Source organism: Camelus bactrianus, chromosome 23 (genome assembly GCF_048773025.1).
Source record: "Camelus bactrianus isolate YW-2024 breed Bactrian camel chromosome 23, ASM4877302v1, whole genome shotgun sequence".
NCBI classification, from domain to species: domain Eukaryota; kingdom Metazoa; phylum Chordata; class Mammalia; order Artiodactyla; family Camelidae; genus Camelus; species Camelus bactrianus.
In genome coordinates, this window is record NC_133561.1 from 17,104,601 (window position 1) to 17,248,779 (window position 144,179).

The following is a 144,179-nucleotide window of genomic DNA, read 5'->3' on the forward strand; positions in this document are numbered from 1 at the left end:
TATTAATCCTTACTAATATTAGTTATTATTAATACATTTCAGTATGTGGTATTTTTAAAAATAAAAGATAAACATATCATATTGCTACAATATAATCATTAATGTAATTCTATAAATACCAATAATAAGTCTTAATAAAGGAATATTCTTTATTCCTATTGACTTCTTTCTAATATTTTTACTTTTTTTTCTTATTTTTTATTGAAGTGTGGTCGATTTACAATGTTAGTTTCAGGTGTACAGCAAAGTGTTTCAGTTATGCATATACATACATACATAAATGTATTTTCAGCTTCTTTTCCATTATGGCTAATTACAAGAAATTTAGTGTAGTTCCCTGTACTATAAAAATATATTTACTTTTTAATTAGTCACAAAATAACACATATTTGTGGTAAAAAAAAAAAAATTCACACAGCACTGCAGGGTATAAAGTGACAAGTAAAATTCTCTCTCACTCCTAACCACCCCAGTCCCACCTCCTAGAGGTAAGTGTTTCTCAAGAATCCTTCCTGAAATTTTGTCTATGCATATGCAAGTATATACATGTATATAGAGCCTCTTTAAAAACATACAAATGTGCTTAGAGTAACATCTCATTTGGCAATTTGCTTTTTTCATTTCACAATATCTTGGGGACTTTTTTCCAGATAGTACATTCAGAGCTACAAATTGTTTCTGATCAGGTCTAGATTTCCTTTGAACCAATGTACCCCAGTTTACTTAACCAGGGAATAGGCACCCTCTGGAGACTTCGGAGGTGGAGAGCACAGCAAACTGGACATGATAAACTCACCTTTGCAGAAACTCTCAGGCACACCTGGGCAAGGGCAGAGGGCTCCACTGCCTTCCAGAAGGTGCCCGTGCTGTGCCAGTATCCCTTCTCCCACTGCAGGCTGGAATTTGAGTCCTGGAATTGCAAGAGACCTGAGTCCAGGGCCCACGCCATGCGGATGAGAAACCCGAGGTGCTAAGGGTTGGCTCAAGTCACAGTCAGATGGTGGAAGATCCCATTCTTGATCCAAAGTCCCTCCAGCCTAGCTGACCCACCAGCCCCCTACAGTATGAGTCCCTGCCCAACTTACACGCCACCACCCCGACCTTCCATCAGAGAAAGACAGAGTCTCCTGGTTTGGGACGAGCTTTGAAAACTGCTGAGAGGGGCCTCCTCTTGTGCCTCATGCAGGTCAGGGCAGCAAGTGCCCTTTGATGTAGCCTCCTTGGGGAGTGAATCTAACAGATTGTTAAAATAACGAACTTATTAGAGTATTCCCCCCCAAATTTAGTAAGTACAACCTATGATCCCATTATCTAAAAAATAAACAGAGTTAATATTTTCAAAACTGCCCCTCCAGAAGCTTTTCTGGGAATATATTTATGTGTGTGTGTTTTAATTTTTAGAAAATGGTATATTTTCTATAGTGTTTTGTTAGGTAGCTTGCTTTTCCCCTCTCTGTGGTGGTGAGGGCAATATATCATTTTCTCATGATAATAAATGTTATTTCACAACACAAAGAAATTTTTGGGGGGGGGAAGTAATTAAGTTTATTCATCGATTTATTTTTAAATAGAGATACTAGGGATTGAACCCAGGACCTTCTGCATGCTAAGCACGCGCTCTACTACCGAGCTATACCCTCCTCCCCAAAACACAATTTTTAATGGTTGCATCATATTCTATCTTACGAATGTACCATAATTCATCCAATCAAGTCTCTGCTGGTACTGGTTTAATCCAGTCAGCTGTAGAGGGGTCAGGTTACCAACCAGCCCCTATTTCCTGTGCCCCCTCTGCGTCTAGCATGAGCTGAGGGGAGGGCAGAAGTGTGGTGTGGGTCATGGTTCCTGTCCTCAGGAAGTCAACCATCTGCAAACACAGACCAAGTATGACAGAAGACCATGTATCGCTATGCTAGGAGATTATAAATATGCCGGAATTGAGAGAAGGGAGTGATGAGGCGTTGCCATGGTGAGGAGGTTAGACTGTGGTGTCAGGCAGAGCTAGGTGTCAGTCCAGGCTGGACCACTAAGCAGCCTGGGTGAGAAGGTCTTGAGTAAGTTATTTGGTCCTGTGCCCAAAGTCTCAGGCACTAATGGTCACATATTAGATGATTCCATTTGTATAAAAAAGCCAGAATAGGTAAATGCCTAGAGAAAGAAAGTAGATCAGGATGAGGGGAGGGGAGGCTGGGAGAGGCAAGAAGGAGGAGTAACTGCTTAGTGGACATGTTGTCTCCCCTGGGGGCATGAAATCCTTAGGAACAAGATAGAGGTGATGGTTGCACAACGTTGTGAATGTACCAAATGTCACTGTATTGTACACTTTGAAATGATTAACTTTATGCTGGTTAATTTTACTTCCTTAAAAGAAATACAATAAATAGTGACAATAATTGTACTTACCACAGAGGGCAGCTGTGAGAGTTAAGTGAGATAAACCATAGAAAGCTTTGAATGCAGAACTCAGCACAGAGGAAGGACTCAATTAGTGTCAGCTGTTGTTACAAAGTCCCTCTGCCCAGCAAAGCCTTCCAGGGCTCCGCTCCCAGGAAAAGCCTAAATCCTTACTCCGTCTATAAGGCCCTGCCTGATCTGGGCCCATCACCTCCCTGGCCCGTTTTCGACTTGGTGAGAATCTGAAACCAGTGCCCCTCTGGGTCTATGCTGGGCAGGAATGAAGACTGTTGACTTGGAATCTCCAGGGCAGAGAGAGGGACAGGAGCGGGCATCAGGCTGAAACAAACCCCTCCCACTTGTGATGATTTGAGAGCCTGGGGATCATCCTTGATCCTCCTCTGCTGGCTGCTGGCTCTCAGATGGATCTCAATGTTCACTGAGGTTTCCACCAAAGAGGGTCAAAAGAAAGGAGACTGAAATCTCAAATAGTCTAATGGGATTATCTACTTGAACTCTGCTTTTTAAAAATTAATTTATTTTTAAATTTTAAATTTTTAAAAATTGAAGTATAGTTGCTTTACAATATTATATGTTACAAGTGTATAATACAGTGATTCACAATTTTGAAAGGTTATACTCTATTTATAGTTGTTATAAAATATTGGCTATATTCCCCATGTTGTGCAATACATCCTTGAAGCTTATTTTATAGCTAATAGTTTGTACCTCTTACTCCCCTACTCTGATGTTGCCTCTCTCCCTTGCAACTCTTAAAAAAAGGAACTTTTAGAGGAGAGTAAAACCTGACTAAGAAGAGTACTAGAAGAATCTTCTATTTGAGAAGCGGTTGGAAATAAATTAATAACTGAGTTCTACACACAGAAGAGGCTCCAAAAGACCCAGGTATGTGGGTTAAATTTCCAAATCCCCCACCTAATCCCTCAGAAACTCCTCACGTGGTGGGAAGGTGAGTTATAACTAGTGAGCCATGGAATTCTAGAAATCCTTTATTCCAGCGCTCTAACTGGGCTGCACATTGGAATCACCTGGGAGCTTTCAAAACTTCTGATGACAGGATCTCAGTCCCAGAGGCTCAGATTTATTCTATCTGAGGTGCAGTCTGGAGTCAGGATTTTTAAAATTTGCACAGGAGATTACAGTATGCAGTCAAGTTTGGGGGCCACTCTTCTCCGTTTCCTCCTTTTACACATCAGGACCCTAAGCTCCGAGAGGAGAGCTTGCCCAAGGCTTTGCCTTTCTGGGCTTTGCCCTTGGGCTCAGTTTCCTCATCACATCACCCCAACCCCCTCTCCTCAGGGAAATGACAGATTTTGTCCCTGATAAGGGCTCCACTCCCCGCCGCCCTCACGCCCTAGGTGTGGCTGATTGGCATGCTAATTCTCCCCCAGCATCACCCTCTGGGCGGCTTCACAAGTACCTGTCAGCTGACCACTTCCTCCAGCCGCTCCTCCAAGGCTTCAGAAACTGTGGAGAAACTTAATATGGCCACAAGATCCTTTCATCCCATCAGTGCCTTTCATCTGAGCCCTAAAAGTGAAAAGTTTCAGACTATCAAAGAACCCCCAGGAAGAAGATAGGAGGCAGGTACCACTTTCCCCATTTCCCTGCTGGCAAAACTGAGGCTCTGGGAGAAGCTGTCAGTTACACACACCACCTTCCCCCTAGTCCTCCAGTTCCTCTTGAGATAAATCAGTTGACGGAAACCTGCAGGGGCTGAAAGAAACCCTACTGAGTCCTCTAGAAAGAGATGGTAGACCAGACAGATGCTCCTGCATGGACCCCCACCCCCCGCCCCATGTCCGCTTGTGTCCTAGCAGTGTGGGTGGGCGCTGTGCTCCCTACCCATTCGTTGTACCCTCCGGAGCTCAAGACCACTGCCTGATAGGGCAGCTACACTTGAGCTGGCCCCGGAGCTCAGCATACACCAGGGGCCCTGCCCACTGGGACCTCTCAGGCCAGATGGGAGCCAAGATGAGCACACCTGAAAAAACACTGACTTTGCAAAGCAGTATGTAAGATGTGATAGACGGGCAGTTCGGGGGCCATGGAGAGGGGGAGGGCGTGTCGGCGGAGCTAACGTGAGTACCCACCGTCCCTCCACCTCACTCACCCTGCAGCACTGCAGATAATGAGGTAAGGATCAGAGAGATGTTCCATCGGCAGTGTTTTTGCAGAGTGTTCATTACCAAGTGCATCAGCCATCAGCTGAGGCTTGCCCAGGCTATTCAGCTTAAACAGCCCTCTCAGGGATTAACTCCTCTGCTCCCTGCAGGCACGTTTTGCAGATAAGAAAACCAAAGCCCAGAGAGGTTAAAGCCCTCACCCGAGGTCCAACAACTAATCAAGGACTAAAGTGAAGACAAATTCAAGAAACTGCACCCTTCCTGGGGTTGGAGATTTGCCCCAGAGTGGGCAAGAGATGCCCCAGCTTTCACGTGTGCCAGCCGGGCACTCTGACCCTCTACGTGTTTATCATAATGAACTCTTCACTGAGCCTCTGTTGTGTGCCAGACACTGGGCTGGAGTTTGGAGAGTGGAGAAGGAGTCAGATCCAGCTCTGGCCAGTCTCCCGGGGAAGGTGGGCTGTTACACAGGGACCCCAGGCAGCATGTAGACAGGAGGGCTGGGGGCGAGTACCCTGCAGGGAACCCTGACCTGGTCTTGGGCTCAGGGCTCCTTTTGGGTGTTCACATCCCCAGGCCATCTAGCTTAGGTGGGAAGAAAGGAGGGGGTCACTTGGATGGGGCTGTGTAGGGTCAGTGTCGCTCCTGTCTGGTTCCAGGCTGTGGAAAACACTCGGCACAGTTCAGTATGATTCCTGAACAGACTCTTGCTTCAAGGAGATGCTGGGGCTAAAACAGGGAGAGGCCTCTTAGAGTCTGAGATGGGTGCTCCCCAAACAGCCCAGCCAGGCCCCTACAGACTCCGCCCCAACAGCCCTCAGACTCAAGGTGCCTCACAGACACCCAAGTAAGAGATGCAGACTCAATCTCATTCCCTTCTGGACACGCTGGGAGGCGGAGGTGTGCTCAAGTTTCTGATCCTCTCCTAAACTAAAGGCTTGCAAAATATCTTTGAGTCAAGACAAAAGCTGTCCCCAAGGCCCCAAGCTCAGACCGGAGCTCACTTGGGCCCTTCCTGGAGTGAGCTAAACTACCTTCTTCCACACCCAGAGTCAGCGTTAGATGCTTCCAAAAGTAGGGCTGGCTCCAGGAAAGCAGGGTCTTCCCAGAACTGGGGCATCCAGGGATTTCCCCTGGGGCATCCTGGGCATATCCCGCATCCTTCCAAACCTAGAATGCACAGGAGATTACAACAGTTTGAGGATGATTGCTGTGCAATAAATACAGATACTTATAAAGTTTGTAAGTTAAGGTGTGAAAGTCTCTCCCCTCTTTAACCCCTTTCCCCGCACAGATGGGCACACACACAGATGTTAGACTGTGAGCTCAGATTTTTTTTTAACATTTTTTTATTTCAGATTTTCTTTCTAGCCTATTACAGGTTTTAGAAATAAAGATTTTTTTAGTGTGCTAGGCACATGCAAGGCACAGTAATATTAAACAAATAAATTAGTCTGGCTAGGGAAACAAGATTAGACTATATAAAAATGATACATGAAATTGTATAAATAGAAGTATAAATACATACATCCACACCCCTGTACCTATATAGAAAAGCTTTTACATGAAAAGGTTGAAAATGGCTGACCTCAGATAGATTTATTTATGGTCTTTTCTCTTTTTCTGTAGTTTATCTTTGACTTCTCCAGAAACTAAGACTCACATGAAGTGGCTGGAGAACCCCACATATATAACCAAGGAACCGTGGCAGCTGCGACAGACTCTGAGAAGGAAACTGAGCTCCCTGGGGAAGGAGGACTTGAACCTGGTCTGGCAGGGGAATAGGGTGGGATTTCAAACAAATATCAGGAGGAAGAACCAAGTTATCCCAGAGATGGACAGGGAGTGGACTAGTGGGATTTGAAGGGAAGAGGACTAGTGGGATGGCCTGGGGGGAGCAGGTGGCACAGGTCAGGGATTTGGTCAGCCTGGCTCTGATCCTAGCCACCTCTAGCCTCCTAGGCCTGTCTCCTCCTCGGGTCACCTTCACCCCAGGGAGCCGCAGGGAGGAAAGGCTTCGTGGTGAGGTCACGTCTGCACAGTCTCCAAGCAGGGAGCTCCAGACCAGGCTGTCCCTGTAAGCCCTCCATTTGGCCCACAGTGGTGCAACACGGAGACTTGGCAACAGGCTATGGCAGTCTTCCCTACTTTGGAAAGTTCCCACCGGGGGCTCCTGAGGTCTACACCTCCGGCAGAGTACCACTGTCTCTCCCACCCCCGATCTTGCCCCTGGGCCCAGGACCAAGAGCTCAGGAAGGGGGCACCCCCAGCAGCGTGGCCCCCCAAGGCGCACCCCACCCCCAGTGTCTGCGGCTGGAGTGGGGTTCGGCCTGCAGTGGGCTGTTTTCTTAAACTCCATTTAGGGACATTTTAAAGGCTGTGGTTGCAACTGTGAGGTCTCTTCCCAGACTTATAAAGGGACAGTCCAAAGCTCTCTGACTGGCTTTGCCACCAGGGCTGGCACGACTTCTAGCATCTCCTCCTCTGGGGAAGACTTCACAACAGACAAGACAAAATTCCCCAGAACTCAATCCAGAGTCCCCAGAAATTTGCACAGGACGATGAGGCAGAAGACAGGAACTTCTGGATGAAGAACTGTTGGCAGGAGAAAAAGCTCCCCAAGAGCAGTGGAAGAAGCAGCCTGATTCCCTCTTCTGGTGGACGAGATCTTCCCCTCCTTGGCCTTGAGGTCCCTGTCTCCAGACTGATCCCTGGTACTGGGGATCCAGGCTCTCTGACAGGCTTCACGTGCTCCTGCGTTTGTGCCTGTGTTCACACCCTCTTCTCCCAAAGTCCTTCTCACAGCCCACCTAAAGCCTGCCTGCGAGGCTCAGCCAGGCTACCCTTTATCCAGGAAGCCGGCCTCTATCTCTCCCCCACGTCCTCTTCTCCTCCCCCCAGGCCTCCCAGGCACTGAGCACGGGAGGGCTGTCTGTGGTTGCGCAGTCAGTACTGACTTGGTGGCTGTGATTTGTGCAGCCTGGCTTGTGGCAGATTCCGCAGAGGAAAATCCCAGCTACCGATCATGCTCATTTCCAGCACTGCCCCCTTCCTCCAGCCCAGCTCCAAACAAGTGACCGTGGCCCAGCCGGCCCTCCTCCCCTCCTCTGGGTTCACATAGCAAGTGCAGCCTCAGGCCAGCAGACCCTGCCTCGCCAAAGCAGTATTTTCTTTCTCATCCTCAGTATCTGTCTTCCATGTCTTTCAAAGATACCTCCTACTGCTTTTTAAATAATTTTTATTCTGGAAAAATCTTAAGCATACCCCAAAGTAGAGAGAGCAGCGTTGGGAAGGAGCACGACCCAGCTTCAGCTGTTACTGATTCATATCCAGTCTTGTTTCTTCTAGATTCCCTGTCTTCCCCTGACCCCAAACTACATTAATTTGAAGCCCAAACATCTTATTATCTCATTTGCCAATATTTCCATGTATTTCTAAAAGACTTATTGTCTTTTAGAACACAAATACAACACAAAATCACTACAACTGAAAAAATATTAACAGCAATTCTCTAATACCATCGCCTATCTAATGTTTAAATGTCCCACCTTGTTTTAGAAATGAATTTTTACAGATGGTTTGTTTGCTTCAGGATCCAAACATTGCACTGGGATGATACATCTCTTTGGTCCCTTTTAGTCTCTAGGTTTTCCCTCTTTCTGCACTTTATTTGACGAAGCAGTTGGCAATTTGTCCTGCAGAGCTTTCCCCAGTCTGGGTTTTACAGCATGTATCCTTGTGGTGGTGTGTGATCTGCTCTTGTTCCCTATACTTTTTTGAACAGGGAGGGAGCTCTAATGGCTGGATGAGATTTTGGTTCTGAATTAGCTGGTGATGTGCATTTCCACAAGGAAGCAGAGTGAGCAGCCACGATGATCACTGCTTAGGCCCACTCTTTCATTAGAAGTTGCCAATTTTGTATTCTAACTCAATCATTCCTTCTTCATGGATCAGCAGAATACTTCTATAAGGAGTAACTTTTCTTTAGTGAGAATTTGTTTCCTTTGAGCTATAGTCATACAGAAAAGGCAGAATAAATACTTGCTTCTTTCTCTTTGTTTACCAGTCTTCAGAATAAAGGGTTTGTTCCCTAAAACCCTCCAGGGGTGACCAGTTTTTGGTTTTTGCGATGATTATGAAATGATGGATTTTAACATACTTGATGTGTTTCAGTCTACTGCTTTTAGTATTCTTACTGAATTCTTTTTTTTTTTACATTTTTTATTGATTTATAATCATTTTACAATGTTGTGTCAAATTCCAGTGTTCAGCACAATTTTTCAGTCATACATGGACATATACACTCTCATTGTCACATTTTTTTTCTCTGTGAGCTACCATAACCTTACTGAATTCTTATTGGTGCTCAAACTCTATGTTTGGCCAGGGGGAGTCTCTTCAAATTGTTTCTGGAGAGTACTCCCTCAGTAGCGCTTAATAGTTTTATCATTTTCAGATATGACTAAATATTCAAGACTCATACATTTGCTGTCCCAGGCCTAGAACGAGCCATCTTTCAAAGGAGAATTTTTTTCTTTTTAACAGGAACTGGAATGTCAAGACCAAAGTCTCAGTGCTAATGAATTTAAATAATCCCAGAATAAGCAACCAAATTAAAAGCAGGGCCCCTTTGGCACTGTGTACAAGTGACAAACCCAAGGTGAAAGCACATTTTGGGCCATACAGGGGAGTGGGCTGAGTCTGGGTCTACTGCTGGGGTCTTGGTGTGGTGGGCCAGCTGTGTGGGGTGGGCTTCATTCTTGCAGGATGGCCACTGGCATGTGAGCACTGTCTGAAGGAGGAGGTGCCCAATGCTACTTTCTCTTCCATCCAAAGGAGTCCCAAGTGCACCAGGACTGTGAAAAGGTAAATGCCCAATTGCTTAAGAGAGGGGATCTGTTGATTTAAAACTACCCTTCCTGGAGCACATTAAAATGGATTAGAATCTATTTGAAAGTACCTTATTATATCCTATACCCACCAAGAATCTGGGCTTGACTGGACTAACTTTAGGTGGTATTTTACTTGCACAGATTTTCTCATCTATTATAATCTATCCAGTAAAAGACAGTATGTTGTAAATACACACCCAACACATGCTGGCTGGGACACAGAGTCCAGAATTGATCTTAGGTGGCGCTGGGTATCTGCTAATACTTAAATAAATTATTTGAGAAGAGAAAAGACAGGTATTGGCAGATTCTGTGTTCTCCTGACATCCCTCTCTTTACTCGTCCTGGTTCAGCTCAACTTCGTGCAAGACACACGATGTGCACTAATTCAATATCATGCTGCATCCTGCAGAGTCAGAGGACTTCTGAAGCAAAGTGTCATTGTCTGCTTAGAAGAGGACAGAAAGATCAAAACGAAATGGAGTTTAAGTCAAATTGAAATGTTGAAGAAACTCGTGGTATCATAAAACTTTAACCAGCAGTACTCTCACATGGTCGCTTTGGAGAAAGGCCATTCACGGATGCTACAGGAACACTGCACACACTGCTCAGCCAAGTCTACAGGAGACTGTCTGGTATGGAAATGAGGGAATCATTTTGATGATCCAGAGATCTGTTTAAACAATAAAAATGAGATTCTAGAATCCAAATCTAGAATCTGATTTTTGCATCAACTAAATACCTCTTTGTATCTACATATACAAAATAATCAGGGGGAGGGTATAGCTCCTGAGGTCAATCCCCAGTACCTCTTCTAAAAATAAATAAATAAATAAATAAATAAATAAATAAATAAATAAACCTAATTACCTCCCCCCTCAAAAAAAAAAAAAAAAAAAAACCTAAGTAAAAATAAATACTGTATAAAAAAACAAAAACAAACAAAAAATTATTAAAGAGTGATTTGCTAGATGATGATATAGAGCTTAGATGTTAAATATGGCAGCCAGTGGCCACATGTGGCTACTTAAATCTAAATCGATTACACCGAAATAAAATAAAAAATTCAGTTCCCTGGTGGCACTAGCCCTATTTAAAGTGCTCAAAAGGCATTTTGCAGAAAGACATGTCATACAAATGTCAGGTATGAGGACCAAATACTTTGCTAGTTGTTTCAGGTTTTCTTTTCAAGTGTGTAGCATAAACTTGGAAAATTTATGGTTTCCTTTCTCTGTGGCTGAAATGTGCTTTTAAATTTATTGGCTAGCTATGTGAATTGGGGTCGTGAAAGACATATAGAAGAGTCTTTCCTGCTCAGAGGCTTTGGGGTAAAAATAATTGAAAGAAGAAAAAGAGTCATCCTTTTAAGAAACTCAACATGCTGGGTTCAAAATCTGTTTTGTGTTTGTTATTTGAATTTATATGATGCTGACTAAACAACCAAAAAAGTGCTTCTTAACATTTTATCACTTTCCGGGCACATCAATACCTTTTGGGGGGGGTGTTGTCAATCTCTTGTAACCCCTGATTCTGAAATAAACTTCAGAAACTGAAGAGGCCTGGGCAGCAGAGGCGAGGAAATCAAAGCGAGGCCAGGATCAAAGGGGCAAACAGCTCGCGGATCTCAAGGTGGAAGTAGAGCTATCGACTCCCCTCGGCTGCCTTTTCCTGGCTCTGTCTTTAATAAACACCCGGGGCTCCAGAGCCAGGTCTGAGGGGGGCGCAGAGGGGAAGAGAGTACTTAGCACTTGGAGAGGAAAGGCAGGCCTCTGTGATGTTTGGGGGAGTCAGCGACAGGAACCGTGGTGGGAAATGTGGAGGGTGCGGAACAGGACCGGTGACCCCGAGTGGCTCCCTCCTCCCCAGCCTGGGCTGCTACAGAGCCAGTCCTGGCTTCGGAGAACAAGGTTTTCTTTAGGGACTGCTTTTCTACAGCATTTTTACGTGTATTTACCAGCTTTCCCCATTATACAGGCAGCATCTGTGAAAACTGTCGTCTTATTTCACCTTGCCCTTCCCTTGTGTCTATTTCAATAGATGTTACTCACAGGCCAAATATAATGGCCAAAACCAATAAATACATGAAAAGATGCTTAGCATCACTGGTCATTAGGGAAATGCAAATCAAAGCCAAGAGATACCACCTCACACTCTTTAGGATGGCTATTATCAAAAAAGAAAGAAACAAACAAAAAACAGAAAACAACAAGTGTTGGTGAGGATGTGGAGAAACTGGAACCCTTGTGCATTGTTGATAGGAATGTAAAATGGTACACAGCTGCTATGGAAAACAGTATGGAGGTTCCTCAAGAAATTAAAAGTATGTAAATCAACTATAATAAAAAAACAAAAAGCAAAAAAATTAAAAATAGAATTGTTATATGATTTAGCAATTTCATATCTGGGTATATACACCAAAGAATTGCGAGCAGGGTCTCAAAAAAAAAAAAAAAAAAAAGAGCCAAAATCTCTCAGCAGATCAAGAGATGAGGAGCAGAGCCCAGGTGTTGGTGAGGGGGAATCTGACCCGTGACCTCAGTGATCCTTGTCTTCAGCTAACCCTGAACTTCAGTTTGCTATTTCGAAACTGGTAAACTGACTTGCTCTGGTAGAAGAAAAGTACTTTACAGAGCCTATTTAAAGTGTACTTAAATTTCACAGATTATCTACTTTGGGAAAATAACTTGCAATAAGTATTTTTTAAGATATTGCCAAGGATTGGGTTCTTTCCATTTTGCATTTGGAGAAACAGGTATAGGAGAATTATCAAATATTCAGTGTTATGTTTGCAGCAGGGTAACTGACTAGGGAATCGAGAACTTGGATTCAATGGTTATAAAACCACTTATGATTTTATAGGTGTCTGTCAAATAAGAGAGAAGCAGAAAATAACTTTAGAGTGAATGCACACATCAGAACTTCTGTAGAGATCCTGTAGAGGCTTGCATCTTGCTAATGTGAGTCAATGAAAATCCCAAGAGAACTGGGGACTCCATTACCACAGTGAAGTAGTTTATGGTTTCTTTCCGGATACATTATATTGTATTGTTTGCTTCAGATTTTTTAAAATTAGCTTTTTTTTTTTTTTTAAATTCAGGTTTCACCAGTTTTCCCACTACTGTCTTTTTTCTCTTCCAAGAGTCCATCCAACTCAGAATACCACATTGCATTTAGTCATCAAAAAACTCGGTTTTAAAAACGTACTTATAACAATAATACATGCACATGATTTAAAAAAATAATAAAGTAGCACCAAGGGACATAAAACAAGTCTCCCCCTCCAAATCACAACCCTGGGTTTCCACCGTCTCCTCATCGAGGTTATTTTTTAGGTAGATATAAGCCCACACCAATAAAACTTCATTTTAGAGCAAAAGGAGAAGGGGAAAGGGTGACATCTTATTTCAGTGTAGAAGACTGTAACACTACACTAACTCTAAGGAAAAATCATAAGAAGGTAACACTTGTTTAGTCAGTTTAAAGGATTATCAAGCTGTAAATTGAACACTGCAATTTCTTACCACCAGTTTAAAAGACAGAGAAAAGACTGGTTACAAGTTTAGATTCCTTCAGATCATCACCAGGCACTCCACTGGTCTCTGCAGGTCCATTTTCCACCGGCTGGGGCCCCTGACAAGTGAGCAGATAGCAGCAGAGGAATGAGGCTTGGACAAAGGACTCAGGGGATTTCCACACAGGCCAGAGAATTTGGATAACTCCTGACCCCTGGGCAGAGTTTCCGGGTTGCCAAGCCATCTCTGGCTGAGGTTTAACAAACCTCTGGTCTTCTTGCGTGCTCAGCCTCCTGGTCCCACAGCCATGGCTATGGAACTTGGGGTCTGCATGGATCCGGCTCCATCACCATTGCCTGTGACTGGGATCCCAATGGGCCTGAAAGAGAATCATCCCAAGACTGGAGAAGGGCAGGGGGCTTCCCCCTCCTCTGAGACTGACAGGGAACTCAGCAGGGGGCACAGGAGTCATGTCTGGAGGTCAGCTTGGCACAGTGGCTTTGGAGCCGTCTGGGCCTCACCTAGATTGTTGAGCATTTCTTGATCTGTAAAACTGTGCTAGAAATACATACTGCACAGGTACACATGTAAAGCACAGCGCAGCACAGCGACAATTCATAAGCAGTTTTTGAATTAATGAAAGAATGAAGGAGCATGGTAAATTAAGAGGGCCTGACCTTCCATTCCACACATCCTCTGCTTGGAAACTCTAATGACCTATCTAAGGAATAAGAGGAAGAGAGGAGGGAGGGAGAAAGAGAATGGAGTAAGGGTGGGGGTAGATGTTGGAGCAGGCTGTGAGAATGGTCAGACTGCCTACAAGAGCCTCAGAGACTGTGATGGGGTGGGGTGCGGAAGGGGCCTGGGACACAGACCCTGACACCCCACCCCCACAGGGAGAGAATCAAGCACCGGACTCCTCTTTGCTGCAGCCCCAAGAATCCTTTCTGCTTTGACACCTGGAGAATCCATCCAGAATGAAAATATTCAAGCTCTTCCTGAGGTTGTCTTGCAGCATTCTAGAATGGATAAAGACAGGTGGGGACTGTGGCCTGAAAGACCCTCCCATCATGGAGCCCCCTTTGAGTTCAGTGACAGTAAAAGGTCCTGGTGAATCAGGGCTCAGGTTCTGTGAGCAAGACAACCTCAGGGCTCAGGTTCTGTGTGCAAGACAACCTGAGCCTCTGAGCTCCTCTGCTGAGGATGTGCACTGTGGTGGAGCAGTCCCCATACCGGACCATGACTTTTCTCTTTCTATAAAGTGATTTCAGTGACATCCAATTCAGCAGACGTTCACTGAGTGTCTAGAGTGGTGTCTTATGCATAGTAGATGTACAAAACAGACACTCAACAGACTTTAATGACAGAAGTGGGTTCCTGCTGAGGCTTTATAATCTAGGAGGGAAGCAGGTACATAAACCATAACCACAGTACAAATCAGAATAAAATGGGAGTCTTAAATGAGGCCTAAAGGGCAGAGGCAAGAGGAAACTTCGTGGTGCCCCTTTCATCTCTTCCGTTCCTGCCAGATGGGTCCTGAGCACTATTGGGTATCTCCAGAAGGGATCGCGAGCCTGTATATAAATGAGCTCGGAAAGGCACACTGTCAATCCTGCTGTGTCTAGGGTACGCTTACTCCTAGGCCCACAGCGACATTCCAGACAAAAGGGTCTCCTCCCCTCCCAGCTGAGTTTACTGCCTCTCTTTGAGGTCCCTTTATCTGCACCCTCTCCTTCTGATTCCAGGACTTGTTAGGAAGCCTCGCGGAGGACAGGGGATGGGCTGTTTGACCAACCTGGTACAGGGTCTAGCACATAGCAGGGGGAGTAAATAAATACCTTTGATGACGACAGACAGGACGGCAGGCAAGGCTCACTGACCGGGCCATGGGAGAGATAGGCGGCCCCAGGACCTCGCCGCCCTGAGTGGGCGACCTGACCTCGGATGAGGGCGGTTCCGCCCGCACTCCGCCCACGCACTCGGGCCCTTCGGGGCTGCCCTCCCGGAGTAGACCTGCTCTGGGGGATGTTGATTGCGGTGGCGGTGGCGGTGGCGGGGCGGATGGACGGGGGAGGGGTCGGAGGGGGCCTGGGCCCAAGTTCACGCCTCCCTCCCTCCATCCCACGGGCAGCGGAAGCGATTATTCCCACCGGCGTCTGGCGGGGCGGGGGGCGGGCTCGCACCCCAAAGAGACACGGGCCTTCCTGCGTCCCGCCCTTTGATCGCGCCGCCACCCCAGGCCCCCTCCCTCGGTCCCGGGGCCCCTATAACTAGAGGCCCTGCCCCTCCCGGCGGCGCACTGGGGTCGGGCAGCGATGGCCACAGCGGAGTCCAGCCAGCTCCAGTTCGGGGAGAGCGCCGCGTCCCCCCTCTACCGGCCCGCCCACGCCGGCGGGGCGTTCCTGCCGCCCCCGAGCCCGGCCGCTCCCCTGCTCCCCTCGCGCCCCTCGGGCCTCGGCTCGGAGCGCGGCGCCCCGGCAGCCTTCGCGGGCTTTCTTGGGAGGGGTCCCGGGCCCGCCGCGCCTCCCCACGCCGGCCTGGGCCCGCCTGCGCCCCACAAAGGCGCGGCCGTCCCGTCGGCGTCGCAGCGCCGCAAGCGCACGTCGTTCAGCCCGGAGCAGCTGCAGCTGCTGGAGCTCGTCTTCCGCCGGACCATGTACCCGGACATCCACCTGCGCGAGCGCCTGGCCGCGCTCACCCTGCTCCCGGAATCCAGGATCCAGGTGAGCGGCCCGGTGCAGGCGGGCGCTTTCGCCGGTGCGCCCCAGAGTGGAGGCACAGGGAGCAGCAGCCAGGATTCCCAGGGCAACACCTCGGTGCCACGTACTTGACGTTGGGCAAATTACTTCCCTTGAAAGCCTCAGTGTGAAATCAGTACCTATTGCCCAGGGTGATTGAGGCTTAAATGAAATCATTCAGGCGCACGCTCAGTGACTTCTCTCTCTCACTGCCAAGTTTAATAAGGGACCCTCCTAGGAGACTAGCTGGTCTCTTGAAACGGTCAGAAAGTAAACCCTCAGCACGAAGATGATAGGAAGTATTTTCACACTTTTTCCTTAGAATAAGAGACAGACGAGGACAGATGAGTTGGTGTTTCTCCCTGGTATGAGAATGGTAGCTGAGACAGGGCAGGGCTGCCTCACCAGGTTGCCCTTGGGCCCCTAGGCCACTTTCTTGACAGGTATTGGGTCTGGAATTTGGGTTGGAAAGGATGTAGCATCTGGAGTATATGGCATTTCTTGTCACAGTTTGAAAAATCTAGTGCAAGGTATTGCCTAAAGTAATGTGGATCAGAATCCTGGAGCTAAGTGATGATGAGAATCTGGTCGTTTCTGCTTGTTAGTCTCCAGCACCTTGGTCCATGTCCAAGTGCAGGTTTAAGTAGGAGCCCTTAATGTAACACTGGGAAAGAGTGGACTTGTTTTTCTGCATCCTTGGTGGAATACATCTGTCAGTTTCAACAGCTGGCACAGAAATTTCCTAAGCAGGACACTCTTAGTATTTGCAGGGGAATAGTGAGCAAAAAAAATTTTATTCACAGAAGTGAATGAAGTCCACTGAACAAAATACCTCCTTAACTAATTTGACAAGGGAGTGCACTTTCAAAAACGGATTTTCCAAATTGTCTTTGTGCCCATCATCTTTAAGGAGAGTAGTGTTTTTTCCTAAAGTTCTAAGTGCTATTTCTGTGGCCTCATTTTTCATTGCAACTGTCCCTATATAAAGTATATATGTATATATTATAAAGTAAAGTATATAGGATTAGGTATTATTCTAATTTTGCTCCTGGGAATGGTGAGGCAGAGAAAGCCAGGTGCTTTGATTTTGTGAAGTGTTTTGTGAAAACCATAAGGTTCTGGAGCAGGGAGCCTGGGCATGTTAAACTGAAACTTACTATGAACTATGAAGGTAATAGGAGCATAAGGACTCCAACTGAAAGCAGTTTCTCTCTCCCTTCTTCCAGGTGTGGTTCCAGAACAGGCGCGCCAAGTCACGTCGTCAGAGCGGAAAATCCTTTCAATCTTCAGCCAGGCCGGAGCTTTTCCTCCACCACTCTGCTTGTGAAACTGAAGTGAAATATTTGAAGCCCCAGCAGCCTCTGGAGGCAGATGTGAACTGCCTGCCTGATCCCAACAGGGTTGGAGGGGGCATGTCTGACCCTAGCTCCCAAGGTCAGAATTTTGAAACCTATTCTCCTCTCTCTGAAGACATTGGTTCAAAGCTGGACTCATGGGAAGAACACATCTTTTCTGCCTTTGGTAACTCTTGAGGAATCTGGGAGAATTCAGGATAAGCTCAGAGGAACCATAACTGACAGCCAGGGAGATACACAGTAGAATACTGCCCTTTCTGGGTTCCATGTTAAGTTCACATCCATGTTAACCTTGGTAATGGTTTTGAGTTATCGCTCATCTGTGAAGATTTCGTCCTTCTTGCCCATGAACCTTTGCCTATAGCCTGTTCTTTCTTCGTAGGACACGCCCCTTAGGAGTTCTGGCCATTTATTTTTACTAGTGCATCTCCATATCTGTGCATTCATTTTGGTACACATACCTGCTCCTTACCAGTCCTGTTGCTATTTTTTGGATGGGTTATTTAAACTTATCTTCACAAGAACTCCTTGGTTCGACTCGGTTTCCCCATGTGCTTGACAGCTACTGTCTACATATGGTTCTTCCAAGGCTTGTAACCTTAAACTCATGCTAACCATGCTCCTTCAATCCTCATCCTATCACCCAGATTTACTACTTTTTAAATTTGGCTTTTCAGCTTTACACTTATTCGTAGCTCCGATGATTCTCTGTCCAGATTATTCAAGAGCCCCCTGCCTCAAGTTTCTCAACTTTCAAAAAACTACTCTCTTTAGAAATCTTTAGGAGCCTCCAATTGCTATAAAATTATAAAAACCTTTTGGTTACTCTTCCAGCTAATGGGCATCGATAGCCCACAGGACAGACATATCTTCTGAAGGTCACCCTTTCACAAAACATACCTGTCTCAGAGCCACTCTTCAAACAAATACCTCTCTATGTTTCAAAACACCCTACACCTCCCTCTCTCTGAAGGCTTTAATTATCTCTGATCCTGATTTTGTACCTGTTACTTCAATTACTCCAGCATTACCCTTAGCACTTGTCATTGTACTTCTGTGCAACTTTATTGTTATTAAATGTTTTCCACAAATGTTTCATTGTATGTCTATTTAAATGAGTTCCATCCTTTAGATAGCATTTAGTACAGTGCTTCATTCCATAATTGCTCAGTCCATATTATGTGGTCATGAAAAACATTTCTAAAAGTTTCTGCAAATACAGTTTATAGTCAGTAATTATCCTATCGGCAGGCCATTTTCCTGAGAAATTTAACTTGGTTAAGTCTATCCGGCTTGTTCAAAGTTTAATAACACAAGTCTTTTGGTTTCAGATTTCTCTTTCCTAATTTATGATAAGAATGTATGTAAATGACTGTTTCTAAGTTAGCCTGAGATAAATTATCGTTTTGCTATTTTGAAGGTTTTCAAACTCCTAAGGATAAAAGGAAACTGTATACAAGTTAACACAGGTGAGGGTTCTTTGTAAGCTGTGCTTTGGAGGCTCATGAGAAGCCATGGCCAGGGCTGGGGCTCACGTCTTGATGGTTATACTAGAAGATTCTGAGCTATGTTGAGTGTCTTAAAGATTATACATGCCAGTTACCCTAATTTTCATAGAGGTGTTAAATGGCTGGCAGTTTTCAGAGTAGCAAATCTACTGTTAAAAGCAACCAGGACATAGTTCAGGCTTTAGTAGCAGACTTGACTTCTGAACCCTTGAAAACTGTCTGAAATCAAAAATGAGACAATAAACAAACATTAGCTATTATTATTTTCAGTGCTTGCTATGTGCCAACCATCGTGCTCAGGGCCTATTGTTGGGGTGGCCAGGAGGTCTCACAGAGAGCTTTCTTTGCATTTAGACTTGTACATGGCCAAATGAGATGGTACACATTCACAACTGAGACATACAATACTTTAAACTTATGGTCCACTAAGGATCACATTTAAAAGAAAATCTTGTAATTAACTCATTAATGTTATTATTGCATTTACATTGTTATATTCTGTTTTCCCCAGTGAACAGTTTAAAAATCTACAGATATTTAAATCTTGTCATATTTTTTAATGTGGGATCCTCTAAGAGCAGTAGTCTGCACCACTCTCAAACTCTCTAGAGACCTTAACTGCTAAATGTGTTATAGGCATTATCTGTTTAATCCTCACAACTGCCATATAAGGTGGGGATTATTACCATTTCAAAGATTAAGAAATTTAAGTCGTGGTTCACAATCACAGAGCTAATAAATAGAGGCCAGGACTCAAACCCAGGACCAGCTCAGCCTCCGCTCATCCACCACCACATAACAAATGCTATATTGGCTTGGCCTTTTTAGACAGGACATAATGACAATGTGATAGGTTTAAAGGCAACTCCCGAATCAGAATTTCTACATCCAAGTGAGTCCTGTCTCATCCTTCAAAGAAATCATCATGAAGAACCATACTTTTACTTCAGTGACATTGTTACTTAAAGCCCTTTTGAAACTCTTATTTGCTCATTTGTTCCACAAATATTTGGTGCCTATAGGCACTTTATCAGGGCCTGGAAACAAAATGGTGAGCAAAACCAGAAATGGTCCCTCCAGCTATGGAGTAAAGAGGCCAGAATGGAGGCAAAAGAAGAAATGTAAAATTGCAAATGTGACAGAGTGCTGGAAGGAGAGGTACATAAAGACCTGGAGAATGATGTGTCATGGTCAAAGAAAGCTTCCCTGAGAAAATGATGCTGAAGGTAAGATCTGTAGGATGATCAGGAGTTACCAGGGTAAAAGGAGAGGGAACACACAGGGCATGGAGTGTACAAAAGGCCCTGTGGAGTAAGGAGTAGGATGGAGAAATTATAGGGGAGGCCAGATCATGCATGGCTGTGTAGGTCTTGTAAAAGAGTTCTGAATTGTCCTGAGAGCCATCAGACTTTAGATGGGGAGAACACAACCAGTTCCGCGCTTGAAGAGTATTGCTCTGGCTATGTTTGAGGACAGCTGAGTAGATACTGGGAGATAAGTGAGGAGATGACTGCTGTGTTCCAGGCTAGTGATGACGGCAGCTAGGTTGAGTACTGGAGGTGGAGATTCATGAATTCAAGAGAAAATTTAATAGGCAAGTTTTTGGGTAGATTCTCAATGGTAGCAAGTGAATCTGATTTTTGGAACTAACAGAGTAATTCAGAACCAAATCTACATAACACGTAGTGCATTTGCTTGCTCAATCTGGCTTTGATGCTTTTCATTAGAGCTCCAGCGTTAAGCAGTGGCAGCATCATTCAAATTAATGTACAGCTGACCGAAATGACTACTTAAAATTATATAGATTTCTTCCTCCTTAAACAGAAATAAAATTCAAATATATTCTTAAGCACAGTTCTTGCCATCAACACACGAAGACACTGAAAGATATGGACAGTGCTTATATATGTGCAAAACTGATTTAAGTGTGACAAGTTAGCCTTAAGCAATGTAGAAGAAAAAAATGTTAAAAATGCTTACCTAATTCTAGGAAGAATATATTTTTAAAAAGTCGATCTTTTTCTAGATCTATAGTAAGCCACGTAATTTACTTGCTTATTGTTTTCCACAGTAATTACTCAGAGATGGAAAAACAAAAACTCTAAAATAATACTGGATGGTATTGTAATTCAAAATGACTTGGTAATTAATCTGTACTGTTTCTCCTAAAAACATAATTTAGTGGAAATAAGTTTTTAAAACTTTTTAAATAGAAGGAATACTTATCAACTTGTATTAAATGAAAATGCAGATAATATTACTTTTCATAGATCAATTTATTTAGAATTACAAATATTAAGAATAAAAGATTTATGCATTTCTTAATTAACATAACAGTTTAGCTAAATATAAACTCTGCACTAAAGTTTTGCAGTGGCACAATACCAACAAAGAATATGGAAGCATTTTTAAACTATACAAAAATTTCAAATGGAAAATAATCTTGTTTCAGTTTATTATACATTAACATATAAAAAGTCTCATTTTATGAGACATCTAAAAGAATCAAAGCCACTTCTACAGCTATACCTTAAACTCCAAATCTGAAAACAATTTATTATATTTTGACTTTATAATATTCTATATTAAAACAGAGAAAATTCCAAATACATACTTTTTACAAGATTAACATTTTAGGCAGGGTTTTCCTTAAAAAACCAAAAACCAAAAAAACCCCACAACCAAATACAAACCTTTTTTCTCCATTTCCTAGCACTGGCTATTATATTTGTTTTCCTTATAAAATCTTTTTACTTTATAAATCGTGTACTGTTGGATTTTAACCAGTAATCTGGTTCAAAAGTTGTGCAAATAAACAAAAAATATGAAAATAGTGTGTTATCAGTCTTTTTTTTTTTTAAATAAATCTCATAACAATAGCACTTTTTGCCCTGAATTGACGGGAGAAGACATGCCAAATCCACTTGCTGAAATTAAGCATTTTGTAGTAATGTTTCTTTCCTGCTCCTTCATTTTCTTTCAACAGACAAACAACAAAGGTTTCTTTTATAAATTATGATAAATTAAAATATTTATTATTATAAAATGATCTATAAAACCATGTCACATTGCAAGTATATATCACATATACTTGTGAAGTCCATATTTCCCATCTATATTCCAGTGGCTTCCTTAAAATGAGGACTTCCCATAACTCATGATGTTATCTTTTGAAGACTGAGGTGGTGATCAACTAGATGAACTGGAGTTGTAATTTTTGGATGAAATTTCCACACTGCCATGCATAATGCACAAAAAGACCATGTTTCTTCATGTTCTCCACTGCAGCAGTTGTCTGCATGGGTTGGGTTGAATTCATGCACGTTAAAAAAAAAAGGTCAACATATTCTTCCGTGAAATTATGTTCAGACATTTTCAGTTAAAAATACTTGCTAATAAACATATGTAACATAAGCAGTGCTACTGCGGCTGAATAATAAAAGAAAAATAAATTTAATGCTGGTCAGCAATGCTGGTTTAAGAAGCAGTACAGTATTTTAAAATGCCTTATTTGGAAATTTAAATTTCCCTTGTTTTCCAGCAGTTAGGTTATTTGGTGTTGGAAGCCTATATAAAGGAAAAGAACTTCTCAAAAACAATGTCCTATGCAGTTGGAATAATTAATTCTTCTACTCAGTCTCTGTTGGTGTTATTTGCTGCAAAGGCATGTAAGTTTCCCATCTGGCTCAGGCCGCTCTGAATATGTGCAACATGAATTTCTACATTATTCTGAAAGCAACTAAAGAAAAAAGAAACATGGTTAACTACTGTACTTCACAAAATTAATAAAAACAATTTTAAAAAAAGCTGAATTTTAGTTAGGAGACAGTGAAGATAATGACTCCAGGTAAGTAATCTGCTTACATTTGCTGTAATTCTATTTCAGTAGTAACTTAAAAAAGTATGCTTAAAAGAAGCCACCGGGATACTGGAAAAAGACGACAAATCTTTCTTTTACTGGGAAGTCTTCTAAGTTGAACCTCCATGCTAAACTCAAACCTAAATATTATATGTCTTCTGATTCCTTTATATAAAAAAACCATGTGAAATTTCCATTCTATTAACAGACTGGATGTAACTGAGAAGCTAGTTTACACTTTACTTAAAGGATAAAAAAATCATATGACTAGTTCATAAACATGCAAAATTCTTAAAGCTTGTACTAGAAATCACTATGAATTTAATATAAAAATGATTAGATAAACGTTTATACTGTATAGCACAAGAAACTATATTCAATATCTTGTAGTAACCTAAAATGAAAAAAATATGAAAAGAAATATATGTATGTATATGTATGATTGAATTATTATGCTGTACATCAGAAGTTGACACACTATAAACTGACTATACTTCAATAAAAAAAATGATTAGAGTACATCTAATAAATTACCTGATATTAGAAGCATCTATTGTACTCTTGATATCATTTAATGAATCTGTAAGTGATTTAAATTCAAAGGAATTCAGGTCTCCTCCTTCTGCTAGACACTAAAGGAAAAAAAATTTCAAAATTTATTAAATTATAGTTCAAACAGACAAGAAAAAAAACCTGCTCTAATATATGGGTTATAATTTTCTAGCAACAAATTAGCACATTTGTTTAGGTGTCAAAATTAAGAAAATATTTTAATATTTTCTCTGAAAAGTTCTCTGAAATTTACCTTAATTTGTAACAAAATAGCTGTAAGCCTAGAGATTAAGTCTGTCAGATTCTCATTTTCAACACAGGGCTGTCCTGTTGAGGAATTTGCATGCCGAACTATTTCCTGTGCTTCCTCCTCACACCTTCGTCTCATATCTGTTGGCTGATCTGCAGGCTGGAGCCCTTGGTCTGGAGCAAGCTGAAAACAGATGATCGAAATGTAAGATGTAGATTCATAAGGCCATGACAACTTCTGTGTATTTGTGCCCTGTTTTCAGATTTGTATTTTTATAAAACTAGCATTTATAACAAAAATGATGCTTACACTTACCTTAGAAGTTTTTTCTCCTCTAACAACTTTTTTTTCTGACTTGTTTTATATATTTGGTAACTTTTAATTTTGATATAATGTCAAACTTCTAAAAAAGAATAGAACATAAAAGCCCTTGATAACCTTTTACCCAGATTCACTAACGGCTTACGGTTAACTGTTTGACTTGACATTTGGTTTTTCTCTCTTCGTATATATGTAATATTTCCCGCTTAACTATTTGAGAGTATGTTGCAAACACTGTGCCTCTTTACCCCCGAACCTCCAGTCTGTATTTCCTAAGTCCAAGGATATTCTCTTACATAACCATAGTGCAATGACAGTAATCAGAAAATTTAGTACTGAAAGAACACCATTTTCTAACAGTCTAAATTCAGATTTCATCAATGGTCCCAATAATGCCTTACACATAGCTATTTTTTCCCCCTGAATACATTTGGTTGTCATGTCTCTCTAGTCTCTTTTATTCTGGAACAGTTTCTCAGTTTTTCATGACCTTGATATTTTTGAAGAGTACCAGCCAATTATTTTGCATAATATCCCTCAATTTGGGTTTGTCTGTTTCCTCTTGATTAGACTGAGGTTATACATCTTTGGCAGGAACACCACAAAAGTGATGTTGAGTTCTTCTCGGTGTGTCATGATTAGGAGGCACATGATGTTTATCTGTCCCACTCACTACTGCATCTTTGATCACTTGCTTAAGGCAGCTATGCACCCCTAATCATCACAAGAGAGCTTCCTCGATCATTCTTAGAGCAGCACAGCACTCCACTGTGGGGTATGCCGTTAGTTATTTAGTCGATTCCCTACGTGTGGGTATTTAGGTTTTTTCTAATATTTTGTAATTATCAGTAACACTACAATGAATAACCTTATCCTCTAACACTTAAAATTTTTAACTGAAGTGTACATAAATATATAAAGTATACACATCATAAAGTGTATGGGTTAATGAATTTTCTGAAATCAAACATGCCTGAAAGATCTCTAGATTAAGGAACAGAACATTACCAGTTCCTCAGAGGCCTAATGCCATTTTCCACTGTAATACTCCAAAGGTAACCATCAGCCTGACTTGTAGCATCATATATTAACTCTTGCTGACCTCTGAGCTTTACATAAATGGAATCAGGCACTATATATTGTGTTTGACTTAACCTGTTCAATATTTACATGTTCTCATATGAACAAATATGTTCACATATTTCTGAGTTCATCTGTGGTGGTGTGTGTTGTTGAGTTTATTCATTCTCATTGCTAAGAATTCCACTGTACGTTATACGACAGCTGACTGGTTCATTCTAGTACTGATGGGTATTTGGGCAATTTCTGACTTTTTGGCTATAATGAACAATGATGCTGTGTACATTCTAGTCTATGTCTTTTGGTAAATACACATTCACATGCGTTTGGTATATACTTAGAAGTAGAACTGCTTAGTCATAGTGTTCTCTCTGATATGCTCTTATTTTAAAATCAGTATTGTACTTCCATAAGAGCTTTGTGAAAATGAAATCATTTTACTCCATTAGGAAACGAGCCTATCATATATGGCCTTGTGTACATATGAGATATAGAAAGACATGAGCAACCCACTTCAGCATGTATTAACACCTTTTTTATGTCCTCTTAAACTGCTTGGTTTGCACTTCTTGTGGATGGTTGCTAGTCCAGGGGGAGAAATCTATCTGCTAGGACAACACTTATGTTGCTATGTAGGTAAGTGACAATTACCAGGAAAATGAAAATAAATGACAATGGATGGCTAAAGGAACAAGCAAAATATAACAGTTTAGTTAGAGGTTATCACAGTTAATTTCTCTCTGGTCAAGTGGATTGATAACATCACCTATGGCAGATCATTGGGACTCAACTACGAGGCTAGTATCATAAAAAGCTAACTGTTTAAGAATTTCGTATTACAAATAGAGGTGGCTTTACTGGAAACATACAACCTCTAAGAATGCAAATGTAGGAACATTCTAAACTCAGCTCAGTCATTTAATTCTTACCTTGTAGTACGAAACTCCTATTTTAGATGAAAATGTTGAACCACCTTCATATATATAATTATATGTGCATGATAATGATAATTCACAAACAACCCTATAGTCTATGTGATTGAAGGTCAAGAATCTATAGTTCTAATGTAAAGTTTAAAAAGGAGGAAACAAAATTATATACACAGCATGATCATAACTTTGTGAGAAAAACCCTGTATGTTAAAAAAAAGATTAGGAGGAAATAAGCCAAAATATAGTCTTTGGGGTAGTGGAATTAAGAGCAATTATTTTTCTGGATTTTTCTAAATTTTTGGAGAGCTATATCATTTGTAATTCAAACAAACAAAAAACTAACAGAACTGACAGCTCACTGTGTATATAGCACTCTTCAGTGCTGATGCTGTAAGGAATAAAAATATATGCATAAAATACAGTTCTGTTAAAGGATCCTATAAAGATATTGGCTTAGTTTGGATTTTCTAAAATGAGATGTTAACAGTATTAAGCTTTAAATAAAAGAGTAGAGGGCACAGCCCTTCTAGGGAAATTCATACAAATTACCTACCTCATAGCAGTACTGTTGAACTTTATGCAAAACTTTATTTAGATCCTTGTTCAGCTGTTCAAGCTCTAGAACAATTGTTGCATATCTCCGCTGAAATTCAATGCCAATGGGCATGGAATATGATTTCTGAGAAGAAAAATAATTCAGATTATGATGAAGTTTCTTTTTAGCAATGCAATTTCAATTATTTAATAGGATATCTGACTTATTCAAAATAAACTAAAGGTTATTAAAACTACTCAATGTTATACTTCTTAGATGTGATAATGGTATGATTATTATTTACGCAGTCTTTAATATACAGTAATTCCCATGTATATGTATATGTATGCCTTGCTCATATGCTTGTGTATGTGTGTGTATGTGTATGCAAGGGTATATATATAGAACGACTGTACCATGATTTATCTAACCAGTCTTCTTTACATGGACATATTGTTTCCTTTTTTTTTTTTTTTGCTATTACAAACAATGCTACAATAAACACTCTTACATGCACACCTTTGTGCATATACATGATTAATTCTCCAGAATGATGCTCTAGAAGTGGAATTGCTGGCTCATCAATTTAGCCAAGCTACCTTCTAGAAAGGCTTCAGTAAATTATATTTCCACCTATAGTGTATGAGTGTGCCCACTTCTCCAGACATTCACTAAAGCTTTATTTGAAATATTTACAAATCTAATGGGAGGACTAGTCTGAAAAGGAATAGAAGATGGGAGAGGTATAAGTTGTCTTCAAATATTTTAACAGTTAACCACACATAAGATGTTAATACTTTCAGAGGGGTAAAACTAGGACCAATTGAGTCAACATAAAGAACTAACAATGAGTTGGGCTGCTTTTTTCTTCAGTTTTGGGAAGTTTTCTTCTATCATTGTTTTGATAACTCCCTTTCCTCCATTTTCTCCGTGCTGTCCTTCTGGGTATCCTACTGGACCTTTTGGATCTTTTAGGATTGGTCTTGTGTCTCTCGTAATTTTTCTCTCATATTTTCCATTTCTGATTTACAGTCATACATTCTAGGATCTTCAACTTTTTCTTAACCTTCTATTGAAAATATTAAGAAAAATTTTAGAATAGAAAATACATTTGCATGGTTTAAAATTTTAAGTCTCCCTCTAAACTCAGCTCCCTTGCTGCTTGCTCACTTTTTTCTCTTCAGAAGCAACCAATATTATCAAGTTTCTTCAGCATCTTTCCAGAGAGTCTCTATATATTCAAGGAAAAATATGCTTATCTTTCCCCTCTCCTAACCCCACTACTATTTAAACAAATAGGAACATACTTACATATTCAGCACTTTGCTTTTCTCAGTAGACTATATATCCTAAGGACTGTTCTATATCAAATTTTACAAAAATTGTTTGTTTAGAGTTGCACAGTGTTACACTGTAGAATTTGTTACAAATGTAACCAATTCCTTACTGTTGGACATTCAGGTTGTTTCCAGTCTTTAGGTACTGCAAACTGTGCTGCAATGCGTACCTGTGTATTCATTTTGGACAAGGGCAAATACCTCTGAAGGGGAAGTTCCAAGAAGTGCAACTGTTATATCAAAGGGCTTGTGCATTTTTAATTTTAATAGATACTGCCAAAACGCCCTTCACAGAATAGGTACTAATTTATTTGTAAGACTGCCTATTTCTCCACATTCTCACTAATAATGTTTTATTACAACATTTTATTTTTGCCAGTCATGATAAAAAGTAGGATGTTGGTGTATTTTTAATCATGTGAATTCTTTTAATTGTGATTGACTTTGTTCACCCTTTCACATATTCAACAGTCATTTGTATTTTTTTCTATGAACTGTCTATTCACATTCTTTCCTGTCTTCTGGGTGATCTTTATCTTATTCCTTGAGGGAAAATTTTGTATATAAAAGAAATCAGTCTTTCGTGATATGAATTGCAAAATATTTCCTCAACTTTTTGTCTTTTGATTTTACTTACATGGTGATTCCTATCATGCAGAAATTTTTTATTTTTATGCAGGTAAATTTATCAATCTTTTCTGACCTCTGGATTTTGTGTCATGCTTAGAAAGTTTCGGTATTCTTTAAATCTATGAGCTCTTTTTGGTTCTTTGATTGCTTCTTTTAATAGCATTCTATTTATGTGCTTTGTCCCCAAGTCCAGTCACCAAGCTCTCCCTTACTTTCATACTTCCCTACAACAATTTTCAATTAATTGGGGATGGTACTTGAGATGAAATCTAGTCCCCATCCTATAAACACATAGCAAATTACAACTTTCAATACAATTAAAAAACTTTCTTAGTGAATATTTTCTACATTAAAAAAAAGTCTGGTAATTCTCTCCTATGAATAAAATTGACTCTCATATTTTTATACTCATTAGATTAATAAAATAGGATATAAACTGTCAAGATAACCTCACAATACCAGCTTATATATTTCCTGATTTACTTATTTTGAATCACTTAAATAACCTCTGCTAATATGGCTTCCTTAGTCAGAGGCACCAATGCTAGGGATTCTACACTCAATGCAAACTGTCAAAGAACGTAATATGGATCTATCAATCCTATTCAACTGTACAGTCAATGGCATAATGAGGTCTGGGGTAATGAACTGCGCTGCATTGTTAATTTACTTAGCATGTGTTCAGTATAACAAGAGATAGAGCAAATCAGGACTTTAAAATAGTATTTTTCTCAAGGTTTTCTTCCATAAAATATTGAAAAATCCTTAGATATAGAAGTCCTCACCATTTTAAAATGAGACAAGCAAACAAAGAAAAAACAAAAAAATCCTTACCAATTTTTCTGCTTCTGTGTTCATTTCCCTTAATTTCTTGATATGTTCTTTTTTAATCATGAGAATTTTTGATAATCTAGTCTATAGACAAAGAAGAGATGTTTTGGAATAAACAGAGGCACTTAAGTATATTAGATAGACATCAAATTTCTAATTTTTCACCGAGATATTTTAGCAGATTTTAGTGTTTCAATATAAACATAGCAGAGACATTTTATTTTATGTCTGATTGGCATAGAGGAAGATATTGTAAAATCCACTGTAACTAAGACATGTCAAAAGGACTAGGGAGTCAACTTGAATAGGCTTTAACTGGTCCAAAATGAAACAATTTGTAGATTAATCACAAAAATAACTACAATGGATTGAAGCACAAATATGTTAAAATCCATGAGTTCATACTGATACTTAAAATTAACCACTACTGAAGAATACTAGTGCCCACACTCATAAACTGAAAAACAAAGAACCAAGCATTTATCTTGCCTTTCCTACACAAACTATACCATTAGGCAACGAGATAACAGATTAAAGGTTTTCTTTATAGAACTATTTCAGCTAATAAACAAAGAATGATAGAACAAGATTACCACCATTTTGCAATCCTAATGAATATATGGATCTAGGCATTCATAATTAGCAGCAGCTAACATTATATTAAAAAAGAAATAAAATAATACGGGTATTCTATCAGAACACAAAACCACCCATAATAGTAGTCACATAAAAACAAGTAAACCGGCCAAATAAAAAACCCGAATCATAGCAAACCTTTATATTCAATGAGCAATTTATATGAAATACAAAAGACAGAAGAACCTGTTGGATGATATCACAAGGATTCAGTCAGCAAAATCCAGACTGTAGGAGCCTCTATGGACAAATAGCCCAGTTTCTTTAACAAATAGTTAAAAGGGGAAAAGAGCAGTCAATATATTTAAGAGACAACTTGAAAACTAGATGCTGACTGGATATTCGATGATATTAAGACTTTTTTGCTAACTTTTTAGATGTAATAATAATATTATAGTTATGTCTCTTAAAAAAAAAAGGGCCCTTACCCCTTAAAGAAATATAACAAAATATTTACAGATAAATGATATGATGTCTGATATTTGCTTCCAAATAATACAAAACAGAGAAAGTGGGTGGGAGTATAGATGAAATAGAACTGGCCAGGAGTTGTTGGTAACTGTTACAGCTAGACAATGGGTACATAGAGGTGCATTACACAACTTTGTGTGCTTTAATATGTGTTAAATTTTTGATAATTAAAAAAAGTCTAAAAACTTGACCTAAGTTGACACAGGTAGAGGAAGGGCCTGGTGAGATATGTTACATACTTGTTTACCCAGACCCTTATTAGTAGGTCCAGAGCTCTTGACTGGTTTCCTTTCTCCTCTAGTTGTTGGAGTTTATGTAAATTTGTGTGATTCTTTAAAGTTAGAAGTAGTAAAAGATGGGATGAAGGCAACAGTCTCTCTGCCATTTTTGGTTTCTCTTTCAGTTTTGTGTTGCTTGATTGTTTTTGATAGAAAATCATGCTGTTTCCTTTTAATTCTTTTCAAAATTGAGTCCTCTCTCAGAAGTGGGTCAGTCTTTTTAGATTCCTCGAAATCCCTAATCCAGGAAATAAAAAATTCCCTCAAAAAGAAAATTCATTATAAACTATGAATTATGAAATTGTCCCGAAAATGTTTATTTTGCTATAAGAAAAAAAATAGGAACAGAAAAAGATAAAAACATATCCATCTATCTCAAAGCTTAATATTAATAAAAGCAAACCTGAGTTTCATAAAACTTTACATATTACAAGAGACAAGTACATGAAAGGACTTTTGCTTTACTGCTTTTACCTAGATAGCTTAAAATAACGAAAGTACAGTTTTAAAACTAGCTTTACACGTAGACTTTTGAAGTTAAAATTAACCACTGCAAGCAAACATATAAGCATCAATAAAAATATCAATATTTCAGAAATAGTGCATTAATACTTAGCTTCTGACTCCCTCTGCTGGTGGACCTCTCTGCACCCCCCTCACCTCGCCTTCTCCCTCACCTCTATTTCTCCAAATGTGACACATTAGCTCTGTTTTTAGTTCCACTATTTAAAAAAAAAAGAATGTCTTTAAAAAACAAGTGTCCTATTTGTAAAAATGATAAGCCTTGGCTCTTTTCATATTTTTAACTTTTCATATAAAGACATCTTCTCTACCTTTGGAAGCCAAAAGGTATAATTCTGTATTCCAAGGATGATTAACAACATATAACTCAGGAATACAAAATGCTATACACATACACACAAATGACAATATTTTCCTTAAAATAAAATTAATTGTAAAAGGTAATACTGTGAATATTTTAATGTGATTATGTTATAAACATTTTTATTTATACTCTATCCCAAGCCAAGCAGTTTCTCTTTTCAAGAAGAAAAAGAAAGAAAAAAAAAAAGAGAAAAAGAAAAAAGAAGAAAAGAAAAGAAAAAAGAAAAAAAGGAAAAGAAAAGAAACAAATCAAATATTATTAGACTCTAATTCAAACTAAGTATTTTATTTAATCGAATTCTCAAAACAAAATAGCTTATTATATTCTTAAGAGTCAGGCTATTAAAGAAAATTGGCCTATATAACAATTCTACACTTGTTTCAATTTAGATTTAGATTTCTTTGTGTCTAATCACTAAGTACTTAGCAAAAGAATAGCTATGTCTAGTCTCAAAAAAGAAATAAAGTTCCTAACCAGAGAGCTGGTCAACACATTATATATTGTGGAGGTGACAGATAAAGGCAGGATGTACTGAGGTTACTAAATAAAAGCCTTTATACTTATATAATTTAGTAACAGCTAACCATTTAGAGTTTCACAGAGCATATGCTAGAATGTTAGAGTCCTTACCACAGGAAAATAATAAGAACTAAACCCAAGAAAAGCCCAACAAAAAAGACCTCTAAGTCTTTTTTGGCTGTTATATCATATTTTCGATCTTTGTTGGAAATAACAGAGTTCTTAAAACCAACACAATTATTTTTAAAAAGTGTAAAAATATTTGGTCCTAGAAAAATCTTCAAATTTAATAACACAAAAGACATTGAGTTGTTTAATAAAAACTGGCAAAACAGCCAGAGCAATTCTTACCACTTGGATAAGGAATTCTACTGGAAAACCACCTAACGTTTCAGTGTCAGAGCCAGAAATTTTACTTCTCCAAGGTGACTGTCCTAATAAGGGATCATTATCCTATGGGAATAAAAGGGAGTCATTTAAACATTGTTGAAAAGAAAGTATCTTATTTTTAAATAAAGAGCAAATGCTATTATCATTAATAATCTATTAAAAATCCTACAAAAAGGAAAATATTTCCAGAGTTGAAGCAACTATTTTATTTCATTAACTGTGTATTTTATTTACTATTGGACAATTCAAAATAATGTGGGCACCTCCTGAAGTTACTGTAATAGATGTATATTTCATAAGAACATAGTTTACATTCATAATAATCATTTAAGTTACTGATATTTAAAAAATATTACTTACTGTAATTGGTGACTGGAGAGGAGGCGTATAATGTAACCGTGGTGGAGTCATAAAAAATCGAGAAGGCCGCTGTTTTTGTCCAAAGGCAGCAATTGGCATTGTCTCATGAGGCTCATTACTCTTTGGGAAAAGAGAACAGTCCCCAAGACTTAAAGAACTTTACCAATCATTTTAGCTTTATAAAAATCATATTTTGGTTTAAATGTAGACTAGTTTATATGCTATGATTTATCATAAAATATATTAACCTACAAAGATCAAAGGGCTAGAACTTACGTCAGAGTATAAATACTACTTGGCTACTAAGAGGCTGAACCCACAACATAGAAGAAAATGATCTATGAAAGAAAGAACAGTGCTCTATGGCCACCCTTGGTTGTCTCTGTGTTAAAGATTATCTGAATTTTACTCACTGTAATTAAAGTCAATTCTTATTTAGCCAGGGAGAAATGTTTGGGTGATCACATAAAGGAAATTACATTAATGAAACAGAAAAGTAATTTTCCTCTTTAGAAAAAGGAGGTTTAAGGATTTCATCCTTTAATGAAAAAACTTGATTGGTGTACTTTGCTCTGTATTTAGTCCAAATTTTCTTTCTCCCCTACTCCTCCCTAAAAATATGTTTGAAAAGGATACCCTTTCAATAAACAGAGAGTCACAGTTTTTAAAAAAGTATAGATCAGAAAAGGAAGATTCCTCAGTTATGCACTAAGAAGATAAAGAAATTTTGATTTTTAATTGTAAGTTCACAATCCTTAAAAATCAAGTTTATAATAAAGAAATAAAAAAGGGAGGCTAAATGTGAACAACTTAATTTCCATAATGCTTAGAGGCAAACAATTCTGTTATAAAAAGTTCATTATTCATTTAAAAAACTTTATTAGAGATTATATTTAGCCTTTATATTTTAACTTATTAGAAAGGTATATAATTTCCATGACATTGCTAAATCAAGCATGATGATGAAACAGTGGTCCAGCAGTTTAATGGATTCTATCAGAAGTTCAAAAGATCTGTGTTTGAGTCTCAACCCGGCAAGAATCCAGCTGGAAAGCCTTGAATAAATTACCTAATGTACCTAGGTCACAGTTTCATCATGCAAAAAGTGGGGTTATTACCATCCACCCTACATATTCTGAGGATAAAACAGGAACATTTAAAAACATAGATTTGGAAGTTCAAGATGTTACTTCCTACTTTTAAAGTCACTTTGCAAAAGGACTATACAAACAGCTGAACTGAAAGTGTGTGTAGCTCATTCCCCAAGATTACTTAGTCAGGAGTGATCAGTTCTGTCACCCTAAAGCTTGGTGCAGGTAAGGTACAATGAAGGGATGCTAGCTTCCAGAAAATGTGGAAGACTTAAGTATAGTTCTGCTCCAGGGGTCTAGTAGGTAGGGCTGGGAACCCCTAAAGACCTCTTCCTCTGTGACTTGAATTCTTGATTCTATCATAAAATACAACCCCTAAGAAAATTCTATAAGATATATTTAATAGGCGTAAAACACACCTGTATTATGAAATAATACTTACAAGAACTTCATAGTCAGGGATAGTATGAGTTCCAAGTCCTGCCCTTTCAAAAGTCACCCTATAAGTAGCATTAAGAGTATCCACAGCATCTATTTGTCCAGTGAACAGACCATCATGAACACCACGTAATCGTGCTGAGAAAAGAAACAAAAAGGCATTATGATGTTTGGGAGATACAAAGAATTGTCAAATACAAAACTGCACCAAGCATGTAATTTAAAATGGAGAAAAGTACAGTACAGTTGTCCTTATAGTTTCAAAAAAAGCATGCACTTTATTGTAGGTTTAGAGGAAGGATAAAAAAAATTTTAAAACAAAACTATAAGTGGTGATTCCTAATTTGATATATGAATGAAATCATTTATCTACCAAATTTAGGGGAAAGTATTTAAAAATCATTGCTTTAAAATCTGAATTGCCAAAAAAAAAAAAAAAAAGCTCAACCAAGGAACTTTGGTTGTTATACTCATGAAAGAAATACTAGTAGTTCAACTGATAAAAAGAAAAAAGGGTGCTAGGCAGAAAGGATATAGTAGGCTTGAGGCTGCTATCCCCCGAAAGCATTACATATAAAGGCTGGCTTCCAGGAACATAAGAATTTTTATAGTGTACCCACCATTCTCATGCTAATAAAGGTACTGTGCATAGACTGTTTGTGCACACTGTGGTTTATGATGGTTATCTGCTTTCTGATTCCTGTATGCAACCAGCCCCATATAAAAAACCTTGGGCACTGAGTCTCTAATGAGTTTCCCTGGTAGGCAACATTTCAGAAGTGCTGTTATAACTTGCTGCTGAAGTAATTTGCAAGTCTTGTGTGACACTATAGGGAGGGGACTCTTAGAAGCTTGCACCTGTTTTCCTCTGGACTTTGGTCCCATGTACTTTTCCCTTTGCTTATTTTGCTTTGTATCTTTTTCCATAATAAGCCATGGCTGTGAGTACAACTATTTGCCAAGTACTGAGTCTTTCTAGTGAATCACCAAACCAAACCTGTGGGTGGTCTTGGGAACCCCTCACACAAATGAATTCTTGTGTCACTATTAGTTAAATCCAGTAACATCAGGAAAACCCAAGCAAACATCCATCATGAGCGAAAAATATAAGAACATTAGCATTTAAGGCATTAAACTAGGCAAAATGATATTTTATACAGATAAAAATTATAATACATGATATTTTAATAGAACACAAATATTCAGTGCACAACTGTTTAAAAGAATCAACTGTTAAAAACACAATTGTAGAAGACAAAAATATCATTGTCAGTCTTTGACAGATCACATAGGGGAAAAGTAAACAGGTACACAGGGGAAGATATGAGAAATAAAGCTGAATAAATAAACATAAATATAAAAAAAAGATCTCCAGTTATGGCAATGTGAAGAGGTGGTGATTCTTTTCTGCAAGAGACTTACATAAACTGTGCAAGACTGTCAAAGACAACCATTTCAAGGTATTGTAAATGGACCAAATGCAGAAAACAATAAAGAAATTATTATTGTGCCCTAGCCACAGCAATCAGGTAAGAAAAAGAAATAAAAGGTATCCAAAGTGAAAGAGAAGAGGTAAAATTGTCATCATATGAGGATGACATGATACTATACATAGAAAACCCTAAAGACTCCACACAAAAACTACTAGAACTGACCAATGAATTTAGCAGAAGACAAGATTAACATACAGAAAATCTGTTGCATTTCTTTGCACCAACAATGAAATACCAGAAAGGGAAAGTAAAAAAAAAACCTCTTTTTAAAATCATATCAAACCAAACAAAGTAGAATAAAAATCAAATCAAGTCAAATCAAATCACATCAAAACAAAACAAAGCAAAGCAAAACAAAACAAAAAACCTAGGAATAAACCTGACCGTGGAGGTGAAAGACTTAGATGCTGAGAACTAAAAAATATTGATAAAGAAACTGAAAATGACTTAAAGAAATGGAAAGATATTCCATGCTCTTGGATTAGAACAATTAACATTGTTAAAATGGTCATACAACCCAAAGCAATCTACAGATTTAATGCAATCCCTTATCAAATTACCCATGACATTTTTCAAAGAACTAGAACAAATAATCCTAAAATTTATATGGAACCATAAAAGACCATGAATTGCTAAAGCAATCCTGAGGAAAAAGAACAAAGATAACCCTCCCAGACTTCAAACAAAACTACAGTAATCAAAACAGTGTGTTAACTGGCACAAAAACAGACATATGGATCAATGCAACAGAATTAAGAGGCCAGAAATAAATCCATGCACCTATGGTCAATTAATCTTCAACAAAGGAGGCAAGAATATACAACGGGGAAAAGACAGTCTCTTCAGCAAGAGGTACTGGGAAAGCTGGACCACCTTATATAAATCAATGAAGATAGAACATTCCCTCACACCATACACAAAAATAAACTCAAAATGGCTTAAAGACTTATATATAAAACATAACACCACAAAACTCCTAGAGGAGAGTATAGGCAAAACATTCTTTGACATAAATCGTAGCAATGTTTTCTTAGGCCAATCTCCCAAGGCAAAAGAAAGAAAAGCAAAAATAAATAAATGGGACCTAATCAAACTTATAATCTTTGAACAACAAAGGAAACCACCAACAGAATAAAAAGATAACCTACTGACTGGAAGAAAATATTTGCAAATGATGTGACTAACAAGGGCTTAATTTCCAAAATACACAAATAGTTTATACAGCTCAATATCAAACAAACAAACAATCAAAAAATGGGCAGAAGCTCTAAATAGACATTTCTCCAAAGAAGACACAGAGATGGCCAAGAGGCACATAAAGAAATGCTCAACATCGCTAATTATTAGAAAAATGCAGTATCAATTGTTATCAGTGAAATATCACCTCACATTGGTCAGCATGGCCATCATCAAAAAGTCTACAAATAATAAATGCTTGAGAGGGTGTAGAGAAAAGGGAACCCTCCTACACTGTTGGTGGGAATGTAAGCTGGTGCTGCCACTATGGAGAACAGTATAGAGGTTCCTCAAAAAACTAAAAGTAGAGTTACCATAGGATGCAGCAATCATATGCCTGGGCATATATCCAAAGAAAACTCTAATTCGAAATGATACACGCACCCCAATGTTCATAGCAGCACTATTTACAATAGCCAAGACATGGAAATGACCTAAATGTCCACTGACAGATGACTGGATAAAGAAGATACTGTGTATATATACACAATAGAATACTACTCAGCCATAAAAAAGAATAAAACAATGCCATTCGCAGCAACATGGATGGACCTGGAGATCGTCATTCTAAGTGAAGTAAGCCAGAAAGAGAAAAACTGCATATATTACTTATACGTGGAATCTAAAAAAAAGGACGCAAATGAAGTTATCTACAAAACAGAAACATACTCACAGACACAGAGAACACACTTACGGTTACCAGGGGTTAAAAGAGGTGGGAAGGGATAAATTGGGAATTCAAAATTCACACCTCTTGGGGAGTGATGGAAATGTTAGCTATCTTGACTGTGGTGGTGGTTTCATTGGTGTATACATCTATCAAAATTCATCAAATTGTACATCTGAAGTATGTATAGTTTACTGTACAGGTATCATAACAATAAAAGTGTTAAAAAACAATTAAAATAAAACATATGTAAGATTTTCTTCTGACACAAGTATTTAAACATGTAAAAAGTTCCCTCTAAATACTGCTTTAGCTGCACCTTACAAATATTTATATGTTGTATATTTATTATCTTTTAATTTAAAATATTTGCTATTTTCCCTTGAGATTTCTCTTTTTACTTATGAATTATTTAGGAGTATGATGTTTTATTCCCAAATACTTGGGTGTTTTCAGAGATCTTACTGTTTTAATTTCTAATTAAATTCTATTGTGCTCAGAGAAATTCTCTATATTCTTTTAAACTTCATTGACATTTATTAATAGGCCCACATATGATCTATCTTGACAAACAAAGCCTGAGCATGTGCAAAGAATATGTATTCTGCAGCTCTGGGGTGCAGTGTTCTAAAAATATCAATTAGATCATCATGATTAGTAGTGCTGTTCTAGTCTCTATATTTGTACTGATTTTTTTCCCCCTTTTCTCAATTACTGGTAGAGAGCTGTTAAAATCTAAAACTTTGTTGGTTTGTATATTTCTTCCTTTAGTTGTCTTAGTTTTTGCTTTAAGTATTCTGAACTTCTGTTATTAGGGGCCTACTAATAAATATATATTAGGATTGTTGTGTTTTTCTGATGAAGTGACTTTTTGATCATTATCAAGTATCTCCTCTCTCTGGTAATCTATTTTGTCTAAGGTTAACATAGACACTTCAACTTCCTATGGTTAATATTTGATTAGCTTATCTTTTTCATCCTTTTGCTTTTAGCCTATCTGTGATTTTATATTTTAAGTACAACTATTGAAGAGAGTTGACCCTTGAACAATGTTGGGGTTAGGAGAGTCAATCCCCCGGGCAGCTGAAATCCATGTATAACTTTTAACTCAAAAGTATAACCCAAACCTTAACTACTAATTGCCCACTGTTGACTTTAAGCCTTATTGATAATAAACAATTAACACATATTTTTATGTTACATGTACTACACGCTGTGTTCTTATAATAAAGTAAACTAGAGATAAAAATATTAAGAAAATTAAAAGAAGAAAATACATTTATAGTACTGTACTGTATTTACTGATACCATAAGTTTACTTCATCTGTTTACATGATGAATCGTGTCACAGTAGCTATATCAATATTGTCTTATATGATACAAAACACTTTACACGTTATACGTATTACTAAAACTAGACATCAAAAAAGAAAAGATACTGTGAAAAAGAAACTCATTTATTTACAGGTACAATGATTTATGCATTGATATAAACAAGCAGCAATATAATTGCTTTATGGTAGCCTACTGTAAGCAATACAATGACTTCACAGTAGTCTAGCATATATATTAATGAATGCATCATAAAAATTTTTATGGCATATAGTTTTATAACACAGATTAAAACACTTATATTTTTTAAAAGTGAGGTATAGTTGAATTACAATATTATATTAGTTTCAGGTATACAACATAGTGATTCAGAATTTTATAGCTTATACTCCACTTAAAGTTATTACAAAATATTGGTTATATTTGCTCTGCTGTACAATACATCCATGTAGCTTATTTATTTCATACCTAGTAGTTTGTACTTCTTAATCTCTTTGCCCTATCTTGCCCCTTCCCAACTCCCTCTCCAGTAGTAACTGCTAGTTTATTTTCTGTATCTGTGAGTCTGCTTCTGTTTTGTCATATTCATTGATTTTACTTTTAATATCCCACATATATGTGTAACATAAAGCATCTTTCTCTGTTCGACTTACTTCACAAAGCATAACACCTTCTAGTCCATCCATGTTGTTGCAAATGGCAAATTTTCCTTCGTTTTTATGTCTGAGCAGTATTCCATTGTACATATATGTACCACATCTTCTTTATACATCATCTGTTGCTGGACACTTAGGTCGCCCATATCTTAGCTATTGTGAATAGTGCTGCTAGAACATGGGGTGCATGTATCTTTTCAAATTAGAGTTTTCATCTTTTCCAGATATATACCCAGGAATGGAACTGAAGGATCATGTGGTAATCCTGTTAGATTTATCCCTAGGTATTTTATTCTTTTTGATGTGATTGTAAATGGGACTGTTTTATTAACTTCTCTTTCTGACAACTCAATGTTAGTATATAGAAATGCAACAGATTTCTGTCTAATAATTTTGTATCCTGCAACTTTAATAAATTCATTGAGGAGCTCTAGTATTTTTTTGGTGGTGTCTTCAGGATTTTCTATGTACAGTATCATGTCATCTTGTAGTGACAGTTTTGCTTCTTCCAATTTGGGTTGCTTTTATTCCTTTTTCTTGTGTGATTGCTGTGGCCAGGTCTTCCAACACTATGTTGAATAAAGGTGGTGAGAGCGGGCATCGGTGTTCATTCCTGATCTCAGAGAAAATTCTTTTAGCTTTTTACTGCTGAGTATGATGTTAGCTGTGGGCTTATCATACATGACCTTTATTATGTTGAGGTTTTTTCCCTCTATACCCACTTTGTGAAAAGCTTTTTATGAACGCTGAATTTTGTCAAAAGCTTTTTCTGATTCTATAGAGATGATCATATGATTTTTTAATTCTTCAATTTATTAATGTGGTGTATCATGTTGATTGATATGTGGATAATGAAAAATCTTTGCATTCTTGGAATAAACCCCTCTTGATCATGGTGTATGTATGATCCTTTTAATGTGTCATTGGATTCTGCTTGCTGATATGTTGTTGAGATTTTTGCATCTATGTTCATCAGTGATATTGGCATCAATAACAGTGATAGTGGCCTGTAATTTTCTCTTTTTGTGATACCTATGGTTTTGGTATCAGTGTGATGCTGCCCTCTTAGAATGAGTCTGGAAACATTCCTTTCTCTGCAATTTTCTGGAATCATTTGAGAAGCATAGGTGTTAACTCTTCTCTAAATGTTTGGTAGAATTCACCTATGAAGTCATTTGTTCCTGGACTTTTGTTTATTGGGAGTTTTTTAAAATTACTGATTCAATTTCATCAGTGGTAATTTGTCTGTTCATATTTTCTATTTCTTCCTGGTTCAGTCTTGGGAGATTGTACAATTCTAGAAATTTGGCTATTTTTTCTAGGCTGCCCATTTTATTGGCATATAGTTGTTCACGGTAATCTCTTATGATCTTTTCTATTTCTGTGGTGTTGGTTGTGACTTCTTTTTTCATTTCTGATTTTACTGATTTGGACCCTCTCTCTTTTTTTTCTGGATGAGTCTAGTAAAATTTTATCAATTTTTTAATCTTTTCAAGAAACTACCTCTTAGTTTCATAGATATTTCCTATTTTTTTTCCAGTCTTTATTTATTTCTGCTCTGCTCTTTATGATTTCTTTCCTTCTACTAACTTTGGGCTTTGTTTGTTCTTTTTCTAGTTCCTTTAGGTATAAGGTTAGGTTGTTTATTTGAGACTTTTCTTGTTTCCTGAGACTGGCTGGTATCACTGTAAACTTCTCTTTAAAACTGTTTTGCTACAACCTATATATTTTGGATTGTTATATTTTCATTTTCATTTGTCTCCGGGCATTTTTTGATATCTTCTTTGGTTTCTTCAGTGATCCACTGGTTGTCCCTGCTCCCTGGGGAGAACTCTACAATTGTTAATTATTCTCCCATTTGTGGGCTGCCCACCCTGGGGTATGGGTCTTAACTATAAAATGACTCCATCCCTCTCACCCATCTCACTGTGGTTCTTACTGGTAGATTCCAGTCTTTCTCCTCAATGGTTGTTCTGTAAATAGTTGTAATTTTGATGTGTCCATGAGGGGAAGTGAGCTCAGGGTCTTCCTTCAATACAAGACTTCAAAAAGTCTTGCACACAATGTTCTACATGATGAATACTTAGGTCATGATGATGATGATGATGATGATGAAACAAATATATCTCATATTTTCTTGCTATACAGTTACTACATTTCCACACAAAGACACTCACACATATATATAACAGATAAGTTTATTAACTGTATGGCATGATTATTATTTACTATTCATTAAGTGAAAGTGAATCATCATAAAGGTCCTCATTCTTGTCTTCACGTTGAGAAGGCTGAGAGGAAGGAGGAAGAGTAGAAGCTGGTCTTGCTGTCTTTGGGGGGCAGAGGTGGAGTACGTAGAAGGGGAGGTAACAGGCAGGAACGCTTGCTGTGAATTTATGGAAATACATCATAATTTCTATTTGACTTTTTTGCTTTTTCATATCTCTAAAAATGTTTCTATATGGTATCAGTGCTTCCATTACTTGCTTTAGTTTCAGTGCCTCTATCACAGAAGAGTCCATGCTATTAAAAAAGGCAAAAGCAGTCTTGAATAATTGGAAGTCTTCTTCCTGATTGTCTAATGTCAATTTGTTTTCTGGCACTGCTTCTTCTACATCTTCTTCCTCGTTGTCTGGCACTGATTTGGAAGCACTCATCTCCATCAAGTTGTGTTGTTAAATCCTCTGGTATGCTGTCTATTAGTTCTTGAAAATATCCGTATCTTGAAACCCTACACCCTCAACCTTCCCCCTGCACAAATCTACAATCTCCTTCATGATTTCCTTGATTGGCTCCGTCAGGCTTTTTCTGTAACAATGATATCTTCAATAGAGTAATCCAGATTTTCATGATGTTCTCGCTACTGGGGTTCTGTTCTATAGCATTAACAATCTTTCCCCTAGAGTACTGTGTGTAATGAGCCTAAAGGTCCTTATGATCCCTTGATGGCTAAATTATAGATGTTGTGTCTGGGGGTAAGCAGACTACTTTGACACCTTCCGAGTTGAACTCATGGGGTTCTGGGTATCCAGGGGTACTGTCCAATGTGAAAAAAAACTTTAAATGGCAGTCTGTTACTGGCAAGGTACTTCCTGATTCAGGGACAAAGTATCAATGAAATCAATCCATAAAAAGGGGTTCTGTTGTCCAGGCCTTCTTGTTGTACAACCAAAAGACTGGCAGCTGGTGTTTATTTTTCCCTTTCAAGGCTCTGGCAGTTTTATATGTAAGGGCAGTCTTGATCATAAACCCGACTGCATATGCAGAAACAGCAGAGTTAGCCTATCCCTTTCTGCTTTAAATCCTAGTGCTTGATTCTCTTCCTTACTAATAAATGTGCTTTGTGGCATTTTTTTCCCTGAATAGGGCACTTTGGTCTGCATTAAAAACCTGTTCAGGCAGGTATCTTTTCTCCTCAATGATTTTCTTAATGGCATCTGGGAACCTGTCTGCTGTCTCTTAGTTGACAGAAGCTGCTTCTCCTGTTATCTTGACATTTTTTAAGCCAAATCTCTTTTTTAAATTATCAAACCATCCTTTGCTGGCATTAAATTCTTCAGCTTTAGATCCTTCATTCCCTTTTGCTTTGAGTTGTCATATAATGACTTCACTTTTTCTCAAATCATATCAGAGTCCATAGGTGTGCCTTTCTTATAGCAATCCTACACCCACATAAAAGCTGTACTTTCATTAGAGATAAAAAGGTATTTTTTTAAAAATGCAAGGTATTTGTGCCTGCTGGCATAGCTGCAGCAATGGCTTCATAAATTACCTTTTTTCTTTTTTCTACAATGGTCCTTATACTTGATTCATTTATCTTGAAATGGTGGGCAATCACAGCTGAAGACCTCAATACATATGTACATACAGTACGTATCAAGCAATTCAACTTTTTCTTATAATATCATGGCTTTTCTCTGCTTCTTGGGAGCAACTCCAGCATCACTGTGGTACTTCTTATGGGCTTCATTGTGTTATTTAAGGTTTATGGTATTGCATTACATACAATGAAAAATACTTCAGAACTGTAAGAGATCACTTTTTACTGTAACATGCAATTTATTGGAGATGAACTGATCACAAAGTGATGATTAGGGTCATACAGCATTTTAAGCAGATATTTGCAACAGTTGAGGTCACTGCAATAACAGGAGGTTGCTATGAAGTTTTTACAGTAATACATTATGTACTACAGTTAATTTTATGTAGTTATTATTTAATACTGTATCTCTATGTTCTTTTACATTTCTCTCAACAGCAAATGTATAGTCTGTGTTTGTGGGGGTAAGTTTTGATAAATTTTACTACCGTATCTTATTAGCAGTAAATGATAAAACAGACTGTCTACATATATCTTATATATTCATGATGTATCTTTTTCCTTAATTTTTCCAATATTTCAAGACTAAAAGACTCATCTGCAAATTTTAAGTTGTCACACATCTCCAAAAAAATTTCCAATATGTTTATTGAAAAAAATTCATGTATAAGTGGACCTACATTATTCAAACCCATCAAACCCATGTTGTTCAATGGTCAACTGCAGTTGAGTCTTATTTTTTGAAGTAAATCCAGTCTGATAATCTTTACTTTTTAAGGACAGTGTTTAGTTCATGGACATTTAATATCATTTTAAGATAATTAAATGTAAGTCTACTATCGTGCTACTTATTTTCTACTCCTCTGTCCTTTCTTTCCTGACATCTTTTCACTTAATTGAGTATTTGTTAGTATGTCAAATTTAATTTCTCTAGTGGCTTTCTAGGTATACATCTTAGTATTTTAAAAAAGTTATTCCTTAAATGGATAGCTACATGTAAAAGAAGAAACGAGACCACTACCTCACACACATCATATACAAAAATCAACTCGAAACAGATTAAATACTTGAATGTAAGACCTAAAACAATAAAACTCCTAGAAGAAAACATATGCAGTATGCTCTCTGACATTGGTTTAACAATATCTTTCTGGATATGTCTCCTCAGGCAAGGGAAACAAAAGCAAAATTGAACAAATGGAATTACATCAAACAAAAAAGTTTCTGCACAGCAAAGGAAACCAACAAAACAAAAAGACGACATACCAAATGAGAGAAAATATTTGCAAATCATATATCCAATGAAGGACTATATCCAAAATATATAAAGAATCCATACTCAACAACAAAAGACAAACAACCCAATTAAAAAATGAGCAAAGGAGCTGAACAGACATTCCTCCAAAGAAGACATACAGATGGTCAACAGGCACATGAAACCATTTCTGGTGCTGCTACTTTCTGTACTCAAGGTTCCATCTGCTATCATTTCCCTTTAATCTGAAAACTGCATTTGACATAATATCTAGTGTTTATTTTTTTCCCCATGAGAAGTCAGTTGCCATTTATATCACTGTTCTGCATATAATGTTATTTCTCTATGACTTTTTTTCAAGATTTGTTCTGTATTTTTTCTGTATTGTGTCTAATTATGGGTTTTGTATACCTGTAGGTTATATGGCTTGCGGTTTAGAGTATTGCGGATCTGTACTTTTTTTGTAATCAGATTTGGGGAGGGTGGCCAAGATGGTGGAGGAGGAAGACTTTGAGCTCACCTCTTCCCACAGGCACACTAAAATTACAACTATTTACAGAGTGATTATTATGAGAAAGACCAGAAGACTAGCAGAAAAGATCTTCTACAACCAAAGATATAAAGAAGGAACCACAACCAGACAAGTAGGAGGGGCAGGGACGCAGTATAGTCAAGAACTACACTTCTACATGGGTGACACACAAAGGAGAGGATAATTACAACTGCAGAGGGTCTCCCCAAGGAGCAAGGGATCCAAGCCCCACGTGGGTGTCTTCCAATCCGGAAGTCCTGCACTGGAAGACAAACCCTCAGAACGTTTGTCTTTGAAGGCCAGCGGGGCTTACATCTGGGACAGCCAGAAGGCTGTGGGAAATAGAGACTCCATTCTTAAGACTGCACACTAAATCTCACAAGCTTTGGGACCTAGAGCAGAAGCAATAATTCAAAAGAAGCCTGGGTTAGACCCACCTGATGATCTTGCAGAGCCTCCCTCACAAGCAGGAGGTAACTGGAGCTCACCGGGGGGATAAAGACACTGGTGGCAGCCATTTCTGGGCGCTTGTTCAACCATGAGGACTCTGGTGCTGGCAAGAGCCATTTTTCAATCTTCCCTCTAGCTTATTAAGGCTGGGACCCAGCCCCGCCCAGCAGGCTGTCTGCACCAGTACTGGGACGCCTCAGGCCAAGCAGCTAGCTGGGCAGGAACACAGCCCCACCCACCCCACCCACCAGCTGGCCAGCCATCCAGGAGTCCCTGATCCCACAGCAGCTTTAGGCCCTGGCCCTGTCCACCAGAGGGCCCAGGTCCGGCCACTGACACCAAGGCGTTGCAACAGTCCCAAGACCCCCTAGGGCCCCGCACCAGAGACCCTGGGACCTGGCTTTGCTCCGGAGTGGGCCAGCAGTGGCCAAGGGACCAGCCTCACCCACTACTTGGCAGGCACCAGCCCCCAGACTCCCTGTTTTCTGGCACCACCCACCAAAGACTAACTCTGGGACTTTCAGGGCCCTGCAGCCAGAGACCCTAGGAGTGGCTCTGCCATCAGTGAGCTAGCATTAGCCCCAGGACCCAGGCCTCACCTACCAGTGGGTGGGTACCAGCCTGGGGACTCCCTAGGCCTTGGCCCTGCCCCTCAGCAGGCCGACACCAGCTCCAGTACCTCAGGCCCTGCAATGAGAGAACCCCGGACCTGCCAGTGGGCAGGCACCAGCCCTGGGATTCCCGCACCCTCACCCATCCAACTATGGGTAGACACCAGCTCCAGGACCACCAGTCCCACAGCCCACTGTGTCAGAACCAGCCCACAAACCAGCAGGCATGGATCAGCCCCAGTACCCACTGAGCCCTGGCTCTGCCCACTGGCAGGCTAATACCAGCTTTGGGACACCTTGGGCCCTCAGCCAGCCACTGCAGGAACTCCTTCAGTCCACCAGTGGTGGGACATTAGCCCAGGGAACACCAGGGACTTTGACCCACAAACCAGCAAGCTGGCAGCAGCCACTAGATACCCTGGCCCCCTCAGCCAATAGCCCAGGATCCAGCCTCACTCACCAGCCGAGATACACCAGAACCCCACAGACAGCTGTGTCAGGAACTGTCCCAGCCACCAGCACCAGATCTGGGATCCTGGCCTATAACCACCCACACCAAAACCCAGCTCCGCCCACCAGAGGGTCAGCACTAGCCCCAGGACTCCCCACCCGCTTTCGCAACCAGCCACCTTGTGACCCAGCCCCATCAACCAGCAGCCCTCCACAAGGCAGAGTCGAGCAACCAACCAGAAGGGGGCCAGCCACACCTACCAGAAGGCCTCCAAGTAGTCAGCCCACCACAACAGAAAGACCCAGGCAGCCCATGCAGGGGGCATCCAGAGCGTATAGCTCTGGTGACCAGAGAGGAGTGCGCTGCTGGGATGCACAGGACCTCTCCTACAAAAGGCCACTTCTCCAAGGTTGGGAAATGTAACTGATGTAAGTGCAATCATTATGACATATACCTTACAGTGCTGTATGTCAATTATATTTCAACAAAACTGGAAGAAGAAAAATTAAATCTTTTGTCTATCTATGTGCCATTATGCCTCTCTTCTCCTTTTAGGGACACTAATTACATATATACTATATTGCTTAATATTCTCCTACAGGTCTCTGGGGCTCCTGTAATGCTTTTTCCATTTTTTCCCTCCTATTTTCACAATGGATCATTTATACTGATCTAGTCTGAAGTTCAATGACCCTTGTTTTTGCTGTTTCCAATATGCTTTTAAACTCGTACAGAATTTTTCTTTTCAGATACTATACTTTTCAATTTTAAATTTGTTTTATCTAAATAATTTCCACTTACCTATTGAGATAGCCCCATTAATTTATGACCATATTTACATTTAAGTTATTTTTTTATTTATTTCTTTTTATTATTTTAAAATTGAAGCATAGTCAGTTTATAGTTTGTGTCAATTTCTGGTGTACATACATTTGAGTTCTTGAACATGTTTTATAACAGTTATTTTGAAACTAATTCCAATGTCTGAGTTATCCTAGCATCTACTTCTACTGATTGCTTTTTGTCTTGACTACAAATCTTGTTTTCCTATTTCTTCATAGGTCTAGCAATTTTTTTACTGTATGTTGGACAGTGTGTTGGACATTTTCTGGTCAACAAAAAATTACAAGCAATTCTTTTTGGCCCTGTCATACTTGCTCTTAAATTTTGTTAGAGTTAGTCTGTTTCAGTTATGAAATTAATTTAGAGCATCTTCATTTCTTAATGAGGCCTTCTGAATTTTATATAATTTTCATATGTCACAAAGTCATATCTTTTGGGTTTTCCCCCCATCTATTTAAAAATGTAAAAATCATTCTTATCTTATAGACCATATATAAATAGATGGCAAACCACATTTGGCCCACAGGCCACAGATCACTGACACCTCTTCTAGACCAAACGGAAATTTTAAAAAGTTCTAGTAGTTGATTCCTACAAAGCTTCTCTCATATGTTGATACATCCAGACCCATTCCTTTTCTCCACTGTAACAAGAGTAGCTACTTACAGACCCTCTGTAAAATTTTCAGCCTTATCAAATAATACTGCCAGTCCTTAAAATTCTGTGGCAATTAACTTTTAAGGATTTCCTAATTGGGTCTATGTGTCATTCTACTCATACCAGCATTTCTCTGATTAGTAGCTACGTTGTAGACTTTGTGTCTGTACTTATTTATACGGAATTTTTAGAACTAATATATTTTTTTCAGGAATGCCATCTCTCCCTTACTCTATCTCCATACCCATTCCTAGACTAATTTTGTTAAGAGAGAGACCACATCATCTATAACTTCTGTACATGGTAAGTTATTACTAAATCCATTCTTCTCTTTTCTATCTGCATTTCATATGCATGATACAGTCTCCTCCCTGTTATCCACCCTTCCTCTTCATTACCCATTTTTACAATATGATGGAAACATGTACCACTTTTATAGCCAGAGAAAAAATTATATAAATATGTAATTCAAGGTTCCCTTTCTTTCAAAAAATATTCCCTGATTAATGCAACCATTTTCAAACCCTTTCAGTACTATTACTACCCTACCTACCCACATAACACCTTGTTATTTCTTATATTACATAAATTATAATTTTAATTCACCAAATTATTAAGGATTAACTTAAACTTGAGGTTTTGGTGGTACTTTCCCTCAATACTGAAACTGAGGTGAACATATAGAGTCACCATCTACAAATTGACAGTTTAATTAAATTTTGTAAAAGTGTAAATTCTGTCTACTGAATAATTTTGTTTTATTCAGTCATTAGAAATGGACTATTTCTAAACTCAAAGATCATGAGAACAATGGTGTTTGTGAACTAACCAGGTAAGACTGGTTAGAAAGGAAAAACAATGATGTGGAAGCAAAAACAGAATTCAAAATTTTAAAAATTTAAATAATACACTTATTCCAGTGAATTTTAAGTTTCATCTTTAGGGTAGTTTGCTTTACTTTATGTTGTGGTAGACATTGCTTTGAACAGGTACACTTTCATCCAATTATATTAAAAAACCAACTTCACAGATGAAGGTACAGTAAACTCTATAGTATACTGCTACAGAACTAAGGTTAAGTTTTCTAAATTTAAAAGCCAGTGTCTAATAAAGGCAATCTTGGAGAAAAATTACAAGTCAAAATAGTATTAAGCTTATCTTCACTTACCTGTGACTTTGGTTCCAATAACCAGAGGCAAAGGAATTTCATCTGGGAGATCCTTGAATTGTGAAACATCTGCAACCTTCCTTTGTTGTAAGAGCCTTATTTTCTGCCGTTTCTGTTTTAATGCTGATCTCTCTTCCTCAAAAAATGCAGAAGAACATCTAGAATAAATTATAAAAATCATATAAACTGATAACTGTCCTATATGAAAATTTCAAATCAGACCATCCATCTCACTACCCACTTTATTCCTCTCATTCTTTCGAGGACTGTATTTAAAAATGGGTTCTCAGAAATAATCATTTTTTTCTTTAAAGTAAATTACCTTTATATCTTTTTAAAAACAGGACCTCGCAAGACTGAAAGATACACAAGTCTAGATTATTCCTTCCTACAAAGCACGAGGATTTGTTCACCATCCTTTGCAAAACTGCATTTGGATCCCAGGTCTCCTCTTAAGAACAAAGTTCAATTTCAATATTCTATTTAGAAGAACATGATATTTTCCCAGGGACTCAGTGAGCATATCAACATAGGAATTAAAGATAAGACTTGCCACTGTGTAAACTTTTAATCATTACTTCCTGCCTTGAAGTATGATTACTGAATCTACTCTTATTTTTAGGCTTATCTTACTTCTATTTTCAAATTCTAGGATAAATTAAAGGTATTTAAATACAGCTTTCATGCCACAAAATATACATTGTACCACTATGATACGATATAAAAATATCACTACAGTCCAGATAATGAACATATGAATGCATCAATCAGCTCCCCAAAGTTTCCTTGTGCCACTTGATTATTCTTCCTTTGCTTCCTCCCACTTCTATATCCCCATTTCTCAAGCAATCACTAAGTTGCTTTCTGTCATTATAGTTTCTATCTTCTAAACTTTTATATAAATAGAATCATCTAGTATATACTCTTCTGTCAGGCTTCTTTCAATCAGCATAATTATGCTAAGATTCATCCATGTTGTTGTATGTATCAATGGTTCATTTCTTTTTACTAAGACACACCCTATTCTATGGCTGTATCACCATTTGTTTACCCATTCACCTGCTGGTGGACTTAGGGGTTATTTCCAGGTTTTGGCTATTACAACAAAGTTGATACGAACACTTGTGTGTGAGATTTTGTATAAACATATGCTTTCATTTCTCTTGACTGAAGTAGTGAAATGGCTGGATCATATTGTCAATGTTTGTTTAACGTTTTAAGAAAAAAAGGAAGATATACAGATGGCAAATAAGCATATGAAAAGATGCTCCACATCATATGTCATCAGGGAAATGCAAATAAAACAATGAGACACCACTACACATTTATTAGAATAGCCAAAATCTGGAACACAGAAAACTTCAAATGCTGGTGAGGATGTGGAAAAACAGGAACCCATTCATTTCTAGTAGGAATGGAAAATGGTGCAGTCGTTGGTGATTTCCTGCAAAAGTAAATATTCTCTTATCATAAAATCCAACAATCATGCTCCTTGATATTTACCCAAATGAGTTGAAAACTTATGTCCACACAAAAATCTGTTCATGGATGTTTACAGCAGCCTTATTCATAATTGCTAAAACTTGGAATCAATTGAGTTCTCCCTCAGCAGGTAAATAAATAAACTTGTACATCCAGAGAATGGAGTATTATTCAGCACTAAGAAGTATGAGCTATCAAACCATGAGAAGACATGGAGGAAACTAAAATTCATATTACCAAGTGAAAGAAGCCAATCTGAAAAGGCTACATTCTATATGAGTCCAATATATGGCATTCTGGAAAATGCAAAGCTATGAAAACAATAAAAAGATCAGTGGTTGTCAGCAGTTCGTGGGGATGGGGAGGGATGAACTGGTAGAGCACAGAATATTTTTAGGGCAGTGAAAATACTCTGTAAAGTATTATAATGGTGGATATACGCCATTATACATTTGCCAAAACCCATAGAATGTACAACACCAAGAGTGAACTCTAATGTAAACTATGGACTTTGGGTGATTATGATGTGTTGATGCAGGTTCATCAATTGTCACAAATGTACCACTCTGGTAGAGGACACTGATAATGGGGGAGGCTATGTATGTGTGGGGGCAGGGGTATATGAGAAAGCTCTCTATCTTCCTCTTAATTTTGCTATAAACTTAAAACTGCTCTAAAAATTTAAGCCAGAAGTAAAGAGAGAAAGAGAGAAAGAGAGAGAGAGAGAGACAGAAAGAGAGAGAGAGAGAAGAGAAGAGAAGAGAAGAGAAGAGAAGAGAAGAGAAGAGAAGAGAAGGGAAGGGAAGGGAAGGGAAGAAAAACTGCCAAATTGTTTTTTCAAAGTGGTTGTACCATTTTATACTCCCACCAGTGGTGTATGAGAGTTCAAGTTTCCCCACAGCCTTACCAACACTTGGTATACCTAGTCTTATAAATTTTCAACACTGTAGTTTTAATTTGCATTTTCCTAGTGACTAATTATGTTGAATGTCCTCTCAAGTGTTTATTTAATATCCTATATATTTGGTGAATCACCTATTCAAATCTTTTGCCAATTTGTTAAATGGGATGTTTGATTCTTAATACTGAATTTTCAGAGTTCTTCATAGATTCTGGATATACTATACACTTTCAGCAATGAAATTTTATTTAAATAGTATTTTTGCATAGTTAGTACATTTATAGGCTTCAAATTTAAAAGATTCTAAAGGCACTGAAAACTCTTAAATACCTGTTCCTATTTTGTCTTCCAGAGGATCATTATTGTAAGTTTTGTACATGTCCTTCACTGATACTTTAGGCATATACGAGCAAAAAATGCCTATGTTCCCTTCCTATTTTTCTCAAATAGCTACAATATGTTATGTTGTATATTTTGCTTCTTAAAGTATCCTAGCAATCACTTCCATATCCCTACATAAGAAACTTCCTCTGATTTTAAGTTATGATTTCACAGTATTCAAATATATTGGGGTACCACACTTTAATTAAACATTCCCCTATTTATGGACATTTAGGTTTTGCCAATCTTTTGTTACTACAAATAATACTGCAAAAAAATAACTTTGTACATGTCATTTTACCCATGCACAAGTATTTCTGTGATCTAAATTCACAGAAGTACTAGATTAAAGCATATGGAAATTTGTAAATTTGATAGATATTACCAAATTGCCCTCCACAGAGGTTATACAAATTTAATCTCACCAAGAAGAGTGACTTTTTCACCACACCACTGCCAACCCAACGTATTAAAACCTTATGAGCTATGTCAATCTGATAGTTAAAAAATAATACTTCAGCATACTTTGATTTTATTTTCTCATTATGAGTAAGATTAAACTCTTTTCATCTGTTTGAAAGAGCCATTTCTTTTTGCTTTCCTACAAACTGTCTGTATAAACAGACATTTTTATTATGGGTTATTTGACTTCTTTTATTTTTTACTGATCCATAGTTCTTCACATATTAGGAAATTAATCCATTGTCTGTGATAAGAGTTACAAATATTTTTGTTGTTGTCTTTTGACTTTGTTTATGGGTTTTTGGGGGGAGGGCAGACAATGCAAAATGTTATTATTTTTATGAAGTCAAATTTACTAATATCTTCTTTTATAGTTCCTAGCTTTGGGACCTGTTAGAAAGACCTTCTCCAATTCAAGATCAAAGAAAACTCTCCTATAGGTCCCCTTAGTAGTTTTACTGATTCATTTTAAAACATTTGAATCTCTAATACTTTTCAAATCTTTCCTGGTATAAGGTATGAGGTATGAAACCAACCTGTTTTTTCTTTGATTGCTTCAGAGTGGTCTCAATAGCCATTAAATAGTTTAACCCAATTCTCCCCTATATGCCTGAGGTGCCACCACTGTTACCATGTATTAAATTCCTGTAGACATCTTTGATTCTATCTGTACTTTCTCTCCTTTTTAATTCATCTCTCTAATCATGTACCACTACACTACCATTTTGATTATGATCATATTATAATCTATTTTAATATCTGATAATGGCAGTCTTCCTTATTACTTCTTCAGAATCTTCCCAGATCTTTCTGCTTGATTTCTCCTTACATGTGAATTTTAGAATTAGTTCATCCAGTTGGGAAAAAAAAGGCCTACTGATATTTTTATTGGGACTGATTTTAATTTACAGGTTAACTTAGTATGCTGTGTATTCTTATCCAAGATCACGTATATATTCCCAGTTCCTCATTTGTATCCTGCACATTTCTTGTTAAGCTCTTTCTTGGTATTTTATTTTACATTTTTTAAGGATATTTCAAAAAGTATACTGTATCAATAATTTGTAGTGTCCCTTGACTTCCTCAGAAAAAAGAAAAACTACAAACTTTTGTTGAAAATAAAGACTTCATTTCAACTGTTAATCTACCTTGATGAAGTAAAGACTAGAAGATTAAACAATGTTATGGTAAGATAACACAGAATAAATTACCAAGAAAAATATTATAACAGCACTCAAACAAACTGCAGAATTATAACCAAATAATAAAATAAATAGTGACTAATACCTCATTCTGATGGACAATAATTAGAAACAGTGTAGTTCAATTTACTCAAACATGTAAAGTCACAGCAAAAACCCTCAAATGGCCTAATTACCAAAGACCATAAATTACTGGTATGAAATACACTAATATATCACATTTTAATTTGTTCTTATAAATAATGGAAATATTTTAAAAAATCATCTTTCAATATAAGGGATAAAATATAATAAAGTATTAGTTCAATTAAAAGTTCTCCATGAATTTCATTATTGTCTATAGAAATAATTAAAACTAAATTCCATTTCTACTTGTCCAAATCACTTTATATTTACAAGCCTTCCCTGAATTCCCCCATCACTTAAAATGAAAAAGACTTACATATGCTTTTACTAGGCAGACTGAAGTAAAATGAGAACTTACGATCTAACATATTGTAAAATTTCACTCAAAAGTAATACGAGGTTTTCTGACGTGTTAGGAAAACAAAATAACACTAGAAAAGGAAAAGTAGTTTCACATGAAAAGCAATTCTCAGAAAGTAACATATTGGATATATTCATTTGACTTCTGTTTTTATGTAAAGTAAAACATGCATTTGTGGAAAGGCTCTTGAGGTGATAAAAAGTTGTACAAAAGAGAATAACAACGTATGCATAACCTATAGCTTCATTAAATGTTTTTTAGTGCATTCTTAAAATTTTTTGGGGGAACATAGTGGGGCATAGATAATGTGACAAAATTACATTAAAAAATCTATGATCTGAACAAAAATGAAACTGTGCATTTAATTTGTAAGATGCATAAGTACAAAAAGCATCTATATTAACATTGGTCAACAGGATATATTTAACACATAATTAATTATTTTTTTTAATTGACGCTCAGTCAGTTACAATGTTGTCAATCTCTGGTGTACAGCACAATGTTCCAGTCATGCATATATGTACATATATTCGTTTTCATATTTTTTCCATTAAAGGTTATGATAAGATATTGAACACAGTTCCCTGTGCTATACAGAAGAAACTTTTTAAAATCTATTTTTATATATAGTGTATTCTTAAAAGTTATGTTTGGTACCAATCCTTTTGAAGATGAAAAAAAGCAATGTGGTAATGATACTACCAATTAATTTATTGATTTTATTTTAAACAAAAACATTATTTTTACCTCCGTGGTTTCCCCATAAGCCGCCTGATTTTTCCCCATTCTACTCTTGTTAACTTTCTTGTTTTCAAATTAGGAAAAGATTCCTTTAGACATACACAGAAGTCATTGTCACCTTCAAAAAGTGGTCTGTAAAACAGAAATGATATTTTAATAGTTAACATACAATGTGTTACTTAAAAGACATAAAATTCAAAATATGCATTCCAATTTTCAAAACATCAATCACAAGCCACCAAACTTTTACTTCTACCCAAAACATATATAAAACAGGCACAAATTCCAAGTGCTAAAATTAAACTAAATCCTTTGCATTTATGAAATAAATAATGTGTAAGAAATATCGTCTGTGCTTGAGGTTTCAGGAGACATTGATTTTTGCTAAGTCTCCTACAGGGGTCTATCCTTTGAGACGCTATCCTAGCACTATCATTATATCTGGTGAGGATAAACAATGTTAGCTACAAATGATCTTTGTCCCAAAGGGAATACCATCACCAAGGAGTTCTCTTTCAGATTAAATCAATTTCAGAAAACTGGGGGACTTAAGAGGGTTAGATTAATTCTTGGGAAATCTAGAACTCAGTCATATTAGGACACCCTGAGAACTCTCTTAAACCTATGAAAAAATTTTTGGACAAAAATAAAACAATTTTATCAGCGTTTGAGAAACCAGGAACCAGTCTTAGCAATGATACATGAATCTCTTGAGCTTAAATATGCATGTTTATGAGATTCACAAGCCTCAGGGTAGGCACCTGGTGAAAGCAGAGAAAGGAAAAAAAGGTAAGTAGCCAGCAAAGGAAGCACCACTGACTGACATGGATTAGATTAGATTAGATTGTGGTGGATTAGAAATCAGAGTCTTTCCTCAGTAAATTGTTATTGAATAACTGGATTTCACCCAAATCTCTTATTATGTTCTACTTAAACAGTTATTTTATTTTTTAGAATTTTTTAAAACTTTATTGAGTTATAGTCATTTTACAATGTTGTGTCAAATTCCAGCGTAGAGCACAATTTTTCAGTTTTACATGAACATACAAGTATTCATTGTCACATTTTTTTTGCTGTGAGCTACCACAAGATCTTGTATACATTTCCCTGTGCTATACAGTATAATCTTGTTTATCTAATTAAACATTTATATATAACTAAAGTGCATAAATATTATCCCCAAATACAAAGTACAGAATAGAAACTATCCTAAAATTCTTACTCAATTATTATTACCATTAGTAACTGTTTCTCTACTATTATACTAGCATTTTAAATCTTGAGATTTATAAAACAAGTCCCATTCACTGCCAACAATGATGCATGTTTTAGAGTATTGTCACTCCATAGCCTTGGTAAATTAGAACACAGAAATTATACTTTCACTTTATTTTTCACAAAAATGTATAATAACTTCTTCCCAGAAAAGGAGAGGAGGGAAGAAAACTATGAAAATTGGAAACAGATCAAACTGGAATGAGGACTAGAAAAAGAAATTCAGGAAAAAAAGTAGAATAAAAATAGGCCTCTAGAAAAGATTGAGGCTTTTAACATTTGAAAACCTTAAACTTCTGGTTCAAGTGATACTTCTAATATAAGCCATGATACATACTTATCTATATTTGAGTAGAACCACTCATATATGCACCATTTATGTGCTTTGGGAAGCTTGAGTAAGTTACGTAATCGAAAACCAATCTTCTGTGAGGCCTTCTTATCTGGTGTTGACATTGTCGCTGTAAATTTCTATACAATAAAGAAACAGAGATTAATTACAGTTCCATTAAGTAAAAATGAATATCTATATCACTGAATACTTTTGTAAAAATGCAGATTATGGTTAAGTACTCAAAAAAGATTCAACAATATTCAAAACAGAAATTTTGGGGGAGGGTATAGCTCAAGTGGTAGAGCACATGCTTAGCATGCAGGAGGTTCTGGGTTCAATCCCCAGTACCTCCTCTAAAAATAAATAAATGAATAAACCTAATACCTCTTCCCTCAAAAAAAAGATTAAAAAAACAAAATGGCATTTTTTTTGTAGGGGGAGGTAATGAGATTGATTGATTCATTCATTCATTTATTCACCTCCACTGATGCTAAACACATTTGATAAAATTCAATATCCAATTAAAGAAACTCTTAATAGGATAAAAATATAGACAAAATGACTGAAAAAACACAATATACCAAAAGTTAAATGATACAGCTAAAGTAGTACTTTGAGGAAAATTTAATTTACTGGGTAAATGCTTCTATTAGAAAAAAAGAAAGATCTCAAATCAGTAACTTATCCTTCTACCTTAAGAAACTAGAAAAAGAACAAAGAAAACCCAAAGCAAGCAGAGGAAGAAAACAGTAAAATTAGAGCAGATGAAATAGAAACAAAAAATAGAAAACCAATAGAAAAAATCAATAAAATCAAAAGTTCTTTGAAAAAAACCCAACAAAATTGACAAACTTTTAGCTAGACTGACCAAGAAAATAAAAATAGGTGGATACTTTCTTAACCTGCAAAACACAATTCTCCCTATTCCAAACCAAAAGTTAGTATCATATTCAGTGTTAAAATTCTAAAAACATTGTCAATAAAGTGAGGAATATAACAAAGATGTAGACTATCACCCCTATTTTTAAACATTGTTTTGATGGAATTAGCCAATGAAATAAAAGGAATAAAAATTGTAAACAAGTAGACAAAACTATCATTACTTGCAGGTGATATGACTTCTCCAGAAAACTTAAGAAAATCAACTATAACCATTAAAAAGAATATGAGAACTTTAAATAAAGTGGGAGAATATAAAGTTGGTATACAAAAACTTTCACCTACAAAAAAAATTTATTTCTTCTATATATAAATGAGAACAGATTAGACAATAAAACAGAAGAAATATCTTGTTTATGATAGCAAAATAACTAGAACAAAAGCATTAAATACCTAGGAATACACTTAAGAAATGTGCAAGATTGACATGGTAAAAATTTTTAGAGCCTACTGAGGGACATTATGGCTTGAATAAGTGGAATTACAACCAGTTGTTGGATGGGCTGTCTCAGTGTCACATGTCATATCCCATAAATTAATTAATAATATTACTGCAGTACCAATGAAAATTCTAACATAAATTTTTTCCTAATCAATTCTAAAGTTCATATGGAAAAATAAATGTGCAAGAATATTTAGGAAATCTTTAAAAAGAATAAGTAATAATGTCTTATCAGAGATTAAAAACAAAGATAAAATTATAATTTGACACTAGCACATACAGAGATATACTAGACATAAAGAGGTAGAAAGCCTAAAAATAACCCCAAACATATACAGGTATTTAGCTTGTGATGCAGGGAGCAAAATCAATGTATAAAAGGTGAATTACTCAGTATATGTTACCAGGAAGACTAAGTAGTCCTCTGGAAAAAAAATTAGGTTGCAGTCTTACCTCATTCCTTACTCCAAAATAAATTCCAGATGGACTGAAGATTTAAACATTTTTTAAAAAAATGAAATAAGAAATATGAGAGAATTCTAAAACTATAAATTTTATACTAGGGAAGGTCCTTCTAAGCATAAAATCAGAAAGTTATTAAAAGGAAAGACAGTTTGACCATTAGAATTTTTTTCAAACCTCCATGACGAAAACTATAGAAACAAAGCAAAAGGCAAACTACAAACTCTGAAAAAAATTAGAATCAATATAAACAGCCAGAGGACTAATATCTTAATATATACAAAATTCTTACAAACTAGTAAAAAAATGATCAACAATCTAATAAAAAAAAAAAAGGAGGGGAGAGAAAAATAGTTTACAACAAAGGAAAGAAATAGTTTTTAAATATATATGAAAAGTATCTCAATGTCACTCATAGATGAAATGCCAACTACAACAAGTGAGATGCTGTTACAGAATAGCAAAAATCCAGATGTTTGGTTTTATACTGAGTTGACAAGCATTAGGGAAAATAGCCACTGTAATATATTATTGGTGGAAAGTATAAATCGGTACAATTTCTTGCAGAGTAATTTGGCACTACTTTAAAAACTTTAAATGTGCATATCCTATGACCCAGCAATTCCACATTTTAGGCATCTGTCCTAGAAAAACACTTGCAAATTTATACAAACATGCTTAGGATATTCACTCCAGTATTGTCTGTAATACTGAAAACTTAGAAACCATTTAAATGTCCATTAATAGGAGAATTTATAAATAAATAATGCTATTATAAGATTGAATACTACATAACAGTAAGGAGAAATGAAATATTAAAGACTGTCTATCTTACTAAATCAGTCAGCATGGTCAGATCTTAAAAACAGACTTCTGAATGAAAAAATAAATTACAGAATGATGTCTGATATAATATTATGAAAATAATACTATAAATATAATTTTAAAACTACATACATAAAACAATACCATATATTTTCTATGGATACATATATAAAGTTTTAAAAGTATTAAAAAAAAGTCTAAAAGGATAATCAAACTACAGTGATTACCAGTGGAAGAGAGAAGTACATATAGAGGGTAGGAGGAAGTCAAAATTAACCTCTTTTTATTATAAACCTTTACTTTAGAAAAACTATAGATTTATATATATAGATTATATACAGATTTATAGAAGAGTTGCAAAGATAGTACATGGTTCCCATATGCCCTTCACTCAGTTTTCCCTAATGTTAATTAACATCTTACAAAACCATGGTTTATCAAAACTAAGAAATCAACATTGGTACAATACTATTAATTAAACTACAAACTTTATTTGGATTTCTCCAGTTTTTCCCCTAATGTCCTTTTTCAGTCCCAGAATCCAATTCAGGATACCACATTGTACTTATAAAATAACTTTTTAATATTAAAAAAAAAATGAATGTGTCAGGAGTCATTTAGCATAAATAACAACTAAATTACTACAAAATATTATTATCAGAAAGAGTGCTATTTTTGTTTCTATTGAGTTACTGACCCAGATTTTAAAATGGGTATTGGTGGCTCACTGGATATAACACTGTATTAAAGATCCCCCTGTTGAGTGTGGGGAAATATATTTAATCTGTTAGTGGAAATATAAATTAGTACAACTTTAATAAATAGATTATTATAGAAGTTATCTTCCAAAGTTTAAGTATAAATACCCTTGTAGCAATTAACACTTTCAAGGGTTTATTCAACAATTGGAAAAATGGAAAGTGACAGCTACTGAGTTTTTCTGAGATGATGAAAATGTCCTAAAGCTGGTTGTGGTGATGGTTGCACAACTCTGTGCATATATTAAAACCATAATACTAAATTGTATGCTTTAAATAGTTGAATTGTATGATATGCTAATTATATTTCAATAAAACTACAACAAAAAAATTTAGAGTTTTGAAGACAGGTGCCTGCCATTTTAGTAATAGCCTTCACTTCCCAGTTTTATGATCTTGAACAAGATACTTCTCTGTGTCTGTTTCTCACCTGAGAAATGAGAAATAAGATAATAGTAACCTAACTCATGGAGAGTTTTGAAGATTAAATCAAAGTAATACACATAAAGTGGTTAGAACAGGGCGTGGCATAGACTAAGTACTCAGTAACAGTTGGTTTTTATAATTTCTCAGCTCTAAACAGTGCTCTTTAAACAGACACACAGACAAAATACAACAGATTTAGAGGATGTGACCAGGAGGGTAAGGGAATAAGCCACCTCATGTAAATGAAGATTGAAAGAACTTCACTGACAGAAAAGAGAAAACTCAAAGAATATAAAAACTTTTCACATATTTGAAGAAGTCTCAAATTGTGTTTGTCCTGTTATATTTGCTCTGTACTGCTCAGAAGTAGAAAGGATTTTGTAAAATAGTTGGAGGGGAAAAACAACTTTAAAAAAATCCATACCTTTGGAAACTTAAAAAATCTAAACGAAGTAAAATCATCCAAATTATCCTAATAACACAGCTCTTCTAAAGTCCATACAAGAAATAATTATTTAAGTATTTCTTGTATTCATTCAACCTTGTATCTAGCATCTACTGAGCTAAGCAATGCAGTGTGTTAGTTTCAACTGGGTCAAATTTTTAAACTGAATTTAAGATGCCTGTGTATATTTATTCTTGATGTTAAAAAAAAGCTCATATATTTTTGCTCATTTTACAGAGAATGAACATATTTTACTATTTGAAATGATCATAAAGGTATGTAAAAGTTCTTTGGATATTTTTTCTTGGTAGGGCATATTGCTGGTAATATCTTTATTTGATGCCAAATCCTTGGTTGAGAAAATTACCTCTACTAAGATCCATCCTCCTGGAAAATCTTATAACACTTTTGGAAAAAGTAGACACTTCTGGGGAAAAAATGAAAGGGAAGTAAGGAAAAACGATTTCAAAACTTAAAAATTTCATAGGAGAAAATTACTTTATTCTTAAAGTCTCCTTATCCAATTTTCAATCATTCCTTTGATTCTTACATGTCTATGATTTTTCTTAAAAAGATGTCAAAAATGAAAAAGGAGATATGATTTTATGTTATATATTTTCTTCTTTTGGATAAAGAAAGTCTTCAACATACTTCCCTCAGTGATAAAGTAAAACGATTTTCCCCCTCTGATTTCCACCCAAAACTCCAGACTGATTCCAATTTGCTAAATCCATTTGTTTAATGTCCATTATCTCCATGTTTAGAAGAAAAGTGTGCATTTATAAGACTGAGGACTGGCTTTTTACTCTGGGTTAAAGTCCATCAACAAAATAATGGCCTTTTCTAGGTAACTAAAATAGGAACTGAGCTGGAGTCCTGATTTAAAGAAAAGAACCTGTTACTCAAAATGCAATAGAACAATAAATATAAACTTTGTTATGCTGAGCAATTGCTCACTTCTTTTTGTGAAACAAAATTTTAGCACACACATACCTGTGGAACCATTGCAACCCTCTGGTTTCTTTTAGGTGACCTTGTATTTATTTGTCTGTCATCTTCATCAGAAAAAAGCCGACTTCGTTTTGAATTTCTGAAAGGCTATGATAGAAATTTTTATTATTTAATGAAAAGGCCAAACACTTCTCAATTTTGTTCCAAAACACAATTCTATACTTGGAAAATCCAGCTAACTCTGAATTATCAGCAGTATGGAAGGATAAAGAATGGGTAATACAAAGCACACAAAGTCAATATAAATAAATAATCTTAAATTTTAGAAAGTAGAAAAATACATATTTACGTAATTTGTTTACAAATGAAACACCAAGCTGATAATTAAAACTAGAACCCAAGTCTTCTTTGTATAGGACACAAGCAGTCTTAAATGTTGACGATAGGAAAATTAAGTTCTGGAAATTCCAGTTCTCATTATGCTAGTGCTTGGATTAATACCAGTGGGTGTTTCACATGTGTCTGTTGCATAGGGCTGGGCTGGGACAAAGATACTAGATCACTCTAGAGAGTAATTCTAAAGGTATATAATATTAGACTAGATCTGCTGTCAAAAGTTATTGACAGATTTCCACTTGTAAATAAAACACAAGACACCTATAACAGATACTTGATAAATACCTGTAGAACTAAATTTTTTAAGTATCCAAAGAACTAAATTTTTTAAGTATCACACACTTAAGGATCTATAATGTGAAAAGTTTCACAGTCCATCCTAGGTTCAGACATTTTATTAATAGAGAAGAACAAAAGAAATAATATCCCAATACCACCCACATCCTTTTTCAAATCCTTCTCCCACCATTAAAGACAGTTCCATGCCTATGCAGAAGGTTGCAGAGAGCTAGCAACATATGGGAAGCATCCAACTGGATCAAAGCTAGAGGTATGGACCCTTGAAATTAAACCCACTGAGAGTCTCAACACTGCATAGCCCTGATAGGAATCCCTTCTATCCTGTTCCCCTCCTTTGACTGTGGGCAGAGAGGAGGAAGAGAATCATGGTGATAGAACTGATAAGAGTGTGGAGAGTCCTTCACATTCACTGTGGCCAATAGCCCAGGCTACTGTGACAGTTACTGTCTAACCCAGCTCCACACTTGTTTCATTACTGACCCCTAAAATTCCCTGGCTACCTGGCTGGGCAGGGGAAGAACAGAGGCTCCCAAAATTGTGAGTCATGCCAATTATATGCTCATCTCTACTTTCCACCCCTAACTGCACTTACCCTAGGCCTACACAAGATTTCAGTATCTTACCACTTATTTACATATCTTTTTGCAGGGATCAGAGTTATGTAAAATTTTTTATTAAAATAAAACCTACTGAATTATTAAAAATCTATTAAAAAGAAGATTTTAGGTTGTTGGAGTTTTTTGGTTTTGCCTATTTAAAGAAACTACAATTACTTAACAAATTCTTAATGATGATCAGATTATCACAGTGTACAGATTATTTATCTAAATATGATCAAATACTGCTTAATGATGATTAAAGACACAAATGCTTGGAGTTAGGGAAAAAACTTTAGAAAATTTTTACAGTGCTGTAAGAATGTGCACATGACAATAATACAGACAATTTAGCAATCATATTCTAAAGTATAAGAAAAACTAATTTCTTACCATTTCCACAGCAGAGCCTGTATTCCTGCCTTTCCAAACAGGTGTTTTTTGTAAAGAATTGTACTTTTCATTCCATGTGTTAGATAAGCTTCCCTCTGTAATAAATAATTATTATTAATAAGATTTAAGTTTAGCTCAAAGGATTTCATACTATAAACACTGGCTTTTTAATAACATAATATATCTGAAATATTTACCAATATAGAAAAAATATATTGACTATAATAATTTTAGTTTATTACAACGAAAAATCTCTTCTGTAATTTTCTTTCAAAATCACTAAATAATTTGACAAGGCAATGCTACTTGAAAGTATTAAATTTTCATATTAAAACATGTGTGGCTTATTTCATTTTGAGTTTCAATAATTCCTCTATTCTAATTTGCCAAGAACTATCTCAGTAATCTGACTGAAAGCAGGCAAGGAAAAAAATCGAAAAAGCTCCTTTATCCTTGAATTTAGAGCATATTTCTAAATGCTTTCTACTTCAATGTGTGAAACCTCTGACATCCAAAAATGAAATGTGTGGTGCTTCTGTTTTCCTTAATTCAAAGAAACGTCTTCAGAGTTGTAAGCAACCAGAAAAAAATCTAATCAAGTAATTGACATTATTAATATTAAGACATGTTATAAAAACAAAGAAGGTGAGTTTAATTTTTATAAAGAAGGTGAATTTATTTAGAGATACAGAAAACTGGGATGAATATACACAAGATAGTTATTTTTATTTCCTTCTAATTGCTCAACAGTATTTTCTAATTTTTTCTATAAAAATTTACATCACATATATTTTCTTAAAAAGAAAAATGGCTCTAATATTGAGAGGAACAAATTAATGGAATACTTTTTCAGATGTATATTTTAAGAAATACAAAAGAAAAGAGATGGGATGGGGTTGATCTTACTAGGCAAATAAATTAGGGTAATTCTGGAAGATAAGTGTTGTCAAGCTAGAAGAACTTAATTTGATAGATCACCAATCCAAAGTACACCATAGCTTTAAAACTAAAAGTACTAATGAACCTTTAAGAGGATCTAGATTGGTTCCAAATTTACTTAACCACCAGAATCTTGCTCAAGAGGCAAAATTTCAAAACAAATTATATTAAGATGGTTGGTCTAATATACTTACAGACAGAAACAGCAAGACCAAGGAACATGTCTAACTTTTTCCCAGAAAAAGTACTATCATTCTTTTATTTCAAGAGACTTGCATTATTACTTAGAAGATAAGATTCTTAAAAAATAAATGATTATGTAAAACTACAGCTTAGCTCAGTTGTTTAATAAATGATTTAGATCTAGTGAGAATTGTCTGGAATGTTTAGTTAGAAGGTTCTTTAATCAATAATTCTAGGGGGATTTGATAACTATGTTAAGTTTAAAAGGCTAAAGCTCTAAACTCTTAGAAACAATGAACATACTGTATAGCACAGGGAAATATATACAAGATCCTGTAGTAGCTCACAGTGAAAAAGAATATGAAAATGAATATACGTATATTCAAGTATGACTGAAAAATTGTGCTGTACACCAGATATTGACAAAACATTGTAAACTGACTATAACTCAATAAAAAATAAAATAAAAAAGAAACAATGAATGGTACATATATATAAATTTTAAAAATATGTGCAGTATATTGTGTATATGTATTTATATGCAATATATTGTATATGTGCAGTCAAACTGTAACAATTCTACTTAATAAAACTGAAAAATGAAAAAGAAAATTCTAGGGGGAAAAACCAAGGGCTAATTTGCCATATGAATTTAAAGTTATCATCAGTGAAAACCAGTATCTAAAAGCTATAGTGAATCATAACTTGAAAAGAAAAGAAAAATACTATATCCAAATTAACTTAATGAATTAAATTTCTTGTTTATGCCATACCTAAAGAATCGTGCTATGATTCTTACCTTTTAAACTTACAAGGGCTTTTGCTGAAGAGCCTGCAATGAAAACAAATCTGTATTACTTTATAATCAAAGTGAGCAAAGAAGAGCTTGGTTTAGGGGTAAATGTGATCCATTTTTTAGCAAAGTTGAGATTGAAGTGACAGTGGGATGTGCAGTGCAAAATAACCAGTAGACAATTCAAGCTACTGACCAGAACTCAGATAACATAAGGAGAACTGGAGATATTTGGGAGTCATGTTTGAAACTGTGAGAACTGGAGACCTCTCTAAGAAAGAAAAATGTGGAAAGAGGAAGAGTAGGGACCGAAGCAATTCTGAATCCTTATCCAGAAGTGTGTCAGTACTGGAGAAGGAAAAGAGAAAAGGGAACTGATGTTTATTGAGGCAAAGATCAGAAGTGGTATCAGAGTGGAGAAAAAAGAAAATGGAAACGATCCAGGGACTGTCAGCAGGAAGTCTAGAATGCAGGTGTGTGCAACTCTGAAAGATCCAAGCTGGATTAGGGAGTTCAGAATAGCCAAGAGCAGCTGGCGTGGAGTTGGAGGGGTTCACTGACTAAAACATTAGTGTATAGAATAACTTGGGAGCTCCTCACACATGCAGAATCTGTATGATTAATAAAGGTCCTCAGGGGATTCTATTGCAGGTAACCCTCAGGCCCATTTGAGAAACACTGGGCAACAGGTTCTGGTGTAAATAAAGAGCAGGATCTATGGGTGAGGGGAAGAACTGATAGGGAAAGAAGTTTTTATGAGAGAGCGAGAGGACTAAACTGAAAATTTCAGAGTTGGATATGTATACTACTAAGAAGCTCAAGTCATTTGAAAATAATAAAGGATGAACTCTCTTACTTTTATATGACATCTAAAAAAACCCAAAACCAAAAACAAAACCAAACTCATAGATATAGAGAACAAACTGGTGTTTGCCAGAGGCAGGGGGTGGGGGATGGGCAAAATAGGTAAATGGAGCCAAAAGGTACAAACTTGCTGTTATAAGATAAATAAGTCCTAGGGATGTAATATACAGCATGGTAACTAGTTAACAATACTATACTGTATATTTGAAAGTTGCTAAAAGAGTAGATCTTAAAAGTTCTCATCATAAGAAAAAAACTGTAACTCTGGTGATAGGTGTTAACTAAACTTACTGTGATAATTATTTTATAATATGCAAATACATATGTCAAGTCATTATGCTGTACACCTAAAACTAATACAATGTTGGTAACATATATGTAACATAAAAACATGTGTAACATGTATGTTAATTATATCTCAATAAAAGAAATTAACAGGACAAAAACCTTTCCATGCTCCAAAGTAGAAATTATTCATATAATTATTGATGAGCAAAGTCTCCCTCTTCTAAGTCAAAAAAAATCGTTTAGAATGCCTTTTTTCTTTTAGTATAGCCAAATTATTATTTATCATTCCTCACTTAAAAATTTGTTTTATTTTAGAATCAATTATTTCTCATCTCAGTTACTGTGACATCCATTTGTTTGAAAAAATATAATCTAAAATCAGGCAGTGGTGATGTTATTTGAAAGGTTGGCTGTTTACTTACATTGAGAAAAGACAAATTTGTAAGTGGCTTGCTAAAAATGTCTGTAAACATCTTTAAGGGGCCAGTCCGTTATGACATTACACAAAACAGAAAAATAAATAAATAAAGGATGATCTCAGGGAATAAAGTAAGATAGAAGAATATGAACTAAGTACAAAAATCAGAGAAAACAGATTAATTCTCCTTGGTGTTTAACAAAAGAAGCAATGATTTACAATTCATATAAATGGATAAAAGATTTTGAGAAATAACAGATAAAGTATTCCAGTTCTAGCTATGAAACATTTTTATGTATCTCAGATCTCTGATCCTCAACTAACTTCTCTGCAAGGCAGTATGAGAGGCTTAAAGAACAGATAACCCATCAACATCAAAGTCACTCTTGCTTTCCCCTACTCCCTTGCCTAGATGTGGAGAATGGTTAACAGGATCCCTTAACAGCTTCTATATGGCAAACTGAAGTTAATGATCAAAGGCTGTAAAACCGTACGGGAAAAAGTGGGGGAGAGAGGCCATAAAGTCTTGCTAAAAAGCCTCAAACAATACAGCACAACTGGGAAGCAGCAGTAGTAGACAGGGTACATATCGATGCAGCTACCAAGAGAAATATGGTTCATTTGAGAAAAAGCAGTAACCATTTAGTCATTCAGTGAGTATGTGTAGAATGCTGACTGCATCCTGGTCCCTGCTCTAGGCACTAGAATACTGACAGCACACAAAACAAAGTTGATGGTCCTGATGCTTCCCTGCAATGTACATTCTCGTGAGGGGAAACAAACAAATACCCATTATCAAGGGATGATAAGCACTACTGGAAAAAAAATAATAAAGCAGGATAATAAGGATAGGGAATGTAGGGCAGGGGTTGGTAGAGGGAAGACTATTTTTCTATGAGGTGTTCATGATTAGCTTCTATGAAGGGTGATATTTGAGCAGTGATCTGAAGGAAGAGGTGTAAGCTGTAAAGATATTCATTCCTGCTCCATGAAGGCAGGGACTATATCCTGCAGATTCTGACCTACCACCTTTAACCTTCTTCCTTTCTTGAGAGACAGTAGAGCATAGTGGGTAAGAACACACATGCAGACTAGGTGTGTTTGAATTTTGGCTCTGCTTTCTTACTGTGTTACCTTAAGCAAGTTACTTAACCTCTCTGTGCTTATTTTTCTTTTGTAAAATGGGAAATAAATGAGTTAGTATATGTAAAACTGCTTCGAGAACAGTGCACATAGTACATGACTAACTTTTATATCAAACTTACTTTGATCAATTAAAACAAAACTATTAAATTAAGAATATTATTTTATAGGCAGATGAATTCAATTAAATAGAATCCTGCTTTAACTGGGGGTGTTCATTCATTCAATAAATATTCACTGAATATCTGCCATAGCACTATTCTAGGGACTGGGGTTATCTCAAGGAAAAGACAGACAAAATCTCTGTTTTCAGGGAGATTACTATGTAGTGGGAAGAGACACACAATAAACAAGTACATAAAATGACAACCACACTGGAGGAGGTTGCTATAAAGGAAATAAACAAGGGGTCTCAGTGTAGGGAGTAACTTTATGTAGAGTAGTTAGGGAAGGCGTCTCTGAGGAGTTAACATCTGAGAAGGACTAGCCATGAGAGGGCAGAAGGTCAAGCAATGAGTCAAGGCAAAAGAAATAGGTAAAAAAGCCCTAAGGTAAAACATTAAGAATAGTCAAGGAAAGTAGGGGGCAATGTGCTTGAGAAGTCGCTCGAAGGGGAAGAGTGGTATGAAAAAAGGTCAAGTGGTGGGGCATCTAATCAAAGCCAACCAAAGAATCACAGTAACAAACGTAAGGCTGCCAACTGTGACAGTTGCCACTAAGAAATTACACAGTGGTATGAAAAGATTTAATAAGATGTAGTATTTGTCAGGGAGGACAGAAGCTTAAAATGTGATCTAAAAGATAAGTAGAAGTTAACTGGAACTGGGAAGGAAAAGCTTTCCAAGCAGAGAGAACAACATGTGCAAAGGCCCCACAAAAAAAGGGGGGCCTTGGGCTAGGGTGAAGGTGAGAAATAGGTAAAACCGAGAGACATTTAGAAGGTAAAAGTTACAAGATTTAGTAAAGGCTTAAAAATGGGAAGTGCTGAAGATAACCTCTATCTAGGTTTCAACTAAATGCTTAGTGGTACCATTCATTACAACAGGAACCACTGGAAATATCTCTGTACTGGGGTAGGATTATGAAGTAGATCTTGAACCCGTAAGGCTGGAGGGACCTTTGAGACATTAAGAGGTGATGTGAAATGGGCAAGAGGTAATATTAAGTACAGGAGCTCAGAGGAAGGATCTGGGCTGAAGATAGCCTGGTTACCTCAAATCTAAAATCAAATTAGTAAGAATACTTATCTAACTTGGAATGAGGATTAAATAAGCGAATATATACATTATGCTTCGCATATCTGGTTCATAGTAAGTACACAATAAATAGTAGCTTTTATTACTGAGGTTATACTGGCTATGGGATAACTTAAAAACTAGCTGCCTCAAATAAAATTGGCAAAGAAACAAATTGCTACTTCCAGTATCAAACTGAAATCATTTTCCTTTTTCAAACCTCTGCCCCAGTTTTGTTAACAATGACTCTTACACTACATTCAATTCCATAAACTAAGTATTTAAATATACCTGATTTGTGACAAACCAAGTAAGGCAATCCCTGCTTTCAACAAGCTGTAGTCAAGCTAAATAAGACACGACACAAGTTAAGGTATGCCCACACACACCCTTGTGCACCAGATGTCACAAAGCAATATAAATGACTATGTTACATAGTTTGAGAGTAGAGCTGGAATTTGAACCCCAGTATGAGCCCCAAGTGTCTACAAAGAACTACAGTAACTCCTCAATAAATGTTTAATGATGATTAGCAAATATTCTAAATGACAGTTATCTAGTGTCCTTGACTTCCAAGGGGTGATAAAACATCTTAAATAACAAAGAGAGCAAAGATTTCAAGATGAGAAGCATATTGTGTTCAGTAGGCCCACCTTTATTTAGGAGCGTCCTAAATCGCAATCAACTCTATTTGCCAAACAAGAAACAATAAAATTCATGGGAGGTGTACAGTTGTGACTTGTCCAACACAGTAGCCATCAGCCACACACACCTGTTTAATTTAAATAAACAAAAATCAGATGAAACATAAAAACTCAGTTCCTCTGTCTCTCTAGCCACATCTGAAGAGTTCCATAGCCACATGAAGCTAGTGGCTACCCTAGTGGACATCAAAAAATAGAACATTTCCATCACTGAGAAAGTTCTACTGGAATTCAGCCCCTGGTCTGGAGCAAACTTAAAACACAAACTATTTTAATACAACTTTTCACCAGTTTGGCAACTCAAACTGTTAACTTTATCACACATTAAGAATATATGATCCTATAAGGAAAACAGGATGGGTTGTATTGAGCTCTCATTTTAAAAGCGTCTTGCACAGATAGGTTTAACAGCCTTTTGTTTTTGTTACACTAAAACTCGCACAAATGATATGTATGCATAAACTTAACGGTGAATGTGGATCAGGACCCTTTGTAATTAACTAAAAGATTTGCTTTTTAATATACTTTATACAATACTGTAAATTACAAAATTAGGTACTGCTGTGCTTAAACTACGGAATTAGTGCTTTTACTTACTAAACATAAGTGAGCATACATGTCTGAGACGGCGAGATGAGTAAACATGGGCAAGGGAGGCAATGCACAGGGGTATGTCCGGAAGAGTACTGTCTATGCAGGCTGTGATGGACACATCCATGCATAAAGGTACCCCCATGATTCTTAAGACACATACGCACAGAAGAAACTCTACAGATGGGGGCTACCTGAACACTTGTGTACCCAGTCTGGATTATCTCTTGAAAGGTCCAAAGCCACCTGTGGTCCCAGGGGAAGGGGCCAGCCCTTTGACACGGAAACACTTCCAGGGGTGGACACACCGGAGGGAGGGAAGGGCAGTGAAGATCACAAGCGCCTGTAGATGCAGGAACTGTGACAGGACAAGATCAGAAGCCGGGGCAAGAAGAAAGGTTGCGACCACCCCCCTCCCCAGCCCGAGCCCTTCCCGGCCCCCGGACAGGCGAGTTACATAACCCCGCCAGGCGTCTCTCCGCGCCGGGCGAGCGGTGCCGGCGGTGAGGACAGCCCCCGCGGCCGGGGGCCGCGCTTCCCTCACCGCGGCAGGGGCCCCGAATCGGGCCAGGGGACCGGCCACTGCCTCCGCCCGGCACGGGCTGGGCCCCGGGGCTTTCGGTTTCCGGCCCTGGCGCGCACACAACCCCAGAAACCAACACACAGACACCATAACAAAGGCGGCGACGCGGCGGCAACACCGGGGTGGGAGGACCAGGGGACCACGGTGGGGCTGGCAGTCAGCCCACCTGCCCAGCTGAGGGCACGGCCGCCCGTCCCGGCCGATGCAGCCCGGGGGCAGGCGGCCGGCGGGAAGAGGGGGGGTGCTTTGAGGTGCTACTCACTCTCGTCAGGCAACTGGTCGAGCTCCGCCATCTTGAACGAGCCGCGCCGCTTTTTCAAAGGCTGCCCGCCGCGGTGCATTGTGGGGCGGAGACAGTCTTTGCGAGGGAGGTTCGAATGCGGAGCTCGCTGCCCGCGGCGCGGCGCGGCGCTGCTCCCGCCGCCGCCGGCTGAGGCTGGCTGGGCTCCGCCCGCGCCTGCCCGGGGCGGGGGTGCGGCGGAGTGGGGCCTAGCCTCGCCCCTACGCCCCCGCCCTCGGCCGGGCCGGAGGGAGGGGGAGGGAGGCCGCACCGCCAGGCCCGTCTCGCGCCGCCCCTGCCCGGGCCCGGCGCCGGAGCGCGGGAGGAGCGGCGCGAGCGGCTGAGTCCCGCCCGGCCCCGCTCCCGGCGCGCGTTTCGCGTCTCGCGCTGCAGCTGCGGGAACTGCAGGCTGTTTGTTCCGAGTGGGGAAATAAAGAGGCCCGGGCCGGCTGAGGAGGGGGGGCGGTGGGAGAAGTCCCTGGTTCTTAGCCGCGTTACCCGAGGGGGCTCTACTCGAACTAGATTTTTCACTGTTCCCTAAGCCCACGTTTCTCCGGCGCCTGCATCCTCTCCCTTCTCCAGAGAGCTGGGAGGAGGGCCGAGGAGGAGGGCTCAGGCCGCGGCAGCCCCACAGCTTGTCGGCCCAGGACTGGCGGCTCCGGCGGCCCCTCGCGAGCCAGGGACAGCCTTCCCAGTGTCGGAACCGGAGTTACATGGAGCTTGGAGGCGAGACCTTGAGAGGTCATGAAGTTAGTCATTTAGGTCGGCAGCGAAAGAACTGTTTTGCTCAGCTCTTTCATCCACACTAGATCACATAGTGAGCAGGCAGAGAATTACAGAATCAGAAACAGGAGGCTTGGTGAGGATACAGACAAAAGTCAACAGTGGCACTACAAGATGGTGAAGCACTCTGATCGAAATGTTGTAAGAACACCGAATGAGAATTCATCCAGTTTTGAAAGAAGCCCGGATAAAGATTTCACAATTCGTGTCTATAACACTGTCCAGGAATAAACCACGGTTGCTTTTCAACAGTTCAGCTAACAAATGTTATTGGTTCCAGTCCTTTTTTTCCAGGCGGGGGTTGGGTGGGATTGAGGTGGTGGAATAGGATAATTAAGCAATGAGAATACAACAAGGGTGAATTCCAGGAACTAAAAAGTTAAAAGGTGGTAGACTGACATGAGAGGACAACACAGAGGTCAGGGAAGGCTAAGAAGCTGGACTTGTTAAGAGCACCGGAGCAATGGAGAGGTCGAGTTTTAAACTATAGGGATGGCATGTTTCCATTTGAGTTGTAGAACAAAAATACGGGAAATGGATTGGAAACCAGTCAGGAAGAAGCTTGTAGAGGAGGAGAGACAGATGTGCACCAGCCACCCCAGAGGTTTAGAGTGGGGACTTTGAAGCCTGAAGTCCTGTTTGGGATTCTAGCTACTACTTGTATAATCTCGGGCAAGTTTATGTCTTAATTCTCTTTGCCTCAGTTTCTCATGTATAAAATGCAAATAATAAGAGGGTTGTTTGGAGGATAAATGATTTGATAAAGACCTTATATTAGTTCCTAGAACACCTTTTGGCTCAATTGTGAGTTATTGCCCCCACCACTTTGGAATAGGGAGTATCATTGGATGCCAACTTTGTGCCTTGGGTAACTGGGTGCTGCCCCTTGCTGAAGTAGGAGGTGGAGCAAGGTGTGAAGCAGGGGTGAAAAATTCAATTTTACAAAGTAATCCTTCCTTCATAGCTAACTTAACCCCTCTTGTGCCTTTTAATCACATTCTGATATACCTTCTAAGAAGATGAAAAACAATTGATCCCTGTTGTCAGCACCTGGGAGGCTGTCACTATCAATTCAGAGATGAGTTCAAGAAAGGTCAACCCTCTGAGAATGAAAGACTAGAAATAAACAATCGAGAGGTAAGTTAGGGGAGTGGGAGAAGTAAACGTCTTGTGAATGTAACCTATGGTCAAGGTGCCATTAGACCAAGGCAAACCAGGTTTAATTTTAAGGTGGTTTTCACACACACACACACACACACACACCAGCAGGTCTGCTGTTTCAACAGCAGTATATAGCCAAATGAATTGAAGGCAAGGTCTTGAAGACATATACCCATGTTCATAGATACATTATTCACATTAGTCAAGAGGTGGAAGCAACCCAGGTGTCCATCAGTGATGGACAAACAAAACGTGGAATATACATACAATGGAATGTTAGTCATCAGCCTTAAAAAGAAAGGAAATTCTCACATATGCACATGGATGAACTCGAGGCCATCATGCTAAGTTAAATAAGCCAGTCACAAAAAGGCAAATATTATATGATTCCACTTATATGAGGTACCTAGAGTAGTCAAATTTGTAGAGACAGAAAGTAGAATGGTAGGAGGCTGGGAGGGGGGAAATCGGGAGTTACTGTTTAATGGGTATGGAGTTTCAGTTTGGAAAGATAAAGTTTTGAGATGGATGGTGGTGATGTTTGTGCAGCCGTGCGAACGTATATAATGCCACTGAATTGGACACTTAAAATAGTTAAAATGGTAAATTTTACATTATATATATTTTACCACTATAAAAAATACATGTTGCACAAACACTACACATAATGTGATCTCATTTACAAGTATATGTGCATAGACTAAAATCCAGGAGGAGAGATACCAACGGTGGCTGTCTCTGGGTGGTAGGATAATGGGTGATTTTTATTTTCTTTATATCTTATTTATCACTTTTCTACAGTTAGAGTTTTATTACTTTCATAATAAAAGTGATTATTTGGAAAAAAGTGGTATATCTATGTAATGGAATATTATTCAGCCACAAAAAAGAAATGAAGTACTAATACATGCTACAGCATAGATGAATCTTGAAAACATTATGCTAAGTGAAAGAAACCAGACACTAAAGACCACGTGTTGTATGATTCTATTTATATGAAATGTCCAGAATAAGCAAATCCATAGAGACAGAAAATAGATTAATGGTTGCCTAGGGCTGGAGTTGGGGAGGCGCAGTGTGGGGATTGAGACGGTAAGATTGGGGGTGACTGCTAACTGATATAGGGTTTCTTTCTGGAGTGAGGAAAATGTTCTAAAATTGACTGATTGTAATGATGACTGCACAATTCTGTGCATATATTAAAACCACTGAATTGTATGCTTAAATAGGTGAATTGTATAATATGTGGATTATATCTCAATAAAGCTGTTACAAGAAAAATCTTATTTTTGGACTTTTTGGGTTTTGTCTCAATGTAAAATATTTGGTAGTTACTTTCTATAGAATCCTTTTTTAAATCACTTAATGAAGATCTAAAGTCAACTGCACTCTGATGGGCAACTAAACTTTTTTTTTTTTTACATTTTGAGTGGAGGAGGAGGTAATTTGGTTTACTTATTTATTTTAATGGAGGTACTGGGGGATTGAACCCATGACCTTGTGCATTCTAAGCAAGCACTCTACCACTGACCTATACCCTCTCCCCTCTACTAGTCCCCTGCTGGGCAATTTTAAATGATAGCTGCAAAGAAAAGACCAATAGCAAACTGCTTTCCTTTCCACTTGGTCTTATCTGCCAAACATTCTACTTAAGTTTCTGCAAACTATGCTGGAAAGAGAAGCTGCTTCTCCTGTTGGACCCAAGTGGCTATAGGAAGACACAAACTGAATTCTTGACAAAGCCTGTTTCTTTATAATGACTCCTAGAAGGGTCGTCAAATACCAGTTTCTCTTGAGACCCAGGTAAAAGTATTATTTGGTTAAAAAAAAAAAAAGAAAGAAAGAAAGAAAAGAGAGAGAACAGGGGATCATTAAACATGTTTCCTAGGACTGTAGTGAGAATTAAGTGAGATCACTTAGGTAAAACACCTGCCCCACATCCCAGCACATAAACACCAGCTCCCTGCCTCTCTTCCCTACATCCTTTTCCCCTGACTTGTACCCAGAAGGAACTAAACGTTGTTAGTTGTATCTCTGAGAAACTGCTTCTAAAGACATGCTTGGCAAAATTTAGTGGTGTATCCAAGGTTATTTATGGAGGTCTCTTTGTCTTTCAGTCTGCAAAACAGAGCCAAGGCTAAGGAAGAACTTCACTTCTTTGAAGGAATAATAACAACCTTTTTCACCCGGTATCTTTCATAACAAGCTATGAAAAAGTTATGATAGATCATCCCATGAGAGTGAAAGAAGGAAGACGTACTCCCCACACAAATGAACACAGTCATTGTCCAGAATCTTCTAAATGAACTGCGGAGATCAACCAGGAAGCACATAAGACCAGACTACCCAGGAAGGAGCGCCTTGTCATCAGAGTTGCCCAAAGCAGAAAGATGGCTTAACGCAGTAGATTTGTGGTCTAACCCAGAAAGATTATCCCTTCAGGACATGTATATGTCCATGGGATATAAGGAAACATTAAGAGCTGAATAATCATTAATCTTACTTTCTATTCTTAACCCCAAGCAACTCAATAGGGTGCAGTTATCCAGTAGTTGATCAGCAAGCATTTATTAACTACCTACTGTGTGGCACGCACTAGGCAATATTCAGTGTGACATAGCGCCTATTCTTACAGACTATGGTCTGTGAATGGAAGACACAGACAAAGTCTATAGGCAGTTACAGTAGTGTGATGAGCGCTACTATGGGATTGAGGACAGGATGCTACAAGAGCATAGAGCAGAAGGCGGGTAGGAGGGGAGCCGGAAAGTTTTCTCAGGGAAATGATCTCTAAACGGAGACCTGAAGAATGAGGAGAAGTTAGGGAAAGGAAGTGGAAGAAGGAAGCAGTATTATTATTGGCAGAGGGTCATGTACAAAGACCCAGAGATGAGAAAGTAAATGACTTTTATTCCAGGAACTTTAAGTAGTTCAGGATGGCTGGAGAGTTTAAGATACAGCAAGAGGAAAAACTAGAGAGATAAAAAGGAGTCACACAACAGTCAGAGGGAGCTTTTAAAAACTTTCCGAGTGGGTTTTAGTAGCTATGGAGGTATTTGCCTCTCTGATCTCCAGCTCGAAGGAGTGTAGTTGGTTGACAGCCCCCAACTGCTGCACCCTAACATCTGCTCAGCATTTACGCTGATGCCGTGCTCCCCCCAGACTGCTGCTCCTAGTCAATAACTGAGCATGGCAGAGGTGCTAGAGCTGGGCCATTTGCCCTGGACGTGGCCTCCCCTAATGGGCGATCTTTGCTCTGGGGCTCCTGCATGGCATGGTCTGGATTGGCTGCATGCTTACCCACAGAGCTGCCTGGAGCATGATGCTGACCCTCGGCAACATGATAGAACATAAAAAATGATGTTCTGTGACCACTGGTTTGTGGATTGTTTGGTGTGCAGGATAGACCAGCTCGTCAGTATTGTTTAATAATTGTTTCTTGGGTGGCGCCTCGGGGATTTGAATGATTAGGGCTGGTTATGGAGCTACAATGTGCCTACACGATCAGCTCACTCTAAGAGAGCCCCACCATGAGTCAATTTTGGCCTTCTTGGTACATCTGCCAATGGTGGTTTGAGACCTGGAGACAAAGCACACCCTGCGCAATCCAGCAGTGCGAGGATAAGGAAGCCTGTGCCTGAGATCTCCAGCCCCTTCACTGCATAACTTCTCTTGCTGTTACTAAACTGTATCCTTTGCCTGTGAAAAAACCAAAGCAAACAAGCAGAAAAACTGCTCTGTGCTAAGAGTGAACCCTAATGTAAACTATGGACTTTGGGTGATAATGACGGGTCAATGTAGGTTCATCAGTTATAGTAAATGTACCAATCTGGTGGGGGATGTTGAAATGGGGAGGCTGTGGCATGTGTGGGACAGAGTATATAAGAAACCTCTGTCCATTCTGTTCAGTTTTGCTATGAAATTAAAATTGCTCTAAAAATGAAGTGTGAAAACAAAAAGTTGTGAGTATAATAAACTCTCGGAGTCCAGTGAGTCCTTTCAGTAATCAAACATGTAAGGTGATTAAAGCAGAATTAACAGCCTCCCAATTGGCCTAAGACTTCCTAAGAGCTGCACTACAGTCTGAAGCTTCTCCTATGAGATGCTCCTTCCTTCACTTCCTCTCCTTTTACAGGTGTCAGATCTGCATTCTGGTCTGAGGCTCTCCCCACATCCTGATCCCCCCTCTCTGCTTTATCTTTTAAAAGTGTTTCCCCAAATAAATCTTCTGCATATCTGATTATATTCTGGCATTTGCTTCTCAGAGAACCTGAACTGGAATAGTCGGTATTGGGAAATGGTCTGGAAAAGTAGGATGTACAATGGGGCTTTGAACTGGATAACTCATCACCTGGCTAGCAGGGACTATCTCAACCCAGGTGGAATGTGGGACATAATGCCTGGCATGTGGTGACTGAAGATTCCACTTGTAGTGTCCTGGGAAAATATCCCAGGGGGAAGGAACACACCTTTGCTGGTGTGATGATTCAGGCAGAGAAAGATAGGGAGAAAACAGTGGAGTTGGCTGGTTATTACTAAATTGTACTGATGTCCTGTATAAGAATAATGAAGAAAAAGAAAAAGAAGTTATCAAACCCCTAAAAGCTAAGTGGAGAGCCAGAGGGCTTCTTTGGTAGCTTGTAAAGAGGACTTTATCATCTTCACGGAGAGTGAACACAGCTAAGGAGTAAGAACCGGACTTAATAGCTAGAGTCATTGGGCTCCAGAGACTTTTTTTTTTAACTGAAGTACAGTCGGTTATAGTGTGTCAGTTTCTGGTATACAGCATAATCTAGAGACATTTAAATGCTCAGCCAAGACAGTTTTGTTACGCTCAGGTCAGAGTCCTAGTTGAGAAAACCATTTGACAGTGACACGTGGGAAGGAGACATGTAGGGGGATACCTCTAATGATGTGGCTCTGCATACTCTCCTGAGCCCTCAAGGTTGAGGAGCTGTCCAGCCCTCCTTTAAGAGCTAGCACTCCTCCCATGCAGGCAAACATGGTGGAACCTTCTCTCTGACAAAATAATAGGTTTCCCCTTCAAGAGCTACCCCACCTGCCCTCTTGGCTGCCTGGCTGATAACCAAGGTTAAATCCCAGTGTAAATTGGCTGAGGACACATTGGGTCTGATAAGGAAGGAGAGAGATTACATCCTGATGGAGCTTCCAGAATTACCCAGCATGTATTGGTAGGAACCAGGGGATTTTGGGATTCTGTTTTGAGGGTTATTGATCAGGACAACCAGAATACAGAACTGAATGAGGAAGAATTCATTGACTTGGGGTCCTTTTCTTGGGACATAAAATTTAATGCCTGACAATGATCTCAAAGGATACCAGGATGTCACTAAGAAGCCTGGAGAAAGCAGCGGGCCACACCAAACGAACTGAGAATTTGTGAGTTGCCCCAGCAAATGGTAGAAGAAAGAAGGAAGAGCTTCAGAAAGGTGGGCAGTCTGTAGTGGCTACATTATACCAGGCCAGAAGACCCAGCAGAGGATTGTGTTACTTGGGGAGGACCCAGAGGACATATCATTCAGCAAGGCCAGCAGGTATGTGCTGGTGAGGAGAAATTCAGTAGTGGCTCTTTTCTGCAGGCGCGGGGTGACACAGGAGAGGCGGTCACATGCTGGGCTCCTTAGGAGTGATGGGGATGATGCAGGGCCTATTGAAAACAGCAGAGGCCGGACGGCAGTGCTCAGTCATGGTAAGGCAGAGGGCTGCATTTACCACAAAAATTGGCAAGGTTGAAGGGACAGTCAAGGGGGAGTTGACCCACAGGGACATGTGGAAATGGAAATAGTTCATAGGACATGGTGTCTTTAGGGGCAAAATAGATGAACAGCCAACAAAGCTGCTACTTAATATCTACAATCAAAAGAAGACAAGATTGGAGGAGCAGGATGGGGAGGGCAGTCACCCTAGTAAAAACTCTTTTTTTTTTAAATTGAAGTATAGTCAGTTTACAGTGTATCAGTTTCTGGGGTACAGCATAATATTTCAGTCATACATGGCTATACATATATTTGTTTTCATACTCTTTTTCATTATAGGTTACTACAAGATATTTAATATAGTTTCCTGTACTATGCAGAAGAAATTTGTTGTTTATTTCCCAATAAAAAGTCTTGATGTCTTCCTCATTTCCCAGACCTGAGCCAAATTTCAGATGTAGAACTCATTAATTGAAGAGCTGGCCAGGTTCCTAGGAGGAAGGACCCTGAAACAGTGTGGCAAGTGGACACTGTATTGATTCTAAGTCATTCCTCAAAAGGGACTTACCCAGCCATTTCAAGGACTGTTGAACACAAGTCTGAGTTACATTGATAGTTGTAGACCTGAAGTCATCATAAACCCCCTTCAAAGCTGGGGTACACTAGGTGGTGGTAGGAAATAGTAAGTGGAGTCCTGACTAACATCTGGCTTTCAGTAGGTTCAATGGGTCTGTAACACACACTTGGTGGTCACTTCCTCAGTCCCTGAGTGAGTAACTTGGCAGTTAGAGGATCCCCCTCATTGCAGTAAGAAGAGCTGCTATAGTGGGAAAGGTTATAAAGGTAAGTGGAAGCCTCTGAAACGTCCTTCTGCCTCCCCCCACAAGATATGAAATCAAAGCCAGTATTAAATCCTGGGGGTGAGAATGGTGAAGATTAGTACCACCATCAAAGATCTAACAGATGTCAGGTCTCAGATTTGATTCTTTTTAAACTTTCCAAGTTTAGTAGTATGGACAAGTTTTTCAGTACTTGTAAAATCATCCAGCCACACTTTCATGTTTTCTCATGTTCAACAAACTGATTCAAATAAAGTTACCTCACCATGTAAAGGGAAAAGTCTGTGTGATCACTTTAAATCACAAAGTTATTACCTTGGTTACACCATTGGCTGCTTTTCTTAGACGTTCTTCTAGCTCTTCCATTGATACATTACAATAGCTCTTCATCTCACAGCGATCTGGATCCAAAGCTACATTCTTCTTTACAAAGTGTAACCAGTTTCACCCCAAATATCATCAGATTGAGCCTTGTAGTGAATTTCGGTTAAAAAACTAACATCATTTGGGGAAACCTGTGCTATAGGAATTCCTAATTCAGCTTTTAAAGGCTTCTGTGCTGCCCTTCTTACACTCCAATTGCATCACTGTCTTCAGGTTCTACTGGATGACTTAATCGGTAATGGCAGGTGTTGGGAAAACAAACTGGAAAGGAAATTTTAGCATCTGACCTCGACTGTAGCAGTAGCTTATTTTCTGTGTTAAATAAGAGGACACTGAAGACTCGATGCAATACTCTTTTCTCAGTGTTTTCATCCAAGTCACAATTCATTTTGGTTCTAGGTCCAATTTTATTGTTATTTTCATCGATAAGAATACATCGCTGTCAGAAACTGAACCTAGTGCTCATCAAAATTTCAATATTTATTTCAGGCATTGTTAACATGTGTCTGTTCTGTCCTGAATATCCTTGCTCTGGCTGCAGCAGAAGGTCCCAGGGCTGTGTTGGACAGCAAGAACCAAGCAAACACAGTGGGATTAAAAATGTGTCTCCTCCAGGACTGGCAGGTCATAGTTGATTGGCTTAAGGGTAACTCCTACCCAAGATTTCCTTTCTCACACCTTGCCACAGGTGTTTGGTTCAAGGATGGGAAACTGAATCAGCGATTGTAGGTATTATGGAATGGGATTCAGAAGAATGGAATTAGTCACTTTCCAAATGGCTATACTTTCCAATAGGGCATACATTTGTCCTTTCCTCTGCCTGTTTTCTGCCTCATGGCTAGAAAAAGCCAGTCCACAGAGAAAAGAAATTGGTGGACTCACAGGAGGCCCCAAGAGAGGAGAGGGAGCCCCAGTAGTGTCGCCTGGCCTTGTTCCATTTCTCTCCTTTCCAGGTCCTGGCTGCACTCCCACCCTGGGGTCATGTGCGACTCAAGGCCTCACTAACCTAAATTTCTTTGCTGTAGTTAAACTAAACTGCATATGTGCAAAGCATTGGAAGCAAAGAAGGAAAATGAAAACAGCTTAATATATTTGGCGGGGGTGGGATCATGGATGAATGTTGGTCTTTAACTTAATGTCTGCAAACAATTTTCACCACAACAAATTTTAAGATTTTTTTGCTTAAATTGAAGCATAACATACACTTAGTACAGTGCACATCTTAAGCATATAACATCTTGACCATTTTTCTTTTAAAATCAACTTTATTGAAAGTAAAGGTTATATATGATAAAACGTACCTATTTTAAGTGTACAATTTGATGAATTTTGACATCTGTGTATAATCACTAAAATTAAGATACACAACATTTCCACCCCCCAAAAGTTTCCCTTACTCCTTTGTAGTCAATCCCACTCCCTCCCAGTGCTAGGCAATCACTGATCTGCTTTCTGTCACTGTATAGTTGATTTACCTGTTCCAGAAGTTTACAGAAAAAGATATGAGTATATATATATGTGTGTATGTGTGTGTAAAATAGTTTTGGGGGCCCAGATTCCTTAGCTCAGCAATACTGTTGTTGAAATTCATCCATGTTGTTGCATGTATTGGTATTTTGCTCCTTTTTATTGCTGAGTAGTATTCCATCATCTGGATGTACCACAGTTTGCTTATCTGTTTGTCTGTAGATGCACATTTGGATTGTTTCCAGCTTAGGGGTATTATGAATAAAGCTGCCATGAATATGCGTGTACAAGCCTATTTGTGGTCTTGGGTTTTCGTTTCTCTCGGGTAAATACCTAGGAGTGGAGTGTCTGGGTCATATGGTAGATGTACACTTAACTTTATAAGAAACTGCCAAATAGTTTTCCAAAGTGATTGTGCCATTTGACATTCCTTCCAGCTGTGTATGCGGGTTCCAGTTGCTCTGCAGCCTTGTCAGCATTCGGTATTGTCAGCTTTTTGCTTTGTTGTTGCTATTGCTGTTTTTGCCATTCTGATAGGTGTGTAGTGATACTGATTTCTAGATTCTTTTGTGGTCAAAAAACATACTCTAAGTTGCTCCAGTCCTCTTAAATGTGAGATTTATTTTATGCCCAGAATATGGACTATTTTGGTGAATGCTACATTTGCACTTGAAAAGAATGTAGAGGGGAGGGTATAGCTCAGTGTTTACAGTACATGCTTAGTATTCATGAGGTCCTGGGTTCAATCCCCAGTACCTCCATTAAAATAACTAATTAAATAAATAAACCTAATTATCCCCCCTAAAAACAAAAACAAAATGAAAAACCCCCACAAAAATAATAAAATATCTTTTTTAAAAAGAAAAGAATGTGCATTCTGCAACTGTTAGGTGAAATGTTCTATAATATCCATTAGGTCAGGTTGATTGATAATGTTCAAATCTATGCCTATTAATTTTTCTCTGTATTTGTTCGTTCATTACTGAGAGAGAATTATTGAAATTTGCAGCTGTAATTGTGGATTTGTTTATTTCTCCTTTCAGTTGTGTCATTTTTTCGCTTCTTGTATTTTGAACCCCATTTATAAGGAATTATGTACTTAGGATTCTTATCTTCTTGATGAATTTCCTCTTTTTCACTATGAAATGTTTTTTAATCTCTGGTAGTATTCCTTACTCTGAAGTTTACTTTGTCTGATATTTAGATTGCTTATGATTAGTATTTGCATAGTCTGTCTTTTTTTTCATTCCTTTATTCTCAATCTGTGTCTTTATATTCAAAGTTTACATATATTTAGACAGTATATAGTTTGGTCCTGCTCTTTTAATCCATCTGACAATCTCTGCCTTTAGTTGAAATGTTTACATTATTTGTATTAATGTAATCATCTATGTGGTTGAATTTTAGTCTGCCACTTGCTGGTTGTTTTTTGTTCACTTCATTTATTCTTCATTTTTGTTTTCTTTTTTTGTTGTCTTCTTTTATTGAGTATTTTTCAGGAATCCATTTTTTTTCTTCTTTATTGACTTATTAGCTATACCTCCTTGTTACTTCTTTTTTTAATGTTCATGCTAGGGTTTTTACAACATGAAACTTTAATTTACCACTTATCTTTAAGTATTGTTATCTATTGTTATCCGTCTTCATATATAACTTTTACTAGTATACCTCCTTTTTCCCCTCACAACCTTTGTGCTGCTATTTTAATATATTTTATTTCCATATATGTTATGAAGCCCAGAACATATTTTCACTTTTCTCTAAATGATCAATTGTCTTTTAAAGATTTTTTTAAAGTAGTTGATATGTACCGATGTATTTACCATTTCGGGCACTCTTAATTTCTTTGTGCAGCTCTGATTTTTCTGTTTGGTATCATTTCCCTTCAACCTGAGGAACTCTTTTTAAAAGATTTCTTATAATGCAATGCTGCTGAAAAACCCTCTCAGCTTTTGCTTATCTGAAAATATCTTTATTTCATTAGACTGGTAACTTTTTTCCTTCCAGCACTTTGAAGATGGCATTCTTTTTCTTTCTGGCTTGCATTGTTTTCTGATGAAAACTTTTTGTTCTTCTATAGGTAATGTGTCTTTTTTTTCTTCTTGTCTGCAGCATCCCTGGCTTCTACCTTCTAGATACCAGTAGAATCTTCCTAGTCATGATAACAAAAATTTTCTCCAGATATTGCAAAACATTCACTGGGGAGCAAAATTCCTCCTGGATGAAAATGACTTCTCTAGGACTATTTTAGCTCTACTCTTAAGGTACGACCTTTCTGGGATCTCTATTGAATATCCTGGGTGTTTAATCAGGACTCTTCCCTCTGATTGGTTGGAACTTACCATAAACTGAATGTTTGCTTCTCCCCCAAATTCAAATGTTGAAACTGAATCCCTCATGTGATGTTATCTGGAGGTAGGACTTTTGGGAAGTGCTATGTTCATGAGGATGGAGCCCTTATCAATGGGATTAGTGCCCTTATTAAAGAGACCCCAGAGACCTCCCTTGTCCCTTCTGCCATGTGAAGATACAGAGGGAAGACAGCTATTTATGAACCAGGAAGCAGGCTTTCCCAAATACCAAATCTGCTGGCACCTTGATCTTGGACTTCCCATATTCTAGAATTGTGAAAAATAAATTTCTGTTGTTTATAAGCTAGCAGCTTGAATGGATTAAGACAGACCTCAAACATTTCACAGCACAATGTAAGCTCTGGTAATTGTCCAACTTACATTTCCTCATTTATTTTTTGCCTGACTCTGTAGAGTTTCACGTTGGATATACACAACTTAGTTTCCCGCATAAGACTCAAAGGGATCCCTATGCAGATTTCGTGGGCTCTTCCTTTGGGTTCCTTTCTCTCTGTCATTCTGCCTTGCAAATTCCAGCCATCTTAGCCTTCTGAAACCAATCTCTGTCCTTCAACTCAGTGAAACTCTCTTTTCCACCCCAGCAGTCTGCAGAGTGTCTCCAGGCAGAAAGCCCAGGTGATCCTTGTGCTCATTTCATTCCTTTCTCTTCTCAAGAAGCACAGTTTTGTGTTGCACAACGTCTAAGAACACTTGTTTCATGTTTTTCCCAGTTTCCTTACAGCAGGAGAGCATGTATGGTACCTCTCACTCTGTCATGGCTGGAAACAGATATCCTTCTCAGAAATTAAAATGTTAAACCATTTCATCTACTAACATGCCCTGTAGATGTTGGCCTTCCTTCCTTTGGCTCTTTAGTGCTTATATTTTCTAAACACTCAATTACTGAATCATACAAAACAGACAACTCAAGTAAACATACTTTATTTTCTTTGAGATTACCTTTTCCAAAATGTGTCAGATCTCTATTTTGTTTCGGGGCAATCATATTCATCCTTGAATAAATACTGACCCATATCCATTATTCACTGTGCCCAACGTAGATATATACACCTGCTTTCAAATTAGGAGGTAAGCTGGACAGTCTCAGTTTATTGATATAGTAAAATGATGATCTTCCATCTGGGTTCCTTGGTAATTCAGAACCCATGCTTTTAAGTGGAAATTCCTGGTGGAATTAAGTAAAATTATTGTAATACATTTGATCATCAAATTACAAGAACCCTTCTCTCTTTCTCCATGGAGGCATAGGTCCTCTTCTCCTCTAGGTGACTGCCTCACCCAGCCTCTCCAGGAGACTAGCCAGATTTCTTACATGGTGCCGCAGGGCTTCCAAGAATACAAAGGCAGAAGCTACCTGGTGTCTGGAGGCTCAGGCCCAGAACTTACCCAGCATCCCATCTGTAATGTTCTCTTGGTTAAAGTGAGCTATGAGTCAGCTCAGACATAAGATGAAAGGAGTACTCGCTGGGAGGCATGGTTCACTGGGGGCCATGAATATAACAGCCCACCACAGTCTTCTTGGACAAGTGACTAATTTCTTCTCGATAAATAATGGTTACAATTTAACCCACCTTACTGGATTGCAATAAAAGCAGAAAAGTAAGATACTTAAGGCATCTCACACAGTGCCTGGCTTAAACATGCTATAAGTGGTGGCTGATTGTTTATTCACTGTACAAGACTCCTGTATTGTCTCATATGTAACGACATGATACTCTTGCCCCCTGAATAAATACAACTGAGGCAAAGATAGTAATTTGATGATGCTGGTACAATGTAACAGAAGCTCTCAAGTTGAACATTTACTTTAAGTACAATTGCATCCATCATCTTATTATTATCACCACTTTATAGATAAAAGTGAAAGTCTTAGTAACTTGCCCAAAATGACATCTACTTTCATTCATGGAACATTTATTGAGCATCTCCTTATTATAAGGTACTAAGAACAGAACAGTCCCTGCCTGCTAGAGGTTTTCAGTCTGCTGAGGGAGACAGAAACAGGCAGAATGTGATAAACACAGGAAGCAGTGGGTGCACTGCAGGGTAGGGGGGAATATTTGGGGTCAGCAAAGGACTGCAGAGAGGATGATACCTGAGCTCAGCTTCAAAGGATACTTTATCTAGTAAATGTATGTCAGAAGTGCTCCAGGCTAAGGGAGGAGGTGTGAAATGGCATGGTTCATAAGTGCTGGCCTACGATGTCAGATTAGGCCTTCTGATCGTTTGTGTGCATCTGTGTACCACCCCAAATGTCCATTTTTGGCTCAGGTAGTATAAAAATGAGTGTCACAATCTAGATATGATTCTGTTTTGTCACACGTGTGTAAGCAACAGAAGAGACAGAGAGAGAAGGAGGGGGAATATCCAATTCAGAATAAAGCTGGCTGATCTTAAAATGGTCTACTTAATCTTTAAATGAGCTTCAAGCGACCTACATCCCTGTTAACTCATTTACTCATTCATTCATTCAGCCAGCGTGTCCTCAGTCCTGCCCTGATGTCAAGCACTTACTTGCTTAGAGCGGAGAGTGCAAAGTTGAATCAGATGGTGCCCACTGCCCTCAAGAGTCACAGAAAAGGGTGAGGAGTACCACTGCCTGGGGCAGACTGACACTTCAGAGTCCCGACTAGATGGGCATTCCTGCAAAACCAAAAGTGTTATAAAAAACAAAGAGCTCAGAAGACTACATGGACAGACTTCAAAATATATTGTAGATGGATTTGAAGGTGTAGTTTTTAAGAAATTCCTCCCAGAAAAATAGGATACAAAATTGTACATATAGTAGGGTTACAACCAAAACATTTTATACAGAAAAAACCTGGAAAGAAATATACCAAAATGTCCATAGTAGCTAGCTTTGGTTATTTGATTATTATTTGGTAATTATTGGTTATTTTTTTCTTTTTTCTGGCCTACTTGATTTTAGGCCTTCCATAGACTATTTTGTACACTTGTGATAATTATTATTTTGCACTTATATAATAACTGGTAGTTACCATTTAAGAATACCCACTACATACCAAGTCACTGGGTAACGCTACCAGCATATTTCTCTGTTAATTCTCACAACCTATTGAGAGAGGCGCATTATTATCCTCATTATACTGATGTTCCAAGAGTTTAAGAAACTTTTCAGAATCACAGAGCTAGCAAGAGGCAGCCAGGCCAGCTTATGCTCCTCACCACAGAGTGACTGTGAGAGCTTCAATTTCTCAGCGACATGAGCACCAAACTTCACAAAGGTGCTTCCAGTTAACCTGCATGGTGCCTGTTTATTAACTTAAAAATATAAAAATTGCTAGCATTGAAAAGAGTGGCACAAAGATTATATTAGTCACTTTCAAGCGTTTTCATACATTTTTCTGTTTGAATGAAATACTTTTTATTTTTCAAATTAAAAACAATTAGTCATGCGTCAAATTCTACCATGTCGATAACGTGCTTGTCTCTGGATCATAATAATAGGAATGATTTTGCCTGAAGGAACTGCCAGGCATCTGTGACTGAGAATTCACCCACCATGCTGTCATTAAGTCTCTCCGCATTTGCTATGCCCAAATAAATTCTCTGTAAATTTGAAGACCCAGCTCCTATATTCCACAGTCCTTTCCAGAATCACCCCAGCCACTCTGCTGACTTGCCTTTCTCTTCTTGATCATATATTGTCCCTAATTGATTCAACTAATATTTACTGTGTGCATCTTAGGTGCAGGATAGAGTGCCCTCCAATTTTTTTTTGAGAGCACATCTTGTACTTTGATTGCAAGTGTTCTTGGGTTTCTTGTGTCACCAGCATGAGCAAACACAGAGTGAGTATTTAATAACTATTTGTGCATCCACTGCCTCCGGCCCTTGTCCTGGAACTGGTTCTTTCTTCTACTATCTTAGTTCTTTAATTCTAATCCTTCCCCTGGGCCTCTGTGTTCAGCAAACCATATTACTTCTCCATTAATCATCAGCATTTTTAAGTTCTCAAAGTTATTCAGCACCTCCTCTTACTTAATTTCTTCCTGGATCATTCTAATCCCTCTTCTAAAGCATAATTTCCTCCCAAGTGATGTATATGGGTTTTTGTCTATATTTAGTTCTTGGCTTTTTATTCCCCTCTCTTCCTCTGTCTTCATATTCTGTTTCTCACATGTTGCTGTTTCTTTGGGGGAAACACACAACACACACACACACACACACACACACACTCCCCACACTCACTGAGCTTTCCCTCCAATGAGAAAAATCTTTCTGAAGTCCTTTATGTATTGAATCCTTTATATATTTAGAATTCTTAGCTGTATCAGTTATGATCTTTGGAAGTAACAGACTGCCCTTGCTGGAATGACTTCAAACAATAAAGAAAAGGTATTGCCTCAGGTAATGAGACCCCTAGAGGAGGGCAGTCTCAGACTGGTGGATGTGCAGTTTGGGGAGGTAATCAGGGGCTTAGGGCCCTTCTCTCTCCTTACTCTGCCTTCCTCAGCACATCAGCTTGTCCTCGAGAGAGCTCCTTCCATGGTGACTGATGGTTACAACATGTCTAGGCATCCAGACATCACAGTGCCCAGTGGAAGGAGCCCTTCTTCTACTTATTAGTGAGGACCTCTTTTCCAAAAGTCCTCGGCCGACTTCCTCTTATGTCTCATTGGCCAGAATTGGGCCACATGCTCCTTCCTAACCAATGTGCCAGCAAGAGGAATGGGACCACCATGTGGCTTAGACCAGTCGTGCCAGTTATCAATCAGGTGGCACGTGTATGTGGAATAGTCTGGGGAGCTTTAAAAACCACTGACGCCTGATGCCCAGCCCCTCACCATCCACTTTAATTAGTCTGGAATGTGTCCTGGGCATAGGGATTTTTAAAAATCAAACTAGGTGATTCTAATGGGTAGCCAAGATTGAGAACCACTGGCTTATACTCCTCAGGATTTACCCTGAGTTAAGCAGGGAGAGTGGGGGAGAAGTAAATATCAGGGGAAAAAATGGGCCAGGAAGGAGGGGAATGATTGTTGGACCTGGCAAAGAAATAATGTCTACTTGGCCTATTCACCTCCTTTGAAAGCAAAGTATGTCCATCCATTCTTTCATTGATTTATTTCTTCTTTCAACAAACATTTATCAGGCTCCCACAATGATCAGGAGATGAGAAATCAAAGGGCACTGTTAGGGAATGAGAAGAAGTTACAAGTCATATAAAATAGAAAAGGCAAACCTCCTCTGGGCGGATACAACACCAAGGCATGGAGCTTGATTAAGAAAGTGCAGGCTGGATTTCCGCCCTCATTCACCACTCTTGGCTGGGCATCCTTGTGCAGTATACAAACTCATTAGCTGTACATGGAGGACTGAAGAATACAAAGATAAACCATCCTGCCTGCCAGGATCTCAGACTAAAAGGGGGAAACACACAGGTAAATATACCAACTGCTTTTGATAACTGATCAAGTTTCTAAGGGGTGGCCGAAGAAAGTAGAAGTCATCTTAAAGTTCTATCACTATATTAGATGTTCATGGCTTTTCAGGAGACACGTGCTTTCAATGTGATCTATTTTCCAACCAGGAGAGTGAATATACATGCATACCTTTGTATACTGCCATGCTGCATAGCACTAATTCATAATAAGGTTATTTGTCTTTAGAAATGTTTTTCTTAAAAAAAAAAGCCAACACAATTCTTCACAATACCTTGTTAATAACTTTCTTTCCTCTGTTCTGAAGGTACTGAGGGGGCATCTTTAGCCAATGCGATCAGGCTGTGCTGTGCACCCTGAGCCTAAGAGCGCAAGCAAAGGCCTCCTACAGCATAAGCTCTCAGCCAGTGAGTACCTCTGCATTCTCCTTGTTTGGGTAAGTTCTGCAGAGGGCAAGGTTCATTCCTCTGTGGTCTTTCTTTCAACATCTATTTTGTTTCTGGTAAGTAGTTCCGACTCACAATGGCTGGCTGTAGAAGTAATAGGGCTGGACCCATTTCAAAGTAGCAAAAGAAAAGTGTCATATTGGATTTTGATAAAGACTAAAGGGGTCTTCAAGGAAACACGTTCCAGGAAAGGAGGATCAACAGGTGAGTAAAGATCGGTGGGAGTCCTCTGGCTTGGTGAAGGAAATCATAAACGTCACTGCAGTCCTAGGGGACTGGTCGATAGAATGAAACTATGGTTGTAGCATGTCCACGACCTCAGGGGATTTGGAGAGAAAGGACCAGCAATTCACAGTTGCTAATGCCCTAAACACAAGTGGGGGTCTTCCACCGGCAGGGACCATTTATAGGACTGATTTGCCTGGCATTCTTATTTCCAGAAGTGCTACATAGAATATGCAGTATCTTTTGTTTGTTTGTTTTTTCTGCTAGAGATTCCCTTCTACTTTATTTATTTATTTAAACATTTTTTATTGAGTTATAGTCATTTTACAATGTTGTGTCAAATTCCAGTGTAGAGCACAATTTTTCAGTTCTACACGAACATACGTATATTCATTGTCACATTTTTTTCTCTGTGAGCTACCATAAGATCTTGTATTTATTTCCCTGTGCTATACAGTATAATCTTGTTTATCTATTCTGCATATGCCTGTCAGTATCTACAAATTTTGAAATCTCAGTCTGTCCCTTCTCACCCCCCAGAATATGCAGTATATTTTGGAGCTGATACTTTCAGAGTAGCAAGAAATAGTTCACTACTTAACCAAAAAAAAAAAAAAAAAAAGAGAGAGAGAGAGAGAAGAGGCAAGGCATAGAAAAGCTAAGTTTTGATAGGGATTGAGGAGCTGGGAAGGGAATCAGAAAAAACATAGGCGATGTATCAGCCACACAGGGTAGCAGATTTTGGCTCAGTACAAGTCAGTTTTTAAAAAAATGAACTGAGTGACCTTATGAGGAAGGAATACTGGAAGTATTCAAGTAGTTGGTTTGACCAACACTCAAGGATGTTGTGGAAAGGATTTTTACAAAGGTTAGGAGACTGGACTAGATCTGGGTTCTTAAACCATTTAGGGTCAGGTGTCCTTGAGAACCCAAAGAAAGGTAAGAACCTTTTTTTTCCCCTCTGAAAACTCACATGCCTGTTGAACTGATTCCTGAGGATCGCATAATAAATCAGCCCCAAGAACTTAGTGGCTTCTTCTCTCACAGTTTCTGTAGGTCAGGGATTTGGAAGCAGCTTAGCTGGGTGATTCTGGCTCATGAGGTTAAAGTCAAGATTCACCTAACACAGTGGCTCTCAACTGGGGTGACTTTGCCCCCCAGGCGACATCTGGCAAAGTCTAGAGACACATTTTTGGTTGTCACCAAGGGTGTGCTGTGTGTGCTATTGAAATCTAGTGAGCGGAGGCAAGAGATGTTGGTAAACTTTCTACTCCACACAAAAATGATCTGGCCCCAAACGTCAACAGTGCAGAGATTGACAAACCCTGGCCCACAGGTCTGACTTGGCTTGGAGCATCCCCTTCTGAGACAGCTCACTCATGTGGCTGGTGAGGGCTGCTGCTGTCCTCACAACATGGCAGCTGGCTTCCCTGAGCGAACTAAGAGAGAAGGCAAGGAGGGCCTGATGTGATGCCCTTATGACTGGCTTTCTGAAAGCAAGTCACTGAATTCAGCCCACAAGGAAGGCGAGAGGAATTAACTTTCACTGTTTAAGGGGAGAATTGTCAAAGAATTTGTGAGCCTATCTTAGACACAACACACCCACACACAACAAAATCTTACATGTTAAAGTTGAGGTTTCACAGATTCCACAGCCCCGCTGTGGAATCCCTAGGTTAAAAACACCTCAGGTTCCTTCCAGCTCCAACAGAAATAAAACAACCAGGAAATCTGCAAGCACGAGTAAAAACTGGCAAAACAATAAAATAAAACAATAAAAAAAAATCCTCAGGATTCTACCTCCAGCCATCCTGTATTCAAGCCCCTGTATTCACATTATACTTTTCTTTACCTCCTTCTCGGTTTTCAATCCAAGGTCCTTGCAATTTACTGCGTTACATTCTATTTCATTCTAAATATACTATGTCACTCTATTTCATTTTAAAGCAGAACAGAGGTGCTGAGCCACTGACATTTACAGATTGGAGAGTTGAGACTCCATTTCAAGAGAAAGATTGGCTGGGGTTTCAAGACCTCCCTCACCATGAGACAGAGTACAAGGAGGACTGTTAATGGTGCAAGTAAACATAGCTCTCATTGTTTATGCGAGAAAATGAAGGACAGAGGGTTAAGTGATGCACTCAGATCCATCCACTAATTCCCTGATGCCTTATTTAATTTCAGTCCATTAATTTACAAAACAGAAAAATTTTTTCCGTATTTGCTTTCCATTAAATATGAGCAACTTCCAAGATGGTGCTTCCAAGAGGGTTCCTTGCAATAAGAAAGAACAGTGTGTATATATATATATATATATTTTTTTTTTTTTTTAACTTAGATTTTTAAAAGCTTTTCTCCAAAATCATTTCTTTGTAACAATTTTCTCTTTCAAAACAGAGAGGGAAGTGCTTACAAGCTCCTGGATATAAAGTGGCTTTCTCAACCCAGTACATTGATAGATCAAAGAGGGGAAAGCTCTAACAATACCTGGTTCCTGCCCTTGAAATACCTCAGCTGAACACTTGGGGCAAAATATCAATGGAGCAAAGGGGTTTTAAAAACAGGGTCCAGGTGTTTTTCCTGCCCTGGAAATGCTGCCGATTTTGCGTCTTGTTGCCCCTTTGATCACCTTTGGAATAAGCAGGGGCTGTGACAAGAACAGTCAGGCTCAGGCATGGCTGTTTCCTCGGAGATCTGAGTTGTAATGGAAGGTGCTGGCAAAATTGCTTCTGTCTGTGGGAGGGGCCTCCCTTCACAGGACATGGTGTGGGCAGCATTTGTTAACATGAAGTGAAAAAGAATATACATATTCTTTTTTAAGACTCTTTTTCCACTATAGTTTATTACATGATATTAAATATAGTTCCCTGTGCGGTACAGTAGGACCTTATTGTTTATCTATTTATGTATAGTAGTTTGTATCTGCTAATTCCAAACTCCTAATTTATCCCTCCCCCTAGCTCCGCTTTCCCCTTTGGTGAAACCGTAAGTTTGTTTCCTATGTCTGAGAGCCTGTTTCTGTTATATAAATAAGTTCATTTGTGTCATTGTTTTAGAGTCTACATATCATGATATGTAGTGATATCTTATGATATTTGTCATTCTCTGACTTACTTCACATACTAAATGATAATCTCTAGGTCCATCCACGTTGCTGCAAATGGCAATATTTCCTTCTTTTTTATGGCTGAGTAATATCCCATTGTGTATATATTTCACATCTTTATCCAGTCATCTGTCCATGGACATTTAGGTTGCTTCCATGTCTTGGCTATTGTAAATAGTGCTGCTGTGAACATTGGGTTGTATGTATTCCTTCAGATTAGAGTTTTCTCTGGATATATGCCCAGGAGTGGGACTGCTGGATCATGTGGTAGCTCTATTTTTAGTTTTTTAAGGAACCTCCATACTGTTTTCCATAGTGACTCCACCAATTTACATTCAGACATGGGATTTATAATGTGAAGGGGAGTTTTGCTGAGGACTCCATCCTGGACTTCCAGCTGCTTGGGCCCAGAGTCCCCTGGGCCAGGCCCACATTCCTGGAAGTCTTCCCCCTGTGCAGGAGGCCTTGACCCAGCCCCTGCCCTTCTTCCCCTTGGAGGGCTGAGGACGATCGCCCAGACCCCTCTGCTTCCCTCTTTCTTGATGGTATCAAAAGCAAGCAAACAGCCCTTTTTCCACTTTCAGGGCTTTCCTGGTAACCATTATGAGAGCAGGAAACTGCTAACAGTCAGGGCCAATGTGGGGAAGTTCCTGAGGTTCCAGAACCTTACCAAGGCCTTATAGTGAGGACCACCGCTGCACAGTTCCTCTCTCCCTCCTGAATCAGCCGGCAGAGCTCACCGATTCCCTTCCCTTGGAGTCCACCTTTGACAGGTGGAGCTTTTCCTCTATAAAACCTAACTTTCCAGTCAGAAAAGACAGTCCTTTAGAAAAATGAGGGCACTTCGTCTCTCTCCAGTGGGCAGTTAGTTATAACCCACCAGGGGAGGAGGCCTGGAAAAAGTTTTCTCAGACATCGAGGCTAGCATCAGTCTTGCAGGCATGCATTCTGGGAGGAAAGGCCAGGAGTGTCTTGGAGATGACAAGCCCTGCCTGGGCTAAGGTGCCTGAGAAGCCTGCAGAGGACTCCCTGGAGGGGAGGTACCAGAAAACACACATAGGTGCTCACATCCCTCAGCCACAGTGCCTTCTCTCTCCAGCTGAGGGCATCCAGGGTCTGTCAAGGGGAAAACTTAGAAAAGACTTAGGGGACCTAAGACCAGTGCTTATCTGTAGTAAAGAGCAGAGATAATGAAGAATATGAAAATGAATATATGTATGTATATGCATGACTGAGACATTGTGCTGCACACCAGAAATTGACACAGTGTAACTGACTGTACTTCAGTTAAATAAAAAAAGTAGGGATAATGAGAGTGTGATATGAAAACTGACTTCTCAACCATGTTAAAAAGATTGTTTATATTACCTGATTATAAAGGCTTATTGTTAGAAAATGTGAAAAACCCGAAAGATAAAAATTATCTATAAGTCTACCATGTAGAGCCTGCTAATTTTACATTCTTGCATTTTCTGCTCAATCTTTTTTCAATGCATGTATATTTTCATTTTTTTCTTACAGAACTGCATCATACTGTATAATACAGCTTTAAAAATTTTAATTAACACTACTGAACAAATTGTAAATCTAATTTCAGTTCTAATGAGATGATAAGCCAGTGCAATAGTTGAAATGTTTAAAATGGACAGAGTAGCTGAGAGGAGGGTGTGTGTGTGTGTGGGGGTCAGTGTTGTCAGGGGACTTTCAAAAGCCACGTGGTCTTTGCTGCTGTGGCCACACAAGTCACAACTACCCCAGGCACTGATCTAAGTACTCCACACCTCTAATTCATGAAAACTAAAGAGAGAAAAATTACCTATAAGTCCTCAGAACAACTCCATGAGTTAAGTGCTGTGATCCCCACCTACAGACAAGGAATATGAGGTCTCACAGCTGGTAAAGCCAGGCAGTCTGGCTGGAGACCACCCTATCACCACGCCAGACCCCCTGCCCTTCAAGCTCCAAGGAAGTCAGAACAGAGTCACGGTAACCTCCTATGTTTGGGCAAATCCAGTGCTTGCTTCATTCAGAGGCATCCGTGGCTCTGTCTCTCTTGTCCCCCGGTGCAGAGAGGAGGCTCAGAGGCTCCCTTTGACTAATCTGCTTCAGTAGTTTCTGTGGCTTCTCTTTGCCTCATTTCTCCAAGCAGAGAAATGGCAGAGAGTGGACTGTGTCTGGCCTCAGACAGTCTTTGTACATTACACTGTTTCATTGTCCCTTTTCCCAGAGAGGCCCTGGTGGCACTTTGTAGCGGTGTGAGAGTGAGCGTGTCAGATTTCAGGGTTCCTTGATGAGCACGCAGGCTCCAGAAGGAGAGCGCCAGCCCAACAGAAACATGACAGTCAGGAACACAGGCAGGGAATTTGGGCCCAAGCGCAGCACTCGGGCGCCCTTGCTGCACCTGCTGGGGTTGGGAACAGATGTCCACTTGGACTGGCTCAAGCAAAGGGGAAGCCTTACAATAAGGTCACAGAGGCGTTGGGAGGCCAAAGGAAGGAGACGGAGATCAGGCTCTGTGGGAAACAGGAAGTGGGAAGCAGAAAATCAGGAGCTGAAATCTCTTCCCATTGAGGTGGGGGTCACGTGACTTCTCTGGACCTCGCTGGGCACCTCTCTACCCTTGGATGACTTCTACTAGCTCTTCACACAGAGTCCAAGTTGGCCCCCAATTCCAGGTGTGCATAATGACACCTCAGCTCTAGTTTTCACGACTGAGGGGCAAGAGGTTATTATTAATATTTAATCTACTGCTATTTCAAAATCAACTTAATGGAGATATAACTTACTAACAATAAGACGCATCTGTTTGAAGTATGCAACTCAATGACTTTGACACCATAATCAAGATACAGAACACTTCCAGCACCCTGAAAGGATTCCGTGGAGGGGCAATCATTTTTCCCTTTATACAAATTACTAAACACATTGGCCATCAGTTGCTGGCCGTGGGTTAGGTCAAGTGGTTGTCACTTGGTCCACCCATTCAGCAGGATTTATATTGAGGTCAGGCGATGAAAGGCCTGTCTAGGACAGTCATCTACTGGCTGTATGACCTTGGACAAGTCACTTAGCCTCACTGTGTCTGTTTCCCATCTGTAGACTATTGGATAATAATATCGACCTCACAGGCTTGGTAAACAGTGTGCAAGCAGATACTAAGTTCTCATGGAGACTCCAAAATACAATAGGTATGAAAAGGAAACAGTCTGAGCAGAGCTTTACGACTGCGGAGGGAGAGCATTTTGTAAGAAGGCTATCAAAGAAGAAAACTGCCAAGAACCCATCTTCCTCTCCCAGGAGTGGGGAGTGGGTGGCTTGTCTCCTTGGAGGGTTTATCTGGAACCCCTCAGCTGGGGGTCTGGTGGACCGTCTCCCACCTGGGAAAACAGGAGAGACCCAGGTGCTCTGCAGGAGAGGCCTGTGAGCACCACTGCACTGGGGCTGGCCAAGCTCCTAGTGGTGTCAGGCAAGGGATGTGTGGGTGACCAGGGGGAGTGCAGTGAAGAGTCCTCTTGGGGCCTGTCCAGTGGGGCTGCCTGTGTGGTGAGAGAACCTGGCAGCAGGAAGCTGGAGGTGAACGTCTGATTGCTAAGGTCTGCAGAACAGACACGCACCTGCTAGGTTTGAGGGGCCCAGTAGGGACCCTCTGAAAAGCTGATGAAAGCACCCTAAGAGGGAGCCAGTGTCACATCCTTGCCAGAGCCTGATTAACCAGGTGCCAGTGCAGGGAGACCTTTTTCAGGCCATAATCTTTGCCCCCCTTCACCTCCCTGGAACCCTGGAACTGGCCAGAAACTAGGACAGGAAGGAGAGGTTGAGAGATGGAGCAGAGAACTGTGTCCCTTTCCTACTGCGGGCCTCCAGCCTGAAACAGGCCCAGCAGAGCCAAGGGAGGGAGAAATGGTAATGCTCTAAGTCCGGAGATTTGATTCTTATCTTGCACTGGGCATTCCAATTGCTGAGTTGAAACAGTTTGAATCTTTGAGTCACCATGGGGTGTAAAAGACCATCTGTTTTCGACAGAAGGGAAGAGTCACAGGGCCTGCCAGCAAATTTTTCTTCCAGTGGCAGGACAGTCTTTCACTGAACAATTTTAAAAGGGCAGTGGGAGAAAAATTAATGGTTTTGATCACAGATTGTGCTTGCTTGTTGAACACAATGGAGATAAGATGTGTTTTGTTAAGCATCCGTTTGTTTGGCAGGGGTGTTAGGCGTGTTTCCTCAGTTACTGCCACAAGCCAGAAGCCGGGAGATGGTCCCTGCACTGGAGACAATGTAGGGGAGAGAAAGGGGGCTGTAACCCAGGAGACCAGGCTGCAACATGACAGGTTCAATGGTAGCGCTCAGTCCTTGCAGCCCACCGGCCCTTGTCCTCAGGGAGTCACTAACCCTCCCCTGGGAGATCTCCTCAAACTCTCAGTCAGTTGGAGCTGTTTCCTGGTGTCCTGGGCACCACAGTGGCTGCCTCGCCTCAAGAAGGAATGGAACCACCACCAGTACAATTGGAATCCAATACCTGCTCAAAGGATTTCAACTCCAGAAAAGCAGGGTAGGACCATTCTCTGGGTGAAGACATTGATGTTCACAGCAAAAAAAAAAAAAAAAAAAAAAAAAAGCTAAGGAGGAAAAGAAGAGCTTGGTGGTCCCAGGGGTGCCTGACAATGACCTCGGTTCTGTCATCAAAACCCAACTGGGTCTGTGAGATGAGCACTAAGTACTGCCATTTAAACTATTCTGGGCAACTGTTTCTATTTCCATGAGGGTTTACATCTTTCTTCACAAAAATCACAGGATATTAGAGCAGCTGAGGAAGTCTTTGCCACAGCTGTGGTTCTGAAAAGTCCTTGCAAGCATGGACTGCTGAGGATCTAATGGGTTCTACGGACCCACTGCGCAGAAAAAAGTGTGCCTGTGCCTAAACTTCTGAACATACTTTCCAGGGGCTGACACACACTCAGCCCCATTCTCCACCCACCTTGGTCCTTGCTGGTAGACCCCACTTTCCTCCAAACAGGCTGGAAACACCAGATACTCCATGTCCAAGCTTCCTTACGGCTATGCCCCAATCCTAGCCGATGAGACTGGTCTACCGGTAGCAATGAAGACAAGTCTTTCTTTCTGGTAAAAAGGGAAGGATGAGGGGGCAACTCTCTCCTTCTTTGGATGTTGATGCCAGGAGTCCAGCTGCCATCCTGCAACAGTGAAGGGAAAGCCAAGAGAAATACAGAGCTGAACTAACCAGAACTGCCACTGTCCACTTGTTGGCAGAGATTCCACGTGTTCTTGCCGGAGCTGCTGTTAGCTGGGCTTTCCTTTTCTTGTGGCTGAAAGCAGCCGCTGACGTAGTGGATTCCCTGATGACCATCAGGCGTCTTCTAAGAGTCCACAGACCCAGCTCAAGGAAGCTGTGAACTGGAGTCTGGTCTCCTCATTCTCCTGATGTCTTCTCAGGTCCTCAGTTTCCTTCAGTGACTGACCGTCAGTCCACAGAAAGGCAATGGCAGGCTGGACGGCAGGTCTCCAAGCCACACTGCACTGTCTCTTAACTTCCTGAGGGAATTGTATGAAAGGTAGTCTTCATATACGGGGGATGATGCGTAAGAAACGTCATGCTGGAAAATACAGGTTCTCAACCTGCTCAATTCCAACGGGAACTCAAGACACTCTTGCCTCTCTGAGACTCAGTTTCCATGTCTGCTACTTCATGCTGCGTTGTCATAAAGCAAAGTAGGTTCCTGTTTGCATCTGTGCTTCATTCCTTCTGCATCACCGTCCTTCTACGGCATCAAAATGCAGCCTATCAACCAGAAGTGGTTCAAGAGATGAACTGGGAAGGTAAAGCTTTTTTCTTTCATTTTGACAAAGAAAACAACAAGGGGCAAGTGTTCCCAGGATACTGAGGCCAGGCCACCTGCCTGTCAGCAGGGGGAGCAGGGTGTCACCGTCTGCTTCTCACCGCTATCCATCAGCACAGTCTCCTGGCTCGTCCCCAGCCCCTCGCAGGCTCGACTGCCTGCTGGCTCTATAGTTTGGGCTCATATTGGTTGAAAGAAACAAAATCCTTTAAAAATTATATTTCTGGAATGCCTGTAAAGTGCCAGGCAGACACACAGATCACAACTTAATGCTTTGTTACTGGCTCCAAACCAAAGTTGCACACTGGCTTATTCAAATCTAAAAACCCCAGCCTGGTCCCTGGGTGAGTACCACATGGCTAAAATTAGCCTGGCCATCTGCTGAGACAGCAGCTGGGTTATTCTGAGCCCCAGCAGGCCTGGTTGGAAGTGGGGCTGGGTCTGGGGGGGGAACACTGTTGGAGAGTCTGGTCCCTTCAGTTAAGGTGCGTGACAGAGAGGGACGGGAGGATGAAGGCCCCCGGAGAGAGGAGGCCAGTGTCACCAGCTCCCTATGGGCACAGGATTGTTTCTTTGTCCTGGTCCCTGGTTTCTCTTTTTTTTTCACCTGGAGTTTCCTGCTTGGACTTACACCCCAGCAAAAGCATTCTCTGGGATTTCAGCAATAACGGCTGAGATTTATTGAGGGCATATCAAGGTCAGGAACAACACTGAGTACTTTACAGGGATTAGCACACATTCTCAAAACAGCTCAGAGGTAGCACCAAGAGATTTCAGGGATTCAGAATGGCTGGATTCATCTTTTCGCAGTCAAGAGAAAGAGCCCTGTTGAAAGAGCTCAGATGACCCTGGGAACCCAGGGGTTCTCTCCCTTGGGCCCCTCAACCCTGCTTCCCCCAAGCTGAGCCCATCACTGGTTCTCCAGAGGAGGGCAACAGTATTCCTCAGAGTTGACAATCCATTGAACTATGTACAGGGTGAGGAACTTGGGGGTACAAATGCCACCTAGATAAGACATTTATAGACACTCCATAAACAAGAGTCCAGTTTTATATTTATAGCCATTCTAAACCAGCACCTCAAATCCCAGACTCAGGCCAGTTAGGCCAGTTGTCTACAACCCCCTAACTGGTTGCTTCTGTTTCCATATTTGGCCATAAAACCATAGTTGTGACCTGTAACCTTCCACTATCCACTTCCTATTATTTCTGCCCTCATCCAGAAGTTTAACTGATCAGTTTTCAATCTGGTGAAGTGTCCATACCTTCGTTTCTGAGGGTTTGAGTCCTCCAGAGCCCCACCACTGTGGTGAGCTGCTGACCTCCACTAACCTTCATCAGTGGATGGTGGTGCTAAGAGATGCTCCTGAGAATCACCTGGGTTGCAGACACTGTCCTCCCACCTCCATGGTCCAGCATCCCTATTTCCCACCTGGTAATCAGTCACTCAAGCCAGTAGAATAATCCCTTTCTCTGTTTGTGGGGACAGTGGCCTTTAAGGAGCCCCAAACAGCCACGTGGCAGCCTCATCTCCCAATTCAGTGGAACTGTTGTTGGGGCCCCTAGGGGAAGTATCTCTCCCTCAGGGCCTTCCATCTCCAAATCAGCAGAGCTCAAAGTAAAAATTCTGTGAGTGGATGTCAGATGTGGTAACAGCGAGGAGCTACTCCCAGTCCACCCGGGTTCCCAGACCATAGGCTGGTCTCTGATTTAAAGCATATAAAGGTCCTATAAGCTGGAACCCCATCCCCTCAGGGTGCTGTCTCACAGCCATACCGTTAGGAGCCAATTTCACCTTCAATCAGGCCACTGGGTGAAGGAGTGTGAGGCAAAACCAGTCAGTTCATGGGTCTGAGCCCATGGCTGCACCACCTTTGCTGTGAGCTGAGTCCCTGGATAAGCAGCCAGGCTTCTCAGAACAGCATGGTGGTGGGGCAGGGCTGACGTTCTGGGGTCCCCATCACCCGCACTGTCCACTGGTTGGCAGTCTCCTACCTGAGGCCAAGTCACCAAAGAGGAACATGTTTACAGGCCACATTTTCTTTTTACTTTTCAAAATGAGTCTCCAAAAACGTATCTGTTTATAACCTAGATTACCTACTTCAGGGACTAGGAAATGAGAAAACTGGCACTGCTCTCTGAAGCCAGAAAAATGGGCCAACAGAGGCTGCTGTCTGATCTTCCATGCAGAGGTTAAGTGCAGGAGCGAGGGGGCGGTGGGAGGCCATTCATTCCTGCACCAGACCTCACAGAACCAGCTCAGTCCCCAGTGAGTGATTATATAAAGGGCCTGGTCTGAAGTGGTAGAAACATCAATTCCTTAATAAAACCACCCCAAAGTTGGGGAACACAGAATGGAAGGGGAAGGAAGTCATGCCACTTTGGAACTGTGAAATCCTTAAAGCAGCTGGGGGACGAGGGGTGTAATCAAACCAGCCCAATAGGTCGGCGACAACCCATTCCTGACACTCAATCTCCCTGGTGGGAAGACACGAGGTGTCTGGAGAAGGTCAGAGGACAAGGCACCTCGAGGGCTTTCAATGTGCACACTGAACAGAGTTCGCACTACGCACGTACCTTGGGCCAGGCCGCCGCTAGGTTTCACTCGGGGGCTGCCTCAAGGCACAGCGTGTTCAATCCAACCCAACAGAGTTCCAGTCACGTCGCGGTAGCAGCTTCACAAAAGCGCTCTGGCTGTCGGAGGAGCCGTTCCCCACCTCCAAGGGAGGGCAACACTCAACGACGTGCAGCAAGCGAAGCGCCAACGCAGAACCCCCGCTGACACGTCGGAGTAATGAGCGCTGCTTCCGCTCGGAAGGCTTAAAAGCGTGCGCATGCGCCACGCCGCGCGCGGAAGGAACAGTGCGGTCAGACACGGGGGCTGAGTGGCGCGGCGGGCGGACACCTGTCTAAGGGCATTTCCAGGCAGAGCGGCCCCGGAGAGGCCGAGGGCAGCACCTCTTCTCATCTCGGACCCTGTGCTTCTGCAGAAGGCCGTTGCTGCCGTCTTAAAATTTTTTAAATTCAAATGCATTCATTTTAGCTGCTACTCTGATTTTTGTAAATAAAGAAAACCAAAATATGAATATTGAAACATAAGTTCCCTCTTTTACAAGGAAAATATGGAAACAGGAATGTGAATCTCTCTTTAAGAAAGAAATCAGCTTTGATTACAGCGAACCCATTAAGCAATCACTCCAGCCTAAAAATACTGTTTAATCAGGTCCTGTGAGGGTAATTGCCTTTCTCTGTGCTGATAAAAAAAAAAGGCTAAGAATACAAAATATTCAGTGTGTAGAGAGCCTGAGAGCCTTGCTGAATGGCTGGTTAATCAGGAGAGGGGACCTCAAGTCCATGGTGCTAAGGATTTTCATCAAAAGTTAAAGACAATGAAAAGACACAAGGACTCTGTTAGCAAATCGATTTGTCAGTGTTTCCGTATCCGAATTCTAACTTGGGTTTGTATGGCCCTCCAAGTTTGCTGACTGCAGGAAGTCCAAGACATGGCTACTAAGGGACACAACCACCGTTCAGAAACTGCACCCGTTATAATCACTTAAATGTAGCTCAACTCAGAGAGAACATGTTTTTCTTCTTTCCTGTCTTGAATGTCTGTCTTCTGTTTTCCACACCAAAACAGAAACTTCTGGGTTTGAGACAGCGGCTCACTCTGCTGCCCTCTCTTGCCTGTGACTCTACCTTTCGGCTCACACTTCCCCTTCTCCTGTAAAAGGTCAAGGGTGTCGTAAGATACCACCCTGGCTTTCAGGGAACCTAAATATAAATATTTAATAAGCATCATTCTCAAATACACAGTAGTAGTATGAGGCAATACAATATATATGAAATAATACCCCACAGGACAGAACATGCTGACATGTTTTATCACCAAAAAGTATCTGGTAAACTGAAGAAAAGGAGGACTGCCCTCCTCTGCTTGGTTTTCTGTCACTCAGACCAAGCATCCCTACTGGGTGCTGCTGTCTGTTGCCTGGCATATTCTTGGGTTTCACAGATACGGGTAGTCCCTACACCCTACAGGTTCTGTGCACCGTGAAGATTAACCAGATCTGTAGTCAGAATGAGACCAAACACACAACGCACAAATACAGAAGCCGGTTTTAATTCAGAATTACTATTAGCCCTTGGGTATATTGGTGATATAGTTTTAATTTCGAAGACAAAATTGCTCATCGGAAAGTTGAGAATTTCAAATGCAACTCAAAACTACTATACTACATATTCTGAGAGCTTCCACATTCAAGTGTCTCTAGATAAGGAAATCGCTTTTTGTTTCTAAGTATGAGAAATTGTTAATGTTCTTCACAAAAAAAAAAAAACCCAAAAAGCTAAAAAGGGTGACAATAAATGCAGAATAAGAAAGAAAATTTAAATAGTATGAAATTAGTTTTTATTTTTACCTCAAAATAAATGCTTTAACATTTCTTCCAAAACTAAAGATGAACACTTAGAAGTAAGGATGGAAGATTATTTTTTCCTTCCCTGGGGTAACCAGTAAGGCAGACGTTCTAACGTGGCTTGATTCTTTCACTGGACTAGTCTAGACTCACACACACACACACACAAAAACCCTCCCCAACTTTTCCTCTACTGTCAGTTGTATCTACCAAGGTTATGGCTGGCAGAAAAAAAACCCTCAAAACAACCCCCCTCCCCTGCCCTGACCAACACAAAAAGGGATCAGAAAAGCTGGGAAAATCATTAAACATGTGACCAAGTGTTCATATAAAATCCTTTCTAAGGAGATTTAGTGAAGGTACTATCCCTTGGCAACCTAGCTGAGGTCTCTGCCTGGTCGGTCAGGGTGAAGCCCATCAGGCGAATTCACACCAGTCACTGGGCTGCGACTCAGCCGCACCTCACAGCTCACCACAGGGAAGTCTTAAAGTTGAACTTCAGCTTCAGCAGATACTTCAGATTGACTTGAGCAATATCGTAGACAATGTACCTGGAGGGGAAGCATGTCAAGGAACAAACAGTTCCATGATGGAGAGAGCACTTGCCACCCCCAAGCCGGCCCCTGGCCACACCCTGCAAACCCACACAGGTGGGGGTTCAGGCCCCTCACCCCGAACAACGAGAGACCACTGAGGGGAACTCTTCACCACGAGACACACCACAGGATGGTTTTCAGTTAGCAGGGCCCAGGTTAACTGGCTGCACATAAGTACCTCTACAGCTCCGGAATATTCCTCTGGGTTCACACAGCACACTTGTAAAAGGATACTCGTTATACAGTAGACAGGTGTCGCTCACACCAGATGGAATCCCGGTCCCAAGGGGAACGTCTACACCATCCATAGTAATACTAGCTGAAGGGTCAGGGGTAGTTTTGCCTAAACCTACAAAACAGAAGGCAGAAGTGATCTGATTTGTGAGAACAGATGTTGAAAATGCTCCAGGGAGGAGATTGTCACACTAAGTGAAGTAAGCCAGAAAGAGAAAAATACCATATGATATCTCTTATATGTAGAATCTAAAAAAAAAAAAAAAAAAAAAAAACCAAAAAAACCTAATGAATGTATTTACAAAACAGAAACAGACTCACAGACATAGAAAACAAACGTATGGTTATCAGGAGGGAGAGGGGGCGGGGAGGGATAAATTGGGAGCTGGGAATTTAGACACCAACTACTATACATAAAATAAACAAGGTCCTACTATATAGCACAGTCAATACCTTGCAATAGCCTATAATGAAAGAATATGAAAAAGAATACACACACATATATGTATGTGTAACTAAATCACTATGCTGTACACCAGAAACTAACACAACATTGTAAATCAACTATATTTCAATTAAAGAAAAAATTTAAAAAGTTAAAAAAAAAAGATACACGCACCCCAGTGTTCATAGAGGCACTATTTACAATAGCCAAAACGTGAAAGCACCCTAAGTGTCCATCAAGAGATGACTGGACAAAGAAGATGTTGCATACATACAACGGAATATTACTAATACTACTTAGCCACAAAAAAGGAATGAAACAATGCCATTTGCAGAAGCATGGATGGATCTACAGATTAGCACACTAAGTAAATCAAAGATAAATATTATATATCACTTACATGTGGGCTCTAAAAATAATGCAAATGGATATATTTGCAAAACAGAAACAGACTCAGGACAGAAAATAAACTTATAGTTAGCAAAGGTGAAAGGAGAGGGGGATAAATTAGGAGTATGGGATTAACAGATACACACTACTATATACAAAATGGACAAACAACAAGGATTTACTGAATAGCAGAGAACTATACTCAATATCTTGTAAAAATCTATAATGAAAAAAATCTGAAATATATATATAACTGAATTACTTTTCTGTACACCTGAAGCTAATACAATATTGTAAATCAACTATACTTCAATAAAAAAAAAGAATGAAAAAAAAAAAGACATACAAATCCCATACTGTATCCTTCTTCAAGACATTAAAACTGTAGGTATGTATCAAGTATACCAGGGTATTATCCTTAACTGATCTTCATAAGCATAGTAGTTCTTCCCATCTCCTGCTTTCTATTGAGAACTCTAAAGCAGCCACTTCAACTGGGCAGCAGGAGACCCTAAGTCATGTTATGAGCTTCAGCAACCCAAGAAGCCCGAGGTACCACTGTGCCACTAGAGGTCCCTCAATGCTGTAGCTAAGTCAGGTTAAAACCCAAAGCCAATGCATCCAGTTAGTGAAGCATGAGCCAAGACTCTTCTATGGCATTTGTGACACCAGCTACAGCCACAGAGAGTCAAACTCCAAAAGCCAGCCATAGGAATGGGGCTTCGGGGGAAAGAAAGTTCTCTCCCTGTGCTGGTCATGGTGCCTGGGGCTATAGCAGCAGCTTCTGAAACACATTACCTTTGACACTGTGCTTGCCCTTGGGTAACTTGCTGATATGTGAAGCGTGCTTCAGTTCATACCTATTTAAGAGAAGACAGTTTCAGAAGAGCCTCTGAAGTCCCCAGGCTCTCAAATCAACACTGATTATCAGAGCAAGGTCACAAGAGATGCTTAGGCAAACATGCACAGAACCCGGTCCACCTTCATTGCTAGGAGCTTCCTCCCACTCTGGCTCTAGAAACTGAAGGTGCAGTCCTTTTTTTAACAGCTTGTGCCAATGATCACTGCTATGGGGCCACTCAGGAGGTTTCTGTCTAGTTCATGATCCCAGGTATTACATTACCCTGCTCTTTGGGTTATAGCTGATAGGACCAAGGTGGACAACCAATCCAAGGTGGACCAATCAGATCTTCTCTGCAGGGAATTTGTAACCGGGATTAAAACTGCAGTTCAATTTGAGTTGGCCTCAGACAGAAAATCTAAACAGCAGCTGGTGGAAAGGGGCTAGGAGGTGACCATTCTTTGTGCAAATCACTCTCTCTGCTTCCTGGTCCACAGAAAGAATGTACACGGCCAGTTCCTGAGGCCTGGTTATACTCCCGTCCTTGGGCTTTGTGAGGCATTCCTATACTTCCTTGTTCACTTAACTTGAATTGGTGTCTGATACCCACTGCCTAACTGGTGAGTCCTCTTAATTGTGGTGGGGAATTTCTAGAATCACCTCCCAGCCAAAGGAAGCTCTCTTCCCTGTAGCTCACAGCACCCACCTCCATCAATTACCACCAGCCCCAAAGCCAGGGTTACTCACATGTTTCCAAGGGCAACTTCTCCCAACAGAATGAGGCCTATTGGGTCTCCCTGGGATGTGTGGCAGTAGTTGGCACTCTTGGAGACCATGTCAGCGAAATAGATCCCTTTACCAAACATGTAGCCGGTCTGGAGGGATGGAAAAAGGACAGCTGAAAACCTTCTAATGGGACGTTAGCAGCACCACTATGAGCCAGGCAACAAAGCTAAGAGGTGCGACACCCCTCTCCCATGTCTCACAGCGCCCCCCCCCTGCAGGGGTCACTGAGGCCTGCACTCAGGCGCAGGTGGTTCAGATCCCAGATCTGCCAGATACCCAGGGGCTGCAGGAAGTTACTCAGCCTCCGTGGACCTCACATGTTCTTCTTGGAACGGGGGGAAAGTAACCCCATGGGGCTGCTGTGAAAATTATATGAGTAAATAACAGTTTTTCATACCAGGGCCTAGCCCATATGGACACCCAATAAATGTGTCTTATTTTTATTCCTTTTCGTAAGTGAAAACGAGGTTCAGAGAGGTTAGGGAGTTTGCCCAAGTCACGTGTACAAGTCACAAGTCACAGCACTGGTGAGTCCAGTTGTCAAGCCTCTTTGCCTTCTAGTTTTTACAATCACAAAATGAGGGGCCTGGAAGACCACAGCTAAGTTCCTGTCCAGCTGGTCACGTCTATAATCCAGCAGGTGACACAACAATCCCATGTCTGGGTCTGGCTCTACTTGTCATTGAGGCAGACGTGGAGCTGGGAGGGGCAGGTCTGAATGCAGCCTGGCCTGCTCTTTGCCAGTCAACATATCTGATTACTTCCTTTATTCCAGAAACCATGCTCGATAAGGTGCAGCCACACTCTCAACAGTGAGGGTCAGGAGAGGGACGTTTGGCAACACCGGCCTCATCAGCCACAGATGAGCCAATACCTACATCTTTAAACAAGGCCGCTTATTCACTGGGGCATGCACACTTCTCACTCAAGGATCCACAAAGCTCTCTGGAGACAGCTGCAGGGACAGGTACTGGCCACCCCCCCACCCCCAAAACACACCTCCCCAGGCCAGGCACGTACCACAGGCGCTTCAGGCGGGGCTATCCGGAGACCCTGGGACAGGATCCCAGCAAAGTTGGTGGTCCTGGACCCGTGCCACAGCAACCTTCGGTTGTGCAGCTGCTTAAACGGCTTGTAACGCTGGGTCTCCCCTTCACGCTCTATCTTAAAGATCTGGCCAGAGCATTAAATAAAGAAGAGAGAGAGGGATGGAGCCACCTGTTACTCGGGTTAACTGAAAGATCTGACTAGATGCAGGAGGAATGACCAGTTGTCTACAGAGCTGGAACATGTAAGGCCTTTTGTACTATGTGAGATGTTTCAATCAGGCTGGGATGGAGCAACATGTTAGTCCAGGTTCCACCGAGCAGAGACCAGTTGTTAAAATTAATACTACATGTAACAGGTGCACCCCTGAGGCATTTGATTCTGGAACTCTGATAATAGCTGATGCCACACTAGGTCTTATGGTAGGAAATGTCCTTTAAAACAGAATAAGAGGCCACCCCAAAACCATAAGATTGCACATTTTTCTGTTCTACAGACAACTGAGTCACTTCCTCTGGCTATTCAAGGCAAAGTAAACTGCTTTTCCTACCCCGGGCCAGACTGGAGGAATGAGCAGGGAAGAGCTGGAAGGACCTAAAGGGCGCGGAGGGAGAAGAGAGTCTTACATCAATGACTTCCAAGTCGTACGCATTGTGTGTGGTCGCATGAGTGTTCTTAACATACTTCCTGATGGTCTCTGCTTCTTCGGAATCTTTGTCCACCACCTAGAAGAAAGGCGTCTGGAAATTAGAGCAAAGGAGTCCCCAGGAGAGCCACCTGGAGGCAGGAAGAACAAGCACAGGCTCAGTGATGCACAGGTAACACATGGCCCTTGTGGAGGCCCAGGTGGGACAGAGCCAGCCCCGTGTTCCAGGGCAGGTGCTGGGCCAGCAGTCCCACCTCCCCCAGCAATGGCCTCTTCATCATCTATTTGGATGATCTCGGCGACCCTTCTGTCTTAAAACCCTATGCTTTGAGGTATCAGGAAAGCTAGAAACACAGGGCTCACTGTAGGGGAAACAGGAACCTCCAGAACAAGGAGCTGCCCCCCAGGTACTGTCCAGCTCACTGCGAGTTAAAACACCAGAACCAGGAGACACCCCACAGTCAAGACTTGCAATCAAAAGCAGCAAGGATGTGACAGAGTACAGGGGTTTTGATGAAGGGGACAAATGCTCCATCTCTTCTGAATTCTCAGGGCCATGCACATTGTGGCTCAGAATATATGCCCATCATATAACTGTCAAATAATGTAATCTATGCTAAATAAATATGAGTAGATTATGGGAAAAGCTATGTGTGTTCTCTTATGCTTTCATATTCTTACCCAAAGTTCAGAGAATTCAGGAATTCTGGTCTTCCTCATTGCCTCTTAATTAAAAAGCTTCAGAATCATAAATGGAGAGAATAACAACCCCTTCACAAAGAACCACGCCATCTGGTGTCCTCCCCTGTGTACACCACAGATCTACACTTTGTCCTAAGCAAGGAGCAAAGGCTTTTTTTTAGTGATATAAACATACCACACCAGGCTCAAAAGACTGGAGTGCGCTTGAACCCCTTACACTGCAGGGAAGGACACAGAGACTGAGGAAGTAAGGCACACTGGAGATATGAGACCAGATCAAGGCCAGCGCAAGCTGGGAGCCGAGGAAGAAACTCCTCCTCCAGGTGGCCAAGGCAAGGTGATTTGTGCCCAAGCCTCCAACACACCCAAGTTCAAAGACTGTGTGCACCAACACAGCCACTTTGACTCCAGAAAACATGAACCCAGGCATCGTATTTTTATTACAGCTGCTTTCAGGCATTTCCACGTCTGAAGCAGGATACAGTGACAGACCTGCTAGAATTCATGTCACAAGAATCTCCAAATACAGAGACCCTCTCTAGATTAAGAGGAAAAACGAAACTTTAAAACCCTCTCAAAAATAGGTCTCTGCTAAGCTGAGCCCCTGGCTTGGAAGCCTGCCTTGTGAACAAGGTGCTTCTTTACAAGTGAAACGCTCTGGGGTTCTCCTAGCACCACAAGCAGCAATACCTGGGAACTTGTTAGGACGACTGATCCTTGGACTCCAGCAATCTGTTTTAATAAAGCTCTCCAGGAGATCCCGATGTACATTCAACTTTGGGGATCTCTGCTCTTGGGATGAAAGGTCAGGGTGCTTCAGAAAGGGTGGACCCTGTTACCTTAATGTCAGTTTTGAGCTTCTCATAGTTGACATCGATGGGGTCCTTGCTGCTGTCATCAGAACCACCCCTGAGCAGGCTGTAGGCCACCTCAATGTCCAGCAAGTTGTCCAGCATTTCCACCTTGGCCTGGAGGAACAAAAGAAAAACCCTGAGCTAAGCACAAGGTGAGAGGAAGCCTCACCCAGTTCTGGCAGAGACAACTGACGTGGAGATAACTTTCAACAGACAGTGAGTGGGCCCCTCCCAGCTGCTCAGGGAAAGTCCATCATCTAAACATTTCTAGGGATTTACAGAACACTAAGGGGAGCCTGGTCCCTGGAGGAGAAGAGGCAGAAGCCACATGGCTGTGGTAAGAACTGTCTCTCTTCTGGAATACACTGGTGACAGGTGGGGACCTATCCCTGGCTCCCTTATGAAGCAGAGAGAAAGATGCTCCCCTCTCATATGGCTCCTTTCCCCACACTGATGCAGTACAACAAGGGCAGGAGAAACTGACTATTCTGCCCATGGTCAGGCTCCCCATATGAGTAGACACCCCACTTCAAAATGAGGGCCCAGAGATGGCCCTGCCAGCACTGGCCACTGCCCTCAGGGATCATGAAATGGGGAGCGGCTGAAAGGGAGCAACATCCATCCCTGCACCAGCCCGGGACCTGGGGCTCCCCGCCTCCCCTGTGCTACCTGCACACTGTCCGCATTGTTCAGGAGCGGAGGCTTCTTCATTCCGAAGTCGTGGGGGATCAGGGTGTAGAAGCGATTTGAGAGATCCAGGATCTGGGAGTCGCTGCTGCCCTGGGACACTGCCTTTAGGGGAAGGGACAGAGGGAACAGACTGAAGCAGCACTCTGAGCCCCCAGCACTTGGACAGGGCCTTTCCCTCTAGGAGCCGAGCACTGCAGTGGAGTCCCAAGGCAGCCCGGTGCACGCCCAGGCCAGGAAACCCCCTTCTGAGAGAGTCATGCAACTGGACAGCCGAGGATCCTATCCTCAAACTGCGTGGCTCAGCACACACCAGGCTCCCCATATAAAACTGCATTCATACCAAGAGCTGTTTAAAGCCCCCACCACTCTGCAAAATGTTAATAACTACAGCATTTCAGTGGTGGGCTCATGGCTGTTGCTGTAAAATTCTCTTAACTTTTTGTATATCTGGAAACTTTTCATAATAAAATGTTAAAGGGGGGGAAAAAACCTCATTGCTATAAAATTCAGTCAGGTTCCTTTGGCCAAGGAACTTTATCTTTAAGTCAGGGAATTTGTTTTTATTGCTCCTGGAGGTCCAAGTGGCCAGACACAGAAAGGCTTTCCTCTCCACGTGCAGAAGGTGCTCAATAAATGTACAGAGATGGAGGAGCTGGATCACCAATCACTGCATACTTTGCAGACTTCCTAGGTGACTGTGGGACAGTAAAGGGCAATGAGTTGGCACCCTGCAGGCGCAAAGTCCCGAGTCTGCTGCTCACTGTGACATCGGCTTCTCCAGGTCACAGTGAGCAGCTTATAGTTTGCTCAGTGTGATGAGCAGCCCTTCTACCTAGAAATTCTGGAACGAGAAAGAGCTTGGGCTGAGGAAAGCCTTTCAGGTCTCAGGCAGAGGGTAACAAGGAAAGAGGTCCCTGCTCAGGACCAGTTGTAACGAGATTTAGTTTCTGCACTTCAGGGCCTTCTCTCCAGCACCAGGCAGAGTCCCCCTCCCCTGGCCCACTTCAGCTTCCTGCACGCTCTTCTTCATTCACAGTCCAAGCCTACATGCCACCTGCAAAACACAAGCGGAACCTTCCTGCCTCTCCAGGGCACAGCGTGAAGGCTCCGGGTCTGGGGGACCTGGGGAGATGCTCAGCAAGGTGATGCTGAATGAACATGAATGAAAGCAACACAACATTTAACTTTCAATTCGATAATTTCCTAGTAACTGCAAAATAAACTCAACCTCTCTTAAGGACACACAAAATGAGGGAAGAGAACCAAATTCTTCAACAAGTTTATAGGGAGTTTACTGTATACCTGGTAATGGAAAACATCATTAATTCATTAGTATTGTGACCATCTTTTTACAAGTGGCAGGCACTTGTCACACTTGCTGAACTGAAAAATATCTAAATCATCCTGAATCAGTACATCTATTTCATTAACCTTGAGTACATGAACTGCCACCCCCCCAAGAGGAGAGGCAGGCCCCTCGCTTACCTGCTGGACCTCACTGAGGATGGAATAGGCAGCCTGGATCTGCCTTTTGCTCAGCTTCCCCAGGGGCATCTTCTGAAGGTCAATCTGAGGACACAGAGGGTTTTCCCTTTGAAAGCCGGGACTGTGCAGTGAGATGATGAGAGAGCCAGACTGAGCACCCCCAGGCCTCCCGGGCCCCCACGGAAGCAGTCACAAGCCTGCCCGGTCCTCCTTGGGAGACCCAGTGACCCAACTCCACGGGCTTTGCAGCACCAACCCAATGCAGGGGACAGGAGTCTGAAAGAAGATTCTTGCTCACTTCATTTACAGCAGGGATAAGCCAGCCAGGGCTCCCCCACCTCTGTGCTCAGGTTGAAACAGCTCCACGCTTCTGGAAGAAGGCACAGCAGGACTCCTCATCTAATTTCAAAGTGAGGATCAGCTGCGCCCGGGAAGCCCTTCCTGGGGTCTCAGAGCTAAAGCCATTCCCAGCCGGAAGACAAGAGCCATCAAGTGGTAAAATTATTATTAAAAGGACACACCCTTGAACACACATACTTATGAGTCAACAGTGTTCCCTTCAAGCCAGTCATCCCAACACTGCTGCTGCTCATGACACCTGGGAAGCAGCATCAAGGGGGGCGGCGAGCTGGCTGCAGCCTTCTAGAAGCATGAGCTCTGCAACCAGAGGCCTGGTCACCAGTGAGAGAGCGAGGCACCCCCGGGCCTTGACTTCCCACCTGTAAGAGGCACCCACTCCCTGTGGGAGGGACCTGCTCGAATGCTGGCCTAGCGCCTCCCACGTCAGTGCACCAGGGGCCCCTTGCTCTGTCCCCGGAGTCTGTCTCCAGGGCTGCTCCTGGAGAACCCTGGGAGCCCCCACCTTTACATCTCTAGCACCTGCAGTGCCTGGAACAGAGACGGAGCTGGGTAAGCACTCGAGAAACTGAACCGCTCTGCTGATTACGTGAAATGTGAAAGTGCTCACAGCCCATCAGGCACCCAGCAGGGGCCAGGGGTGACAGCGTCTCATGACGGCCACAAACTGTGGCATGTCCGCTTCCCTCAATACCATCCATCCCGAGGGGACAGCTGGTTTCTGGGAAGAGTTAATAGTTGGAGCTAAGTCCCGGGAAGAAGGTGGATAATCTATTTTGAGCCAAGAGCACAGTATAATAAAAGAGCAGAGTGACCTCAGCATGGACTATGAGCTGGCTCTAAAGCAATTCTAAAGAAGGAACTCAAAAGATGTTCTGACCCAGGGCAGCGTGACCAGAGAAAGCAGATACTCTGAAAGAAGCCATTTCCCCGAGCTGTGTAATTTTGGTGTTAATTTTAAAAAGACCTGGTCTCTCTAAAGTACACCCTCAAAATGGACACACACAGACCACAAGAACAAGAGCAGGGCTCAACCAACACAAGCTGCCATCACTCCCGACTGGGCAGGGGCTCCACGGCAGCTCCGTGTAGGGAGAAAGTGAACCGTGGGAGCCATGTTCCCGGGTCAGGGCGCCGCGTCCAGGGCTGGGGACACAGCCCACACTCTCCCCTCGGCTGGAGCCGAGCGCCCAGACCCCACTCTGCTCGGGGCCCAGGACTCAGCCTCAATGGGGAGCACGAGGTTCCCCCGGTTACCAGGTTTACTTGTCTACCTGGTCACCCAACCCACGTGGTGCCCATCGGGCTCGGGGTGGGCGTCCCTTTTCCACAAACTTCCTACAGGCTGCCTTCCCGCAGCAGGCCCCTGGCCCTTTCTTGCTAAACTAGTTCCCTGTCTTGAAGTAGAACGACCTAGAAAACATGTCATTGCACAGAAAGAGCCAGGATTTGATCACACTTGACAAATTCTATGAATCGTAAATGAACCAGAGTACTGGAAGCTGGAAATGGTGTGTGAGATATTTCTTTTGAAACACTAATGAAATGAAGATGACCCCCTGCCGGCCCCAGCACACCTCTCTTCCTCTGCCTCACACACCCACATTCTTGGTGAGCCCACCGACAAGTTGTTCAAACTAGTCAGACCTCCCAAACAGAAGTTGGGGTGTTTAGCTATTTAAACAAGACATTGCACAAGCCCTGGCTACTGCACACCCGTCAGGGGTTGTCTAGGATGTGACTCAACGCTCTGTTTTCCAACAGCAGCTGAGCCGTGAGCAGTCCCATCAGGCTGAGCTCCAGACAGAGTGGTTCATACAACCCAAATCTGTCCCATCCCCCTCCAAGGCTGGGTGGAGCCTCTAGGAAGGACCTGCGAAGAAGCAGGGAGCAAGCGAGCTGGTGAATGGCCAAGGCTGATCTGCAGCTCTCGCCCTCTCTGCTGGTCCCTGCTTGTTCTTCAGAGCCGCCTGAAGCTTCTGGGCTCAGTGGAGAGGGAAGAGGGAGAGCCTGTGCTTGCTAGCTAGATATCAGCAGTGCCTGGACCCCCTCTGCTCTCAATGCCCCCGGAAGTCAGCACCAAGAGCTCTGATGCCAGAGGCAGCAAGAACAAGGGGCCCTTCTGCACTCATCTCCCAGGGGAACAGACAGAGAACTTGGCCTTGGCTGGTAGCCCCCGCCATTCATCCCTGGACAGAGACACAACCTAACCATCACCCCACCCCACCCAGCCCCATGCCCAGTCTCTTCTTTAAAAAGCTGGTATGAATTTTATCTGAAGAAGCAAGTGTCAGAAGCTCTCTGCGCCTCTGTCAGTGCTGGTCAGAGCAGTTCGTTTACTCTAAGGGGGAAATGTCTCGGACTTTCCATGACAGCTCCACGTGGCCTGTTTGGTTGGGCCACAAAAGAACTATGCCCACACAGCCCATTACTGCAATAAGGGAAAAAATGCAAGGGGGCCTGGGGACCCAGGGGACAGCTCTCCACAACATACCAAGGATCCTCTGCAAAAGAGCAAGCCCGCCAGGCCTCAGTGCTCCTACGTGTCTTAGGCTGAAGAACAGCCACCGAACTTGGCAACACGCAAATCAGAAAACAATCCCAGATAAACAAAAGTGCAGTAACCTCGTACTCCACCATGGCTTTCTTCATGCTTTCCACATCAAAGATCATCTTAATGAGGTCCTGCACCGGCTTGGGGAGCTTGGACTTGGTGCCAGGGTTTACTGTTAGCTTCTTCACCGCCTCTTCATCCTTTAGGGAAAAAGAAAACCCGGAAGAGACCCAGTAAAACAACCCAAGTAAAGTGGGGGTGGTGTTTGGGGGTTGGGATGCAGGGAAAGGACACAGGATGGAGTGCCACCAGCAAGAAAAGGCTGAGTGTTTTGTTGGGGAAGCACGTGTGAGTGTGAACTGGATCAGATTCTTCCGGTGCAACCCCAAGTCCCCTTGGCTGCTCCAGATTCTTATTCCAGCTGCCACTGTAGAATCCAGCTCTGCACAGGCTGCCCTGCAGGCACTTACACTCCCCTCATGCCCTCACCTCCTCCTCCTCTCATCACTTCCTACCCTGGGGTTGCTGGTGCCCTGTGCCTGGGAACCTGCTCAGTGCCCTACTCACACCCCAAACTGGCAGCACTGGGCAGCTGAGTGAACCTTGGACCCAGGAACACTGGACGGATGGACAAATTCTGCCCCCCTCCATACACTGCCTCACCCCAGGGCCAGTTGTAAGACTGTGTTCATACAGCCTTCCCTATAGTCCCAAAGGATCAAGCAGTCAGTCAGGCTTCCGGCCAGGCAGCTTGACAATGCTAAAATACATCCTAGCACCAACTCATCCTCCCCTCCCTGCGCCTCACCCCTGCTCTCTGGAGTTGTTCTTTCTAATATACTAATAGCGCAGGACTCTACCCCTGCCATCTGGAGAATCCAGGGTGAGCCAAGACCATGCTGTGTTGAAAATGCCTCAACTCTTCTCACTTTTGAACACACAAGAGCAGGGACTGTGCTCTGTCCATCAGTGTCCCTAGCAACTAACAGTGTTTGGTATTTATTTTGAGTGAAGCTAATGGCACTGGGCTTTGATCCTGGAATCTGCTTGGCTTAACGAAGCTGTCTGCTGCTAGTGCTCATGGCTACTGCTGTCAACATCACAGAGGATCTACTCTTAACGCTGAAACAAGTCTTAACACATTCTTACCCTCTGGTTATAACTTCACTTGAAGGTAAACTATTAAAAAGCCTTATTTAAATGCATATACTCTGTGATCTGGCAGCTCGATCTCTAATGGTAAGAATCACAAAGGCACACAGATACTTACATGTGTATCAGCATCATTATAGCAAGTACCTGGGAACAATCTAAATGCCTAATTGGAGGATGCAGGGTGTTATTTGGAAATTACAAATTACAGCCATCCACAAGATGGAATTCTTTACAGACCTAAGGAATGATGCTCTCGATCAGTGCAGTTTAATACAGCAGGCACTGGTTTTAACATGTGGCCAGTCTGAATTGAGATGTATTGTAAGAGCTAAAAAATATACCAGTTTTCAAAGATTTATTTAGGAAAAAAAAAAATCTCAGTGATACCAATATACCAAAATGATACTTTGGACATACTGGTTAATAACTAGTTAAATAACTAGTTTAATAACTAGTACGAATTTCACTGTTTCGTTTTGCCCTTTAAAATGCAGCTACTAGAAAAAAAAATGTAGCTACTGAAATATTTACAGTTGCATAGGCGGCTTCGTATTTCTGCTGGACAGCACTGCTCTAGAAGGCATGGGGAAATGCTCCCGGTACATTAAGGCAGAAAGCAGGTGGTGGCAAAACAGTATGTAAGGAGAGACTCCAGTGTTATGGGGGGAAAGCGCCTGTAGACTATAAAGACATACACCATGATTTTAACTGCAGTTAACTCTGGGTGATTTTAATTTTTTGTGCCATTGTATATCTGACAGTTGGCCCCTCTGTATATGTGCTTTCTCCCTATCCTCAGTACGACACCCACAGATCATAGCACTGCAGTATTTACTACTGCAAAAAAATCCACATGTATGTGAACCCACGTAGTTCAAACCTGTGTCATTCAAGGGTCAACTGTACATACTTTTGAAATGGGAAAAATAAACTCAGTAGGGGACAGCGCTGAGTTAGACAAGTCTGTGTGAACTTAAAGTCCAAGTTCTTGATCTCAACATTACATAAGACTTAATTTCTATTTTTAATGGTATAGCTCATGACACTTTCCATAAACTAGAGTTCCCCCTCTGAGATGTGCTAGGCCTCAAAGACTTGGAATTAAAATCTGTACCACCTACAAGTCTCTTTCTGCAGAATAAATGTGCACCCCTCCCACCCATTATAAAAGCAGGTTTTCCTGTAAAAACAAGGTAAGCATTTTGTCAAAACAAATGGCCACAAAAATATTAGCCGAGAGACAATGGAAGGCTGTCTGGTAATATAAACTGTGACCTAGTGGAGCATGTTGAGTCACTGTAATTCTACCTTGATGAGAAAGCAAGTTGCATGACCTATGATGAAATGCAGTTTCGGGTAAGAAACCTCACCTGGAATCTATGAATTACTCCCTGCTATGTTTAGGGAACAACTTGAAAGACTGTGCCTCCTCGACAGTCTTAAAAATGCTAATCACTGTTCTCATCTAAGTTCCACCTCATACTTCATAGTTAAATTTTATTCATGAAAAGGTAGTGGATTTTATTAAATGCTTTCCCTCTGTTATTGGGACGACTGTGTAGCTTCTGTCTTTTATTCTATTCATGTTACATTATACTGATTTGATTTTTGCATGTTGAACCAACCTTGCATTCCTGGGATAAAACCCACTCCATCATGGTGTTTAAATCCTCACATGCTGCTTGATTCAGGTTAGTATTTTGCTGAGGCCTTTGCAGCTACAGTCATAGGGATATTGGTCTGTATTTTCCTTGTGATGTCTTTGTTTTTTGTATCAGGGTAATACTGGCCTTATCTAATGAGTTGGAAAGTGTTCCTTCCTCTGTTTTGGAAGAGTTTATGAACAACCAGTATTAATTCTTTAAACGTTTGGTAATTCACCAATGGAGCCATCTGATCCACAGCATGTTTTTAAAAGAATAGAGGATCCCTTCCTTTTACTAGAACTAGACAGTGTAAGAGCATTAAGTGATTACCTGACCATAGTCAATCTCCAGAGGGTAGAACTTTTTGGGATACTTTGTGAAGTTTTTGGAGTGCCAGGCATTCCCGGTTTTCTCTTCATACAATTTCATAAAATTCTCAATGGCATCTTCCTTGGATGGCATCTGCTCCAGCTTGTTACTACCAATCACTGTGCCCACTCGGCCCCAGGACCTGAATATCCAATACCTGTGGTGGGAGAGGAAGAGCATCAGTTGATGCAAAGCTGTGAGTCAGGCGGTCACATTTCAGGATGAGTTTTCCTTCCTGCCATTCCACTTGGGTGAGAAAGAACTGCAAACACCCCAAAATGATGGTGACTGACGCAGAGGAACAAAAGAAGTTGGTATTACAATAAAGGACCCTATTTTACTTTTTATTAAACTGAGGGTCATAAGTTTAAAGTAATTTAAAAAAGACCTTCCAAATCATATTGGCAAATGAGTTATAAAAAGTACCAAACAACAGGTTAACCTTGGATCTGCCAGGAAAACTTGAGGAATAAATCCCAGTGCCTACAGACCTTTACATAAAAAACATCCAATTCTTCACCGCAAAGGAACACAGCAACTATCATTTGGAAGTCATGTGTTCAGGGCGATGTGACCATTAATGACATGTACTAAAAAGAAGAACGTTTGGCTCAGATCAGAGGCTGAGAAGTGATGAGACGGGAGGGGGTGGGCCGGTGGCCTGCAGGGTTAGCCACCTACAGATCCAGGCTATCACCCCCAGTTTCCATCTCAATCTAGGGCCCGTGTTCCGGGTACCCCAGGGACTGTGCTGCCTGGCCTTTGAGCAAGTTAACTTTTCTTAGAGGAAGTAATGCACAAGTTAAATTTTAAATAAATACAGATATATCAGAAACCCAGAAAGATCTGTATGCATTTTAAAGATAAAATCAGAGATTTCAATGAAAATTTGGGGCTTCTAATGGTTTTCTGGTCTACCGCCCAGCAGTGTATAAATTCATTTTCTGCTGGGGTTTTTTTCCCCCTGGAAATGTATGGAGGACACCACACTGACCTATCCTGAAAAGTTTCTGACTTCAACAGCCCACATTACTCTTTCTCTCTAAAAACCAATAAATCTAGGCCACAAGAAAAACAAACATGTTCGAAATCACCATTAGAATTTCTTTTTTGTTGGTGATGGACAATTCTGTTCCCATTGCCCGCTGTTTAACAAACTACAGTACTCAGCATATTTCTACAAGAACCCCATTCCTTTTCCTGCACTACAACGCACATCTAGCTTTTGGAAGGTACGTTTTCCAAGCAAGAAACCGTATTTTGACCTTCAAATCTTGGACAAGAGTAGGTAATAAACTTAATGACATAAGAGTTTTATTTCAGAGATTTTAAGTAGCCACAGACACTTTGTACTCTTTCAGGATCACTTCATTTTAAAATGAAAGGTTTAATGAAAGCTGAAGAGGCGGGAAGACCTGAGGCTGCCAGTGCCTGCAACCCGAGGCCAATGAAGAGTCACCAGTCACTGACTTTACTCCCCCAAGGCTGCCACCACCATGGGGGCTTGTCTTCCAACCAGTAAAGCTTTTCGGATCTCCTGGAGTTCCAATGGGTATACTGTTTTCATTTGCTAAAAAGAAAAGTCCAGTTTAATATATGGAAGTGTTTCCCCCGCTCCCCACCATTAGGATTTAACAACAGTTCCTTCCACACACCTTTCCACCAACACAAAGCTCCCGTTCCACACTGCTGTAATGAGGGATCATCAGCTCAGCAGAGGACCATCCTGACTGGAAAGGTGTGGATGGTCAAGCCAGTCCAGACTCTCAGCACCCTAGAACCAGTTCTTACCTGGCTCCACCATGTTAAAAAATAAAAATTAAAAATGAGGCAAACCAAATGCCTTGAGTAACTGGGGAGTGCGAGGTAGTACTAATGAGAAAGGACAGCCAGGCTGTCTGGGGGGACTTTGGTTTCATGGGGCTGATAGACCAGCACTGAAGGGCCCACACTTTCAAGAGCACAGCAACTCTGGACACCACCCCCTCCGGGACACACCTGCTCTCCTTGTCGTCCTCCAGGAGCTGCAGCTTGTAATAGGAGTTGGTTCCCTTAACAATGTCCACCAGGCCGAGGGTGGCGCTGAAGACCTTTCCGCCTTTCTCCAGGACGTGCGCAGAGTGTTCCAGACCTGTCACAGACAGAGCTCCTGCGAGTCTGCCCCCACAGGGAGAAGGGAGTCTGCAGGCTCAGGGCCCACACCTGCTCAGATACATCAGCACCACTTACAGGAGCTTCCCCATAAGGCGCATGTGCTCCCAGGGCTGGGGAGCCGTGAGGCAGGAGGGCGGGGCACGGCCCACTCCGCTCACTCTCGTTTCCTTACCAGAATCAGGGTCGACAGCTGCTCCTCCTTTAAGAGTTAATTTCATTCTCTTTTCAGATTTGTTGGGACCTTGGAAGTGGACAGAGAAATGTAAACATTAAATTAAAAATAAATTAAAAAGTAAAGGTTAACTACTATATATAAAATAAACAACAAAGTCTTATGTGTAGCACAGGGAACTATATTCAATACCTTATAATGGTCTATAATGAAAAAGACTATGAAAAGAAATACATATATTTATATATACATATGTATAACTGAAACACTATGCTGTACACCAGAAATTAACACACTATAAATCAACTATACTTCGAAAAAGCAAAAACAAACCAAAAAAACAAAAAAGAGAGAAAAGGAAAAAAAAAAAAGTGAGGGGAAGGTACAGCTCAGTGGTAGAGTGCATGCTTAGCGTGCACAAGGTCCTGGGTTCAATCCCCAGTACCTCCATTTGGGGGGAAAAAAAAAAAGTAAGGGGAAAGGCAGGGCAGGCGGGTCATCATCACCTGTATCACATGCCAATGTGGCTTCTGTGTGCTGCCTCCCACCACCCTGAATCCCCTGCCACTTGGTGCCCAGGGAACATGAATTGAGAACATTGGTGTGGGCAGCATTTAACAGACCTTCAGGGCAGAGGGAGAGGCTCTGCACAGGTGGACCTGGCTGGCTGGGGACAGGTCCATGCCCCATGGCAGGACAAGGCCACTGCAGGGGGCAAGCTCCAGACCTCACCTTCCTCCTTGACGGGGCCCTTGCTCTTCTTGGAGAGCCCAGCCCCTGACTTCCCTCTTGGGGCCACTGCTTCAACTGGCTCAGCCTTCACCTCGGCCCCCCAGGGGGATAAGATGTGGGTTGAGAGCAACTCCTGAAGGCTCTTGGTGGAGGCAGAGACATCCTGGAGGAAATCCTCAGACACCACGCGGATGTTGGCCTCTTTTACTTCCTCCATCTTTTTATTCATCTTGTCCACCTCCTCTGTTCAAATCGGAAGGAAACAAGTTTTAAATGTGAAATCACTATAGAGTTGTTATTTACTGGTACGTCCCAACCCTCATCACCCACAGCTCTCCTTTCCTCCAAACTCTAGTGCTCAGGGACCTTGTTCATTTCAACAATGGTCTCTCACCAGCCACATCCCCCTTTTTCTAAGGTGTGATGAGTGAGGGCCTCAAACTCTTCTACAGGAGATGTTACCAGGCATTCCACAGAAAAAGGACCTGGAATTCAGATCCATATAGGATGAGTGGGATACAGTTTTATGGGCTTGGAGACTTAGTGGTCTCTTTTCACAGTAAGCCTGCAAAGAAACCTGTTCACTTTTGCTCACTGCTGCAATTTCCAAATGTACCTAAGCTGTGAACTGTTGTTTTGGTGGTGAACCTACCAGCACTTTGTGGGACAGCACTAGGCGATGAGAACTGTGTGCTCATCTCTAGTCGGGAGTTTTAGACACATGAATGGAGACCACAACAGGGAGCAGCAATACCGACTTTCCTCCAGAGAGAACCAGAATGGTGCCGGAGATGATGAGAGACGCATGTGGGGCCCTCTGTGTGCCAGACACCATGCTGGGCACGTCCCTCATTCACTCAACACAACCATGACAGGCAGACAGCGCCCCCTGTGGTTCACAGGTAGATTAAACTCACTTTTGGTACTGACGCACAGGGAGGCCTTGTTGGCTGTCCCTGTCAACTTCCCCCCGAGTTTCTCGATCATGGCCTTCACTTCATCCTTATTCCGGGAGAGTTTCCCAAGAGTCAGGATCTTCATGTTGGCTAACGGCTTGTCTGGGAGGGAGAACAGACTCATTAGGCAGGGCTGCTGCCCAGGGAGGAGGAGCAGGAAACTGGGCAGCAAGATCCCAGGGAAAGCCAAGACCCCGGCCACGAGGCCCCCAAACTGCCTCAGCAGCCTCTGTGATAAGGGAGAAGGAGCTCTCCTTAGAGAGAAGTCTATGTAAATAGAAGAAAAGGGCTAGGGTAGTGGGAAAGCTGAGGACAGGAAAGCATACTGCCCGCACCCAACTCTCAGCACAGATGGGACCACACCGGGGTCGGGGTGGGGCTCCCGGTCTGCCCCACAGGCAGACTAGGGAGGCTGTGTTTGGTGCTCAAGGACCAGGATGCTGGGCAGTGGGTGGGAAGCCAGGGGGTAGGTCATGTGAACTCCCAACTTCTTCCATTATTCTTTTCCCACCCATGTCTAAAAATAAACTACAATTCTTACGCAGTACTTTATTAATTAACCCCATTTCAAAAATCAGGCTTGTCCACGACAGTCACTGGAAGCTCTGGTCAGCAAGACCACACTGAGGTGGGACAACCGATTCAAGCAAAGAGAACCGTGATGTTTTAGGTGTCCAGCAATGATCCCAGGCCAGAAAGACCCAGGACAGGGATGTGCCTCCTGTTTGTTACAAATGGGAATGTACAGAGCTGGCTCCACATTTACAGAGAAGAGACACTGTGGGGAGACGTCCTGTAAGTGGTCCCTGTGAGAGCAAACAACCAGGGACACCCAGAGGGTCTACCTGAGAGCTGGCCGAGGTCTCTGCAAGTAACAGAATCACTTAGTTGTGAAATGCAGGGAGGGGGAAGCAGGAGGGATCCTCCAGGCAGGGCCTCGACCCCAACCCCGCCTGGCCCACCACATGTGCTCTTGGACCCAGGCTGCATGCAGCAGGGTAGACTCAGGATGACCAGCCACATGCCTCCTCCCCAGGGGATGGAAGGAGGTCACTGAAGGGCTCATGTTCACGGAGGAATCCTCGTCCTCCACCCATCACATTGTGGCCATAACTGTTAGACAGCACCACGTGTCCCTGAGTACAAAGACTGGGTCTCTTCTACCAGAAAAGCACAAACTGATCTCACTGTCTTTGCTAGTGTGGAGTATTTCTCCTGACACTGATCACAATATGTATCTGTATGAGATCGAGACCCAGCATCACATCAGGCTCGGATGACTGTTGGGAGCAGGGCTTCACAGAAATCCAAAGGTGAGACCCGGAATGCGGCTCTGTAGTGCAGAAGCAGACAGGATACTTCGATGCCTGTGCAGGGAAGCTGTCTACCTGGCCTTATTTGGAAGCCCCCTTCCCCAGCCTTCCTAATCCTGCTGGGGGTGGGATGGGGAGAACAGGGGCAGGGCTTCCCCACAGGATCAGCCAAAAAAGAACTCAGATGGATACTTCCTTCCTCCTAAGATGGGGGCCCAGCCCTCCTACCTGAGGTCAGCCCTGGAGCCCTACCTGGTGGAGCAGAGTTCACTGTAGCAGGCGCTGAGGCTGCAGAGGGCGGGGGTGCCGCTGCCAATGGGGCGCTGGTCTCTGGGGGGAATATACGGTCCTGCCTTTTGATCTTCAGTTTCTTGAAGCAAGAGATCTCTCGGAATTCCTGAGGAGTTTAAGTTTTAGTTAAGAAACCAGTTCTCCCTTGAAATAACCACTCGATAGAGCAAAGAATTAAAGAATCTCTTTTTTTCTTCTTATAATAAAGAATAACATAAAATAGGAAGATATGAGGCTTTACACACACACACACACACACACACACACACCAGCTGATGGCGGTCAGGGAATCACTGCGGGGATTACAACCTCCCAGGTCTCATTCTCACGCTGTTCCCCTCAAGGGTCAACACGCCCATCCCATGATGGCAAGCCCTGCCCAAGACTACACACACTGAGAGAGATTATTAACCAGAAGGAGATCAGGGTAATTCCCTTCCCTTCCCAGAAGAAGGGCGTTTGGATTCAGGGAGCTCAACAACTGTCTGGATCCAACACCGAATCTGCCATCAATACAGTCCACCTGCACCCCAGGTGATTCACAGTGGGCTGTGCTCCAAGTGGTCACTCAATAAACATCACATATATGAGGCTCAGGGAGACCACAGTCCCTGACCTTCTAAGTCTTCATCCCATCCAGAAACAGCCCTTCCCTGCTAGATCCATGATCAATGACTGACCACTGGGTAAAACATATGCTGCGCACTGAACATGTGCCACACATCCCAGAGAGGTTAGAAGTTTCTGCCCTTGAGGAAGGAGCTCAGCCTCGAGTAAGAGTCAGATATACGAAAGTAAACCTCCATATAGGAGCTGGCTTCTAAACCAGAGGTGTGCTTAAGTGATGCAGGGAGGTAACACTGGGAACACTGGAAGTGCTCCTTGGAGGCAGCGACCTGCTAAGTCAGCTGGGAGCTGAAAAAGCAGGGGGCTGTCTCAGGAAAGGTATCTGACTGATGTCATGGTATGCTGGGGTCCCTAGTAGTTAGCTGCCCAGAACTGAGCGTGTAATGAATTACAGAGACAGAGGGGGCTGAGGTGGGGAGAGGGAGTGTGTGTGCGTGCTCATGTGTGTGTCGGCGTGGTGTGAGTGGTATGCTAGGAGAAAAAAGGTGCAGAAAGCGGGGCTGCAGGAAGCTGACAGAGCCAGGTCATGGAAGGCCTTGGGGGAGGGGGTTTAAGCTAAGGAGCTGACCTTGATTCCGTAGTCCAAGCCCCCGGGGGCAGCAGAGCCCCTACATGTGGTCTGTAAATCTGTGAATCTGCATGGGCAGCAAGCACCCTCGACCTGACAAAATGTCTTGCATATGCACGTACTCTTTTAAAATAACCTTTTAAAAGTATACACAGACACTGTGCAACTGATGTATAAAATAGAAAATAGTTCATATTACAAGCTTTTCCCCCCAACCTAAGGTATTAAAAGGGATACAAATACCACAAATGAGTGTAATACTGACACTCACAGAAAAACTGGGAAAATATTTCCACTGGAAATGGGGAATCACTGTTAAGATTTTAAGGGTCGGGGAAGTGACAAGGTCAGATTTGTTTTAAGCGCTCACGCAAGTGGAAGTGTAGAGAAAAGTTAGAGTAATTATGGTTGTGAACAGAGGAGAAAGGAAGGAGCAAGAGAGGGCCAGTGGGAAATGGAGCTCAGCTCTAGACGTCGAGATGGTGGTGCCAAAAACATGGGATAATCAAGCCACAACTATGGAGTGCTCACTGTGTATCACTGGTCCAAATGCTCAATCCCCCAGGAGAAAGCTCAGGCAGTGAATGAACCTGACAGACATCAAATCCCGAATCCCCATGAACCACAGAGCCACGACAGCCCCAGGTGGTGGGGCGCCAGCTTGCACCAAGTCTGAGGGCCCGGGGGAGTCCTTCCAGTAGCCAGCCCCTAAAGACACTGCTGGCTCCCCACCAGCACGACGCCAAACAAGGTTCCCCAAGTGAGGTGTTTTGCATTCTGAGAATTCAACAAAGAGACATCGACTGGAGATATGTAGACTCTGGACCCAACTCCCCCCCAGCACCAAGGCAAGGAAATGTCCTTGAGAAAAACTCTATCATAAAGGCAGGAATTACCATTTGTTTACCACTGTGTCCCTTGTGCTAGAACAGTGTCTGGCAGAGGGTAGGCACTTATAAACAGAAATAAAAATAATCCAGGTTCTTTGCAAGCAAGAGGATTTCAAACCAATTGGACAAACCTGTGCTCCAGTTAGAAGTGCTTTGGTTCTACATTTGTGTAGTTTGCAAATGTACAGAACCAATAATATGATTTTATATCCTGATCGTGAGGATGGCCCTGATGTAAAGAGGTCTGAGAAACTCTGCTCTGCAGTCGTGGTGACCTGAAGTGTAGACAAGCCCAGGTGGGACCAGGTTTTTCTGTATAGATACTAGGGTCCTCCCCACTTACCTTTGGGGTCACCCAGTCCTTCCGCTTGGGCATCTGGGTCTTGACCATGCACTTGGTCCAGGCAGTGACGTCCCCAGTACAGTAATAGGCATCACTCTTGAAGACCAGCTGGCCTGAGCATTCCTCACAGGGAAGGAGGGCACCGAACACCATGCCATCAGCCACTCGGTCCAAGATCTGAAGCCAGTAAAGAAGCACGTCAGAGAGGAAAGAAGGGGCTCCAGGAGAGGACATTTACCAATGTGGGATGAAGAATCTACGTGGACCTCACTCACTAAAAAAGAAGGGAGGTCCTGCCCTGAAGCTCCTTAACATTCCTTGGGGAGGTGGTCACAGGTGGAGCTTGGATTTTTGTCTTTAAGAGACCTTATTTCCACACATGAAGTGTTCCTGCAGCATCTCCTTCGCTCAGTGACTTATAAATAAAGGGAGAGCCCAGAGCATCCACTGTTTCTGCACAAGGAACAGTGTCCACCTCCCCTCCGAGAGTGGCACCAGGGCAGGGCATGAGGGGGAAACAGACCTGGTGGCCCTCGGGGAGTATGGGAAGAAGGCAGCAGAGAGAGCTTCTTGGGCCAAAGTGTGTGGCATGAACACATGAGGCAGGGGCACAGCCATCTGAGTCCTTGAGCGCCTGCCCCTTCCTGCCCCCAGAAATGGAGACCTCGATGGCGATGACCATGCAACACGACCATGGAGTTTCACTCCCAATTAATACCAGCAGGTGTTCAACCGGAGGGCCTCCCACACTCCACCGGGGCAGTCACCGCACACCGCCTGGGCGCCCGGCTCGCGGCTCCCGTAACACAAAGGCAGCTCACCGCCGACTCCCCGGACGGCACTTGCTGCTTGTTGAAGATGAGCAGCTCTTTCAGGTCATTCGTCGAACATGCTTTCTTCAGTTCGTCCTTGATGTTCCAGATCAGCTCGTTCTGGGCCTGTACAGAGACCCTGCAGCTGAGAGACCAACTTTTTTCCAAAGAAAAACCCAACTGGAGGGAGATTCCATCCCCGTCTTGCCTAGACTCCAATCATAGCCTATCCCTTGGCTGAGCTGCCCCCAAAGCCGCCGCAACACTGGGACTGCGCCCCATACACGCCCGTGCGGTCAGGGTCGGCCCGGAGAGGGTGCTGGGGGAAGCCCTGCAGGGGGTGGGAAGGCTGCAGCCCAGGCACCGGGACCCTGGAATCCACCTGCAGAAACAAGTCTCTGGGCACACAGAAAAGCGCCGTAGCACCAGGTTTCTGTGCCCCAACGCCCAGCACCAGGGGAAGAGGGGGTGGCGCTTCAACAATCGGAAGGCGAGTAGGGACAATCCCCAAACACCTCCGACTACCTTCTCCTTGTGCTACACTCTGTGTCACACAGAAATAGATTTAAGCTCTCCTGAAAATGGAATTTTAAGTCTTAGTGCCTACTCTTCGTGGCAATCTTTTCATGTCATCTCACTTATCCTCACGACTGCCTTGCCCAGGAAGGCCGTAGCCTCCCCACCTTAGAGGCAGGGCAGGAGAGCGCCTCCTCCTTGTTTAGAGTAGTGGGCAAGGTTCTCACATCTCAGCCTCAGACCCCACCTCTGCAAAACGGAGATGAAAAACGGGCCCCCTCAGCACCGAGGAGGACTTTAACTGACAAAGCTGCATCACACACATTCTCATCCTGTCCCAGCCTCACTGTCAGGGCTCTTCCAATAACACCCACCCCTGAGCAGCACGTGCTCGGCCACCGGAAACGAAGAGGAGAGAGCACAAGGAAAAAGTCTTAGGGCACAAGGTGAGATCAAAGCAGCAGAATGATTTCGCCTACATGGCCAGGCAAGCAGAGACAGATGCGACAGGGCCAGGAAGCTGTGGAGCGTTTCAATTTTCTGACTTTTTTTAACCCCTGACAACACTGGAGACAGGGGAGAACATCAAGCCCACTGAAGGGCAAATGCCAAAGAGCACCGGAGCCTCGCTGCAGCCAGTTGGCACAAAACAGACATTCTTTATTGAAGGACAGCCCCGCCTCACATTTGTGATTCTTGTCAAGCTACTGGAACCAGACTAGAAGTTGCTTCCAGTTTTTATACCACCAGCAAAAACAGAATGCTCACCCAAGAGAGCCCAGCAGAGGGCTCATGGAAATCATGTTCCCAGGCAGAGACTGCGCTCCCTCGGTTTCCGAAACACCCACTATTTTCTGCTTCATAATTTTTATTTGGCTTCAACACACATGTAACTAACACAGTGATGAATCACTCTGGTCAGTAGTGACCACTGATCTAATGGGCAGTCAGTCTTCTTTTACTGCATGCTTTCGATTTCTTTTTTTTCAATCAGAGATTGTCATTTAAAAGTATGGAATAATCATCTCTCTTCAAGCCATTGTCTGTGCTAAGAACCTTTGGTATCCCTGAATTTAATATCCAGTTTCCAACGTGCAAGTGACCTTACAGGTCTGGGACGCACAGTGGTGCATCCTGTAGCCGAAGCATGAACTGACCATCCCAGCGTGAGGCTGGTGAATAGAGCAGGTGGCGCAGCTCCTGCCTGAGCCTGGCTGCTGGTCTGGCACCAATGTGGGTGCTTTTGAAAAAGAACCATTTCTTTGGGAGGAGAGAAGAAAATCCAGGGAAAAGCAGGCAATTTAACAGAAGCTATCGATTTGGGAATTTTTAAAGGTCTTGGTAAGCAGGACACACACACCTCCTTCGAACTTTCCTCCCAGGATGAGGAAGAGGAGACACCCAGCTTGGGAACTCACCTTGAGGGCCTTTTCAAGCCTACTATTCTTGTCTTTTTCTTTTTTAGATTTCTTCTTGGCCACTTCATCCGTTCCATCCACCTCGTCACCTTTTCTCTTTCTGAAAAAGATACAGGATATAAGAGGAAGATACAGGATATAAGAAGAAGAAACAGAGCTATCAAAATGCTGAGAGCCCATGACTCAGCATTGACATAGCATCCTAATGCTATTTTAATGCAGCTCAGCCAGGCCCTGCTCACACCGCGTGCACTCAGTGCTCTCAGGAGCTCGCCATCTGCCCAGGCAGTGTCTATAGCTGACTTCATCCATTTCAGGACACATTTGGCTGCCAGGAGGGGGACAGCAGTCACTCTGGAGCTTTGGAACAAGCCAGCACAGCATCCAGGGCTCAGGCCCTTCTGATGTCAAAACTCCACGTATCTCTTGGCACAGACAAGATGGCCTGGAAGATTCTGGCGGGGACTATGCTAGAAGTAAGACCATAGCTGAAAGGCAGGGATTGCAGAAACACAAAGGACAAGTGCAGGCGCTGAGCCGTTGGAGCTAAAACACAGGGCTGCTCCTGAGGCCAAGAGGCTGTTCTGAGACATGGGAGGCTGCACTGACATTTAAAGCACAAACAGGAAGCGACAGTCTAGGCACCACTAACCTGCCTCAGCTGGGTCAGCAAACGTTGCTGACCGCGTCCAGCGCATCACCCCTGACTTAAGGGTGGTACTGAGGCCCTCAGTATCAGTAAAAAACAGGGCAGGACCTCTACCGTGCTAAGGAATCAACTTCAGCCATCACACAAGCCTGAGATCAAACCTCTACACTTTCCCTTATCCAAAAAAACAGGGAAGAGAATACCATCTACCTTGCAGGACCGTGATGATGGTTAAATGAAATATTCCATGTAAAACGCTCAGCAGAGCATGCCAAGTGCTCAACAACTGCTGCTGTTACTGCATAAACATGAGCTTATGCATTCCTCACCTACATCATGTGTCGAAGCGCCCTGAGGATTTTTAAATCCTGACTTTCCAGTTTTCTTACACATTCCACATATGCTGTGCCATAAACTTGTGTGTTTTGAACCGAAATAATGCATGAAGGCTGCTGGACGATGGAGACGTGGGGTCACCCTGATCCTAACACAGCCTAGTCACTGTCCATGGAGCACACCACAGCCCTGCCACGCCCACTGTGTGCTCATTACCCAGCAAGTCAAGACTGGGGCCAGGGGACCAGCAGAGGGAAGCAGCAACAATACAGATTTAAATGTTAATACCGAATAAAACCCATACCATTCTGAATTCTAAACCAGGGCCCTTCTTATCAACTGCCCACCCTGGTCGCATTTAAAAATGGTCAAGATTCTCCCAGAATCATTCTCAGAGAACTGATACACAGGAGCACATCCACACACGAGGACGCCGCTGGGACGTGAAAGTGGGTCATGCAGGGCTCAGAGGAACGGTGGTGGTGGACACTGGCCAGGGGAATGCTCAGACAGGGCAGAAGAGTGCTCTCCAAATGTCCGAAGGGCTGTTGTGGTGAGGAGGGACTCACTCTTTCTGCCTGCCCCTGGAGATCAGATGCTAACGGGGAAAAGACCACCAGGAGCTGCAGGAACATGCACTGCAGGCCTCCCAGGGTCCCTCCTGCTCTGTCCTCTGCTGCCTCGGCTAGGGGTGGGGCTGAGCTCTGCAGTCACCGTCCCTCCAAGGTCTGCACCCCCAGCTTTCTGACGAACAGCAAGGGGAACACAGGAGTGGTGTGGACTCTGGGCCTGTGTCAAGCCTCTCCCTGAGGCCTGTGGACCCTCCCAGGGCCGTCCACCCACCCTTCACTCTTGATGCCCGGGAGCTGCTTCTTCAGGGCTTCTTTGTCCTCTGCAGAGAGGAGGCTGAAGCCCTTGAACTGGCTCGCACTGTACTCAGGCCGGAAGCCCAGCTCCTCTCTGTTCTGAACAAAGCAGTTCGGGTGGTACCAGCGGTCAATCATGCCCAGCTGTGGCTTCTCTGGGTCCAGCATCTTCTTGGACAGGCGCACCTGGCCCTGCAGAAGAAACCACATGTGGTACCAAAGAGAGACAAGGAAGGATGGTGTAAGCCCTCACCCTGTGCCCAGGTCCACGCCGAGGGCAAATGGAGGGCCGCTGGGAGGTTTGGTTTTTTTATGCCACCGAGGATTCTGTTTCCCTCCAGCCTCAGCACCCCATTTTAAATGGGGTCAAGTCTAACTAGCTACCTACCTACCCAGCTGCCTGGGCAAGTGAGGAAGTGATAACATTACCCTGAGGATATTCTGCCGACCTGATGCCGGCACAGGAACACCTAATATGATGAACTAGGACAAAGCTGGGGCCTCAAACACCTGGGATGCTATACTGCAGGCCCCAATTCTAGCAGGGATTTTCTGAAACCTCCCCAGGCCCATCAGTCTCTTTACACATATGAAGGTCCCTTAAAAAGCAGTAAAAGCCCGTAAGCTGGAATCTAGTCCTGCCATCCTGCCAGGTTTACAACTCCAGGCCTGACATTCATAGAGAGTCTCATGTCTGTGAGCCTCAGATCGGAAAACTCAAAACACGGGGCACCGATACTACTGCATTTCAGGGAAAGCAACAGCCAACAGCACAGAGCCTCCAGTGTTCTCTCTGAAACCTTAACTTTTGCCTCAAATTCTTGTGGCTGGAGGTAGCTAAAGAAGACCTGGCAATCTCGTGTTTTCCTCTCTAAACACCCACGGCCTCAGCTCAATTTCCTGTACAATATTCCAAGGTAGAAACCTTCTACCAATGCCTTAAGTTAACCAATCAGAATGTTTACCTAAGACCAGAGGATCCTGGGTAATGAGGCGGAAGGGCACAAGCCCACCCTCCCCCCCTGCCCACAGCTGCTCAGAGAGCCATCTGTTCCACCCCACCAGCTGTCACTCCGCAGGGACGGGAACTGGTAGGAAAGGGGGGTTAATGAAATTCCTGATTAAGTGGAAGAAGCCTGGAGGCTCATATCAACCCACTCCTTAAACATAATCCTACCATAAAACACAGACCAATGGCTTCCCCACAGCCACTGTGAGTCCAGAAGAGACCCCTTGTGTCAATGTTTTCCAGACTCTCCCAGGTCTAAGGGCAGGTGCAGCTACACACACGAGGGCTAGACTGTGAATAATCAGGACCAGACCAGCCTGGAAGAAAAGTCACTGTCCTCTCCGGTGTCTACTAAGATCTCCACTTTATTCTGAACCACTAGTATTGAGCCACCACCTAAATCCCCTATACATATTTTTTTCTTTTGAGATATTCAGTGACAACCCATGCAAGAAATCTGGAAAGTCAGACACATGAAGTCCCAAGTACTCACCTTTTCTATCTTCTCCATACAGCCCTTGCATGTGCTTCTGTTGGACTTGGCATACTCCGCTGCAAAGTCACCCAGCGTCTTCTCAGCCTTGCTGCTGGCTCCGTCTTGGCCTTTGCCTGAAGGACCACACACAGCCACACTCATTTCAACAGCCCTAGTGGTGCTCCAGAGTCCCTATCCTCCTCATCCAGCTCCCCGGAATTCTTCTACCAGGACGCCTTGTGTTTGGGTGACCACAGTTGGTCCATTTCATCTACACCTATGTCTAACCATTGTGGTTGGTTAAAAGAGCTTCTTTTCTGGCTATAAGATAAAAAAAAATTCTCATACAGTCTCCTTGGAAACAGCAGTGTTAGCTGGTGGGGGTCTCACCATCCCCTTCTCTCTATTTCCTCTGCAGCCCCTTTACTTTGGGAAGAACTTATTAAGTGCTTACTATGAAAGCCTTGAACCATACTAAATTTGAACTCTGCCTTCTAATTTCCATTATACTTTCATTTATCAAAGTAAAATGTTGAATTAAAGGGAGTATCTTGATATAGAAACAGACATAAGTATATTTAAGAATTAATATATGTAGCTTTAAGAATATATTGTACAACATGGGGAATATAGCCAATATTTTATAATAACTATAAATATAACATAACCTTTAAAAATTGTGAATCACTATATTGTACACCAACTATACTTCAATTTAAAAAAAACACCAAAAATAAGAGCTGACAAACAAAACACTTATAATCAAAAGAAAAACAAAAGAATTAAGTATGTGGTAAGGTGGTATTTCTAATTAGTGGGAAAAGGTTGAATCATTCAATAAAGAATCTTGGGGGAAAAATGGTCAAGCATCTGGGACAAAAGCTAGATTTATTTCTTATATAAAAATAAATTCCAAGGCTAATTGTTTTTTCTCCTAAGATCAGGAATAAAACAAGGCTGTCTTCTCTTACAACTTCTACTCAATGCTGAACTGGAGGTTCTAGTAAGTGCATTAAGGCAAGAAAAAGAAATAAAAGGTGTGAATTTAGAAAAGAACAAGTGAACCATCTCTATTTGTAGATGACATGATTGGAACTGTGGGCTTATTCTCAGGAATCTACAGAAAAGCCACTAGTACCGTTACGTGAATTTAGCAAATTTGCAGAGCACAAGGTCAACATAAAACATTATATACTGGCAATAAACATACCGTAAAAAGAAAGCACACTACTATTTAAACAGCATTAAAAGACACAGAACACTTAGAGATAAATTTAACAAGACATACAAGATCTCTCTCTACATAGAATCTGCAAGACTGCTGAAATTAAAGAACTAAATACCATGTTTATGGATCAAAAGACTCAATTTACTAAGATAACAATCATCCCCAGTTTGATCTACAGATCTAATGCAATGCTATACTGATCAAACTCCTAGCAAGCTTTTTGGGGGAAGAAATCGACAAGTTCACCACAAAATTTGTAGGGAGATCACAAAGGACCTAGAAAGGTCAAAATACTATTGGAAGGAACCACAGATGCAGGAATTACACTATGAGATTTCATGATTTACTGTAAGGTTATAGTAATTAAGACAGTGTAGTATTGATAGACACATAAATCAATGGAACCAGAAACCAGATACAAATCTATCATCAACTGGTTTTGACAAGGAAGACAAAGTCTTTTCAACAAATAGTGCTGGAACAAAAGGATATCCACACAGGGAAAAACCCCAAAACTCCTCCCTCACACCTAACACAAAAGTTAATTTAGGATAAGTAAAATTAAATAATTTAAGATAAGTTAACTACAAAATTCCTAGAACAAAGGAGTGTATCCTTCATGATCTTAGAGAGTAGGCAAAGACTTCTTAAGAGACAGATAGTACTACCCAATAAAGGAAGAAAAAAAAATCAACAAATTGAACTTCAACAAAAAAAAAACCGTTGCTCTTCAAAAAATGTCAGTAAATAAATGAAAAGGCAAACCTGACCGGGAGAAGGTATTTGTATCACTCACACTTAATAGAGGACCTGCACCTAGAATATTCTAAGATATTGTGACAACTCAATAATGAAGACAAATGCAAATTAATACAATGACACGTTATCACTACACAGTTATCAAAATAGCTAATATTAAAAAGAGAGACCGTACCAAGTGCTGATGAGGATGTGGAGGAACCAGAACTCTCATTTAGTGCTGGTGGCAACGTTGAGATGGAAAACTGTTTGGCAGTTTCCTTAAAAAGCTGAACATACATCAACCATACAACCTACCACTCCATTCCTAAGTATTTACTCAAGAGAAGTGAGGGCACAGGTGTATACAGAGCTCGTGCACAAGTGTTCACAGTAGCTGTATTTACAACAGCCCCAAACTGTCAACAACCTGAAAGTCACCAACAGGAGAATGGAAAAACAAACTGTGACATCCTCAAGGACTGCTGCTCAGTAATAAGAACTGATGACACCCGAGACAGCCTGGATGACAACCTCACAGACATTATGCTGAGTGAAAGCAGCTTACAAGGGAAATACACACTACTCCTTTTCCCCTGAAACTCTAAATCTAAACAAAATTAATCCACAGAGGGAGAGAGAAATCAGAACAGTGGTTACCTTGGTGAGGGGGAGGATGACTCCGAAAGGGCATAAGGGACCTTTCAGGGGGCGTTAGGTACACAAATTTGATGGGGTGCATGTCAGACGTGTGTATGCATTTGTCAAAACTCACTGAACTGTACACATAGCATGTAACTGTATGTATACTACTTTTAAAACTCCAGATGAAAGATTTCAAAATACCAAAAACAGATTCTGTAAATAAGAAGACAGATCTGACAACAAGAGCATTAAGTCAAAGGTGAAGCTTCAATGTGACAAAACACACAATAAATGTATCTAATATAAAAATGTCAAACTAGGAAAAATATTTGCAAAACATGAGACAAAGAATTAGTTATCTTTCACATTTCATTAAGAAAAAGAAAAACGAGGAAAGGAAAACGAGGCAAGGACACACAAATATCAAAGTGACACAAATGACTGATCAACACATGACAAAATTTTCTCTCTCACTAGGAGCAAAATGAAAAAAAATGAAAATACTCAGGGATGGTGTGGAAGTGGAGAAGTGGGTATATCACTCATTGACAGCACAAGAGACACAGCCTTACTGAAAGGCAATTCAGCACACACGGAATCATCTCTTTTAGCAGTAATCCCTCCTCCTGGAATTACAGAATTAACTGGACAGGTGCCCAGGACAGACAAATATGCAGCAGTTCTGTCTGTAACAGAGCTAGGTGGTTAAAAGTCTAGTCTCAAGAGCAAGAGAGTCTGGATTTGAATCTTGGCTCAGGCACTTACCAGTGTAACCGTGGACCAGTTACCTGACCTCTAGGTGTGTCAGCTCCTTAACTGTAGAAATTGACAAACTGCAAGGATTTGATGAAATTAGTGTATGTCAAATATGTGAAATTATGCACCAAATTTAGCAAGATCTCAATAAATGAATACTAAATACCTTTAAAAATAAGGACAGAAATCTGTAACCTTTAATGTGAAAAGAGTAAGTTGTAAAATGCAATATGTAGGTCACTGGGGAAATGCAAATCAAGATCACACTGAGATACAATTCAAATCATTAGGATGGGTATTATTAAAAAAACACCCGGAAAAAAAAAACCACCAAAAAAACAACACCTAAACCAAAAACCCCCAAAACCCAGAAAATGAAAGTGTCGATGAGGATGTGGAGAAATCAGGACACTGTGTATTGCTGGTGGGGATGTATACCTGTAGCTGCTGCAAAAACAGTACTGCAGTTTACACAAAAAATAAAACACAGAATTATTATGTGATCCAGCAATCCCACTTCTAGGTATACATGTAACAGAATAGAAAGCAGGGTCTGGAGCAGATACTTGTGTCCCAATGCTCACAGCAGCATTATTTACAATCACCAAAAGGTAGAAACAACCCAAATGTCCATGGATGAATGAAGGGATTCATCAACAAAATGTGGTACAGCCATACAACAGAGCAATATTCAGCCTTAAAAAGGAAGGGAATTCTGACGTATGCCACAGGAATGAACCCTGAAGACATTATGCTGAATGAAGTAAGCCAAACACAAAAGGACAAATACTATTATGATTCCTCTTCTATGCATACTCAGAAGTAGTCAAATTCATAGAGACAGAAATAATAGTGGTTGTCAGAGACTGGGGGAGGAGAAAGGGGGAGTTATAGTTTAATGGGGATGGAGCGTTAGTTTGGGAAGATGAAAAAGTTCTGGAGATGGAGATGGATGGCTGCAGAACAATGTGAATGCATTTAGTATCACTGAAATGTGCACTTAAAAATGGTTAAGATGGTAAATATTGTGTTATGCATATCTTACCACTAAAAAAGGTGACTGAGCCTTTAAAAAAAAGTAATACTTAGGGTGGGATCCTATTTCTACAGGAAAGAAGATAAACACATAGAGCAATATTTGAATAGAAAAAATTTTTCTAATAAGACAATTATTAATGATAGTTCTCGCTGAATTACAGGATCTGGGATGATTTAAACTTTCTGTATGTCTAAATATATTAAGTTAGGCTCCTTGGATGAAAAATCCCTGACAATTAGTAGGTAGTATCTTAACTTTATGACATATCATAATTTCACAAAAGAAACACATTTACAGCAAAATTACCATCCTTTTTCACATTATAAAATAACATAATTTGAACATATAAATTTTAACTAGATATAACATACCTAGGTCCCTAAATGGATAACCCCCACCATCCCGAACACAATCACAGAACAAGAAAATTTTTATTCTATCTGCCCTCTGCTAAAACTGATACACTCACCCTCCAGACCCTTTCTTGGCAAATTTATTGTTGTTTTCATTTACAGTTCTGAGCTGTTTCTGACCTGTTTCCAGCAGATCAGAGAAGTTTGAGATAAACATGCACAGTTGCAAGAAAGACAGCAAATAGAGGAAACAGTTTAGCATAGGCACTAATGACTCCTTCGGGAAGGACAGCTGATGTTCCCATCAACAGCCTGGAGTCACAACAGGTTAAACTGGGTCAGTTCCCAGGAAGGCAGAGAAATGAGAATACAGTCATGGAAGATCTCCTTCAAAAGGTAATAAAAAAATCAATCATTTAAAATTTAAAGGTATCTCAACAAGTGAAGTTTGTAGATATTGACAAACTGACCAAAGTTTACACGGAGAGGCAAAAGACCCAGAGTAACCAACACAACATTGAAGAACAAAGTCAGGGGACTGACACTGCCTGTCTTCAAGCTATAAAGCTACCGTAATCAAGACAGTACAGTACTGGTGAAATAGACAGATTGATAAAGACACCAGAACAGAGCCCAGAAATATACCCATACAGACACAGTCAACTGATGTTTGACAAAGGAGCAAAGGCAGTACAGTGGAGAACAGACAGCTCTTTCAACAAGGTGCTGGGACAACTGGACGTCTGCATGCAAAAAATTTAACCTAGATGAACATTATACCTGTCACAAAAATTAACTTAAAATGGATCACAGACTTAAATGTAAAATATGAAACTATAAAATGCCTAGAAGATAACACAAGAGAAAATCTGGATGACCTTGGGTATGGTGATGACGTTTTAGATATAACACCAGATCCAAATCACAAAAGAAGTAACTGATAAGGTGCACTTCATTAAAACTGAAAACTTCCACTCTGTGAAAGACAATGCCAAGGGAGTAAAAAAGACAAGCCATAGATTGGGAGAAACTGTATGCAAAAGACACATCTGATAAAGGACTATTATCCAAACTATACTACGAACTCAACAATAAAAAGAACCTGATTTAAAATTGGGGAAAATATCTGAACATACCTCTCACCAAAGAACATAAATAGATGGCAAATAAACATGTGAAAAGATGCTCAACGTTAAAAAAAAAAAAAAAAGGATGCTCAACATCATATGGTACTGGGGAACTGCAAATTAAAACAAGAAACCACTGTAAACCTATCAGAATGGCCAAAATCCAAAACACTGGTACAACAAATGCTGATAAGAACAAGGAATAATAGAAACTCTCATTCACTGCTGCTTGGAATATAAGATGGTTTGGACACTTTGGAAGACAGCTCGCCGGTTTCTTATAAATCTAAACATACTCTTACCATATAATCAAACCAGCAACTGTGCAAACTGGTATTCACCCAAATGAACTGAAAACTTATGTCTACACAAAACCCTGCACTTGGATGTTTACAGCAGTTTTATTCATAATCGCCAAAACTTGGAAGCACCCAAGGTGTTCCTCAGTAGGTGAAGGGATAAATAAACTGTGGTACCTTCAGACAATGGAATATTATTCAGTGCTAAAAAGAAATGTTACCAAGCCATGAAAAGATAAGCAGGAACTTTAAATGCAATTTACTAAGTAAAATAAGCTAATTTGAAAAGGCAACATAATGAGTGATTCTAACTATGTGACATTCTGGAAAAGGAGAAACTATGGAGAGGGTAAAAAAAAAATGAGTGGTTGCCAGGGGTTGGGGGGAGGGAAGGAAAGACAGGTGAACACAGAGGAATTTTATAGGGCAGTGAAAATACTCTGTACAACATTATAATGATGGATATATGTCATTATACATTTGCCCAAACCCACATAAAATGTACAGCACCACGAGTGATCACTAGCATAAACTATGGACTTTGGGAGATGATGCATCGATGTAGATTCAGGGATGGTAACAAATGGACCATCTCTGGGGGACTTGCCTCTGTGGGTATCTGGGAACTGCCTGTTATTTCTGCTTAATTTTGCTGTGAACCGAAAACTACTCTAAAAAACAATGTCTATTAAAAAAACCACAACAAATTTAAGGGCTATATTTCAAGCATCTGGAGAAACAAAATGTCACCAGGTCACTGAGGTGCTGCTGAAGCAACAGCACCTTGTCCTCCACACGCATGTGTCAGACAGGGGGCGAGCTGAAGGGCTTTCCCTTTGTTCTCTTGGAAAAGACCCCCCTGTCCCCCCGCCGCGACGCACCCGTCACTCCTCCAGCCTCCGCGGTCTTCTTGACCTTCTGCTGGTCGTCCCACCGGAGCTCGGAGAACCCGTCCACCTCGACGTCGGGGTGTCGGATGGAGTGGCCGACCTTCCAGAAGCAGGAGAAGTGGTACCAGTGCGGGACTTTCCCATCAAACATGGGCGACTGGAAGAGCGGAGTCAGAGGAGGAAAAAGAGCAGTGAGCTCAAGCCTGGCCCTCAGCACCCCACATCCAAGCCCAGGCTGCAGGGGAAAAGCTGCAAACGGATGGGCCACAGCACCCACCCCTGGGGATGGTCCCTCAGAGCTAAGAAAGTGACTGCCGGGTGCTGAGCTGGCCCTGGGGACCAGGACCAGGACCGAGCCCACCCTTGGGACAGACCAGCGGCCTTTCAGATCAGAACTCAGCCACATACTGTCACTACACTGGCCCATGAGTTTCAGTCACAGACTCAGCTCAGAGATTGGTGAGGGCATGGGAAACACAAAGACGCTGCCCTGCTCCCTGAATCCCCGCACTAGGGGAGGCCATACCACTGCCATCAGGCCAGGCCACCAGTACCCGTGTGGCCCAAAGGGCTCTGTGCACTCAGAACAACGGGGAATGAGTTCCAGATAAGGCATCAGGCCAGGCAAATGTGTCCCATAAGTGTCACGCTGGCAGCAGCCACACAGATGTGTGTGGAATGAATCGACATCTATGAGAGAGAAAGGGACCGGAGGGAGGCGCCCTCCCCCAGAGAACTGGGAGGTCCCTTCATGGGACACCCCGCAACTGCCTCTGGGAAACCACCACCCCATTTGACAGTTGTATGGGGGTGGGTCACACAGGCAAGGGACTCAGCCTCAGCTTGAACCTGTGACCATAGTTCTTTCCACTACACCACTCGGCAGGAAGAGGTACTTAAAAATACACAAACGGCTCTGACTGAAGCAAGGGAGGCCCCAAACATCTGCTTTAAGAGAACATAAAATTAAATGCCAAGCGGATGGCATAAAAATACTAAAACAGTATTAAAAATAAGTACCATGCAGAACTTTTAGGACAGAGTCATGGGGACAGGGGAAGTGTTCTGAAAAAGCAGTGACAAGGTCTCCCAACTGGCCCCTTCCTACTCAGTGAGTGACCTCTCTCTAGATTTAATATCCAGTATTAAACAAAATGTAGAGTTAATAAGGTCAGGGCACAAGGACTCCTCAGCACCATGCAGCTTGAGTTTACAGCAGCACTGGCTGTTCCCTGGGCCCAGGATGCTCCCCGGCCCTACCTTGAGGGAACAGCACTTCCTCAGGTCCCCGCAGGCCCCCTCCTGTCTGTGTCCTGCACTGGGTTAGAAGCTCCCAGAGGGGCTGACGCCTGTCTTGCTAGCAACTTGCAACGCCTACTTGTGGTGGGTACTCAAAAATGGAGGGAAGAAGGAAGAAAGGAGGATGGAGGAACTCCTGCTGTGGAAAAGACACTCCTTCCAAATCAAACAAAAGTCAGCCCTCCTCAAACAGACAACAAATGGCATTTCAGACAGGGGATTCTTCTCCTGGCTCTCAAACTTTCATCAAGGCAGCCGACACATTCTTAAGCATCTGGACGTCTGATTACAACATCTGCAGTGGCTCTGAACTGGCTCTTCCCACCTTGGTACCCCGTCTACACCTTCTCTAAGTGCAGAGGAGGGCACGTGCCCTCACCCCACTGGAACTCTTGACATTTCTTCCTTGCTCTGCTGGGGCCCCACACCTGCCCCTTAACTTTGGTCTCTGTGTGTGTCCCCAACCACCAGGCAGTGCCAGGCACCAGAGAGGGCTGGGCACGGGTGTATTCACAGCACAAGCTCGGGGGGCTGTTCGGGGCCCTGTTCTCCCTTGAAAGGAAAGAACTCTTGACCAAGGCAGGGCTTTCCTTTAGAACTGAGGACCGGGATGATTTGGCAGGAAGGGAACTAGACAAAGGTCACAAGACTACTGCCTCCACTTGGCAGCCACAGGGCTTGAGCAAACAGCAGGATCCTTGGCTGTATACTCAGCAAACAGGGGCGCCCACCATGCACCAGTGTCCCCACTCTCAGTCTGTTTCCTGAGAAATGGGCCACAAAAGGAGGCCGTACCACAGCCAGCCCACCCCAGAGAGTATGCAGAATGACCATCACTACAAGGAAAGTCACCAGGCTGTTTGCCTCAGGTGCTCCCTAGAACACCAGGGCCCATCACAGCCCCTCCTAGTCAGGACTGGAAAGCCTCAGGGGACACCAGTATCAGGTATTAGATACTCAGAGAACAGTCCTCCCATACAAATGTAAAAGACGGTCTTTGGATCCCAGGAGTGGGGAGAGGGAGAAGAATGACTTCTTTCTTTCTGGCCGCCACCAGTTCAGCCTCCAGGGCCAATGTTACATTCTGAATTACAACTCCACCCCCATTACAATGGGAGAAAACCACAATTACTTTTAATAATAATTTCTTTCACTGTCAGGAATGCAAAAGGAAGGCCCTGAATGTTAAATTGCTTTGGTTCAAGAATTGATTACTCAAGAAACCACCCGTACTCCCCTGGACTCTTTGTCCCTCACCAGTGTCATTCTAGCCTCCACACTCTGGCTGGACTTAGATTTTCTGTCTGTCCTTCCCAATAGAACAGGGTCCTCTTTGGCTGTCTGGTGACGCCTCTGGATGTCTCTTTCTCAGAGACCGACATTTTAAAATGCATGATAAAATACAGAGGCTCAAAAGGGAAATCAATCATACTGAAATAATTATCAAAACATTTCAGAAGTTTACTGGGATAAAGCACTTCATAAACTTTAAAGCATTAAATAACAAGATATAGTACCCACTCTAATAACTACTGTGATCTTGTAGTGATGAGTATAAATGATTATTTTGAGAAATTCCCAGTAACTGTAAAGTGACATGAAAGTAACTATTATAGATGACAAAAATCACAGGTACTGTTATATAACACCTTTGCTTTGCTGCTTACATTCATAATTATGAATGTAATTTTAAGAAAAGAATGAATTTTATCTAAAGGCTAGTGAAGACAAAGATAAAAATTTTTTCTTATCTGAACCCATGGACTATATGCCATTGAGTTCTGTCATCCCACAGACTCCAGGTTAAGAGCCCCCGCATTAACACAGAACTTTAGAACATCAGCCGCCCAAACATTAGGATAAAATGAAAAGATGCTTTCTTTGTGGGAGATACGGCTCTTCAAATAGTAAGCCTTGTCTACCTCTCTATCCTCAACTTCTGCCACTTTGGCTGCAAGCTCCCATCCTGGGCACACAACATCCAGTGCACAGCTCCATAAGCAGCACCCACCCCTCTACAGCAATTAACCAGTCATCACCCTTTTAACAAAACCAGAAGCTCCCAGAGGTGGTCTCTCTTTGTGCCCCTAGTACCTTACTCAGTGACTGGAACCTAGTAGGTGTTCAGCAAGTGTTTACTGAATGAGTAAGTACTGTGTGCTAGGTATTGAGTTCAGGTGGCCCTAAAGATACCAGGATGACAACCCTAGTCCCTGTCATATTATGAAATGAGACAGCCTAAAATACACTTGGTACCCACTCCCTTCACCCCATAACTACTATCCGGTCATTCCTAAAATACATTATTGTCTCACCGCAGGGAAGGAAAATCAAGTTACCTGGACTATGAGCACTAAGCTTGATAATAGCTTTACGTTGGAGGTGGGAACCAGGATTACCCAGACAGACTGGAGCTGGAAGGAGGAGGCAGGAACCTCTCCACCTAGGTCTCCAGACACAACCTCACAGGCACTCCAGCACCCCTCTGGCCATCTGGGAAGCCTCAGGGACCGGACCACCAGAGGGAAATCCCTAATCTGTTTGTTACGAAGCCCAGACGAGGAACCTCCACAGTCATTCTTACTCAAACCAGATGGCTGCAAATGCATCAAGAGGACGTGTCTGTGAACTTGGAAAGTTTGGGGAAAATGTTTTAAACCATAAATTAAGCCAAAAGTGAATGCGCTCTACTGAAATGAACCAACTTGCACAGTTTTGCATAATTAGAAGAAAAAGAGAGTGAGCGGGTGTTGAAATGATAGCCAAAAATAGGTTAAAAAAAATCCTCATTTGCCAGTCGCCACCATCAATGTAGGACAAAAATCTTCCAGAACTAGGTAGGTCAAAACCGGACTAGTTTCAAAAGACCACGTGTACATTTTCTTTCCAAGGCGAATGGCAATAAAACAAACAGGAATTCCAACACCCAGAAATAAGGAAGTACTTCCTTATTTTCACAAAGTAAAAGGTACCACGAGCTCCAGACAGTATTCCCGGGCTTTTCCTGCAAGATCAGCAAAACCCTCCGGAAGGGTCCACCCTGCGGGCCACAAGCGGGACGAGGGGCAGCAGCAGCGCCTGCAGGCCCCGCGCAGTCTCGGAGCGGCAGACCGGGCCCGCTGCTCCGGGCCACCCTCCCCCCACCCCTCCGGGACGTGCGGAAGCCCCTGCCGCGCACAAAGCGGCCTCTCCGCCCGCACCTGCACCATGATGGCCATCCGGAGCGAGTCCTTGGGGATGCTCTCGCTGCATTTCTTGCAAGACGCGCGCCCGCTCTTAGCGTACTCGACCCGGTAGAGCTTATCCGATGACTCCGCCATCCTCCTTCTCTTGCCGCTGCAGCTCCGGGAGCCAGACGCCGCGACCTGGAGA

General features: G+C 41.4%; 3 protein-coding genes, 1 long non-coding RNA gene and 1 pseudogene across 5 annotated transcripts in view; 2 read left to right on the top strand and 3 right to left on the bottom strand.

Moving 5' to 3' along the window:
* Positions 1–14,739: 14,739 nt before the first annotated feature.
* MIXL1 (Mix paired-like homeobox) lies at positions 14,740–18,136 on the top strand. The gene is made up of 2 exons (XM_010973804.3): positions 14,740–15,668; positions 16,910–18,136. Exons 1-2 carry the CDS (start codon positions 15,261–15,263, stop codon positions 17,213–17,215), a joined length of 714 nt encoding a protein of 237 aa, XP_010972106.2. The 5' UTR covers positions 14,740–15,260; the 3' UTR covers positions 17,216–18,136.
* A 2,667-nt stretch (positions 18,137–20,803) lies between these two features.
* On the bottom strand, positions 20,804–71,528 carry LIN9 (lin-9 DREAM MuvB core complex component). 2 transcript variants are annotated; one of them, XM_074351694.1, is made up of 16 exons: positions 71,315–71,447; positions 69,828–69,946; positions 65,233–65,265; positions 63,312–63,406; positions 61,669–61,773; positions 56,382–56,515; positions 54,776–54,901; positions 49,114–49,271; positions 33,947–34,080; positions 32,414–32,533; positions 32,015–32,116; positions 28,877–28,957; positions 26,094–26,219; positions 23,211–23,390; positions 22,940–23,037; positions 20,804–22,285 (listed from the first exon to the last, which is right to left on the bottom strand). In XM_074351694.1, exons 4-16 carry the CDS (start codon positions 63,312–63,314, stop codon positions 22,180–22,182), a joined length of 1,473 nt encoding a protein of 490 aa, XP_074207795.1. In that variant the 5' UTR covers positions 63,315–63,406; positions 65,233–65,265; positions 69,828–69,946; positions 71,315–71,447; the 3' UTR covers positions 20,804–22,179. The 2 variants fall into 2 exon arrangements, with proteins under 2 accessions (XP_074207795.1, XP_074207794.1); XM_074351693.1 differs by lacking the exon at positions 69,828–69,946 and having other exon boundaries at positions 71,315–71,528.
* On the top strand, positions 70,507–77,489 carry LOC141574759 (uncharacterized). Its single transcript, XR_012501830.1, has 3 exons — positions 70,507–70,867; positions 73,135–73,252; positions 75,394–77,489. It is a non-coding gene; the product is annotated as an uncharacterized LOC141574759 (long non-coding RNA).
* Positions 77,490–80,049: 2,560 nt separating this feature from the next.
* On the bottom strand, positions 80,050–83,509 carry LOC105084024 (isopentenyl-diphosphate Delta-isomerase 1 pseudogene; annotated as a pseudogene).
* Positions 83,510–103,479: 19,970 nt separating this feature from the next.
* The window catches only part of PARP1 (poly(ADP-ribose) polymerase 1), a 40,826-nt gene continuing 126 nt past the window's right edge, over positions 103,480–144,179 (bottom strand). The window contains exons 1-23 of the mRNA XM_074351695.1: positions 144,008–144,179; positions 139,500–139,665; positions 132,452–132,567; positions 130,927–131,141; positions 129,099–129,198; positions 127,174–127,290; positions 126,353–126,529; positions 123,886–124,030; positions 122,282–122,422; positions 121,365–121,607; positions 120,633–120,701; positions 120,305–120,437; positions 118,268–118,463; positions 115,208–115,336; positions 112,226–112,309; positions 110,720–110,842; positions 110,036–110,164; positions 108,475–108,573; positions 107,822–107,974; positions 106,763–106,890; positions 105,973–106,034; positions 104,340–104,454; positions 103,480–104,060 (exon numbers count right to left, since the gene is read on the bottom strand). The exon at positions 144,008–144,179 is cut by the window's right edge and continues 126 nt beyond it. Of these exons, the coding sequence (XP_074207796.1) occupies positions 103,979–104,060; positions 104,340–104,454; positions 105,973–106,034; positions 106,763–106,890; positions 107,822–107,974; positions 108,475–108,573; positions 110,036–110,164; positions 110,720–110,842; positions 112,226–112,309; positions 115,208–115,336; positions 118,268–118,463; positions 120,305–120,437; positions 120,633–120,701; positions 121,365–121,607; positions 122,282–122,422; positions 123,886–124,030; positions 126,353–126,529; positions 127,174–127,290; positions 129,099–129,198; positions 130,927–131,141; positions 132,452–132,567; positions 139,500–139,665; positions 144,008–144,127 (3,042 nt within the window). The 5' untranslated portion in view covers positions 144,128–144,179 and the 3' untranslated portion in view covers positions 103,480–103,978. The remainder of the gene's footprint in view (positions 104,061–104,339; positions 104,455–105,972; positions 106,035–106,762; positions 106,891–107,821; positions 107,975–108,474; positions 108,574–110,035; positions 110,165–110,719; positions 110,843–112,225; positions 112,310–115,207; positions 115,337–118,267; positions 118,464–120,304; positions 120,438–120,632; positions 120,702–121,364; positions 121,608–122,281; positions 122,423–123,885; positions 124,031–126,352; positions 126,530–127,173; positions 127,291–129,098; positions 129,199–130,926; positions 131,142–132,451; positions 132,568–139,499; positions 139,666–144,007) is intronic.

Bases quoted from the DNA above. Each gene is read 5' to 3' on its own strand.
- MIXL1 (XM_010973804.3), top strand. From the start codon at position 15,261: ATGGCCACAGCGGAGTCCAGCCAGCTCCAGTTCGGGGAGAGCGCCGCG. The intron at 15,669-16,909 runs GTGAGCGGCCCG...CCCTTCTTCCAG, and splicing joins TCCCGGAATCCAGGATCCAG to GTGTGGTTCCAGAACAGGCG.
- LIN9 (XM_074351693.1), bottom strand. From the start codon at position 71,393: ATGCACCGCGGCGGGCAGCCTTTGAAAAAGCGGCGCGGCTCGTTCAAG. The intron at 32,117-32,413 runs GTAAGTAATATT...TTATTCCCATAG, and splicing joins CTCTCCAGTCACCAATTACA to GATAATGATCCCTTATTAGG. The intron at 23,391-26,093 runs GTAGGTAATTTG...ATCTGTTTTCAG, and splicing joins TTCAACAGTACTGCTATGAG to CTTGCTCCAGACCAAGGGCT.